Genomic DNA, 144,179 nt, shown 5'->3' on the forward strand with positions numbered 1-144,179 from the left:
CTTATCATAGTTAAAATTTTGCATTCCTGGCAGCATCCTCATAAATCTCCTCTGTACCCTCTCTAGTGCAATCCCAAGTTTCCTGTAATGTGGTGACCAGAATCTAGCTGTGGCCTAACTAGTATTTTATACAGTTCAAGCATACCCTCGCTAGTCTTATATTCTATCCCTTGGCTAATAAAGGAAAGTATCCCTTATTAGCCACTTAATCTATCTGTCCTGCTATCTACAAGGATCTGAGGACATGCACTCCAAGGTCCCTCTGTTCTTTTGCACTTCTCAGTTTCCTGCAATTTATTGTTAGTCCTCCCCAAAATGCATTACCTCATGTTTCACTGGATTGAATTCCACTTCCTACTTGTCTGCCTGTGATATATTATTTACGATATCACAAACAGACACTTACAAGATCGTTCCATTACACAGGAACTTGTCAGGTGACCTAGTGACATGATGCTTTTATTGTATTTATATGAGCAGTTGCATTACCACAGCAGTCCACGAGGTGTAGCTTTATTACATTTCTCCCTCCTTAATAAAGAAGTAATCATACATAACTTGCATGGTTATACATAACAAAAGATATGGGGCTAGATTTTACACTTTTTTTGCATGAAACCTGCTCAACCTTTCTTCATAAGTCAAACCCCTTCATCTCAGGAATCAACCGAGTGAACCTTCCCTGAACTGCCTCCAATGTAACGCAGTACTCTCGGTGTGGCCTCATCAATATCCTGTACTGTTGTAGCAGGAGTTCTCTGCTTTTATCCTCCATCTCCCTTGCAATAAAGGCCAAATTTCCATTTACCTTCCTGATTACTTGCTGTATCTGCATACTAACTTTTTGTGTTTCATGCACAAGGACCCCCAGGTTCCTCTGTACTGCAACATTTTGTAATTTTTCTCCATTTAAATAATAATTTGCTTTTTTATTTCTTCTGCCAAAGTGGATAACTTCACATTTTCCATTATATTCCATCTGCCTATTTTTTGCCCACTTACTGAGCCTGTCTATATCCCTTTGCAGATTTTTTGTGTCCTCCTCACAATTTGCTTTCCCACCCATCTTTGCATCATCAGCGAACTTGGCTCCATTACACTTGGTCCCTTTTATCCAAGTCATTAATATAAATTGTACATCATTGAGGCCCCAGCACCGATACCTGTGGCACCCCACTAGTTACTGTTTGCCAACCGGAAAATGACCCATTTATTCTGACTCTCTGTTTTCTGTTAGTTAGCCAATCCTCTATCCATGCTAGTATATTACCCCCAACCCTGTGAACTTTTATCTTGTGCAGTAACCTTTAATATGGCACCTCATTGAATGACATCTGGAAATCCAAGTACACTACATCTACTGGTTTCCCCCTTATCCACCCTGCTCATTACATCCTCAAAGAACTCCATCAAATTTGTCAAACATGATTTCCCTTTCATATAACCATGCTGACTCTGCATGATTGTATTATGCTTTTCCAAATTATGGACTCCAGCATTTTCCCAATGACAGATGTTAGGCTAACTGGTCTATAGTTTCCTGTTTTCTGTCTGCCTCCTTTTTAAAATAGGGGTGTTACATTTGCGGTTTTCCAATCCACTCAGACCTCCCCAGAATCCAGGGCGTTTTGGTAGATTACAACCAATGCATCCACTATCTCTGCAGCCACTTCTTTTAAGACCCTAGGATGCAAGCCAACAGGTCCAGGGGTCTTGTCCATCTTTAGTCCCATTATTTTACCGAGTACTACTTCATTAGTGATAGTGATTGTTTAAAATTCCTCCCTCCATATAGCCCCTTGCTTATCCATTATTGGGATGTTTTTCCATGAAGACCGATACAAAATATTTGTTCAATGTTTCTGCCATTTCCCTGTTCCTCATTATTAATTCTTCAGTCTCATCCTCTAAGGGACCAACATTTACTTGAGCCACTCTCTTCCTTTTTATATACCTGTAGAACTCTTGCTATCTATTTTTATATTTCTTGCTAGTTTACTTTCATAATCTATCTTCCCTCTCTATTATTGTTTTTAGTTGTTCTTTGCTGGTTTTTAAAAGTTTCCCAATCCTCTGGCCTCCCACAAGTCTTGGCCACTTTGTATGCCATTGTTTTCAACTTGATACCATCCTTTATTTCCTTAGTTAGCCACGGCTAGTTCTCTCTTCTCTTAAAGTCTTTCCTTCTCATCGGAATATATTTTTGTTAAGAGTTATGAAATATCTCCTTAAATGTCTGCCACTGCTCATCAACCATCTTACACTTTAATTTATTTTCCCAGTCCCACTTTAGCCAACTCTGCCTTCATACCTTTGTAGTCTCCTTTATTTATTTAAGCTTAGGACACTGGTTTGAGATCCAACTGTCTCACCCTCCAACTGAATTTGAAACCATGCTATGATCACTCTTTCTTAGGAGGTCATTTATTAATCCTGTCTCATTACACAGTACCACATCTAAGAAAGCCTGCCCCCTGGTTGGTTCAGCAATGTACTGTTCAAGGAAACTATCCTGGATACACTCTATGAACTCTTCCTCAAGGCATTCTTCTGTCCACTTGCAATGGACCTGTTTTTTCAATAGTTCATTCAGTGGATGTAATACTGTAGCCAATTTTGGTAGGAACATCCCATAATAGTTCAAAAGACCCATAAATGATCGAAGTTCGGTGACCTTTTTGGGAGTGGGTGCATTTCTAATTGCATCCAGCTTTCCCTTGGTTGAATGTAAACCATCTTTGTCTACCCTGTGCCTTAAGTACTCCACTGAATTTTGAAATAACTCACATTTGCGAGCAGTCACTCGTACTCTGTACTTCTCTAGCCGTTTGAGCACTTCACTCAATACGTTATTATGGATTTGCCTGTTTGGTGCTGAAATGAGTACGTCATCTAAATAACATGCTACCCATTCAAGGCCTTGCAAAATCTGGTTCATCACCCCTTGGAGTGTGTTGGGGACAGAAGACACTACAAATGGTAGCCTATTAAATTGATATAGGCCTAGATGCGTATTTATAGTCAAGCATGACTTGAACTCATCTAGTTCAGGTTGTAAGTAGGCATTTGTGAGATCTAACTTTGAGAAGATCTGACCACCTGTCAGCGTTGTGAACAAATCTTCTACATTTGGCAATGTATTGCGTAGATTACTCTCTCGAACCTGCTTTACGGTTACTTTATAATCACCACACAACCTTACCTTACCATCTGACTTCGGTACAACAACAATGGGTGTCACCCAATTACTTAGATCTATGTTAGAGATAGTGTTCTCAGTTTCTAGTCTTTTGAGTTCTTGGTCAACTTTCTCCTGAGTGCCTATAGTACGGGATGTGGCTTGCAGTAAACTGGTCTAGCGTCCTTCTGTACCCTGACACTCGCCTTGAAGCCTTGGATCGGACTGCCTGTTTTGCAGAACACCGTCGGATAATTCTTGATGACATCATCCTTCGATGCAAATCTCGTTTCAACCTGAAAAATCTCACTCCAATCCAGCTTCAGTGATCCCAACCAATTTCTTTTTTTCGTAAGGCAGGCTTGTCTCCTGCCACTACTAAGAGAGGCAAGCTCTGAAATTGATCCTTGTATTTCACCGATACGGTGATACGACCTACCACAGGAATTTGCTCTCCTGAGTAGCCTCGCAGCTCTACCTTGGATTTCTCCAATGGGAAATCATTTTATTTGTTGAGATATAGTGATTCTGGTACTACAGTCACGGATGCACCAGTGTTGATTTTCATGGGTATCCTGGTTCCTGCAACATCTACTTGGAGGATGATACTTTTTGAATCGCTATTAGATACCCTCGTGCTCCTGATGACGTGTATCTCTTCGTCCTGTTGCACTTCTTCCATGCTTTGTAGTCTCTGGGGATTTTTAACCTTGAAAGTTGGTTTACTCTTCAGTTGGCATGCCTTTGCAAGATGCCCAGCTTACCTGCAGAAGAAACACTTTGCCTTCACATATGGACAACTTTGAGCAATGTATTGGGTAGATTACTCTCTCGAACTTGGTTTAGGGTTACTTTATAATCACCACACAACCTTACCTTACCATTTGACTTAGGTACAACCACAATGGGTGTCGCCCAATTACTTAGATCTATCTTAGAGATAATGTCCCAGGCACCGATAGCATGACTTCAATGTATTGCCTTGGGACCCAAATGCCTTTTACTTTTAACCTGCAGGTAATGTCACCTCGGTTGTGTGATGACTGGGAATGGCATGGAATTCTCAGGAGTATTGGTCGGCCATATCCATTGACATAGCTGTCTGACAAGCTAAATCAAAAGTCAAGTTCGGGGTTGTCAACAACTTTCTTCTGATTGCTTCATTTTTCATCCCACAACAAAGCGGTCACGCAATGCACGGTCTTGAAAGTTTCTGAAATGAATGGTTAGCTTCTTTAATGCTACAATGTACTCACTGATACTTTTGTCAATGAATTGATCTCGTGTTCCAAAACGATAACTTTCAGCAACTTGCAGGGGCTCAGGACGATAGTGCTGCTCTATTAGAACCTCCTTTGGTTTGATGGGAACAAGCACATTTTTCAGGGTTTCATACACCTCGGGCCCTGCTTCAGTTAAGAAAATAGCCCTTTGTTGTTCCAACACCACCCGGTTACAGTTTGCATCATTGGGGACTTCGATGTTACTATTTGCGGTGAAAAACATTTCTTGCCCCTCCACATATGCTCCAAAAGTCTCTCAGTCGTGTTGAAACTCACCCAGGTGCCCTATTATTCCCATAGGTGCAGCCATCTGGACTCTTCAGTTGAGCCAAGTCTGCTTGCAATTTATCTTGTATTTTTAACTGTTCTGCAACACAAAGGACCTCTCTAGTCTCTCTGCTGTTTGGCTGGAATCATCCACCAACAAAAATTTCAGTTAGGGTATCCAGGAATCTGATCCTATGTTGCCAATGTGGTATATTCTCCATGACATCACAAGCACACAGACTCCAGTATGATTCTATTCCTTTTTATTATATACAGCATAAGTTGCATTACCACAGTACTCCACAAGGTGGAGCAGTAGTCTACTAGGTGGAACTGTATTACAATCATCCTTCGATGCAAATCTCATTTCAACACAAAAAAAATCTCATTCCAATCCAGCTTCAGTGATCCCAGCCAATTTCTACCTGTTAAGGCAGGCTTGTCTCCTGCCACTACTAAGAGACGCAAACTCTGAAACAGATCTTTGTATTTCACTAGTACGGTGATACGTCCTACCACAGGGATTTGCCTCCTGAGTAGCCTTGCAGCACTTTGACTTCTCCAGTGGAAAATCACTCAACTTGTCGAGATATAGCGATTCCAGTACTACGCTCAAGGATGCACCAGTGTCGATTTCCATGGATATCCTGGTTACTACAATGTCTACTTGGATGACGATACATTGCATATCATTGTTGGATACCCTCGTGCTCCTGATGACGTGTATCTCCAGAACCTCCTCGTCCTGTTGCTTCTCCTAAATACGATGTAGTCTCTGGCAATTTCTACTTCTAACCTTGAACATCGGTTTACTCTTCAGTCAGCATGCCTTCGCAAGATGCCCAGTTTTCTTGCAGAAGAAACATTCTGCCTTCACATATGGACAACTTTGAGCAATGTGTTGTCCCAGACACCGATAGCACGACTTCAATGGGCTGCTACCTTGGTCAGTTGCTGAGACTTTGGGGCCCAACTGTCTTTTGCTTTCAACCTGAAGGCAATTCACTTCAATTGTCTGACGACTGAAAATGGGATGAAATTCTCGAGAATATTGATCGGCCATATCGATCGACATAACTGTCTGACAAGCTAAATCAAAAGTCAAGTTAGGGGTTGCCAACAACTGATTGCTTCATTTTTCATCCCACAAACAAAGCAGTCACGCAATGCTCTGTCCTGAAAGTTTCCAAAATGACAGTGAATGGATAGCTTTTTTTAATGCTACAATGTACTCACTGATACTTTCGTCAATGAATTGATCTCACATATGCTCCGAAAGTCTCTCGGTCATGTTGGAACTCACCCAAGCGCCCTATTATTCCCATAGATGCGGCCATCTGGACTCTAGCAATGTCAGCAGTGTGCTTAAATTTACTGTGTACTTTTAGCTGTTCTACACAACCAAGAAGCTCCTAAACTATCTGTCAGTTGGCTGGATCATCCACCAACAAAAATTTCAGCTAGAGAATCTGATTATCCCAGCCTCGTCACCAATATTCTTTACGACATTACAAACAGACATTTACAAGATGGCTCCTACACAGGAACTTCTCAGGTGACCTAGTTACATGAGGCTTTTATTGTATTTACATGAGCAGTTGCATTAAAACAGTAGTCCATTAGGTGGAGCTATATTACACTGCCCACCTGAGAAGTCCATTGCTATCTTTCTGCAGTCTACAACTTTCTTCCTTGATATTAACCATGTGGCCAATTTTTGTATCATCTGCAAACGTCTTACTCATACGCGCTACATTAAAGTCTAAATCAGCCATAAAAAGCAAGGGACCTAGTACTGAGCCCTGGCAACCCCACTGGAAACAGCTTTCCAGTCACAAAAATACCCGTTGACTATTTACGCTTTGCTTCCTGCCACTCAGCCAATTTTGGATCCAACTTGCCACTTTCCCTTGGATCCCATGGGTTTTTACTTATCATAGTATCATAGAATGGTTACAGCACGGAAGAAGACAATTTGGCCCGTGCTGGCTCTCTGCAAGAGCACCTCAGCCAGTCCCACTTCCCCGCCTTTCCCTGTAGCCCTGCAAATTTTTTTCCTTCAGGTACTTATCCAACTCCCTTTTGAAAGCCATGATTGAGTCTGCCTCCACCACCCTTTCAGGCAGCGCATTCCAGATCCTAACCTCTCGCTGCATAAAAAAGTTTTTCCTCATGTCGCCTTTGGTTCTTCTGCCAATCATCTAAAATCTGCGTCCTCTGGTTCTTGATGCTTCTGCCAATGGGAACAGTTTCTCTCTATCTACTCTGTCCAGACCCCTCATGATTTTGAACACCTCTATCAAATCTCCACTCACTCTTCTCTTCTAAGGAGAACAACCCCAGCTTCTCCAGTCTGTCCACATAACTGAAGTCCCTCATCCCTGGAATCATTTTTGTAAATCTTTTCTGCACCCTCTCTAAGGCCTTCACATCCTTCCGAAAGTGCAGTGCCCAGAATTGGACACAATACTCCAGTTGAGGCCGAACCAGTGTTTTATACAGGTTCATCATAATTTCCACGCTTTTGCACTCGACACCTCTATTTATGAAGCCCAGGATCCTATAAGCTTTTATAACTGCTTTCTCAACCTGCCCTGCCACCTTCAATGATTAGTTAACATAAAACCCTAGGGGCCCGAAATTCATTGACGTACCACCCGCGTACCGCCCGCTTACCACCGAAAAATACAAGTTTCGTCAAAAAACTTGCCGCCATATCGCACGGCAGAAGATTCAGGATTGACATACCACCAAGCGGTATGCACACCGCCCGCCATGTAGAACCACCCACATACCGCCCAAAAAAGTGCAAGTTTGATGACATACCGCCGACATACTGCCGGAGCTGCATACCGTCCTGCAGAAGATGCTTTGAATGGGCGGCGGTGTTCAGTACCGGCATTTTGAAATCAGGAAACATCAGTAAAAGCAGCACATCAGTATTCAGAGGTGAACAGTTACTTTACAATGGGAAAGCTTTTTATATTGGTACTCAAATATATTTGGAGTACATTATAAGACAGAAAGCATTTGAGTTTATATTTTTTTTATTGAAAAATCATTTGAGTTTATCGCAGGATATTTGAGGAGATTCTGGAGATTTAAAAAGAATGGGGCCTATATTATTGCAGCCTGTATTGCTGGCTACTTTTCTAATGCAGGATCCAGATGGGAGAAGATTTATTGAGCAGAATTATCAGGGTAATGGAGGAGGTCGCAGACTGATGAGAAGGAGAGGCCTTACTGTAGTGTCCTTACACACTACTATAAATTCACACGAGGCACATTCTGCAGACAAGGTCACTCTGTGACCTGAACCTTTATTCACAGGACCAAGAAGTGATGACCCTGCGTGGGACCTCCCTTTATATACCTGGATGACCAGGTGAGGAGTGTCTCCCACAAGTTCACCCCCTGTGGTCAAGGTGTGCATTTCTTAGGTGTATACAGTATGCAGTGTTGTTATGAAGGTTACAGTTACATGAAGGTTACATACATGACATCATCTCCCCCCCCCCCCCCCCCAACGTCTTATGAGGTCAAAGATTAAGTCTTTCAGGCGGTCGACGCTCTCTCGTGGAGCGCTGCAGATGGGGCTCTGGTTGTTTAGCCTTGGCATGCGTCTCTGTCCTCTGTGGTGATTCCGGCCTGTCCGGGCTGGCCGCAGGGACTGTGCATGCTGCTGAAAGTTCTTGTTGCTCATTCACTGGCGGTGGTGTGGGCAGCATCTCATGATCTTCCTCAGGTTCCTCAATGTCCATGCTGAACCTTTTTTTTACTTGGTCCAGATGCTTGCGGCATATCTGTCCATTGTTAAGTCTGACCACTATGACCCTATTCCCCTCTTTGCCAATGATAGTACCCTCAAGCCACTTGGAACAAATACAGGGTCATCGATTTCTATCCATCTCCCCTTTGAGTTACGGTCTTGGCACTCATTTTGGGACTGGCGCTTGCCTTCAACAATGTCTGACAGGACAGGATGAATGAGGGACAGCCGAGTTTTAAGTGTACGTTTCATGAGTAGTTCCGCGGGTGGGACTCCCGTGAGCGAATGCGGTCGGGACCTATAGGCCAGCAGGAGGCGCGATAGGCGGCATTGAAGGGAGGGTCCTTGAATCCGGAGCATGCCCAGTTTTATGATTTGGACCGCACGTTCCGCCTGGCCATTGGAAGCCGGCTTGAACGGTGCCATCCTGACATGTTTGATGCCATTACCCGACATGACCTCCCGGAATTCATAACTAATGAAACACGGGCCGTTGTCACTAACCAGGATGTCCGGCAAGCCATGCGTCGCAAAGACCGCATGCAGACTCTCCACAGTGATGGATGTCGGTGCTCGAATTCAATATGATGCACTCGATCCATTTTGAGTACGCATCAACAACAATGAGGAACATTTTTCCCATGAACGGGCCTGCGTAGTCTACGTGAATACGTGACCATGGCCTGGTGGGCCAGGGCCACGGGCTGAGTGGGGCCTCCCTGGGGGCATTGCCCAGCTGGGCACACGTCGTGCACCTGCGAACACAGTGTTCCAGGTCTGAGTCAATTCCCGGCCACCATACATGTGACCAGGCAATGGCCTTCATTAGCACAATGCCTGGGTGCTCGCTGTGAAGTTCCCTGATGAATGCTTCCCTACCCTTCTGGGGCATGACTACCCGGCTGCCCCATAGCAGGCAGTCGGCTTGGATGGAGGGCTCATCCATCCGTCTGTGAAACGGTCTGACCTCCTCGGGGCATGCTCCATGTGCAGGTGCCCAATCACCAGTCAGAACACATTTCTTAATCAAAGATAGGAGGGGATCTCTGTTGGTCCAGATTTTGATCTGGCAGGCTGTGATGGGGGAGTCTGCACTGTCAAAGGCTTCAACGGCCATAACCATCTCAGCGCTTTGCTCCGCTGCCTCAGCTGAGTGCATCAGCGCAATATTCGGTGCCTGGCCAGTGCCGTATGGTGTAGTCATACGCAGCCAGCGTGAGAGCCCATCGCTGTATGCGAGCTGACGCATTGGCATTGACAGCTTTGCTGTCTGACAACAGGGATGTTAATGGCTTGTGGTCCGTTTCTAACTGGAACCTTCTGCCAAAAAGATACTGGTGCATCTTTTTCACCCCGTAGACACATGCGAGTGCTACCTTTTCAACCATCCCATATCCCCATTCTGCTTGGGAGAGCGACCTGGTGGCATAAGCCACAGGTTGGAGTTAGCCCTCATCATTACTCTGCTGCAACACGCACCCAACCCCATAGGATGATGCATCACATGTCAAAATCAATTTCTTACAGGGGTTGTACAGAGTCAACAGCTTATTAGAACAAAGCAGGTTCCGCGCCCGATTGAAAACCCATTCCTGACAGTCCCCCCAAAACCAATTGCAACCCTTACACAGGAGCACGTGTAGCGGCTCCAATAATGTGCTTAAGTTCGGCAGAAAGTTCCCGAAATAGTTCAAGAGTCCCAGAAATGAACGCAACTCCGATGTGTTGCCGGGCCTGGGCACACGACGAATCGCCTCCGTTTTGGATTCGGTAGGCCGGATCCCGTCTGCGACAACCCTCCTGCCCAAAAACTCGACCTCTGGGACCAAAAACACACACTTGGACTTCTTTCTGCGCAGGCCTACCTGGTCCAGTTGGCGCAGCACCTCCTCCAGGTTGTGGAGGTGTTCCTCGGTGTCTCGACCTGTGATAAGGATGTCGTCCTGAAATACGATTGTTCCAGGGACTTGAGCAGGCTTTCCATGTTCCTTTGAAAGATAGCGGCCGCTGATCGAATGCCAAATGGACACCTGCTGTAGAAAAACAGTCCCTTGTGCGTGGTGATGGTGGTCAGTAGCTTGGATTCTTCGGCCAGTTCCTGGGTCATGTAGGCTGAAGTGAGGTCCAACTTGGTGAACAGCTTGCTGCCTGCCAGCATGGGAAAAAGATCCTCCGCTCTCGGAAGCGGGTATTGGTCTTGTAGTGACACTCGGTTGATAGTGGCCTTGTAGTCGCCACAGATCCTGACTGAGCCATCCGTTTTTAGGACAGGGATGATGGGGCTTGCCCAGTCACTGAATTCAACGGGTGAAATTATGCCCTCTCTTAGCAACCTGTCCAACTCACTCTCAATTTTCTCCCGCATCACATATGGCACAGCTCTAGCTTTGTGGTGCTCTGGTCTGGCGTCCGGGGTGATACGCATCACCACTTTGGTACCTTTGAAAGTCCCGACACCAAGTTGAAATAGTGACTCAAATTTCTATAGGACCTGTGAGCATGAACTTCGCTCCACAGATGAAATGGCATGCACATCCCCCCATTTCCAGTTCATCTCGGCTAGCCAGCTCCTCCCCAAAAGCGCGGGACCATTTCCCGGGACAATCCAGAGTGGCAGTCGGTTCTCTGATCCATTATCTGTGACCACCAACATTGCACTGCCTTGCACTGGGATGATCTCTTTGGTGTACATCCGTAATTGCATGTCAATGCTTCTAGTTTGGGTCTGCTAGCTCTGAGTGGCCATAGTTTCTTGAATTGTTGGACACTCATAAGTGACTGATTGGCCCCTGTGTCCAGCCCCATGCATACAGGGATGCCGTTTTAATAGGACTTTCATCACCATGGGTGGCGTTTTGATATATGAGCTGTGAATGTTTGCCACATGAACCCGCTGAAGTTCAGCATCCATTGTTTTGTCCCAAGCATCAACCTGCCTTGCAGACCCCCTCTTCTGGTTCATCTGCCTCGTAAATTAGCCTCGCTGCAGGCTTCCTGCACATTCTGGCTAAATGTCCACTGAAGTTACAATTTCTACAGATGAATTGTTGAAACCTACAAGTTTTTGCAGCGTATCTGCCCCCGCACCTCCAGCATGAGCTGAGATCATTGTGAACAAAAGGGCTGTTATCAGGCATTCCTCTCTGATTGTCTCTTTGATTACTCTTGAGCACTCTGTTAGTGGGTGTCAATGGCTCCATCCCAGGATGCATTGTCCACTGTGATGGCGTAAATGTCCGTTCAACCTGCCATTGTCTCTGTTGAGGACCCACTCTAGAGTCTGTTGCTGCCTGGGTGGTGTCGAATTGCCCTTGCCTGCCTGCGGGGTTCTGAGTCGCGTTTACAATGTTAACTCCCTGATCCATCGCCACGTTGGAAGCAGAGTTGCGCGTGTATGTTATCTTGGTTTCCTCCTCCCCCGCCATGAAGGTCTGAGCCATCAACGCCACCACTTCCAAGGTCAAGTCCTTGGTCTCAATTAGCTTTCTGAAAATCCCGGCATGCCCAATGCCCTCAATAAAGAAATCCCTTAACGTCTCCCCGCTGTAGGCATCTGTGAACTTACAGAGGCTGGCCAAGCGCCGAAGGTTCGTAACAAAGTCCGGTATGCTCAGTCCTTCCCGACATCGGTGTGTATAGAATCGGTGTCGGGCCATGTGTATACTGCTCGCCGGTTTGAGGTGCTCACCGATCAGTTTGCTGAGCTCTTCAAAGGTTTTGTCCGCCGGCTTCTCGGGTGCGAGAAGTATACACATCGGCGCGTACGTCTTAGGTCCACAGCTGGTCAGTAGATGTGCCCTTCGCTTGTCAGCCGCTGCATCTCCCAGCCAGTCCTTTGTGACAATGCTCTGCTAGAGCTTCTCAACGAAATCGTCCCAGTCCTCACCAACACAGTACCGTTCCTCTGTGCTACCAGTGGCCATTCTCGTGAGTCATTGATTCCCGTTTCTCGTTGCCAAATGTAGTGTCCTTACACACTACTATAAATTCACACGAGGCACATTCTGCAGACAAGGTCACTCTGTGACCTGAACCTTTATTCACAGGACCAAGAAGTGATGACTCTGCATGGGACCTCCCTTTAAATACCTGGATGACCAGATGAGGAGTGTCTCCCACAAGTTCACCTCCTGTGGTCAAGGTTTGCATTTTTTAGGTGTATACAGTATGCAGTGTTGTTACATGAAGGTTACAGTTACATGAAGGTTACATACATGACACTTACCCCCAAAGGATTTTCAGGGAGAAGCGCTCATACTTGGACCTGACTGATCCACAGTGCGTTCGAAGGCTGCGCTTCCGAAAAGAGGTGATCACTGAGATTTACCAGCTCATTAAGGCAGACCTGCAGCCCAGTACCACCAACATTACTGCACTCTCTGTCGAGGTGAAGGTGACTGCAGCATTTACCTTTTATGCATTCGGCTCTTTTCAGGCATCAGCTGGGGACATTTCTCAGCACGCTACTCATCGCTGCATTCGACAGCTAACCGAAGCACTGTATGCACGCCGGATGGAAGTTATAAACTTCTCAATGACCAGTGAGGAACAGTGTGAGAGGGCTTTGGTTTTACACACATTGCCGGCTTCCCCAAGGTACCCATATTGCCCTGCGAGCACCAAAACAGGAAGCGAGGCGTACCGAAACTGTAAGGGATTTCACTCCCTCAACGTGCAGCTCGTCTGCGATCATACGCAGCGCATTATGGCAGTGAATACCTACTGTCCAGGGAGCATCCATGATGCACGCATCTTGCGTGAGAGCACTGTGTCCAACCCGTTGAAGTCTGAGCCACAAGATAAATGCCGGGTGCTGGGGGACAAAGGGTACGGCCTCGCCACCTGACTCTTGACCTCCCCCTGCGGAACCCTCAGACACAAGCCGAGCAACTATATAACAAGAGCCATATAGCCACACGTAATATTATTGAAAAGACAATTGGAGTGCTGAAGCAGCGCTTTCGATGTTTGGACCACTCGGGAGGCAGGCTGCAATACCACCCTGAGCAGGTTGCTCAGTTCACAGTGGTGCACTGCATGTTGCATAATTTAGCAATCATGCGGGGATAGGAATTGCCACAGGGGACTGCAGGACCACCTGAGGAGAGAGTGTAGGAGACAGAGGAGGAAGAAGAGGAAAATGAGGGGGGGGGAGGATGAGGAGGAGCTTTGTGACGAACCCATGGCACCACTCCCCACCCCCCCACCCAACACCACAGCAGAGGGCACGTGGAGCGTATGCTAAATTGTTACATCAGCAGTTCATAAATGAACGCTTTGCTTGAATGTAGAGAGCTGCGTTTCATCTTTTCCTGCACACAGTGTGTTGGACCCCGATGACTGTTACCCCAAAAGTTTGACACTGTACAAGAGTGCTTACATTCAATGTAAGTTTATGTAAAAATGTAAAAAATATAGAACAATTGTAAAACTTTGTAATACTTATAACTTTAAAAAACTGTAACAAATTTAACAACTTTAATAACTTGTAATAAACTTTAAAAAAATCAAACTTCAACTATTTACAATTAACAATGAATAATTGACCATACAACAAAGCACCCTTTACTGTCCTTGACTTCGACAGCGTATTCCCCCACCCTTCGGACTCACCCCCTCCTTTCTTACTCTCGCCCTTCCCTTTCCCACTGCCCCTGAGCCTGGACCTCCCTGTGGTACCAAGCCAGCATGCAGCAGTGCACTCCGAGTGCTGGTGCTGTCGTTGGGTGCTGAGATATTGCAGGCGCAATGAATGGGGCCTCAGGAGAAGCTCGTGATCCGGAAGGCACGGCTTCAGGGCTGGAAGCTGCTGGCAGCTCCCCACCCTCCGGTGCTGTCGACCTGACTACTATGGTACGGGGGGGTGGGGGTTGGTTTCATGCCATGCCCCAATCCCATCGATTGTCACACAGCATCGACGGAGTCGGCAGCTTGCTTCATCGCTGTGATCAGACACGACATATCCTCCGACTGTCGTTCTGATCGCGCCACAAAGTTTGCGGCTATCGTAGCCATGGCCTTGAGCAGCTCTCGACCTATATCGACGCTGGCTTGTGACAGACACACCATGTCCTGGTATGCGCCTATCTGTCTTGCAGCAATGGATCTTTGCTACTGCAATCTCCGTCGCTGCGGCAAAGGCGCTGCAACACTGGGGGTGCCTTGCTGCGCACCGCTTGGATCAGCAGAATCCGAGGAGGCATGGGGGAATCCCATGGATATAGAGTCGGTGGTGGAGGATGTTCCAGCTGTCCCAGATGTAATTGTTATCTCCTCCTCCGTCTCCACCCCCACCGGCTCCAGGATGAGCTGGTCTTCCTCTTCCTCCATCATCTCTGGCAGGGGTGAAGTCGGAAGAGGTGGAGGCAGTGGGTCTGTCATCGGGTCTCTCTGCAGCAGTCTGGTCTGAATCCTCCAAGTCTGGAAGTACAAAACAACATTTAAGTGCTTGGCACCAGGGGGGGGGTCAGGGTTACATGAATACATAGTATAGTGACGTAGCGCAGTCTTACTTAAATGTCCACCACTACTGCATTACTGCATTACATATCGCAGTCAGACAATACATATATCCATATACATTGCATTACATGCTCCCAACATTGCAGTACTTCACATGAGCCCAACATTACAGTGCAATAAACTTACATTACATGAGGCCAACGTTACAGTTACAGTTACATTACACGACATTACATGTCCGCAACACAGACTGAGGATTGTATTGAACTGACCATCCTGTGTGGGTGGGTCAGCTCCAACGCAGGTGGTGGCACGGTTGCTATCCCCGACATGTGACAGGGCACGGATCTCAATCTCCGTCAAGGGTTCTTGCATTGGGGGTCCTCCCCTCGTACGCCACTGATGAGTTGCTATTGCAGATATCTCCTTCTGCTGAAATGAAAGTAAAAATGTTCAATCACAGACACACAGATTCACACACACACACACATCAAAACACTAGTCCTTATTTTAATCTACCATTAATGTCCAAGCAATGAACAATGAAGCCTCATATTGTTTGTGAGGCAAAACTCCAACGTGCTGAAGCACAAATACATCACCGTAACCTTGGGATAAATAACATCATTTATGCGACACTGGACCTACATTTACGTGGCACATGGGGGGTTGCATAAATAAAATCATTACTTGCTCTTGCTACCTTCACCAGGTCATTCCATCTCTTATGACACCTTTCCCCGGTGCATACCATGGTACTTGTGGAGGACACAGCCTCCCTGATCTCGTCCCATATTTTGTTGTACAGCTTTGGGGGGGGGGGTTTCCACGACTACCCTTGGTTAAGTTGGAGTATCTCTCTGTGATGTTCTCCAGCAGGGCAGGTAACCCCGTGTCATCGAAGGTGGACGGCCTCGATCTCCCATCTTTCTCGATGTTCCTGCACTTAGACTTCTTTTTAAGCATTTCCATTGAGTATTTATTATATGATGTGTTACTTATTAAATATGTATTATTATTATTGATATTTTGTTATTAATATTATTTGACTATGGAATTTCTGATGAAAACAATTAAATCTTGAATACTTTTCTCTCCTCTCCCTCCCTCCATGCCAACTCTTTGCACATGCGCAGGTGACCCATGACCCCGAAATCGTGGGGAAAAAGGAGCTGTAAAAAAATGTCAAAAAAAAGAATTTGCACATGCGCAGTGCAGTGCTGTACTGTCCATCAAGAAGAAAGTCGATCTTGATCGACTATAATGCTGCACACCACCCGCTACACACCGCTCGCATACCGCCGACAAAAATATGATGAAACTAGCGGACTTTGGTCACGGCGGTATTTAGACGGTTCTAAACTACGCAACACCGGAATACCATCGAGAAGTGGGCGGACCTTAAATCACGATTAATTTCGAGCCCTATATCTTTCTGTTCATGCATTCCCTTTTGGATTGTACACTTTAACTTAGATTTCTTCTCCTCATTCTCTCTACCAAAATGTATCACTTCGCACTTTTCTGTGTTAAATTTCATCTGCCCCGTGTCCGCCCATTCCACCAGCCTGTCTATATCCTCTTGATGTCTATCACTATCCTCCTCACTGTTCACTATACTTCCAAGTTTTGTGTCATCTGCAAATTTTGAAATTGTGCTCTGTACACCCACATCCAAGTTAATAATATATATATCAAGAAAAGCAGTGGTCCTACAACCATCCCCTGGGGAACACCACTGTATACCTTCCCCCAGTCCGAGAAACAACCCTTCACCACTACTCTCTGTTTCCTGTCACTTCGCCAATTCCGTATCCACGCTGCCACTGTCCCTTTTTTTCCACGGGCTTGCTGTCAAACCTAATATGTGGCACTTTGTCGAATGCCTTTTGGAAATCCATGTAAACTACGCCAACCACGTTGCCTTCATCAACCTTCTCTGTTACCTCATCAAAAAACTCAATCAAATTGGTTCAACACGATTTGCCATTCAAAAGAATCTCTGCTAGCTTATCTTAATTAATCCACAGTTGTCCAAATGACTGTTAATTTTGTCCTGATTATTGTTCCTAAAAGCTTCCTCACTACCAAGGTTAAACTGACTGGCCTGCAGTTACCGGGTTTATCTTTACACCCTTTTTTGAACGCCTGTGTAACATTTGCAATTCTCCTGTCCTCTGGCACCACCCCTGTTTCTAAGGAGGATTGGAAGATTATAACCAAAACCTCTGGACTTTTTTGACCAGCCTGTCATGTGGGACCTTGTCAAAAGCCTCGCTATAATCCATGTAGAATACGTTGAATGCACTACCCTCATCGACCCTCCTTGTTACCTCCTCAAAAAATGTAATCGTTAGTCAGACACGACCTCCCCGTAACAAATCCATGCTGACTGTCCATGATTAATCTGTGACTTTCTAAATGTGAATTGTTTCCAATAATTTGCCCACCATCGAGGTTAGGCTGACTAGCCTCTAATGACTCGTTCTATCCCTTTCTCCCTTTATATACAATGTGGGATACATTTCATCTAGGCCTGGTGATTTATCAACTTTCAAAGATGCTAAACCCCTTAATATATCCTCTCTCACTATATTTATCTCACCTAATATTTCGCACTCCTCCGCAATTACAATGTTTGCATCGTTCTTCTATTTTGAGAAAACAGACGCAAAGTATTCATTAAGAACCATACCCATGTATTCTGCCTCCACACATGTTATCTTTTTGGTCTCTAATAGGCCCTACTCTTTCTTTAGTTATCCACTTGCTCTTTATGTATTTATAAAACATCTTTGGGGTTTCCTTGATTTTAATTGCCAATATTTTTTCATGCTCTCTCTTTCCTTTCTAATTTCCTGTCTAATTTCACCCCTGCACTTTCTATACCCCTCTAGGCTTTCTGCAGTACTTAGCTCTGCAGCTGACATAAGCTTCCTGTAATGTATGAATATAAGGTCTGCCCACCAACAGGAGGCACTACCGCTGGAGGGCCTAGGGTCATAGGTACGCTCGTGCTGGGCCCGAGATATAACCTGAACTTCTCCTTTGTGTCTTCACTTCTGGAAGCCATTAAAGACTGACCAGGTTACACCTAGTCACTGGCTCACAGTACAGGGTTCATTGTATCATTTCATACACAACAACTGGCGACGAGAATACAAACCCACGCAAAAGTATGGGGAGCACAGCACGATCGAGTACTGTTGGAATTCTCGAGAGATTCAATGAGGGAGAGGATTGGGGAGATTTCACGGATCATCTTGACCAGTACTTCGTGGCAAACGACCGAAACAAAGACGAGGATGCAGAGAAGTGCAGGGCAGTTCTTCTCACCGTCTGTGGCCCCATGACCTATGCACTCATCAAGAATCTGCTCTCACCCACTCTTCCTACAGAAAAGGATTACTAAGAACATAAGAATTGGAACAGGGGTAGGCCATCTAGCGCCTCGAGCCTGCTCCGCCATTCAACAAGATCATGGCTGATCTGGCCGTGGACTCGGCTCCACTTACCCGCCCGCTCCCCGTAACCCTTAATTCCCTTATTGGTTAAAAATCTATCTATCTGTGATTTGAATACATTCAATGAGCTAGCCTCAACTGCTTCCTTGGGCAGAGAATTCCACAGATTCACAACCCTCTGGGAGAAGAAATTCCTTCTCAACTCAGTTTTAAATTGGCTCCCCTGTATTTTGAGGCTGTGCCCCCTAGTTCTAGTTTCCCCGACCAGTGGAAACAACCTCTCTGCCTCTATCTTGTCTATCCCTTTCATTATTTTAAATGTTTCTATAAGATCACCCCTCATCCTTCTGAACTCCAATGAGTAAAGACCCAGTCTACTCAATCTATCATCATAAGGTAACCCCATCATCTCCGGAATCAGCCTAGTGAATCGTCTCTGTACCCCCTCCAAAGCTAGTATATCCTTCCTTAAGTAAGGTGACCAAAACTGCATGCAGTACTCCAGGTGCGGCCTCACCAATACCCTATACAGTTGCAGCAGGACCTCCCTACTTTTGTACTCCATCCCTCTCGCAATGAAGGCCAACATTCCATTCGCCTTCCTGATTACCTGCTGCACCTGCAAACTAACTTTTTGGGATTCATGCACAAGGACCCCCAGGTCCCTCTGCACCACAGCATGTTGTAATTTCTCCCCATTCAAATAATATTCCCTTTTACTGTTTTTTTTTCCAAGGTGGATGACCTCACATTTTCCGACATTGTATTCCATCTGCCAAACCTTAGCCCATTTGCTTAACCTATCTAAATCTCTTTGCAGCCTCTCTGTTTCCTCTACACAACCCGCTTTCCCACTAATCTTTGTGTCATCTGCAAATTTTGTTACACTACACTCTGTCCCCTCTTCCAGGTCATCTATGTATATTGTAAACAGTTGTGGTCCCAGCACCGATCCCTGTGGCACACCACTAACCACCGATTTCCAACCCGAAAAGGACCCATTTATCCCTACTCTCTGCTTTCTGTTAGCCAGCCAATTCTCGATCCATGCTAATACATTTCCTCTGACTCCGCGTACCTTTATCTTCTGCAGTAACCTTTTGTGTGGCACCTTATTGAATGCCTTTTGGAAATCTAAATACACCACATCCATCGATACACCTCTATCCACCATGCTCGTTATATCCTCAAAGAATTCCAGTAAATTAGTTAAACATGATTTTCCCTTCATGAATCCATGTTGCCTCTGCTTGATTGCACTATTCCTATCTAGATGTCCCGCTATTTCTTCCTTAATGATAGTTTCAAGCATTTTCCCCACTACAGATGTTAAACTAACCGGCCTATAGTTACCTGCCTTTTGTCTGCCCCCTTTTTTAAACAGAGGCATTATATTAGCTGCTTTCCAATCCACTGGTACCTCCCCAGAATCCAGAGAATTTTGGTCGATTATAACGAATGCATCTGCTATAACTTCCGCCATCTCTTTTGATACCCTGGGATGCATTTCATCAGGACCAGGGGACTTGTCTACCTTCAGTCCCATTAGCCTGTCCAGCACTACGGTGATTGTCTCAAGGTCCTCCCTTCCCACATTCCTGTGACCAGCAATTATTGGCATGGTTTTTGTGTCTTCCACTGTGAAGACCGAAGCAAAATAATTGTTTAAGGTCTCAGCCATTTCCACATTTCCCATTATTAAATCCCCCTTCTCATCTTCTAAGGGACCAACATTTACTTTAGTCACTCTTTTCCGTTTTATACATCGGTAAAAGCTTTTACTATCTGTTTTTATGTTTTGCGCAAGTTTACTTTCGTAATCTATCTTTCCTTTCTTTATTGCTTTCTTAGTCATTCTTTGCTGTCGTTTAAAATTTTCCCAATCTTCTAGTTTCCCACTAACTTTGGCCACCTTATACACATTGGTTTTTAATTTGATACTCTCCTTTATTTCCTTGGTTATCCACGGCTGGTTATCCCTTCTCTTACTGCCCTTCTTTTTCACTGGAATATATTTTTGTTGTGCACTCTGAAAGAGCTCGTTAAAAGTCCTCCACTGTTCCTCAATTGCGCCACCGTTTAGTCTGTGTTTCCAGTCTACTTTCGCCAACTCTGTCCTCATCCCACTGTAGTCCCCTTTGTTTAAGCATAGTACGCTCGTTTGAGACACTACTTCCTCACCCTCAATCTGTATTACAAATTCAACCATACTGTGATCACTCATTCTGAGAGGATCTTTTACCAGGAGATCATTTATTATTCCTGTCTCATTACACAGGACCAGATCTAAGATAGCTTGCTCCCTTGTAGGTTCTGTAACATACTGTTCTAAGAAACAATCCCGTATGCATTCTATGAATTCCTCCTCAAGGCTACCCTGTGCGATTTGATTTGACCAATCGAAATGTAGGTTAAAATCCCCCATGATTACTGCCACTCCTTTTTCACATGCCTCCATTATTCCCTTGATTATTGCCCGCCCCACCGTGAAGTTATTATTTGGGGGCCTATAAACTATGCCCTCCAGTGACTTTTTCCCCTTACTATCTCTAATCTCCACCCACAATGTTTCAACATTTTGTTCATTAGAGCCAATATCATCGCTCACAACTGCCCTGATATCATCCTTTATTAACAGAGCTACCCCACCTCCTTTCCCTTCTTGTCTATCTTTCCAAATTGTCAGATACCCCTGTATGTTTAATTCCCAGTCTTGGCCACCCTGCAACCAATTTTCTGTAATGGCCACCAAATCATACCCATTTGTAATGATTTGTGCCATCAACTCATTTACTTTATTTTAAATGCTGCGTGCGTTTAGGTAGAGTGTTTTAATACTAGTTTTTAAACCAAGAACTGTATGCTCTAGTTCAGGAACACCTTAAACCCACGGAAGGAATCCTCATATCCAGATATCACTTCTATACGCACGTTCGACAAGAAGGCCAGGACGTAGCAGACATCTTGCAGGGCCTTGCAAATTTGGGCCTGCATTGGAAGACATGCTGCATGACTTTTTCGTGATCGGAGTCAACCATGAGCCGATCTTAAGTAAGTGGCTGGCTGCGGAGATGCTGGACCTCAGCAAGGTCATCACCATCGCCCAGGCTTGCATGTCCACGCAGAAAATCACGAAGCAGATATCATGACAAAACAGGAACTCCACGGCAAGTACTGTGCACAAAATTGTATCGACAACCGGCAGAGCTGCACATGGCGGGACCTACTCGACTGTGTCTGCAAGACCGGGAGCTGCTGAAAGTTCGCCATCAAGGGCCTACTCGACTGCGTATGCGAGAACGGGAGCCGCTCAAAGTTCACCATCGAGGGCCTACTCGACTGCATATGCGAGAACGGGAGCCGCTCAAAGTTCGCCATCGTGGGCCTACTCAACTGCGTATGCGAGAACGGGAACCGTTCAAAGCCCGCCATCGAGGGCCTACTCGACTGCGTATGCGAGAACGGGAGCCGCTCAAAGTTCGCCATCAAGGGCCTACTCGACTGCGTATGCGAGAACAGGAGCCGCTCAAAGCCCGCCATCGGGCGCAAATCCAAGCTCAATGTGTTGGCGTTGCGGGGGCAATCACCGACCCTATCAGTGCCACTTCAGGCAGGATGTATGCAGAGGGTGTGCGAAGATGGGGCATCTTCAGCAGACCTGTCCACAGCAGAGCAAGCGAGCTGCGACACACCACGTGGATGATAATCAATCCAGCATGGATCTGGCGATGCAGCCCGAGGCATTTGAGAGCTCCGAGGAGGAAGTGTATAGCGTACGTGCGTTCCTAACAAAGAGCCAACCGATAATGATGGAGGTAAAATTAAACAGCATGCCGGTATCCATGGAATTAGACATGGGTTCGAGTCAATCGATAATGAGCCAGAGGACTTTCGAAAAGCTGTGGGAGACCAAGGCAGAGAGTTGAGTCCGATAAGTGCGAAATTGCGTACCTAAACCAAAGAGCTCATACCAGTGATCGGTAATGCAGCAGAAAGAGAGTCATACGAGGAAGCGGTTCCTGATCTACCATTATGGATTATCCCGGGCAACAGCCCATCGCTATTCGGCAGGAGTTGGCTTGAGAAAATAAAATGGAAATGGTACAATATCAAAGCTTTGTCATCAGCTCAAGTGCTGAGCAAATTTCCCTCACTGTTTGAACCGGGAATTGGCAGCTTCAAGGGAGCCAAGGTGCAGATTCACGTAGGCCCAGGCGCAAGGCCCATCCATCACAAAGCCATGGTGGTCCCGCACATGACGAGAGAAAGGCCAAGCTCGAATTGGACAGGCTACAACGCAAGGGGGTCATCTCACCAGTCGAATTTAATGAATGGGCCAGCCCCATTGTTCCGGTGTTAAAGAGCGATGACACGGTCAGGATTTGTGGAGACTACAAGGTCATGATCAACCGAGTTTCGAAACAAGATCAGTACCCGCTACCGAAAGCTGATGACCTGTTTGCAACGCTAGCCGGGGGAAAATCATTCAGCAAATCGGAACTAACGTCGGTTTACATGACACAGGAACTGGTTGAATCATCAAAGAAACTTACATGCATCAACACGCACAAAGGACTGTTTATTTACAACAGGTGCCCTTTTAGCATTCGTTCGGCGACAGCCATATTTCAGAGAAACATGGAGAGCCTATTGAAATCCATCCCCAGGACCATGGTATTCCAAGACGACATCCTAGTCACAGGTCGTGACACTGCCGAGCACCTGCACAATCTGGAAGAGGTTCTGTATCATCTGGACAAAGTGGGACTCAGGCTGAAACATTCGAAGTGCGTTTTCATGGCACCAGAGGTCGAATTCTTTGGACGAAAGATTGCTGCAGACAGAATCAGGCCATCAAAAATATGCCCAGGCCCCAGAATGTGACGGAGCTGCGTTCGTTCCTGTGTCTTCTCAACTACTTCAGTAACTTCTTACCCAAACTGAGCACAGTATTAGAGCCTTTGCACAAGCTGCTCAGGAAAGGAAACAACTGGGTGTGGGATGAACTTCAAGACAGAGCCTTTGAGAAGGCTAGAAATCTGTTGTATTCCCACAAGCTACTGGTACTGTATGACCCATGCAAGCATCTAGTTTTGACCTGTGATGCGTTGTCCTATGGGGTCGGCTGCGTACTCCAGCAAGCCAATGAGTCAGGCAAACTACAACCAGTTGCATACGCGGCTCGAAGCCTGTCCAAGGCAGAAAGAGCCTACGCATGGTAGAGAAAGAGGCTTTAGCATGTGTTTATGGGGTAAAAAAATGCACCAGTACCTGTTTGGGCTTCGCTTCGAGCTGGAAACCGATCACAAGCCGCTTATATCGTTGTTCTCGGAACATAAAGGTGTCAATACCAACACGTCGTCCCGCATCTAGAGGTGGGCGTTGACATTATTTGCCTATAATTATGTCATTCGCCATAGACCAGGCACCGACAACTGCGCTGATGCATTGAGCCGGTTACCGTTGACAACACCGGAGGTGGAAACGCCAATGCCCGCAGAGCTACTCATGGTCATGGATGCCTTTGAGGCTGAAGGGTCACCTGTCACTGCTCAACAAGTTAAGACCTGGACCAACCAGGATCCAACCCTATCGGTTGCAAAACATTCTGTTCTAATGGGGACTGGTCGACCAACCCCAAGGAAATGGGTGAGGAAACTAAATCATACAGCCATCGCAAAGATGAGCTTTCCATCCAGTCCGACTGTTTACTGTGGGGTAATCGTGTTGCAATGCCCAAAAAAGGCAGGGCGAGATTTGTACGGGAGTTATATAGTACGCATCCCGGTATTGTCATTATGAAGGCCATCGCCAGGTCCCATGTTTGGTGGCCTGGCATTGACTCGGACTTAGAGTCATGCGTGCATCAGTGCAGCACTTGCATGCAGTTAAGCAATGCCCCAAAGGAAGCTCCGCTCAGTCTGTGGTCATGGCCATCCAAACCGTGGTCTAGAATCCACATCGACTTTGCGGGCCCCTTCCTCGGTAAAAGGATTTTTGTGGTGGTGGATGCATACTCCAAATGGATAGAATGTGTGATCATGTCATCCAGCACTTCCACTGCTACCATTGAGAACCTGAGAGCCATGTTTGCCACACATGGTCTGCCAGACATTGTCAGCGACAACGGACCGTGTTTCACGAGCCTGGCGTTTCAAGAGTTCATGAAACACAATGGCATTAAACACGTGAGGTCAGCCCCATTCAAACCCGCATCCAATGGTCAAGCGGAGCGGGCAGTTCAAGCCATCAAGCAGAGCCTGAAACACGTAACTCACGGTTCCTTGCAGACACGCCTGTCACGCATATTGCTCAGTTACAGGACTAGGCCACACACGCTCACCGGGGTCCCGCCTGTGGAACTATTGATGAAGAGAGGCCTAAAAACCAGGATCTGTCTGGTCCATCCTGACCTTAACGATGATGTCGAAACCCGACGTCAACGCCAGCAGTGGTATCACGACCGTGCTGCAGTGTCATGCGCCATATCTGTAAATGACCCAGTGTATGTACTTAATCATGGTCAAGGGCCCAAGTGGCTCCCGGGCAATGTTACGGATAAGGAGGGTAACCGGGTGTATATGGTTAAGCTCAAGAATGGGCAGATATGCAGGAAACACATTGATCAAATCAAGCTAAGACACACTGACGAACCGGAACAGTTGGAAGAAGATACCGTGAGCTTAGATGACCAACCAACTCATGTCCAGCCATCAGAAGAACCCATTGTGGTCAACACCCAGCTCCAAGTCATGAAAGACTCAGAAAGCACTGGGATTGTACTGAGACGGTCAACCAGGGAGTGAAGGGCTCTAGACTGTCTGAACTTGTAATATGGACTTGTGCCAAGAACTGGGGGTGGGGGAATGATGTAATAAGATCTGCCCATCACCAGGGGGCACTACCGTCGGAGCTCCTAGGGTCATGGGTACGCTCATACTGGGCCCGGTATATAACCTGAACTTCACCTTTGTATCTTCACTTCTGGAAGCCATTAAAGATTGACCAGGTTACACCTAGTCACTGGCTCACAGTATGGAGTTCATTGTATCATTTTATGCACAACACTTCCCTTGTTATCTTATCCCACCCTGTAAGCCCCTTGACATCCAGGGTGCTCTAGGTTTTGGAGTCACACCCTTTTTCTTAATGAAAGGTTGATACATTTAGTGAGGTAGATACTGTCATGTATGTACTTTTGGGATCACTAGCCACTAGATGGCATCACTGTTGGAGGCCATTGGGCTGCACGCACGTGTATGCAGCCCAAGTATAAAAGGCCAGCCATTTTGTATATTTGGGCCTTAATAAACAAGCGCCAAGGTCATGCCTCTTGGAGTTAAACAGTACTCAGTCTAACAGTTATTGCATACACAACAGATACGTTTAGTGAAGTAGATACATTTACTTACAATATCACAGACAGTGGAGAAGTACAACTCAGCAATAGCTTCCCGACAGTCTCCAGACTCGACTATTCCAATGTTCTCCTAGCCAGTCTCCCATCTTCCACCCTCTGTAAGCCTCTGTATCCAAAGCTCTGATACCCTCAAAGCCTCCCTGATAAAATGCAACATCCCCACCGACACCTGGGAGTCCCTGGCCAAAGACCGCCCTAAGTAAAGGAAGTGCATCCGGGAGGGCGCTGAGCACCTTGAATCTCATCGCCGAGAGCTGCAGAAATCAAGCGTAGGTAGCTGAAGGAGCGTATGGCAAGCCAGACTCCCCACCCACCTTTCCTCCAACGTCCTACCTGTGACAAAGACTGTAATTCTAGTATTGGACTGTTCAGTCACCTAAGAACTCACTTTTAGAGTGTAAGCAAGTCTTCCTTGATTTCGAGGGACAGCCTTTGATGATGATGACCTCACACTAAGTCCCGTTCATCCATCACCCCCGTGCTCGCTGATCTACATCGGCTCCTGGTGTAGCAATGTCTCAAATTTAAAATTCTCATCTTTGTGTTCAGATCCCTATGTGGCCTTGACCCTCCCTATCACTGTTCCCTCTTTTTTTTTGGGGGGGGGGGGTTACGACTCCTTTAAGGGGCTGCCGCACATTCAAAATACTGCACATGGAAAAGCCAGCGAGCCAGCTGCACAGGAGATGCCGAGAACCTTGGGATATTGCACTGTGTTAAAGGTGCTATATAAATGCAAGCGGCTGTTGTTGTTACGTGGTGTTCCTCTCATGGCGGAATATTCAGAGCAGTTTACCACAATACCGAAATGGAAGTGGAGGCATGGAAGGTTTGGGGGAGTCTTCCCCCTAAGCTGTGTGGGTGCACGGCCATTCAGCTCAAAGGGAACATCGCTCCTCTATGTAACCTTCTCCAGCCCTACAACCCTCCAAGATCTCTACGCTCCTCCACTTCTAGTCTCTTCAGCATCCCCAGATTCCTTCGCCCCTCCATTGCTGATCGCGCCTTCAACGAGTAATCTCAGGAATTCCCTCCCTAAACCTCTCTGCCCCGCCACCTCGCCCTCTTCCTTAAAGACACTCCTTAGGACCTACCTCTTTCAACAAGCTTTTAGTCACCTGTCCTAATATCTCCCCTGTGGCTCTGTCAAATTTTGTCTGATATTGTTCCTGTGAAGAGCCTTGGCATGTCTCATTAAGTTAAAAGTGCTATCTAAATGCAGGTTGTTATGCGGAACGTTCAGAGCAGTTCACAACAATACCGAAATGGAAGCTTTGGGGGCCTAAGCTGCGCGGGTGTATGGCCATGCAGCGACCGGGAGGCTAGCTGTTCCGCTGGAAAAGATACCGTGCAGCTGCGCAGCAAGTTTAAAGGGACCGCGCACCTAAAATAAATATTAGAGGGAGGATTGGTTTCGGAATGATGAAGAAATAATCATTGTAATGTATGCACCTGTGAGCATGCTCACGGGTTCGTAGAGCTGTTGAGTTGTGAGTGGCTTAGCCAGTCATGTGATGTTCACAAGACTCAATAAAATCCCAGGCAGCGGGCGGTCGAGGGTGTTGTTCAGCCCGACTGCTTGCCTCTCTTCCGCACTTACATCCGAGCCAGGGTGTCCCTAGAGATGGAGCACGCGGTGTCCACCGGTACGCTCGCGGCCTTCCGTGAGAGATGGGCGCCGGAGGGACTGGAGTGCATCATTACCCCCGGCAACCAAATTTTAATTTGATTTTATATGTTTTAAAGTTTAATTTGTTTTATTGCCGGTTTTAGTGTCCCCCTCCCCTTTTATAGGAGGCACTTGTATATATTCATGTTTTAACTGCCCAAAAAACCCCACAAAAAACTCCCCCAAAAAAGACAAAAAAAAACACAAAAAAAGGGCATTGATAAGTGGTTGGAGTGTCCCCCAAATTAGGGGGCACTTGATTTAATGTTTAATTATGTTTTTCTACAAAATAGTTGTAGAGCTGTTGAGTTGGGAGTGGCTTAGCCAGTCATGTGATGTTCACAAGACTCAATAAAATCCCAGGCAGCGGGCGGTCGAGGGGGTTGTTCAGCCCGACTGCTTGCCTCTCTTCTGCGCTTACATCCGAGCCAGGGTGTCCCTGGAAATGGAGCACGCCGTGTCCACCGGTACGCTCGCGGCCTTCCGCGAGTGGTGGGCGCCGGAGGGACTCATCGCTCTCAGCAACCAAATTTTAATTTGATTTAAGGTTTTCGTTAAAGTTTAAATTATTAATTTGTGGGTTCTGTTGCCCTTGCCAAAAAGGGGCATGTGATTTACGTTTTTACTAAAATAGTTGTCAAGCTGTTGAGTTGGGAGTGGCTTAGCCAGTTACATGATGTTCACAAGACTCAATAAAACCCCAGCCAGTTGGGTTCGGGGGATCCACGATAAGGCTGGTGAATGAACTGGTAATGTGTAGTGTGATTGTTAAACCTTTTGCTAATAAACCAACTAGTTCTTAACTGCAATGTGTTGCTATGAATTCTTAAGCAAAGAACCCATGAAGCAAATACAGTACAGTTGTAGAGATGGATTCCTAACCAAAAGAACTCTCCCGAGATTTGCCTCCTCCTTTAACGCTCAGGATGTCGGAGGAGCGACACTGCCATTAGATTGTTCATCGAGCAACACAGTGCTTCAGAGGAGCTGACGGGGAGCTGAGTGATATGTGGTGTCACACCTTCCAACCCTTCCTGTAGAGGAGCATCATTGCGTCAGTGGCACCAATCATGTCATTGAGGTCTGGAGTTAAAAACTCTGGGCCTAACACTCCGGTGGAACGCAGCCCCCGACCTTCAACCTCCGAGAAAGGACTAATTAGCAATCTTGTGCGAGGCCCCTTGGGGAAAAGTGACCATAATATGGTAGAATTCTTCATTAAGATGGAGAGTGACACAGTTAATTCAGAGACTAGGGTCCTGAACTTAAGGAAAGGTAACTTCGATGGTATGAGACGTGAATTGGCTAGAATAGACTGGCGAACGATACTTAAAGGGTTGACGATGGATAGGCAATGGCAAACATTTAAAGATCACATGGATGAACTTCAACAATTGTACATCCCTGTCTGGAGTAAAAATAAAACAGGGAAGGTGGCTCAACCGTGGCAAACATTGAAAATAGAGATAGTGTTAAATCCAAGGAAAAGGCATATAAATTGGCCAGAAAAAGCACAAAGCTGAGGACTGGGAGAAATTTAGAATTCAGCAGAGGAGGACAAAGGGTCTAATTAGGAGGGGGAAAATAGAGTATGAGAGGAAGCTTGCTGGGAACATAAAAACTGACTGCAAAAGCTTATATAGATATGTGAAGAGAAAAAGATTAGTGAAGACAAATGTAGGTCCCTTGCAGTCAGAATCAGGTGAATTTATAATGGGGAACAAAGAAATGGCAGACCAACTGAACAAATACTTTGGTTCTGTCTTCATGAAGGAAGACATAAATAACCTTCTGGAAAAACTAGGGGACCCAGGGTCTATAGAAGGAGGAACTGAAGGAAATTCTTATTAGTCAGGAAATTGTGTTAGGGAAAGTGATGGGATTGAAGGCCGATAAATCCTCAGGGCCTGATAGTCTACATCCCAGAGTACTTAAGGAAGTGGCCCTAAAATAGTGGATGCATTGGTGATCATTTTCCAACAGTCTATCGACTCTGGATCAGTTCCTATGGACTGGAGAGTAGCTAATGTAACACCACTTTTTAAAAAAGGAGGGAGAGAGAAAATGGGTAATTATAGACCGGTTAGCCTGACATCAGTAGTGGGGAAAATGTTGGAATCAATTATTAAAGATGAAATAGCACATTTGGAAAGCAGTGACAGATTCAGTCCAAGTCAGCATGGATTTATGAAAGGGAAATCAAGCTTGACAAATCTTCTAGAATTTTTGGAGGATGTAACTAGTAGAGTGGACAAGGGAGAACCAGTGGATGTGGTGTATTTGGACTTTCAAAAGGCTTTCGACAAGGTCCCACACAAGAGGTTGGTGTGCAAAATTAAAGCACATGGTATTGGGGGTAATGTATTGACGTGGATAGAGAACTGGTTGGTAGACAGGAAGCAGAGAGTCCAGATAAACGGGTCCTTTTCAGAATGGCAGGCAGTGACTAGTGGGGTGCCGCAGGGCTCAATGCTGGGACCACAGCTATTTACAATATACATCAATGATTTAGATGAAGGAATTGAGAGTAATATCTCCAAGTTTGCAGATGACACTAAACTGGGTGGCGGTGTGAGCTGTGAGGAGGCTGCTAAGAGGCTGCAGGGTGACTTGGACAGGTTAGGTGAATGGGCAAATGCATGGCAGATGCAGTATAATGTGGATAAATTTGAGGTTATCCACTTTGCTGCCAAAAACACGAAGGCAGAATATTATCTGAATGGCGGCAGATTAGGAAAAGGGGAGGTGCAACGAGACCTGGGTGTCATGGTACATCAGTCATTGAAGGTTGGCATGCAGTTGCAGCAGGCGGTGAAGAAGGCAAATGGCATGTTGGCCTTCATAGCTAGGGTATTTGAGTATAGGAGCAGGGAGGTCTTACTGCAGTTGTACAGGGCCTTGGTGAGGCCTCACCTGGAATACTGTGTTCAGTTTTGGTCTCCTAATCTGAGGAAGGACGTTCTTGCTATTGATGGAGTGCAGCGAAGGTTCACCAGACTGATTCCCGGGATGGCAGGACTGACATGAGGAGAGAGTGGATCAACTGGGCCTGTATTCACTAGAGTTTAGAAAAATGAGAGGAGATCTCATAGAAACATATAAAATTCTGACATGACTTGACAGGTTAGATGCAGGAAGAATGTTCCCGATGTTGGGGAAGTCCAGAACCAGGGGTAAGCCATTTACGACTGAGATGAGGTGGAACTTCTTCACTTAGAGAGTTGTTAACCTGTAGAATTCTCTTCCGCAGAGAGTTGTTGATGCCAGTTCGTTAGATATATTTAAGAGGGAATTGGATATGACTCTTACGGCTAAAGGGATCAAGGGGTACGGAGAGAAAGCAGGAAAGGGGTACTGAGGTGAATGATCAGCCTTGATCTTATTGAATGGTGGTGCAGGCTCGAATGGCCGAATGGCCTACTACTCCACCTATTTTCTATGTTTCTATGTTTCAACCCCATGACCCCGGCCTACTGTCCTCCAACCCCTGGCCCCAGCACACCCGCCCCCTAGCTCCCACACCACCGCCCCCCCCCCCCCCACAGCCCACAATCTCCAACCCCTCACTGCCCCCAATCCCAGGCCCCCATTCTTTCTGGCCCCCTGGCTCCCAGTTCCCTCCATCCTATCCTGCCCGGCTCCCAGGCCCCCTTGCCCCCAGATTCCCTGTCCCCCCAACCTCCAGACCCCCATCCTCCCCGACTCACCGACTCCCCACCTTCCCTGGCCTCCTGGCTACACAGATCTCACCACTTCATTAAAACCACCCCCTGTGTTTCCAGAATTGCCTGTATTTGTGTCACGACATGTTAAAGCCCCAGACTATTGGCTGGTAATTTCTCTTATGTCCGGAGACAAATGTCCTCTGTCCATGTCCAGCTCTAAAGCTCCAGTCAAACCATCGCAAGATAATTAGGGATGAGGAAGGCCATTCGGCCCATCTGAATTCACCCACCCAGAGAGATCATTAAGTCTCTCCACTGCAGCAACCAATTGCTTCCCACATTGTTGCCTTCACTAATCTATCTGGAAGTTTATTCCACACGTTGATCCCTCTGTTGATCCGCCACTGTCAGCAGTGGCTCATTGGGCAGCTCTCTCGTCTGAGTCCGCAGGTTGTGGGTTCATGTCCCAGAGACTGTGTGCAGTTTTGGTTTCCATATTTACGAAAGGATATACTTGCATTGGAAGCAGTTCAGAGAAGCTTCACTAGGTTGATTCCGGAGATGAGGAGGCTGACTTATGAGGAAAGGTTGAGCAGGTTGGGCCTCTACTTATTGGAATTCAGAAGAATGAGAGGTGATCTTATCGAAACATATAAGATTATGAGGGGGCTTGGCAAGGTGGATGCAGAGAGGATGTTTCCACTGATAGGGGAGACTAGAACTAGAGGGCACGATCTTTAGAATAAGGGGCCGCCCATTTAAAACTGAGATGAGGAGGAATTTTTTGTCTCAGAGGGTTGTGAATCTGTGGAATTCGCTGCCTCAGAGAGCTGTGGAAGCTGGGACATTGAATAAATTTAAGACAGAACTAGACAGTTTCTTAAATGATAAGGGAATAAAGGATTATGGGGAGCGGATGGGGAAGTGACCTGAGTCCTTGATCGGATCAGCCATGATCGTATTAAATGGCGGAGCAGGCTCGAGGGGCTGTTTGAACTACTCCTGCTCCTATTTCTTATTTTCTTATGTTCTTATATTATGTAGACTTGAGCACATAATCCAGGCTCACGTTTTAGTGCACTGCTGCATTGTCGGAGGTGACGTCTTTTGGATGAGACGTTAAATTGAGGCCCGCCTGCTCTCTCGGGTGGATATAAAAGATCCCACGGCACTATTTCGAAGAAGAGCAGAGGAGTTATCTACCAGCGTCCTGGCCAATATTTATCCCTCAACGAACAGCAGTAAAAAACAGATGATTTGATCATTGTCACACTGCTGTTTGTAGGAGCTTGCTGTGCGCAAATTGGCTGCTGCGTTTCCTGCATTACAACAGTGACTATACTTTAAAAATACTCCATTGCCTGTAATGTGCTTTGGGACATCCTGAGATGGTGAAAGGTATTACAGAACTATAAGTTTTTTCTCTCTGGCGGTAATTTTGACTTTGGGCAGCCTGTTAAACAGGCGTTACCTGATCAGCTGCTCTCTCGATTTTCAGTTCCAGACTCGATGGGCTGAATGACCTCCTTCTGTGCAGTATGATTCTGCAATGAGTCCATGGAAATGAATGTCGGGAGAGGCATGGAACGGAGGCATTGGTCCGACATCGCCCAAAATCAAAAGTTACCCACTCTGTGCGCAGAAACTCATCCTGATATCTGTCCCAAAATGACCTTTCATCTGTCTGACCTTCAGTGCCTGAGAGTGGGTGCTTATTAAGGCGGGGATTTTGAAAAACCACGGAGTGTTGAAAGCCTTTGATGGACAGGGGCCTCTCCGCGCTGCTTTGCGTTGACTCGAAAACACAACATCGGCAGGACTCGAAGGGTTAAGACACGTCTGTGGGAAAGTTGGAGCAGTTTGGTGGCTCCGCCCCAGAGGTGTGACAACCCTGCCGTGTTCCACTGACTACATCAGCAGCCTCTGTCAGCGAGAAGGTGCAACTAGCTGCAGGCACACAGCTGAGGTCAGCGTTGGAAAAGATTCTATCTCTATGCCCACTGACGATCAGCAAAGAAAGATCTTTCTTTGCTAAACCTGAACGCCGTTTTATTTTGATAGATCAGTTGGAAGGCCATTGCTGTAAAAGCTCCCTCTCGCTTTGGTGCTGGAGAGAGTCTGTGTGTGGAGTCCGTGAGCAAAAATGGCAGCACTCCTGTGGGAAGGCTGGAGGCTGAGATTCCTCGACTGGGTACGGGGGCTGGTCGCGGATCCGCAGGCGGAGGAGGGGTCGGGACCACAGGTTTACGAGCTGCACGTGCGTCAGCGAAAGAGGTGAGCGCGGCGTGTGAGGGGTGGGGCGACGGGGATCACAAACCATGCGGGTGAGCGAGGCAGCCCCTCCGTGTTGGGCGAAACCACTTTCTGTACCCTGGGGCACGGCCGCTTGGCCAATCGCCGCGTGCCATGAGATGGAGCGCCATCGAGGCTGTCCCAAACGCATCGATGGATCAGAGCGAAATGGGGGGGAAAGAAACCAGGGGAAAAGGTTGAGGGGAAGAAAAAACAAGCGTGTACGGGTAAATCCTCCGAAGCGAGGTACAGGGGAAGCACCGACAGGATAATCAGGCGCAAAGAATTGCCGCTCTCCCGGTTTTCTGGTGATCCCAAGAGTGGAGCTTTGCAACGCTTGGAGCCTGGAAGTTAGGCTGCGTGATATTATCAGGTGGGGAATTAATGGGATGGTGGCACATTCTTCCGTCTGCTAACTTAACCGAGGCACTAGCCCATTTCTTTTAACAAAGCAAGAATGGTGTGCATCGGAATCCGTGCCATGGCCCCAACCTCTGGAATTCCATCCCTGACCCTCTCCGCCTCTCTACCTTTCTCCTTCAAGATCCACCTTAAAACCTACCCCTTTGGTCACCTGTCCTAATATCTCTTTATGCGGCTCGCAGTATTCCCGCTAAGCTGCACGACCGCGCATGCACGAAAATGTGAATGGGTCGCGTGCCCAGTTAAAGGGGCCGCGTGCCCAGTTAAAGGGACCGCGTGCCCAGTTAAAGGGACCGGACACCCAGTTAAAGGGACCGCGCACCCAGTTAAAGGGACCGGACACCCAGTTAAAGGGACCGCGCACCCAGTTAAAGGGACCGCGTACCCAGTTAAAGGGACCGGACACCCAGTTAAAGGGACCGCGCACCCAGTTAAAGGGACCGGACACCCAGTTAAAGGGACCGCGCACCCAGTTAAAGGGACCGCGCAGTAAAATAAATTAGGAGGAACAGTGGTGGCTTGGTATCCAATTTTTGTCCGATAACGCTCCCGTGAAGCCCCTTGGGAGGTTTTACTGTGTTAAAGGTGCCATATAAATGTAAGTTGTTATTGATACGAATGTTTTCGACCTTCGTACCATAATATCGCCCAGTTTAATGGGCGCCCTGACATTACTGTCATTTCTGTCGGCTTTGCGGTTAGCTCCTCGTTATTTCATGGCGGGCTCGGACACACATCAAGCAGCCGTCACCACAGACGCATCGGTGCCCCCTCTGTGCCCACCTACGCAGTGGCATCGGTTGATTGATGGAATCTGGGTACTCAATTTTCACTCAGTCTGCCGCCAGCCCCCCTCCCCTCCCCCTGCACCCTTAGAGTCTGGTGGATAACAACTGCCATGCAGAAAGAGCTGGAAGGTTCCATGCCGGTCGTATCTTCTGGACCTTTGGTCTGCGAGCAGTGAGCTTGGGGCGATGTGCTGAGTGTACGTCCAGTCCGCTGAAAGCTGGCAAACTATATTTTGTGTGAGTGTACTGAGTGTGTGTGAGTGTACTGAGTGTGTATGTTTGTGTACTGTGTGTGAGTGTACTGAGTGTGTATGTTTGTGTACTGTGTGTGTGTGTACTGTGTGTGTGTGTACTGAGACTGAGTGTGTATGTGTGTACTGTGTGTGTGTACTGCGACTGACTGTGTGTGTGCACTGTGTACTGAGACTGAATGTGCGTGTGTGTGTACTGAGTCTGAGTGTGTGTGTGGATATTCTGTGTGTGTGCATTGTGTGTGTGTTGTGTGTACGTGTACCCTACCCTTTCTCTTGCAGACCCTGATAGACCTACCGTGCATTTCCAGCCTTTGCTGTGGTTTTTTAGTCTATAGTTCATGGAAGATTGTAGAGTTATTTTCTCGTGTGCTTTTTCTCGGTCGCTATCATACCATCAAACTTATTAATCCCACGGCCCCTCCCCTAATCCTCGATGGTTATGTTTAGCACACCAGCTTTTGGTGCTGATCGAGCAGAGGGCTGTCAGTGCTGGGGATTGGCACTGTTCCATGGTTGTCACTAGGTGTCAGCACTGAGAACTCTGAGCTCAGGAGTAACAAAGGCTGCAATCGAAGCAGCACATCCTGGAAAGACAATCAGATTTCAATCAACATCCGATTTGAGGAATTAAACTCTTATTTCCCACTACAGAAGCAGCCTGGACTGCTGCATATGTCCAGTCTTTTCTATTTATTTTTACTTTTTATACAGGGTAAAGCTCCCTCTACATTGTCCCACCAAACACTCTCAGGGCAGGTACAGCACGGGTTAGATACAGAGTAAAGCTCCCTCTACACTGTCCCATCAAACACTCCTAGGGCAGGTACAGCACGGGTTAAATACAGTGTAAAGCTCCCTCTACACTGTCCCATCAAACACTCCTAGGGCAGGTACAGCACGGGTTAAATACAGTGTAAAGCTCCCTCTACACTGCCCCATCAAACACTCCCAGGGCAGGTACAGCACGGGTTAATTATGGGGCAAAGTTGCTCGACACTGTCTCAACCACCAACCTCATAGTAGCGCCCTCTACTGCACCAGTGTGGTATTTCCATCGCCCGCACCCTTTCACCTTGTGGCCCTTCTGACTGGTGACATACTTCAATTTCTCTGTTTTCCTATTGTGATGTCCCTCCAGGATGATTCTGCACTATGGCCCGGTTGGAATAAGGCCAGGTCGGAATAGCCACACTCCTATTCCTGGCCCCCTGTTCAGCACTGCTCCGTGGCAATGTTTGAGTGTGGCAGCTCGCTGTCTCGGACAAAGCCACTTCCTGTACTGCAGGGCACAGCCACTTGCCCAATTGCTGCACAGTTGCATGTGTGAGACTGCGCTCAGGAACTTGATTGAGACCATCCCAAACTCATTCCATGTGAGATCCTAACCTGCTCAGCCTGCAGAGAGGGGAGACCTTCACCCTGTCGATCTGGGCTGGATTGGAACTCTGCTCCGAAGAGGTGAAAGGGCAATATCTAGCGCAGTGTACCAATCACATCCGATGAGCATTCAATCTTACTGTGAGATGGAGCAGATGTTTGTCAGACATGAATTGATGTTATTTCCAGATCATTGGGGACTGCCCACATCCATCATTCCTGTTTGATCCCACAAGACTGATTGAGCTGAGTACGTGGCTGGTTTTAATTTAAGGCCAGAATTGAGCAGTTAAATTTTTTTTTTAATTAGGAACACAGAATAAGAGAACATAAGAATTAGGAGCAGCAGTAGGCCATACGGCCCCTCGAGCCTGGTCCCCGATTCAATGTCCATGGCTGATCTTTGACCTCAACTCCACTTTCCTGCCGTTGATTCCTCGAGTCCAAAAATCTATCTGTCTCAGCCTTGAATACACTTAATGACTGAGCATCTACAGCCCTCTGAGGCAGAGAATTCCAGAGATCCACCACCCTCTGAGTGAAGAAATTTCTCCTCATCTCAGTCCTAAATGGCCTATCCCTTATCCTGAGACTATGCCCACTAGTTCTAGACTCTCCAGCCAGGGGAAACAACCTCTCAGCATCTACCCTGTCAATCCCCCTCAGAATTTTACAATTTGCAGTGAGATCACCCCCTCATCCTTCCAAACTCAGACAGTATAAGCCCAATCTCTCCTCAAAGGAATCCAGAGAAGTCATGACAATCCTCATACTGGTTTTTGTCAGAATAAATTTATTTTGGGTAGAGTCAGTTTTTTGATGGGTATGGCAGTGTGGTGGTTGGGGCGAGGGAGTAGCGAGGTTGGGGCGAAGGAGAGGTGAGAGATCGTGGAGCGATGTGATCGGGGCCCAGGAGAGGCGCGAGTTCGGGGCCCAGAAGAGACGAGAGCCCAGGGGCAACACGGGCCAGCCCACACTGCGATATGTGTGCACATTAGGTCCGTGCAGCAGAGCTGGTCTCCAGTCATCTTGGACCAAGACCTAGCTCTGTCAAGCCCGTGTGGTGGCTGGTGTGCAATGGCCACCACACATTAAAAAAATCCACGCACAGGCATCTTCTACCCTTCAACATGTAGTTCGGGACCTGGAATATTAGGTCCTTCATTGAAATACCTGTGAACTTTTTAGCGTGGAAGCAAGTCATCCTCGATTCGAGGGACTGCCTATGAAGAAGATGATGGTTATGTTACTGGATTAGTAATCCAAAGCCCTGGACTAATGATCCAGAGAACTTAAGCTCATAATACTACCATGGAAGTTTGAGAATTTGAATTCGGTTTAAAATATCTGGAAATAAAAAGCTGGTATCAATAACAATAACCACAAAGCTGTTAGATTGTTTGGGTGACTGCATGTTTGAGTTTTGCTCAGCAAGCACCCAGCTCTGGGGTGATTTTGTTGGAGAGCTTCATGCTCATTGGTGCTGTCTGTCACCAGTTTGTCTCCTATAGGTTGGCTCAGTGGGTAGCACTCTCGTCGCTCAGTTAGTAGGCTGTGGGTTCACGTCCCACTCATCAGCTGGGCTGACACTCCAGTACAGTACTGAGGGAGCGCTGCATTGTCCGAGGTGCCATCTTTTGAATGAGATGTTGAACCAAATCCCTGTCTGCCCTCTCAGGTGGGCTAAAAGACCCCAAGGCAGTAAAGAAAGGAAGACTTGCAGTTATATAGCGTCTTCTGGAGTTCAGAAGAATGAGAGGTGATCTTATTAAAATAATGAGGCGGCTTGACAAGGTGGATGCAGAGAGGATATTTCCACTCATAGGGGAAACTAAAACTAGGGGACATAGACTCAGAATAAGGGGCCGCCCAATTTAAAACTCAGATGAGGAGGAATTTCTTCTCTTAGAGGGTTGTAAATCCATGGAATTCTCTGCCCCAGAGAGCTGTGGAGGTTGGGTCATTGAATATATGTAAGGTGGAGATAGACAGGTTTTTGAGTGATAAGGGAATAAAGGATTATGGGGAGCAGGCAGGGAAGTGGAGCTGAGTCCATGACCAGATCAGCCATGATCTTATTAAATGGTGGAGCAGGCTCGAGGGGCCAGGTGGCCGACTTCTGCTCCTTTTCTTATGTTCTTTCACGACCACCGGACATCTCAAAGCTCTTTACAGCCAATGAAGTACTTTTGGAGTGTAGTCACTGTTGTACTATTCAAAGAAGAGCATGTGAGTTCTCTAGTGTCCTGGCCAACATTCCTCTCTCAGGCACCACCACCAAAACAGATTATCTGTTCATTTATCTCATTGCTGTTTGTGGGACCTTGCTGTGCACAATTTGGCCATTACTTTTCCTACATTACAACAGTGACCACATTTCAAAAGTACTTCATTGGTTGTGTTTTTAAATTTATACTCAGGTTATGGCCATTGATGGCAAGGCCGGCATTTATTGCCAATCCCTAGTTGCCCTTGAGAAGGTGGTGGTGAGCCGCCTTCTTGAACCGCTGCAGTCCGTGTGGTGAAGGTGCTCCCACAGTGCTGTTAGGGAGGGAGTTCCAGGATTTTGACCCAGTGACGATGAAGGAGCAACGATATGTGTCCAAGTCAGGATGGTGTGTGATCTGATTGAGAAGCACTCGGGAATGTCATGACATCATAAAAGGCGTTATTTCACTACAAGTTTATTTATTCTTTCTTTCTTAACAGGATCAATGATTCACCTCTACTTTTTGCTGCCAAAGAAAATAAAGATCAGGATATTAATAAGCTCGCTCAGTGTCCATCAGTTGACCTTTTTGAAACAGGTGAGAAGGGTTTTTTTTAATCTAGTCTGCGCGCGCACCTCTTGTCGAAAATTTTATTGTCACGATTTTTGGTCACGTTTTTGTTTAACATTGGAACTGCCAATGTGACGATCCAGGGTGGAAACCCACTATGTAAACAGTTGCCTGTAACAATGTAGTTGCAGGCACTGTCCAACATATGGCGCTGTGGAGCATGTTTCTGAGATTTCTCTGCCAACTCTGTTCCCAGCTTGTGTACAGAGACATGTATGTTCATCAGCTACATCAGAGCCAAGTTACTAGACTGTCACAATCTTGCTTCATTTAAACTTTGTTTTCTGGGCTCTGTAATGGCACTGGGGCTAAAGTGGACGTGGTATTCAGCACACTGACCCAACAGGGCCGCAGGTATAATCCCTGCTCTGTGCTGCAATTACTCTCACAGCCCCCTGGGTTGGTGGTAAGGGGAGAAAATAATTTATGTGAAGCTATCTTCACAGTGCAATGTCTATGGCCTTGAAATTCATCCTTCTCCAATGCCTTTAGATCAGCCTGCCGCTTCCCTCTGTGCCTCTCTTGGCATTCTCCAAAGGACCCACCGTGGCACTTGTCGCTGTCTCCTCCCAAGCAACAACCCCAACTGTCCCATCCTACTCTCTCACCGACCTTGCCACCCAGGTGGTTAACCCTCCAACCAAGGAGGGCTAACCTTGCAAATTTCCTCCCCGTCCAACACATCCCTCCAAGCAATGACCATGTGTATTCTGGCAGTAAATCAGCCATCATGGATCCTCTCAAAATCTCCTTACAGAATGTCCGTTCACTTGCAAACAAGGCCCTTGCCATCATGACTTTATCGTGGATGACTGCATTGACATCATGACACTAATGGAAACTTACTGAGGGATAATAACACACTACCTTTAATGGAAGCCTCACCTCCCAGCTATACCTTCCACCACTTGCCCCGCCCAGACTGTCATGGTGACAGTATAGCTCTCATCACCAAATCACACCTTGGTCTGCCCCCACCCCCCACTCCTCCAGCACTTTCTCATCTTTTGAACTTCTCACCTTATTCCACCCCTCTCACCTCTCATTCAAAATTCTCGTTCTCTACCTTCCACCCAAATACGATAAAAACTTTATCACGGATATATCCTCACTACTTTCCTCTCTCAGCTTCTGCACTGAGCGACTTCTCATCCTCGGTGACTTCAACCTCCATCTCAATTCATCATGCTCTCTCTCCTCCGAGTTCACTACCCTCCTGTCCTCCCGTAATTTCTCCCCTCCATGTGAATTCCTCAAACAATATTCACAGCCACCCCCTTGGCCTTGCCATCTCTTGTGGCCTCGCTATTCCGACCGGGTCACTTACAGATAAGGCCATCTCTGACCATTTCTTTGTAATGCTCTCCACCCACACCCCCCTTCCCCCACCCAACCCTACTTCCTTTTGCATCCACCCCTGGAAATAACCATCTCCAAACTCTCTCATAACTGCACTTATCAACTCAAAACTGTTCAACCTCTTTTAACAATGACATTTCTGCAGCCACCGATCTACTCAACCACACCCTCACCACCACCTTTGATGCCCTAGTCCCTATTAAAAAGATTATTCTCTCCCACGCTGGCCATTCCCCCTGGTACAGCCCTCATCTTTGCTCCCTCAAGTCAAAAGGGCGCAGACTTGAACAGATGTGGCGGACAACTGGTTTAGCCATTCAACGTCAGATTTGGCTCGAATACAGAAAACATTATCGGTTCCTACTCTTGTCTACAAAAACTGCTCACTATTCCAGGATCATTCTGGATTGCAAAAATAACCCAAGGCTACTATTCTCTAATGCTAACCGTCTCCTTAAACCCCTGTCCCCTGTCTCCACCACAATCACCTCCAACAACAAGGGTGAGGAGCTCAGGGACTTCTTTGTCTCAAAGATTGAGACCATGCGATCAGCTGCCTCTGCGAGATCCCTTCCTTCCCACAGCGCCAAACTTCATCTGACACTCCCCCCTGCCCTAGCCTTAAATGCACATCTTTCTCTAGTTTCTCTATGATCTCCCCTCTTGATCTCTCCAAGCTCACCTTGTCCATGAGACTCACTTCCTGCTCCCTTGACCCTATTTTCACTAAACTGCTGACCACGCAACTTCCTTTTCTGGCTCCCATGTTAGCCGACATTGTTAACGGTTCTCTCCTCAGATACTGTTCCCCTCGCCTTCAAATCTGCGGTCATCACCCCTCTCCTCAAAAAAACAACCCTTGACCCCATTTTGCTTGCTAGTTATCGCCCAACTCCAACCTCCCTTTCCTGCCCAAAGTACTTGAACGTGTTGTTGCCTCCCAAATCCATGACCATCTTTCCATGAATTCAATGTTTGAATCCCTTCGATCTGGTTTCCGTCCCCGCCACAGTACCGAAACAGCTCTCATCAAAGTCACAAATGACATCCTTTGTGACTGCGACAAAGGTAAACTATCCTTCCTCGTCCTTCTGGACCTGTCTGCAGCCTTTGACACAGTTGACCACTCCATCCTCCTCCAACGCCTCGCCACCATTGTCCAGCTGGTTGGGACTGCACTCGCCTGGTTCCATTCTTATCTAATTATCTTATCTTATCTTATTCTAATCGGAGCCAGAAAATCTCCAGCAATAGCTTCTCTTCCCACTCCTGCATCGTTACCTCTGGTGTCCCCCAAGGATCTGTCCTTGGCTCCCTCTTATTTCTCATCTATATGATGCCCCTTGGCGATATCATCGGAAAACACGGAGTCAGTTTTCATATGTACACCCATGATACCCAGCTCTACCTCTCCACCAATTCTCTCGACCCCTGCTTGGTATCTAAATTGTCAGATTGCTTGTCTGACATCCAGTACTGGATGAGCAGAAATTTTTGCCAATTAAATATTGGGATGACCGAAGCCATTATCTTTGGTCCCCACCACAAACTGCGTTCCCTAACCACTGACTCCATCCTCTCCCTAGCATCAATCTGAGGGGAACAAGACTGCTCACAACCTAGATGTCATATTTGACCCTGAAATGAGTTTCCAGCCACATATCCGCGGCATAACTAAAACCGCCTTTTTCCACCTCCGTAACATTGCCCACCTCTGCCCCTGCCTCAGCTCTTCTGCTGCTGAAACCCTCTGTTACCTCTAGACTTGACTACTCCAACTCACTCCTGGCCGGCCTCCCACATTCTACACTACGTAAACTTGAAGTCATCCAAAACTCAGCAGCCCGTGTCCTAACTTGCACCAAGTCACGATTACCCATCATCCCTGTGCTTTCTGACCTGCATTGGCTCCCGGTTAAACAGCGCCTCGATTTCAAAATTCTCATCCTTGTTTACAAATCACTCCATGGCCTCGCCCCTCCCTATCTTTGTAATCTCCTTCAGTTTCACAACCTCACAAGATGTCTGCGCTCCTCTAATTCTGCCCTCTTGATCTCTGATTATAATCGCTCAACTATTGGTGGCTGTGCCTTCTGTTACCTGGGCCCAAGCTCTGGAACTCCCTCCTTAAACCTCTCCGCCTCTCTACCTCTCTTTCCTCGCTTATGACGCTCCTTAAAACCTACCTCTTTGACCAAACTTTTGGTCATCTGCGCTGATTTCTTCTTTTATGGCTCGGTGTCAAATGTATCTATTTTGTCTTGTAACACTGCTGTGAAGCGCCTTGGGATGTTTTACCATGTTAAAGGTGCTATATAAATTAAAATGATTATTAATAATGTTATCAACATCATTGAGGGGATAAGACAGGATTTGTGAGAACACAGTTGAAACCAATTCGGTCTGCATTACTGTTCTGCCTTTGTTAGTAATAAATGTAATGTAAAAACATGTATTTATTCTTATACTCTTGCCTAACACGAGATGTACCAAAAGAGTAGTCCTGCGAGAGAGTACCTTCTAAGTCAGGGCAAATTCCTCCAAGGACCATCTCCCTTCCTGGAGTAGCTGTCTGAACAGGTCACTCCCCCTCCCCGCTCCCCCCCCACCCCCTCCCCGCTACCCCTCACCCCATCCCCGCTCCCCCTCAGCCCCCCATGGCGGAAAGCTACAATTACCTGTCAGTGGAACCTCGGGAGCACTCTTTTGGAAGCAGCGTTATGTCGGTTGTACTGTAACTGTGCTCCGACCCTCCCTCCCCAAGATGGGCGCAATGAATCTCTGGATTTCTCCCCAAATTCCGTAATGCCTCTTCGATATCTTTCCCTTTGGGCTTTCACCGCCAGACAACTTTACTGAATCCTATCGCAGACCTTTCTCGCTCGCTCTCTCTGCAGGCACAATGGGGGAGACGGCACTGCACGTAGCCACCATGTACAACAACAACAGGGCGGCGATCGCACTCCTCGAGGTGGCGCCTGAACTCATGAGCATACCAATCACGGGCAAGCTGTACGCAGGTACCAGCTGCATTTGCACAGGCTTTTCTCCATCAATCTGAGGGAGGGTCAGCACAGGGGGAGCGGGGTGGGGTGGGGGGAGGGGACCCAAGTAAAGGCACTGCATGCCCCTACACAATGCACAGTACAGTGGATAGGTAGTGAATGGGGAATGGGGGAGGAGCAGTGGGGGATGGGAGTGGGCAGTGAGTGGGGGAGGGGCAGTGGGGGATGGGGGTAGGCAGTGAGTGGGGAATGGGGAGTGAGTGGGGGATGGGGTTAGGCAGTGAGTGGGGGAGGAGCAGTGGGGGATGGGGGAGGGGCAGTGAGTGGGGAATGGGGGGGGAGTGGGGGATGGGGGTGGGCAGTGAGTGGGGAATGGGGGATGGGGGTGGGCAGTGAGTGGGGGAGGAGCAGTGGGGGATGGGGCAGTGAGTGGGGGATGGGGGTGGCAGGGAATGGGGAGTGAGTGAGATTTTGGGAATAGTATAGCTATTGATGTTTCCATGAATGGATGCTGATCAATTCGGAAATGACTTGCGACCATTTTGCCAAATAGGGGAAACAGCCCTTCACATCGCTGTGGCAAATGAGAATGTGAGTCTGGTGAAAGAGCTGATCAGCCGGGGAGCTGATGTGGTATCTCTTCGAGCGACTGGGGCCTTCTTCAGGCAAAGCAGAAGTAGCATCATATATTATGGTGAGTGCACAATGTGTTCAGGCCTAGATTTGGTATTCAGTGTCAATGGGTCGAGCTTTACCCACTGCACTGCTTGGGAAATCACGACCCTTTGACGGGCGGTCCCAGCAGGCGGAGCTCAATGCTGGAACGCCCAAGAGAAAAATGTAAGCTTCCAATTCAACCACAACATCTTGCATTTATACAGCGCCTTAAAGCCGGCAAAATGTCCCAGGGCGCTTCACAGGAGCGTAATCAGACCGAGATTGACGCCGAGCCATATAAGGAGATATTGGACAGGAGATTCAGGCGAATATTAGGACAGCAACTTTTGGTCGCTTTGCCCTCTGCTGCAGGTGTAGGATGGGCACCCTGATGCCCATTGGGGGTACTGGTGCTCCTTCGCAGCTGTGTAGGTGACCCTGTCTCCTCAATTTGGGATGGGGAATCTATGATTTCAGGTGTAGGTGCACTTAAAACCTGCCCTGCTGCACTTTCACCAATGGGGTGGGCCGATGGGAATATCAACCCTGAAACCTTTCTGGAGCTTCTGAATTTTGACCCAAAACCTTAAGGGGTGCACAGCTCAGACCATTCCCATTAGGAGTTTCTCTCTCCATAAGCTTGAGCTCATCCAATAGTCTCCTGCCTGTGTCCTAATTGGCACCAAGTAATGTTCACCCATCTCTCCTGTGCTCGTTGATCTACATTGGCTCCCGGTTAAGCAAGGTCTCGAATTTTAAATTCTCATCCTTGTGTTCAATTCCCCCCCAATGGCCTTGCCCCTCCCTATCTCTGTAATCTCCTCCAGTCCTCCAACGCTCCGGGGTCCCTGCGTTCATCCAACTTTGGCCTCTTGCGCATCCCCAATTTCCTTCGCCCCACCATTGGCGGCTGTGCCTTCAGCTGCTTGTTCCTAAACTCTGGAATTCACTCCGTACACCTCTCAGCCCCACCACCTCCTTCTCAACCAGTGTCTGCTGTGGCTCAGTGAGTAGCACACTCGCCTTGTGTTTTTTAATGACTCAGCAGCTTTTTGCTGCTTTGCTAATTATAGCAATTCAACTATTCTCAGGGTTTATAGTTAATTCAAACTAGGAGATTCTTGTTCAGATTATAACAAATGCTTTTAATACAGGCATATTGAATTAAAACGACAGAGATTTATCAAGTAAATTACGTTCTGTTACAAAAACTATTACTTAACAAATTATAGTCACAGCCTGATTCCCAATAGCATCCTCTCGAGCGACCGTGGTTCTGACTCCTTATCCTCTTTTCCTGCTGAAGATTCTTTCTTCCTGTTTTGATTCGCACTGCCTTCCCAGTAGAAGAGTTGCTTTCTTTATACCCTTTTTGTGCCAATGTGACAAGTTAGCAAAATGAGTCCTGGTGTATCTCATGTTTTCAATGTCCGAGCTTTGAAACCTTGAAAAGGGTCTGCTCTATCTCCTAAGCAGTCCCGTTAATCTCTGTACCTCCCACCAGCCTAAACATTCTCAAGATATACTGCCTTTCTACTGATAAGGTATGTCACGCTAAGCAGAACCTGATGGTCTTGTTATTCTGTACTAAGTTCAACACATTGCTTTGGTTACTTAGGATGGTTCATTTACCATCAAGCTTTGCTTCTCAGCTTTCTCCAGTTTAAAACCCATTTTATGCTATACGGCCATTTTCTATAATTTGTATCATTTATAAGCGAGTTTTACATACAATCAATGCATATAAAGGAAGTTACATACATAAAGGTTATTCATTAATCAAAGATGTGTAAAATAAGCTTCTTAATTCTAATTTCTAATATCTGTCAATAGGCGATATCTTACAGCCTCTGGGTCAGAAGGTTGTGGTTTCAAGTCCCACTCCAGGGACTTGAGCACATTAATCTAGGCTGACACTCCAGTGCAGTGCGGAGGGAGTGCTGCACTGTCGGAGGTGCTGTCTTTTGGATTGGATGTTTAACCGAGACCCTGTCTGCCCTCTCAGGTGGACGTAAATGATCCCACAGCATTATTCGAAGAAGAGCAGGGGAGTTATCCCCAGTGTCCTGGCCAATATTTATCCCTCAATCTACATAACAAAAACAGATTATCTGGTCATTGTCACATTGCTGTTTGTGGGAGCTTGCTGTGCACAGATTGGCTGCCGTGTTTCCCACATTACAACAGTGACTACATTTCAAAACGTACTTTAATGGCTGTAAAGCGCTTTGAGATGTCCGGTGGTCGTGAAAGGCGCTATAGAAATGCAAGACTTTCTTTCTTTTTAAGAGCTATCTTGAAACCCACCTCTTTGACCAAGCTTTTAGTCACCCCTCCGAATATCTCCTTCTTTGGCTCAGTGTTTGTTTACGGATCTATGTTTTTCTGTGGTAAAGGTGCTATTTAAATGCAAGTTGTTGTTATTGACAACAAATATAACCAAACACTTCAACTCAAATTTACTGTCATATTTTACACTCCAAAAAACAAACACAAGAGGGTCAGAGAAAAGAGAAACAGATAAACATTCTGTTCTGTACTGTGAGTCAAATCAAATCACCTCAGGCTTATCCCAAGGAGGTTGAATTTCTCGAGCAGCGCATTGCTTAACATGTTCCTGGAAAAGTTCTGTCGCTGTCGTAACACAACCATGTAGTTATGTACATGGTTGTGTAGTAGCTATGATGACTTTTGTAGAACTTTTAACTGTGACATTAAAGTGGGACCTCATCAGTCTGTTCTCATGGCTCAAGTGGAAGTTAAAGCTCCCTTGGCACTGTTCCAAGAGCTGGGAGTTGCCCTGATGTCCTGACAAATATTCTTCCAGAAACCAACACCCTCAAAACCCACTAGTGAGTCATTCACCTCTTGCTCGCTGTGGGATCTTGCTATGCGCCAAGTGTCTGCCGGATTTGCCTGTAGAACAGCAGCAGCTGCACTTCAAAACGTAATGAATTGGCTGTGAAGGGTATTGGGACCTCCTGAGAATGCGATAAGATATATTATGAATGCAAGTTCTTCCTTCCTCTCTATGGAGCATTAGGAACAGGAGGAGGTCACAGCCTCCCCAGGCCTGCTCTGCCATTCAACTACAACAGGACTGATCTGTAACTCAGCTCCATTTACCCGCCTTAGCTCCATATCCCTCGATACACTTAACCAACAAAAATCTATCGATCTCAGCCTTGAAAGTTCCAATTGACCCCCATCATCTACTGCCTTTTGTGGGGAAGGGGGGGGGAGGGGGGGAGAGTTCCGGATTTCCGGCCATCTGTGTGAAGAAATGCTTCCTGATTTCATTCCCGAATGGTCTGGCTCTAAATTTTAAGATGATGCCACCTTGGTTTAACACATTCCTAGAAATTGCCTAGCCGGAGAAATTTCCAACTGAATTCATTTAATTTTCTTCGGTTTTCGTTTCTGGCTGTGTTTCTTTTCTCAGGTGAGCACGTGTTGTCTTTTGCTGCTTGTGTTGGGAACGAAGAGATCGTCCGGATTCTGATTGAAAATGGAGCAGACATTACAGCACAGGATTACCTGGGTAAGAGTCAGAAAAAGGCGCCCTCCAGTTTGATTTCATAGCTAAGCTGTTGGAATCATGAAAGGATATCATCATAGGTAGTCCCTCGAATTGAGGATAACTTGCTTCCACGTCAAAAAGTTCACCGGTGTTTCAATGAAGGATCTAAAATTCCAGATCCCAAACTAAATCTTGAAGGGTGGAAGATGCCTTTTTTAACGTGTGTTGGCCGTTGCACATCAGCCACCAGACGGGCTTTACAGAGCTAGGTCTTGGTCCAGTGGGAAGGGTTACCCAAGACAACTGGAGACCAGCTCTGCTGCATGGTCCTAGTGTGCACACATATCGCAGTGTGGGCTAGCCCGTGCTGCCCCTGGGCCCTCGCCTCTTCTGGGCCCTGAACTCACGACTCTCTTGAGCCCCGATCACATTCCTCTACAATCTCTCGCCGCTCCTTCGCCCCGACCTTGCCGCTCCTACTGTACCTGCCCACACTCCAATCACTGACCTGAATCTTGGTGAAAGGATAATACCCCACGTAATTGTACCTTGGAGTGAAGAGCCAGGACCTACAGGGATGTTGTACACCGTTCATTGAATTCGCTGGCAGGCAATTGTACTAGAAAGGCCTCTGTTATGCTCAAATATCGTTAGCCTAAGTTGCATTCTGATCTGGTCATAATAATTGTTTAACTGTGCATTGGAACACTGAAAGTGAACCTGGTCATCACCGGCAGCACAGAGTGGGCTTATAATGAATCATTAGGAATAGGAGCAGGAGTAGGCCATTTGGCCCCTCGAACCTGCTCCGCCATTCAATAAGTTCATGGCTGATCTGATCCTGGCCTCAACTCCACTTCCCTGCCTGCTCCCCATAACCCTTGACTCCCTTATCATTCAAAAATCGGTCTACCTCCACCTTAAATACATTCAGTGACCCAGCCCACACAGCTCTCTGGGGCAGGGAATTCCACAGGTTCACGACCCTCTGAGAGAAGAAATTCCTCCTCATTTCCATTTTAAATGGGTGACTCCTTATTCTAAAACTATGCCCTCTAGTTCTAGATTCCCCCACGAGGGGAAACATCTACCCTGTCAAGCCCCCTCAGAATCTTATATGTTTCAATAAGATCATCTCTGTCTTCTAAACTCCAATGAGTACAGGCCCAACCTGCTCAACCTTTCTTCATAAGTCAACCCCTTCATCTCAGGAATCAACCTCATGAACCTTCTTTAAACTGCCCCCAATGCAAATATATCCCTCCTTAAATAAGGAGACCAAAACTGTACGCAGTACTACAGGTGTGGTCTCACCAATACCCTGTACAGTTGGAGCAGGACTTCCCTACTTTTATACTCTATCCCCTTTGCAATAAAGGCCAACATTCCATTTGCCTTCCTGATTACTTGCTGTACCTGCAAGCTAACTTTTTGTGTTTCATGTATAAGGACCCCCAGGTCCCTCTGTAACGCAGCATTTAAATAGTAATTTGCTTTTTTATTTTTTCTACCAAAGTGGATAACTTCACATTATCCCACATTATATTCCATCTGCCAAATTTTTGCCCACTTACTTAGCCTATCTATATCCCTTTGCAGATTCTTTGCGTCCTCCTCACAACTTGCTTTCCCACCTATCTTTGTATCAGCAAATTCGGCAGTCCACATTACACCACGCCCAATTATCTTTTCCATTTACTTCAGCCCATTTCACCATTCTGTCGAAAACCAATTCACCCCCACTCTGTCTGTGGCCAATATCCTCAGCAGTGACTACAACTATTTTGAGTTGTAAACTTTAATCAAGTGCCCCCTGATTAAAGGGGGGTGGGGGGGCACACTCCAAAAAACTTTTCAAATGCCCTCTTGTTTTTTTTTTGAGGGCACTGAAACACAACTTATACAAGTGCCCCTAGCTAAAAGGGGGCGGGAGGGCACTAAAATCGACAACTTAAACAAATTAAGCTTTAGACATTAAAATCAAATTAAAATTTGGTTGCCGGGGGTCAGCAGTGACTACAGCCTTCCCAGGCCTGGAATACTTCGAAAATCTGACGCACCGACCAGCAATCTGTCCTCGATCTCACTCACCCAGTTCCTTACTTTCCTAGGTGCTGGACTTTAGATTTGGATTCAAGGGTTTCCCCCCACCTGCCTCCCCCGCCGCAATTCAAACTTTCCGAACCTCCAACCTCCCTCCTGTCCTGGCCCTCCACCCCCCCCCCCCCCACCCACGCCCCCACTCTTGCAACCCCACCCCATCCACACCCACACCATTACATGACTCCACTCACATACTCTTACCGAGTCGATAAAGTAGGTAACAATCACACTTCCATGATCAATACGGGGTGGGGACATATTTAAATTTGATGACCGCCATCTCACCTACTTTGGCCGCCACTTATGCCGGGATCGACAGCCTGGGGACTTTCGATTTCATCTGTGATCAGAACAAGCTCAGTAGGTTCCATCCGTGGCTCAGTGGGCAGCACTCTTACCTGTAAGTCAAAAGATTGTGGCTTCAAGTCCCACTCCAGAGATGTGAGGACATAATCTAGGGTGACACTCCATTGCAGAACTCCGCTGCACAGTAAGAGATGTCGTCTTTCAGGTGAGACATTGGATCGAAAATTGCGGCCTCTCCAGGTGCATACGATGTGCGCACACCCCCGAAGAGGCCTCACCAATGTCAGTTCTCGATGCATATGAGCTGAGAACCGGCTTTTGCGATCTATCAAAATCGCACGCATCCGCGTGAGAACGACAATCGAGGGCGGAGATTTGCCCAGCAAATATCCTTCAAACTCTTAAGCCTGGAAAAGCAGGTGTATAGCTTACTTTTACCAGCTTTAAAACATAGAAAAATTAAATGTTACTACTTAGTTTTATAGTAAAAACTCTGTCTATGAAGGTAAGTTTATTTCTAACACTATTAAAACATTTATTTTTAAATTTCAAAAAAGTACATTTTTCTCTAACACATTTAATTTAAAAGAAAAAGAAAGACTTGCATTTATATAGCACCTTTCACAACCACCGGACGTCTCAAAGCGCTTTACAGCCAATGACGTGCTTTTGGAGTGTAGTCACTATTGTAATGTGGGAAACACGGCAGCCAATATGCGCACAGCAAGCTCCCACAAACAGCAATGTGATAATGACCAGCTAATCTGTTTTTGTTATGTTGATTGAGGGATAAATATTGGCCAGGACATTGGGGATAACTCCCCTGCTCTTCTTCAAAATAGTGCCATAGGATTTCTATTAATTAAAAAGAAGTGGTGTTTTTTTAAATTTATGTGTGTGTTTTATTTGATTTTAGGGGTATTCTCATTGACAGTAATGGGAGTTCGGAGCTCGGGGCTCCCATTACTATGAATAAGAATACTACATTGTGATTGGTGATCCTGGCCCATGGGATCCCAGGATAGGCATACAATCCTGGAAGACATGTATCCGTACACTGGACTGCAAAACTAGGCCTCCGACCGCAATCCTACGTTCCTCCGGGACAACCAGGTATTTTCGTTAAAAAAATTTGGTTGGAGGTGTTCGCCCAACCGCAATTTTCCCTCCATTAAATGAAGGCTTCATCTGCCCTCTCAGCTGGAGGTAAAAAAATCCCATGCCACTATTTTGAAGAAGAGCAAGGGAGTTCTCCCCAGTATCCTGGCCATTATTTATCCCTCAACCAACATCACTAAAACTGATGATCTGGGCATTACCGTGTCGCTGGTTGTGGGAGCTTGCTGTGCACAAATTGGCTGCCCCGTTTCCCACATTACAACAGTGACTACACTCCAAAAATAATTTATTGGCTGTAAAATGCTTTGGGACATCCTGAGGTCGTGCAAGATGCGTCCTCTCTTGGGCAGTCCCTCGGAGTCGAGGATGACTTGCTTCCACACTAAAAATGATTTCCACGAATTTTGGAATCTTACAGTCCCCCATTTGACAGTCTTCACCTAAATAAACAAAATTCCTGATTCCCGAGAGCCAATCTTCCCGTGTAATTTACCTAGCTAAACCCAAACCTACATTCCCCTTTGAAATGTATTGCTGTTAACAGGTAAATTCAGTCACAAGTTACATTACAGCGTAGTGGGGGTCCAACGCCCCTCCATTACTCCAGTTTCACAAAAATACACAGTAAAACACACACAGTACAAACTTTTTAACACTTGACCTCTGCGTTTTTACAGCAGGTGGAATCTAAACCGGACCTCACCGGGTGACTGCGATATTTCTGCAGTGTTTTATCATATTTTGTGTTTCCCTCCCTGATACAATCCTTAAGTTCAGCTCGGGCTCGTTCAGCACCCTCTGGGACTGACAACCTCTGCCTCTCACCCTGCAGATAGTACACCATAGATGGCAGACAATTAAAACGTGGGAAGCTATTCTGATCCCGGCAGGGACTTCTATGTTTCCGAAAATGTCCCACCAGGATGGAACTATGATCTCCGAAATCTCGCCCCTTATCTCAATCGTTTTTTGTTCCAAAGTATAGAAATGTTTCTGTGATACTTCTGCAGCTTTCAGTCGGGCGGTAAGATGTTCGGGGAGAGGGGGGATTTCGTAACCAAAATGTGCAACATAACCTTGCAGGTTTGTGATGTTGTCACTTACAGTGAGGTGAACAGTGGAGGGTTCAGAAATGGGGACAATCTGTTCCGGGGCCACTTGAACTTCTGCCTCGGGTTGAAAACAGAAACTGCTGTCACTTACCAAACACCAGATGTGCTGTCCATGCTGGTAGTGGGGCGCACTTGTGGTACACAATATGTCCCAACCCCTATGTATGCTACCTGTGGAGGAACATGGACTTGTGCCATTACCTGCATGGTACAGTTGAGAGGCTGTACGCCAGCAGCTTTAAACTCGCACTGTGGTTTGGAATAGGCGTTCAAGTGTTGGGGGCAGAGTATTATGTGTGCACCTCGGCTCCGGCACCTGGAGAGGACAGTACCTGTCATAGCGTGCTCCCACTTTATGACATAAGGTGCGACCGCTGTGAAACGAACATGTGCACCCCCTTGAATGACCCCAATGTTCTCCATCCTGTATACCGGTGCGGGTCTGGCTGTCCCACCCATGACCGGCATCCTCACCACTATTCCCATGAGAGTGCGATTGGAACGCCCGCAATCCACTGGGACAGGGTAGGCTTCAGAAGCTAGAAGGAGCTGACATGGGCTTAGCGAATTACTAAACGGGTGGAGGGCTGCGAGGTGCTTGTTGCTGATCCAGGAGGGGACTAAACCTTGCTTTAAATGCTTCGGGTTGTTACAGCCTTCGCCCAACAACCATGCCCCGTACAGCACACACATCTCATTCCTCGCAGCCTGGTCCAAGACATTTCTTTTCAATGGACCGCCATAGCCTGGTCCTCGTGTAGCTCTGAGCCTACCACTGTGTTCTCTTCCCTTAGGATCTTCCGTAGTTGGTTATTTAGACCATTTATTTGCGTTTGCAGTTCTATATCGTCCATGCTATTTATCACAGAGGATCCTGTATTATATGCAGTAAAAATGTCATTCCAGGTTCCCCTCCCCGTGCCCATAGTGTTCCCAGCGTATAGGGTGTATAAATCTGCTTTGTCTACATTACCGAAATCTAACTCCTAAAATTTCTTGAACATTTCTCTGAGTAGGGCCTGGTATAGCTTCTCCGTCTCCTTCGGGCACCATGCAGGTAAGTGTACTTCTGTAAGGTTTAAGATGACTGAAGCTACTGCATTCCTCGATGTCACCTCTGTGCCCCGTACTCACCCCCATTAGGGCAAGCAGGAGCAAGGCCCCTCTCATCATTCGGTTCCTTCCCTGAAGGGACACAAAATAGATAGCCTTTCCCTCGAGAAAAACAGTTCTCTGGCTTGGCAAAGGTGATCCAGTTCTACAATCTTAAACTTACTTCTAAAATAATTAAATTCTAAAACTGAAACTACCAAAAATCTTAAAGCACACTTAAAGCATCAGAAATACTATGTACATCCGCCGCCCGTCTCTGGGTGGCCAGGCTAATTCCTGTTCGGCCTCTGCCTTGTGCGGCCTCTGGACAGCTTTTACGCCTGGGTGTAAGGTGGCCTGTACCACAGGACCCGGAGAGTTCTTCTTAATGAAACTGGGGGTTTCCCTGAGTCCCAGATGATCGGGGGAATGGCCCCTCCTGTACTACAGTTCACCACCCCTTGCTGTAGGGCCGGTGAGTCCGCTACTTCTTCTGTGGGTTCCGCACAGCCGGAAGCTGTGAGACCCTCATTTGATGGCTGGCCCACCACTACCTCCCCTTGCTGTATAGCTGCTGAGTCTATGTCCTGCCCTGTGGGTTCTGCACAACCTGAGGCCGCAGGCTGGGGACCTTTGTCGTTCTCTTGGCCGATCCCTACCTCTCCTGTGAGTCCCTCATCGTTGAAGGCTGCAGGCTGTGGACCCTTGTCCCTAGAATGATCCTTGACCCTGGGCATTCTTTTACGGGCTGCAACCCTCCCGGGGCTGAACCACTGAAACTGGGGTACTGGTGACCACGTCTTTGGCTGTGACGTACTGGGAGTCCTTCTTAGGGCTCCAGCTACTGTGGGTGCGTCTGAGTTCCAAACAATTAGTGGGATAGCCCCTCCAGTAAAACAATTCACCGCCCCGATCTGTATGGTTTGTAAGTCTGCAACGTCCCCTGTGGGCCTTCCACTGTCGGAGGCTGCTGGCTGAGGATACCTGTCCTGAGGACGGTTCACTGCCCCCAAAGGTAGTGGGATGGAGAACGACCCAGCCTGTTCGTTCCCTGTCAAACCCACTAGACTATACGGGACCCCGTTAGATAGAGGTGAGGTGGCTGGGTTATCTACGTATACAATGGTGCTTGAAGCTCCATTATCTAGCAGATAGGTCCCTGTCACCTTCTCCACCTCCATCTTAATGCACGGTCTCTTGTGTGCATCATATTCTAGGGGACACAGGTACACAGGTTGCGCCGGTTCTAGTCATGGGTCGGGATTTAGCGGGGCGGATGGGGTTTCCCTCCCGATGGCCGTAGCTACCTTCCTTGGGCCACCCAATATGGACCAGAGCACGGCCACGAACTCCTCGAAGGAAGAGGGAGAGTTCTGCGCTCCAGGTCCTGGTCCGGCCTTTTGGGGAGGTGCTGGTGGTTCCTTAGCCACGTTATCCTTCCAAGGGTTCCTACAATCCTTTCTCCACTGCCCACTTTTCCCGCACCCAAAGCAGTTATGCTTAGTGTCGGAAGTGATACCCCCGTCCTGGTGCCACTCCCTCTTTGCTTGGTGGGACCTTAACTCATGTACCTTCCCCTTGGGTGGGTTCTCCTCCGTCCCTCGGCTGTTCCTAAAAGCCAGGGTTATTTGCCTAATCACTGACTCTTCGGTGGCGTTGGGATCCCTAGGATCGAACCACAGCTCGGCTTTGGCCTTCACCCGTGGCAAACTGTTTGCCACCAGGCTCCGGAAGCAGTGGGCCCTCTCAAGTGATCCCGGTCAAGAGTCCCACTGCAGGAATTCTCGTAGACGGGTCACAGACTGTCTGCAAAAGCTTGTGGGGTTTCTCCTGCCTGTTGCATCGTCTTCTCCACTAGGGAGAAGGGACTTCCGTCATTTAGGCCCATAACTTCCAAGACTTCTTCCTTGACAGTAGCGTATGTACTCTGCCCCCTCTTGATTTCCGCAGAGAGAGACTGGTATACTCTACTGTCTCGGGATAATAGGAGCATTTTTCCCATTTCGGATTCGTCGCACCCATTGATGCCTGCCTCTTGGTCTACTTCCATAAAGTGAACTGAAGGGTCCCCCTTTATGGCTGAGTTTGTCCGGGTGGGCTACCATGGTTCTAAGCAGTTGGGTGCCGTGGGGAACCACAAAGCGAATTTTGAGGGGCCCCTGGCCCCCACCACTGTTGGGCGGGCCAAACTTTTGCTGCCGAGGCATCACCTGGAATATTGTGTTCAGTTTTGGTCTCCTAATCTGAGGAAGGACGTTCTTGCTATTGAGGGAGTGCAGCGAAGGTTCACCGGACTGATTCCCGGGATGGCAGGACTGACATATGAGGAGAGACTGGATCGACTGGGCCTTTATTCACTGGAGTTTAGAAGGATGAGAGGGGATCTCATAGAAACATATAAAATTCTGACGGGACTGGACAGGTTAGATGCAGGAAGAATGTTCCCGAAGTTTGGGAAGTCCAGAACCAGAGGACACAGTCTAAGGATAAGGAGTAAGCCATTTAGGACTAAGATGAGGAGAAACTTCTTCACTCAGAGAGTTGTTAACCTGTGGAATTCCCTACCGCAGAGAGTTGTTGATGCCAGTTCATTGGATATATTCAAGAGGGAGTTAGATATGGCCCTTATGGCTAAAGGGATCAAGGGGTATGGAGAGAAAGCAGGAAAGGGATAGTGAGGTGAATGTTCAGCCATGATCTTATTGAATGGTGGTGCAGGCTCGAAGGGCCGAATGGCCTACTCCTGCACCTATTTTCTATGTTTCTATGTTTCTATGTTTCTATGCCGGATCGGGCACATCGGCCCCAGTCCAGGCCCTTCTCGCATTGGCTCACCCACCTCCCCCTGCTGCCAAACCGAGCTAAAACCCGGTGCCACAGGTGGTGGTGGTCCGCAATCCCTGCCCGCCTCACAAATCGTTCGCCCCTCCCTGCTGCCGAACCGTCCAACCCCGGCACCACAGGTCGTGGTCGAAAGTCTCTCCCCGTTCGCCCCTCCCTGCTGCCGAACCGTCCAACCCCGGCACCACAGGTCGTGGTCGAAAGTCTCTCCCCGCTCGCCCCTCCTGCTGCCCAACCCGGTCGTTCCCCGGCGCCACCGGTGGCAACCGAACAGTTTCCCCCTGATCTTCCAGGTCCACCCGGGCCGCACCCGGGCTTATTAGGCATACCATGCCTTTAGCCTTGGACAGAGCAGGGTTCAGACTATTTATTTGTTGCTAGCAGGGGCCATGGTCAAACCCTCTGCTGCTTGCTACCTTATAAGCAGCCTGTACATCCCTTAACTTCTCCTCCTGCTCTTTAATTATCCTGGTGAGGTGGGCATTTTCTTCCCGCAACACCAGTTCTTGACCCTTTGCTTCAGTGATCTGGCACTGAAGGTAATCCTGGGAGGCCGGGGTTCCACGAATTTTAGAATCAAACACTACCAATGGATTTGCAGGATCTTGCGGAGGCAACGTTGGTAATACTTCTCCAGAGCTTTGAGGTGCCTGCTGTAGATGGTCCATGTCGCTGAGCCGTATAGGAGGTTTGGTATTGTTATGTCTGTAATGTACCTATGAATGACTCCACGAGGCAATAGAAACATAGAAACATCGAAAATAGGTGCAGGAGTAGGCCATTCGTCCCTTCGAGCCTGTACCACCATTTGCTAAGATCATAGCTGGTCATTCCCTCAGTACCCCTTTCCTGCTTTCTCTCTATACCCCTTGATCCCTTCAGCTGTAAGGACCATATCTAACTCCCTCTTGAATATATCCAATGAACTGGCATCAACAACTCTCTGCGGCAGGGAATTCCACAAGTTAACAACTCTCTGAGTGAAGAAGTTTCTCCTCATCTCAGTCCTAAATGGCTTACACCTTATCCTTAGACTATGTCCCCTGGTTCTGGACTTCCCCAACATCGGGAACATTCTTCCTGCATCTAACCTGTCTAGTCCCATCAGAATTTTATATGTTTCTATGAGATCCCCTCTCATCCTTCTAAACTCCAGTGAATACAGGCCCAGTCGATCCAGTCTCTCCTCATATGTCAGTCGTGCCATCCCGGGAATCAGTCTGGTGAACCTTCGCTGTACTCCCTCAATAACAAGAACGTCCTTCCTCAGATTAGGAGACCAAAACTGAACACAATATTCCAGGTGAGGCCTCACCAAGGCCCTGTACAACTGCAGTAAGACCTCCCTGCTCCTATACTCAAATCCCCTAGTTATGAAGGCCAACATACCATTTGCCTTCTTCACCGCCTGCTATACCTGTATGCCAACTTTCAATGACTGATGAACCATGACACCCAGGTCTCATTGCACCTTCCCTTTTCCTAATCTGCCGCCATTCAGATAATATTCTGTCTTCGCATTTTTGCCCCCAAAGTGGATAACCTCACATTTATCCACATTATACTGCATCTGCCATGCATTTGCCCATTCACCTAACCAGTCCAAGTCACTCTGCAGCCTCCTAGCGTCCCCCTCACAGCTCACACCGCCACCTAGTTTAGTGTCATCTGCAAACTTGGAGATATTACACTCAATTCCTTCATCCAGATCATTGATGTATATTGTAAAGAGCTGGGGTCCCAGCACTGAGCCCTGCGGCACTCCACTAGTCACTGCCTGCCATTTTGAAAAGGGGCCGTTTATCCCGACTCTCTGCTTCCTGTCTGCCAACCAGTTCTCTATCCACATCAGTATATTACCCCCAATCTCTTGTGTGGGACCTTGTCAAAAGCCTTTTAAAAGTCCAAATACACCAAATCCACTGGTTCTCCCTTGTCCACTCTACCAGTTACATCCTCAAAAAATTCCAGAAGATTTGTCAAGCATGATTTCCCCTTCATAAATCCATGCTGACTTGGACCGATCCTGTCACTGCTTTCCAAATGTGCTGCTATTTCATCCTTAATAATTGATTCCAACATTTTCACCACTACTGATGTCAGGCTAACCAGTCTACAATTACCCGCTTTCTCTCTCCCTCCTTTTTTAAAAAGTGGTGTTACATTAGCTACCCTCCAGTCCATAGGAACTGATCCAGATTCGATGGATTGTTGGAAAATGATCACCAATGCATCCACTATTTCTAGGGCCACTTCCTTAAGTACTCTGGGATGCAGACTATCAGGCCGATGGGATTTATCGGCCTTCAATCCCATCAATTTCCCTAACACAATTTCCTGCCTAATAAGGATATCCTTCAGTTCCTCCTTCTCACTAGACCCTCGGTCCCCTAGTACTTCCAGAAGGTTATTTGTGTCTTCCTTCGTGAAGACAGAACCAAAGTATTTGTTCAATTGGTCTGCCATTTCTTTGTTCGCCATTATAAGTTCACCTGAATCTGACTGCAAGGGACCTACATTTGTCTTCACTAATCTTTTTCTCTTCACATATCTATAGAAGCTTTTGCAGTCAGTTTTTATGTTCCCGGCAAGCTTCTTCTCGTACTCTATTTTCCCCCTCTTAATTAAACCCTTTGTCCTCCTCTGCTGAATTCTAAATTTCTCCCAGTGCTCAATTTTTCTGGCCAATTTATATGCCTCTTCCTTGGATTTAACACTATCCTTAATTTCTCTTGTTAGCCACGGTTGAGCCACCTTCCCCGTTTTATTTTTACTTCAGACAGGGAAGTACAATTGCTGAAGTTCATCCATGTGATCTTTAAATGTTTGCCATTGCCTATCCACCGTCAACGCTTTAAGTATCATTAGCCAGTCTATTCTCGCCAATTCACGCCTCAAACCATTGAAGTTACCTTTCCTTAAGTTCAGGACCCTAGTTTCTGAATTAACTGTGTCACTCTCCATCTTAATAAAGAATTCTACCATGTTATGGTCACTTTCCCCCAAGGGGCCTCGCACAACAAGATTGCTAATTAGTCCTTTCTCATTGCACATCACCCAGTCCAGGATGGCCAGCTTCCTAGTTGGTTCCTCGACATATTGGTCTAGAAAACCATCCCTAATACACTCCAGGAAATCCTCCTCCACCGCATTGCTACCAGTTTGGTTTGCCCAATCAATATGTAGATTAAAGTCACCCATGATAACTGCTGTACCTTTATTGCATGCATCCCTAATTTCTTGTTTGATTCTGTCCCCAACCTTACTACTACTGTTTGGTGGACTGTACACAACTCCCACTAGCGTTTTCTGCCCCTTGGTATTCCGTAGCTCCACCCATACCGATTCCACATCATCCAAGCTAATGTCCTTTCTTACTATTGCATTAATTTCCTCTTTAACCAGCAATGCCACCCCGCCTCTTGGCCTCTCTGCCTATCCTTCCTAAATGTTGAATACCCCTGGATGTTGAGTTCCCAGCCTTGGTCACCCTGAAGCCATGTCTCCGTGATGCCAGTTACATCATACCCGTTCACTGCTATCTGCGCAGTTAATTCGTCCACCTTATTCTGTATACTCCTCTCATTGAGGCACAGAGCCTTCAGGCTTGACTTTCTAACATACTTCGCCCTTTTAGAATTTTGGTGTAATGTGGCCCTTTTTGCTTTTTGTGTTGTACTCAAACTGTAATGACCTTGGTCCTTTATTCGTAACTCCAGAGTGAGGCAGCCATATATATGGTGGCTATCCTTTTATACAATCCCTGCCACCAGGGCAGGAAACCCCGGTCTCCACCAGTTGCACCCTCTAGTGGTGCCAGCATAGTATATACACAGTGTAAACCTTATTGATAGTACATCAGGTAAACAAGTCTGCATCTTATGCAACTATACAGTGACTACACAGAGAGTATTTCTATAGTCTGCATATATAACATCACTCTCCCCCAAGTCCTTTGTGCCAATGACCTTTGCACTATGTGTTCTGGCTTAACTCTCCCCAGACTTAATTGCCAATAGCCCTTGCACCTTGGCTGTGCTTTGGCTTAGCTCTCTCCCTGTTAACCCCCAAGTCCTTTTGCCATAACACTGGGTCGTGGTTACCAGTTTGGATGGTTCGATGATGCAGTGGAGATTCCAGTGGGTTCTAGGTGTGATCCATGTGTGTGCCCATGGCTACATACATCCATTCCTTCCCCCGCCCCCACGAGATCATGCAGCTGGCCCTTTACATTAACATACAGGATCAGACAACAGTGCAAGTACAAAGAAAGGAAGAAAAAATGTTTGTGTCGTGACACCTTGGTTCAGTGACTTACATTTGTTACGTTTTATGGTCGTGTGTCAGGATTGCTCAGATTGCATTAATGATTCAGTCATGGTCAGTACGGAGGTAGCAGTAAAGGTATGCGAGGACGCTGGTTCCAGAGCAACCAGAGCTAGTCGTCTGATGGCAGCGCCACGCCCCATGCTAGCGGGGTGGGCTTGGTTCACTCAACTTGCCAGGACTCAGGGCCTTTGCCGTTGCCTAGTGGTGGGCAGAGCCACAGATGTGTGTGGCCTCCCTGTCCTCCTTTGAGGGCTGCAGATTCTTCTGCCTGCTCTCTAGCGGTGTTGGGAACCTGGCTGTACCAGGTCCCGTTTGTGGAACTCGTTGGTTCTGACCTTTCGCTCCCGGACATGGCCAAGTTAGCAACTGGGTCTGGGGGCTGCGCCGTCTCCACCCGGGTGGTGCGCAGCATAGAAAAAACATAGAAACCTAGAAACATAGAAAATAGGTGCAGGAGTAGGCCATTCGGCCCTTCGAGCCTGCACCGCCATTCAACAAGATCATGGCTGATCACCCACCCCAGTACCTCCCCCCCCATGCCCCCTCCACGCACCCCGACCCCCCAGCCGCAAGGACCACATTCAACTCCCTCCCGAACACATCCAATGAACTGGCATCAACAACTCTCCGCGGCATGGAACCCCACATGCCAACAACTCCCCGAGTGAAGAAGTCTCTCCCCATCCCAGCCCCAAACAGCCCACCCACCATCCCAAGAGCATGCCCCCCTCCGGCTCCGGACCCACCCAACACCGGGAACACTCCCCCCGCATCCAACCCGCCCTGTCCCGTCAGAATCCTTCCCAAATGCCCAACACCCCCGAATGTTGAGCTCCCAGCCCCGGCCATCCCGGAGCCACGCCCCCGCGATGCCAACCACACCACATCCACCAACCGCCATCTGCGCAGTCAACCCGTCCACCCCACTCCGAACACTCCCCGCACCGAGGCACAGAGTCCCCAGGCCCGCCCCTCCAACACACTTCGCCCCCTCAGACCTCTGCTGCAATGGGGCCCCTCCTGTCCCCCACCCTGGGTTTCTCCACCCCCCACCTCCACCACTCTTCCCTCCATCCCCCGCCCCCGTCTCCCCTCAACTTCCCTCTGCCTCCCCGCACAGGCTCCCATCTTGGGGGCGGTAACCTTCTGGGGCAGGGAATTTTAGCCCCCAGCATGGAAGTCCTGCTCCCGCCGCAGAATTGGCCTTACCACCCCTCAATGGAAGCGGAGTGCAATTTCCCACACGCCACTTCCTTTGGGGGCAGTTCCCGGGGCACGACTGGATGCTCCTGTGACAGTTTGAACTGGTGCTCACCATTCTCCCGTCCTGTGACAATTTAAACTGGTGCTCTCCACTCTCTGTCCTGTGACAGTTGGAACTGGTGCTCTCCACTCTCTGTCCTGTGACAGTTGGAACTGGTGCTCTCCACTCTCTGAGCGGCAGCCGAATGCGCGTATTGGCGCCGTTTTTGTTTCCAGGCCCGTGACGAATAGTGCCATCGGATGCCTGCAGCGTGGGATAAACCTGGGGCAGGGTATTAGGATCAGCATCTTTACCCTCCAGAATTCGCTCACTTGCTACTCTTGGGGACACTCTATTCCCGACATCTCGCAACAACATTTTGTTCTTTACGTTAGGAATAGTACCGACATCTCACAACAACATTTTGTTCACAATCTTAATCGGTTCGTTACATTGATTGCCATGCATGCAATGTCTCTTTAAGTTCAGTAGGTTGCAGGTTTCCTTTAAGAGAACCCTGCTGGCTTTACCCCAATCAAATTCTTTGTTAGACACCACGTGTTGGTCCCTCAGCGTTGCACCTTGTGGCATGCCGCGGCCATCTTTTTTTTCATCCACGCTGCACCTCGCTGCAGAGGGATGCCATCTTGCCTCTGTCCTCGAGGTCGACTGCCTTGATCCTTCTCTCCCGTGATTCTGCCACAAAAGCTGGAAGAGTGCCTGTAAATTCGATCTTCCTCCCCAGGAGTCCTGCCACTTGAGCCGGGAAGGTGCTTTTAGGTCGTTCCAGTCGGATCATTGCCACGCAGTCGAGATAGACGGTCTGTGCCTCAGGTGCTGCGCTGGTCTGTTCTCTGGTGCCTGGCCCAAGTGAAGGTGAGGTTTTGCTCTGCCACTAAGCACGGGGACATCGATTGTTGGAGTGAAGATGTCTTCTCATTTCCACTGGATCTTCTCCATCCACCTTCTTCCGAGTAGCGTTGGACCATCACCTGCAACAATCCAGAGAGGTAACTTGTGCACCATGCCATTATGGATTACACTTACATCCGCCCTACCAAGGACTGGGATCAGCTCCTTGGTGTAGGTACGCAACGTTTCCTGTACTGAATCTAGCTCGGGTCGTTTATCATTCCATAGCCTCTCAAAGGCATCCTGGCTCATCACTGACTGACTCGCTCCTATGTCCACTTCCATGAAGACTGGAACGCCATTTATCTCGACTTCCATCTTCACTGGAGGACAATCGGTGGTGCAGGTATACACTCCATTTCATCTGCCAGTTCTTTTGCCACGAAATATTGCTCGAGCCTTTCCATGAAGGCATCCCAGTCAACACCCTCTGCGAAGTCTTTTAGTGTGCCAAAGCTAGCCATGATCACGTGAAAATCCGTATTTTCATCGCCAGTTGTTATGTCTGTAATGTACCTATGAATGACTCCACAAGGCAATGTGTTGTACTCAAACTGTAGTGATCTTGGTCCTTTATTCGTAACTCCAGAATGAGGCAGTCGCATGATGGTTACCCTTTTATACAGCCCCTGCCACCAGGGCAGGAAACCTCGGTCTCCACCAGTTGCATCCTCTAGTGGTGCCAGCATAGTATATACACAGTGTAAACCTGATTGATAGTACATCAGGTAAACAAGTCTGCATCTTATGCAACTATAGTGACTACACAGAGAGTGTATCTATAGCCTGCATATATAACAGGTATCACCACTGCTCTGTAGACCATGAGCTTGGTGCCAGATTTGAGGTCCTGCTCTTCAAACACTCTCTTCAGCAGGGCGAGCGAAGGCTGCACTGGCACACTGAAGGCAGTGTTGGACCTCGTCGTCGACTTCTGCCCTTGTTGACAATAGGCTCCCAAGGTATGAAAAATGGTCCATGTTGTCCAAGGCCTCGTCATGGATTTTGATAATGGGGGAGCAGTGCTGTGTGGCGGGGGTAGGTTGGTAGAGGAACTTTATCTTTCTGATGTTTAGTGTAAGGCCCATGCTCTTGAATGCTTCGGTGAAGGTGTTGACAATGGTTTGGAGTTCGGCCTCCGAGTGTACGCAGACGCGAGTGTCGTCTGCATACTATAATTCAATGATAGAGGATAGGTCGACTTTGGATCTGACCTGGAGCCGGCGGAGTTTGAACAGTTTCCCGTTTGCTCTGTAGATTACCTCCACTCCAGCGGGGAGTTTACTGAGGGTGAGATGGAGCATTGCAGCAAGGAAGATTGAGAAAAGCATTGGTGTGATGATACAGCCTTGCTTGACCCTGGTCCGAACGTGAATTGGGTCTGTGGTGGATCCGTTGGTCAGGATCGCGGCTTGCATGTCATCGTGAAGCAGACGAGGATGGTGACAAACTTTTGAGGGCAGCCGAATTTGAGGAGGACGCTCCATAGCCCCTCACTGTGTCGAAGGCCATGTACAGGGGTTGGTGCTGTTCCCTGCATTTCTCGATTTGATGCACGGTGAAGATCATGTCTATTGTGCCCCTTAGTGGGAGAAATCTGCAATGCGGCTCTGGGAGGAGCTCTTCAACAACAGGGAGAAGGCAATTGAGGAGGATTCTTGTGATGACTTTCCTTGTGGCAGACAGCAGGGAACCGCCTCTGTTATTACCGCAATCGGACTTATCGCCTTTCTTGAAGATGGTCACGATTATGGCATCTCTTGAGATCCCCTGGCATGCTCTCCTCCTTCCAAATAAGAGAAATGAGATCATGTATTCGCGCCAATAGTTCTTCTCCGCCATGTTTTAGTGCCTCGGTGGGGATTTCATCTGCTCCTGAGGCCTTGTTGTTCTTCAGTTGTCAGATGGCCTTTTCAACCTCGTGCCGGGCTGGGGTTGTGCTGAGATGGTGGCGGGTAGCATGCTGTGGGATGGAATTGAGGACAACCACGTTGAAGACAGAGACTTGGTTAAGGAGATCTTCAAAGTGCTCCTTCCATCAGGCACTGACTGCCTCCCTGTCCTTGATTAGTACCTCTCCATTCTTGGCCAGTAGTGGGGCAGGGCCTTGGGTGCTTGGACCATAGGTGGTCTTGATTGCGCTAAAGAATCCTCTCACGTCATGGTTGTCGAATAGTTGCTGGATCTCCTGCGCTTTCTCCACCCACCATCTGTTCTTTAGGTCGCGAGTTTTTTGTTGGACCTCGGCCTTCAGTTGTCTGTAGAGCTGCTTTCTCGAATTGTGTTGCTGTTTCCAGTTCAAGAATGCCTTGCGTTTGCGGTTTATTAGCTCTTGGATCTCCCGGTCGTTCTCGTCGAACCAGTCTTGGTGTTTCCTGGCCGAGTGACCGAGCGTCTCTTCACAGGTGCTAATTATGGAGGCCTTGAGGGCAGACCAGGCGCCGTGAACACCCTGCATCTCTGGGTCACTGGGTTGGTTGGCAGTGTGGCACTGGCTGAATATGGCTTTCTTAGAAGGATCTTTGCATGCTCCAGCGTTGATTTTCCTGCGGCATTGTTTCTGTTGCCGTCGCTGTTTTGGGGCTACGTTGTTGGTGATGTCGGAGCAGATTAGGCAGTGGTCCGTCCAGCAGTCATCAGCTCCTGTCATGGCGCGAGTGATGTGCACGTCCTTGCGGTCCCTCGCTCGGACGATGACGTAGTTGAGCAGATGCCAATGCTTGGAGCGAAGGTGTTGCTATGAAGCCTAACTTAAATGCAAGGTCTTTGTTTCTTTCTTTGCTGAGCATCCATGATTAGGTTAAAGGGAACCCGTCATTGTCTTGTTAGTTCTTTTGATGAGATGTTAAACTTATGTCTGATCTGCCATCTCCAGTAGTGCAGGCAGACATTAACGATCTATTGAACTATTTGGCAAAGAACAGGGGATTCTCCTCGCGTACTGGCTAGCATTCCTCCTCCACGTAAAACCGGTTAATTGATCATTAAGCTGTTTGCTGTTTATGAGTTATTACTGTGTACAAAATGGCTGCCATATTTTGTATCTAACAATAGTCACTGCACTCCACAAGGAATTCCTTGCATGCAATTCTGAGGGAGATGATAAATCCCTATACATATTAAAAAAAAGACTTATATTTATGTAGCACCTTCAATACGTCTAACTGCAATTATATCAGGCCCTGGTGAGGCCGCACCTGGAGTACTGTGTACAGTTTTGGTCTCCTTACCAAAAGGTGGATATATTTGCCATAGACTGGGTGCAATGAAGGTTCACCAGACTGACTAGGATGAGGGGATTGTCCTATGAGAAGAGGTTGAGTAGACTAGGCCTATATTCTCTAGAGTTTAGAGGAATGAGAGGTGATCTCATTGAAACATATAAAATTCTTACAGTGCTTGACAGGGTAGTTGCTGGGAGGATGTTTCCCCTGGCTGGGAAGTCTCGAACCAGGGGTCAGAGACTCAGAATACGGGGTCGGCCATTTAGGACTGAGATGAGGAGAAATTTCTTCATTCAGGGGATGGTGAATCTTTGGAATTCTCTACCCCAGAGGGCTGTGAATGCTCAGTCGTTGAATATATTCAAGACAGAGATAGATTTTTGGATATTAAGGGAATCAAGGGATATGGGGACAGTGCTGGAAAATGGAGTTGAGGTAAAAGATCAGCCATAATCTCATTGAATGGTGGAGTAGGCTCGAGGGGCCAAATGGCCGATTCTTATATTCCTAATTCTTATATTCTCCTGTTCTTATGACCTCCGAATCTCCCAAAGCACTTTACAGCCAAATGAGTGCTTTTGAAGTATAGTCACTGTTTTAATGTAGGAAACGCAACCGCCTATTTGCACACAGCAAGCTCCCACAAACAGCAATGTGACAACGACCGGATAATTCATTTTAGTGAAGTTGGCTGAGGGATAAATATTGACCAGGACACCAAGGAGAACTCCCTTGCTCTTTTTAAATAGTGCCGTGGGATCTTTTACATCTACCCGAGAGGGCTGACGAGGCCTCGGTTTAATGTCTTATCTGAAATACAGCCCCTATGACAGTGCAGCACTCCCTCAGCACTGAACTGAAGTGTCAGCTTAGATTTTGTGCTCCATGTTTTGGAGTGCGACTTAAACTCACAACTTCTGACTCAGAGGCGAGAGTGCTACACTGAGCCACAGCTGACACATAATATTGGGCTGGATTTTTGGCTTTGCTGATTTCGGGGCGGTAATGGCGGCGGGGCGGTAAAGTTTGTGCCCGGGAACAGTTTGCGCCTCAGTCAGCAAAGTTGAGCACCTAGGCCCTGAGTCAGGGGGCGCAGCGCTAAGCGCTCCCGGCCCGGCTCCTTAGCTCGGGAGTTTCCCATGGTAACGCCCCGAGGCGTTGTACACCTCCCTCGGGGCGTTACCATGGGAAACTCCCGAGCTAAAGAGCTGGGCCGGGAGCGCTCCGAGAGATGTTTGGGGAGGAAAAAAACAACCTAAGAAAACCCACAAAAACATTCCCAAAACATAGCCCACGCCACCACAACATAAATCGCAAAAATTATTAAAAGAGAAAACAGTCACACTTACCTTAGGACGGCATTACTTACCTTTTGCAGTCGGTAAAGGTTGGGCCACCCGTATTTACAGGTCAGGAGGGAGTCAAAACGCATGCCGTTGTCGTAACCAGCGATGCTGCTCCGCGCAGCCGCAAAACCAGCCCCGGCAAACCCCCCGCGGGGCACTGGTGGCTGCCGCCTGCCCAGAAGACCTCACCGCCGCCATTGCCACCGCTCCGGGTGAAAAACGGGGTGCAAAGCCACCCCCTAATCTTCTATTGGGAGGTGGAGGTGGTTGTGTAAACGACTGAGCAGCCAGTGCCTGGTGGGTGGTAATGATCGGAGGAGTGAGGGATGAGAGGGAGATCCGTTCCCATTCAGTTGAACGCGCTAAATCCTGATGTGTCCTTTTCTCAGGTAACACGGTTCTACATGTTCTGATGCTGCAACCAAAGAGCCCCCTCGCACCTCAGATGTACGATTTAATTCTGTCCTACGACAAGCCAGAGAATGAGATTGCAGCTGACATGATCGTCAACAGGGACGGACTGTCACCCATCAAACTTGCAGCGGTTGAAGGAAATGTTCAGGTAAGGAACTTTTGTTTTAAATTGCCTCCGTTCCCTTTTGTCTCCTATTCACAGAATCATAGAAATTTACAGCCCGGAAGGAGGCCATTCGACCCATCGTGTCTGTGCCGGCCGACAAAGAGCTATCCAGCCTAATTCTACTTTCCAGCTCTTGGACTGTAGCCCTGTAGGTTACGGTATTTCAAGTGCACATCCAGATACTTTTTAAATGTGGTGAGGGTTTCTGCCTCTATCACCCTTTCAGGCAGCAAGTTCCAGACCCCCACCACCCTCAGGGTGAAGAAATTTCCCCCCAAATCCCCTCTAATCCTCCTACCAATTACTTTAAATCTACGCCCTCTGATTGTTGACTCTGCTAAGGGTAATAGTTCTGTCCTATTCACTCTATCTAGGCCCCTCATAATTTTATACACCTTAATAAAGTCTCCCCTCAGCCTTCTCTGTTCCAAAGAAAACAAAACTCAGCCTATCCAATCTTTCCTCATAGCTAAAATTCTCCAGTCCAGGCAACATCCTCGTAAATCTGCTCTGTACCCTCTCTAGTGCAATCACATCTTTCCTGTAATGTGGTGACCAGAACTGCATGCAGTACTCTAGCTGTGGCCTAATTAGTGTTTTATACAGTTCAAGCATAACCTCTCCGCTCTTGTATTCTATGCCTCGGCTAATAAAGGCAAGTATTCCGTATGCCTTCTTAACCACCTTATCTACTAGTCCTGCTACCTTCAGGGATCTGTGGACCTGCACTCCAAGGTCCCTGTGTTCCTCTACACTTATCATTGTCCTACCATTTAATGTGTATTCCCTTGTTTTGTTAGCCCTCCCCAAATGCATTATCTCACACTTCTCCGGATTGAATTCTGTTTGTTACTGTTCTGCCCACCTGACCAGTTTCTCTCCTCTTCTTCCATCGCTTTGCCTTAAGTGACTGCTCTTCGTATTTGAACTGAAAGAGTGAGCGTTGAGAGGGTATTCAACTGTGCAGGCATCACTGCCAAGCTTGACCCTGTCCTCACCCGAAATCCACACCCAACCACATCCCAGGAGGGTGGAAATCCTAAGATAATGATCAGGACTGGGGACAGTGACAGTTTTTTTTTACCCTTTTCTAGAATAATAGAATTGAAAAACAGAGAAGTTATGATCAACTTGTATCGCACCTTGGTTAGACCACATTTGGAGTACTGTGCACAGTTCTGGCCCCCATATTATAAAAAAGATATAGAGGGACTGGAGACGGTGATTTACAAGGATGATACCGACCTTAGAGGTTATAACCAGCAGAAAAAACTGAACAGACTGGGACACTTTACTCTAGGAAAGAGAAATCTGAGGGGTGGCCTGATAGCAGTCTTTAAAATTATGAAAGGGTTTGACGGAATAAGCACAGAGAAAATGTTTCCACTTGTGGTGGAGTCCAAAACTAGGGGGCAGAAATAGAAGAGAATCACTAATAAATCCAATCGGGAACTAAGGAGAAAATCTTTACCCAGAGAGTAGTTAGAATGTGGAACTCGCCACCACAAGGAGTGGTTGAGGCGAATAGCATTGGTGCATTTAAGGGAAGGACATGAGGGAGAAAAGAATAGAAGGTTATGCTGATAGGGTGAGATGAAGAGGGGTGAGAGGAGGCTCGTGTGGAGCATCAACACCGGCATGGACAGTTGGGCTGAATGGCCTGTTTCTACAACAACAACAACTTGCATTTATATAGCGTCTTTAACAGAGAAAAACGTCCCAAAGTGCTTCACAGGAGCGTTTTAAGACAAAACAATGGCCCAGAAATCCCGATCGAGGTCTTCCCATGGGCAAACTACTGAAAAAAGAAAAAAAAATGCGCACTTACCTGAAGGTGCTGCGCCCGTTTGAACTTCCGATCCTGTGGCCTTCACTCCCTACGCATCGGAGCGCATGCACGTTGGAACGTCCGTATGCTGAAGCTGGAGTCACATGGCTCTGGGCAGCCAATCAAGGTACAGTATTTTCTCATTCATAATAATGGGAACTCCATAAGTTGGAGTTCCCATTATTATGATTGAGAAACCCCCCCAAACACACAAAACATTAATAAAAAATAGAAAAATACACTACATATTTAAGATTCATTTAAATTAAAGTTCTTATAAAAAAAATATTTTCTCAGCTTTTTTAAAAAGTTTTTTAAATTATGCCTTAAAATAAACTTACCGTAGTGGGGAGGATTTTTAAACAATAAAATATGTTTTTATATGTGTTTATTTCATTTAATTTTAATGTTTATGTGTGTTTTTAAACACTTACGCCTGTAAAAGTAAGCTATACGCCTGCTTTTTCAGGCGCAAGATTTTTGAGGACATTTGCTGGGCAAGATATGCGTAAATATCGGAAATCTTTTCCTGCAAGTGTCCTCGCTCCCGATATCCGTTGGATCTGTCAAGCCAGAAACCTGACAGATTGGAAATGCCGGTTTTCAGTGCATGCACATTGCGTGCTGAAAACCGGCTTTTCTGATGCCTTCCCGGGTCCGTAGAAACTTTGTACAGACCCGGGACATCGGAATTTCAGGCTCAATAAATTTGACACCGAGCCACATAAGAAGAAATTATGGCAGATGACCAAAAGCTTGGTCAAAGAGGTAGGTTTAAGGAGTGTCTTAAAGGAGGAAAGAGAGGCAGAGAGGTTTAGAGAGGGTGTTCCAGAGCTTGGGGCCCAGGCAGCTGAAGGCACGGCCACCGATGGTTGAGCAATTATAATCAGGGATGCTCATGAGGGCAGAATTTGAGGAGTGCAAACATCTCGCGGGGTTGTGAGGCTGGAGAAGATTACAGAGATAGGGAGGGGCGAGGCCATGGAGGGATTTGAAAATAAGGATGAGAATTTTGAAATCGAGGCGTTACTTAACCGGGAGCCAAGTAGGTCAGTGAGCACAGGGGTGATGGGTAAGTGGGACTTGGTGCGAGTTAGGACACGGGCTGCCGAGTTTTGGATGAACTCAAGTTTACGTAGGGTAGAATGTGGGAGGCCAGCCAGGAGTGCATTGGAGTAGTCAAGTCTAGAGGTAACAAAGGCATGGATGAGGGTTTTAGCAGTGGATGAGCTGAGGCGAGGGCAGAGACGGGTAAGGTTACAGAGGTGGAAATAGGCGGTTTTAGTTATACCGCGGATTTGTGGCCGCAAGCTCATTTCAGGGTCAAGTATGATGCCTAGGTTGCGAACAGTCTGGTTCAGCCTCAGACAGTTGCCAGGGAGGAGGATGGGGTCAGTGGCTGGGGAATGCAGTTTGTGGCTGGGAACGAAGGCAATAGCTTTGGCCTTCCTGATATTTAATTGGAGAAAATTTCTGCGGATCCAGAACTGGATGCTGTAAAATCTATGTAATTCTTCAACCAGAGCACTGATGCCAATCGCAACCCCGCCTCTGAAATTAACTACTTGGGCACAGACTGAGGATCAATGTTGGCACCTTCCTGGTTGGTTTGGTTCAGTCCACACCGAGCTGTGCTCTTGACCGCTGCGTCTGCTTCTGCTGGGCGTTTGTGTTCATCAAGGTGACGGGCAATAGTGAGGAAGGAATGACAATCTGTTCCACTTGGGGATCAGATTAAAGTCCGAGGAAGGAATTGGCATATATTTAGCACTTTATCGCATGCCAAAAGGGTTTCACAGCCAAACAATGAGGGAGAGAGGAAGTGTTCAGACCTGTTGCTACGGCCATCATGAGTATGAGGCAGACTTGATGGACCAGTTGGTCCTTTCCTGCCCGTCAATGTTGTAGGTTCGCCACTGTAATGTATTTGCTTCATGGGTTCTTTGCTTAAGAATTCATAGCAACACATTGCTTTTAAGAACTAGTCGGTTTATTAGCAAAAAGTTTAACAATCACATTACACATTACCAGTTCATCCACCAGGCTCACAGCCACCTGCCTCATCTTGGATTTCCCGAACCCAACTGGCTGGGGTCTTATTGAGTCTTGTGAACATCACATAAGTGGCTAAGCCACTCCCAACTCAACAGCTCGACAACTATTTTAGTAGAAACGTAAATCACGTGTCCCCTTTTGGCAAGGGCATTAGAACCCACAAATTAATAATTTAAACTTTAACGAAAACCTTAAATCAAATTAAAATTTGGTTGCCGAGGTAATGATGCACTTGAGTCTCTCAGGTGCCCATCTCTCGCAGAAGGCCGCGAGCGTACCGGTGGACACCGCGTGCTCCATCTCCAGGGACACCCTGGCTCGGATGTAAGCACGGAAGAGAGGCAGCTTCCTCACAGGTGCATATATTACAGCATGTTTGTGCGACAATGTGACAAGGACAATAGCGAGACGTTTTACATCTCCCCACCCCCCACCATTTCTATTTCCATCAAAGTCATCGTCTTTCGGTTGACCTTTGACCCTCTTGCTCCTCGGCAGATGTTTCAGCACCTGTTGCAACGGAAGGAACAGGTTGTTCAGCGGCCCTACGGTCCTGTCTCCAGCACCTACTACAACCTCTCCGAGATCGACTCGTGGGGGGACGACCACTCCGTTCTGCAGCTGGTGATCTCCAGCAAAGCAAAGGAGGTAAATGGCAGAGTCCCTGGGGAGTGGGGGCTATGGGAGAGGCAAAGCAAACAGCCGCTGACAGTGTCCACTCTCCTGTCTCCCTGCACAGGCCCTGAAGATCCTCCGCCTTTCCCCCGTGAGGGAGCTGGTCCACTTGAAGTGGAGCAACTATGGGATGTATTACTTCCGGGTCCTGGCTTTCCTCTACCTTGTCTACATCACCATCTTCACGTTCTGCTGTGCCTATCGCCCGATTAAACCCAGGCCCGACAATGCCACCAGTGAGAGAGACTCCATGTTATACGTTGAGAGAAAGCTGCAGGTTAGTACAGTCCACCGCGTCCCCACCCCACCCAACAACCCCACCCCGCCCAACACCCCCATCCCGCCCAACACCCCCGCCCTCCCCAACACCCCCACCCCGCCCAACACCCCCACCCCGCCCAACACCCCCACTCCGCCCAACAACCCCACGCCACCCAACACCCCCACCCCGCCCAACACCACCACCCCGCCCAACACACCCACTCCTCCCAACACACCCACTCCGCCCAACAACCCCACGCCACCCAACACCCCCACCCCGCCCAACAATCCCACCCCGCCCAACACCCCCACCCCGCCCAACACACCCACTCCGCCCAACACACCCACTCCGTCCAACACCCCCACCCCGCCCAACACTCCCACCCCGCCCAACACTCCCACCCTCCCCAACACCCCCACCCCGCCCAACACACCCACTCCGCCCAACAACCCCACCCCACACAACACCCCCACCCCGCCCAACAACCCCACGCCGCCCAACACCGCCACCCCGCCCGACAATCCCACCCCACCCAACACCTTCACGCCACCAACACCCCCACCTCCCCAACACCCCCACCCCGCCCAACACACCCACTCCGCCCAACAACTCCACCCCACACAACACCCCCACCCCGCCCAACAACCCCACGCCACCCAACACCGCCACCCCGCCCGACAATCCCACCCCACCCAACACCTTCACGCCACCAACACCCCCACCTCCCCAACACCCCCACCCCGCCCAACAACCCCACCCCACCCAACACCCCCAACCTGCCCAACACCCCAACCCCACCCAACACCCCCACCCTGCCCAACACCCCCACCCCACCTAACACCCCCACCCCGCCCAACACACCCACTCCGCCCAACAACGCCACCCCACCCAACACCCCCACCCCGCCCAACAACCCCACCCCACCCAACGCCCCCACCCCACCCAACACCTTCAGGCCACCAACATCCCCACCCTCCCCAACACCCCCACCCCGCCCAACACCCCCACCCCGCCCAACACCCCCACCCTCCCCAACACCCCCACCCTCCCCAACACCCCCACCCCGCCCATCACCCCCACCCCACCCAACACCTCACCCAACACCCTCACTCCACCCAACACCCCCACCCCACCCAACAACCCCACCCCACCCAGCACCCCCACCCCGCCCAACACCCCCACCCCGCCCAACAACCCCACCCAACACCCCCACCCCACCCAACACCCCCACCCCGACCAACACCTCACCCTCCCCAACACCCCCACCCTCCCCACCCTCCCCAACACCCCCACCCCGCCCAACACCTCACCCAACACCCTCACTCCACCCAACACCCCCACCCTCCCCAACACCCCATCCCGCCCAACACCCCCACCCCACCCAACAACCCCACCCCAACCAACACCCCCACCCTGCCCAACACCCCCACCCCACCCAACACCTCCAACCCACTCAACACCCCCACCCCACCCAACATTTCACCCAACACCCTCACTCCACCCAACACCCCCACCCCACCAAAAACCGCCACCCCACCAACACCTCACCCAACACCCCCACCCTCCCCAACACCCCCACCCCACCCAACACCCCACCCCACCCAACACCACCACCCTCTACAACACCCCCACTCCACCCAACACCCCCACCCTCCCCAACACCCCCACCCTCCCCAACACCCCCACCCTCCCCAACATCCCCACCCCGCCCAACACCCCACCCTCCCCAACACCCCCACCCCGTCCAACACCCCCACCCTCCCCAACTACCCACCCCACCTAACACTCCCACCCCACCTAACACCTCACCCCGCCCAACACCCCCACCCTCCCCAACACCCCCACCCTCCCCAACACCCCCACCCCGCCCAACACCCCCACCCTCCCCAACACCCCCACCCTCCCCAACACCCCCACCCCACCCAACACCCCCACCCTCCCCAACACCCCCACCCCACCCAACACCCCCACCCCACCCAACACCCCCACCCTCCCCAACACCCCCACCCCACCCAACACCCCCACTCCACTCAACCAGCTTTCCTGCAGCACTGCAATACTCTCTGATTAATTGTAATCTATCAATGGCCCCTTGCTCCAAGTGGCTCAAGTTTGTGATGGCATCGATTGATTAGAAGGACCATATAAAATCTGTGAACTTAGGGGATCATACAGGAAAGGGCATAAAGGGCAACACTCTGATAACAGAAGTGGCAGAACTCTGATAGAGGCTACATACTGGGGAACAGTGGAATAAATGGACAGTATACACTGTGGAACAGTGAGATATATAGAGGGTACACACTGGGGAACGGGGATATATACAGGGTACACACTGGGGAACGGGGATATATAGAGGGTACACACTGGGGAAAGGGGATATAAACAGGGTACACACTGGGAACAGGGATATATAGAGGGGACACACTGGGGAAAGGGGATATATAGAGGGGACACACTGGGGAAAGGGGATATATAGAGGGGACACACTGGGGAACGGGGATATATACAGGGTATACAAAGGCGAACATTTGAATTATAAAAGTAGATTGATGTTAATGGCTTTCTTGATACCAGAGGTCAATGAGATGTTGCTGGAGCAACAAAATCCAGAAAAGCTTTGTTGAATGGTTGAAGGTGCCTGTTAAACTGCTTGCTTTGAATCATGGTTGACTTGTCTTTAAGTTGAAAAGCCCTTTTGCCCAGATGTGTAACTGGGTCCCAGTGGAGGTTGATTCTGAAACAATTTTATAAAAGCACAACCTCCATACCAGACTGAGCCATACAGAGCAGGAAGATATTGGGTTCTAACAACCATCGCACACCAACCCCCACCCTCTGTGCCGAAATTGTTAGAGTCAACTGCAACAGCAATAATTACACAACCCATTGGCCTCACCCCCACTACCCTCCTGTCCAGACTTCGGAGGGGATTGATGACCAGGGTCTTCACTCATGATTGCTATCCAGTAACCGTGTCCACGTGAGTGGACATTAAATGAGAAAGGATTAGTTTGGTCATGATGGTCTAAATGGTAAAACAGCTGTCTAGGCTTCCACATGTACCATGACCAATTCACGAGATACTAGGTATGGTGTATGAAATGATACAATGAACTCCGTACTGTGAGCCAGTGACTAGGTGTAACCTGGTCAGTCTTTAATGGCTTCCACAAGTGAAAATACAAAGGTGAAGTTCAGCTTATATACCGGGCCCAGCACGAGTGTACCTATGACCCTAGGACCTCCGACCGTAGTGCCCTCTGGTGGTGGGCAGACCTTATGTACATACATTACACTAGGGACCCAAAATTCACTATCCCCGAAGGAATGACTACCGCGGGGTTTGGGCAGTCAATGGAATAAATCGATAGGCCGCCGTCGGGTACTTTTCCCTCCCCGAGCCATATTCAGCTCGGGGAGGATTTGAGCGGTGTTCACTTCTGCCAGAAATGGCGCAGTGAAGCCGCTGTAAAGGAAGGTTTCCAGTGGAGAGGGAAGCAGCGCGCAGGCGGTTGGAAAGGGACTACCACAGTGACATTCACCGAGGGAAAGATAGGACTTTTCCCGGCAGTTTCCCCGCGAGGTTTTCGATGTGGTGCTCGAACGCAACACCGCTGTGACCCTTTGGTAGATAAAAAGTTTTATTACTTATTATTGTTTTTATTTCATTTTCCATCCTGCACCACAGTATTTATCTTTTGTTATAGTTTTATTCATTATTAGCGTTTTTATATCATTTTCCAACATCGCCAGTATTTATCTTTTCATATAATTTTATTAATTGTTTTGGCTCCATTAAACCTGCTGAGTGCTGCTCAGAGGTTTGCACATACCCCTGTACCTTTGTACAACTTTCAGGTCTGACTCTTTAGTGGAGTCCTGTGGGCTGCAGTGACCTGCTGGGCAGGGTTCACCATGAGGATGGGAGGAGTGTTGTGAGGGTGACACCTGGTCAGGAGCAGGGTGGCACGCAGGAGAAGGTGTCGCCATCAGCACCGTGCAGACAGGCAGCGGGCAAGGGAGGCAGCAGCCATGATTCGTTCATTCTGCGCCAGACCACTGTGCCCGCCGTCTTCACCGGCCCGAATCAGGATTGCGATTGGCTGCTTGGGGACAAGGGCTATCCCCTGTCCACTTGGCTGCTCACTCCTCTGCGGAACCCCAGGACAGTGTCAGAGCATGCATACAATGATGCTCATTGTGCCCCCAGGTGCATCATCGAGCAGTGCACAGGCATCCTAAAACAGAGGTTCCAGTGCCTGGACCGCTCTGGTGGCACCTTGCAGTACTCTCCTCAATGGGTCTCCATAATCGTCGTGGTCTGCTGCATGCTGCACAACCTGGCCATCATGAGGGGACAGCCGCTGGAGGTCGAGCCAGCAGTACCACCTGAGGAGGAGGAGGAGGAGGATCCCCGTCGCCCCAGAGCTAGGAGGCGTCGACCCATCGCCACCCTGGAAGGGCCGGGTGCAGACTGGCCAGCACCCACCTAGGAGGGTACGTCCTCACATATATGGAGGTGCCTAACACCTCCCCTGCAATCTCCCTCCATGCATTATGTACTGGCGGTCTGCCAGGTCTCCCCACGTCAGGAAACAGTATTGTTCTTCTGTCCTCCACACTGTCCATCAGTGTCTCCAGCTCCATATCAGTGAACCTGTTGGCTCTCCTTGCACCTCTTACACCAGCCATCCTTCCAACCTCCTTCCCCGCTCAGGGCCTGGCTGAAAACGCTGCCCTTTAAACAGGGCCCGGGAGCAGCTGGCTCATTGGAAACCCTTACCTGCATGCTGAATTTCTCAGTGGTGATAACGCTCCAATTAAGACAACCACACTGCTGAAAAACCCACTTTGAATGGGCACTGGAACCCATTTGTTCACTTTTGGAGCTGAATATGGGGTGGCCCAGCCACGAAATGACGCTAATGATCCCAAAACGGTGGGGGGAGCACCAGCTTTCCAAACGGGACTGAATTTCGGGCCCTCGAGGTTTGCCACTGCCTGTGGAACCGTTCTCTATCAAGAGTCAGTCCCTTGAGCAGCAGGGGGTGGGGGGGGGGAGAATTGGAGGGAAACCCCACTCCCCCCCTCCCCCCCATATGGTGTGCCTGTACATGATTGGTGTACACGGTCATTTTCATTTCCCTGTGTAACTCTGACCCAGCTTGTGAATCTACAACTATTATCTCAATGAAAATAGCTTTGAGCAAAGAGAATCTTCGCTGGGTAAACAACCTTTACCACTTTTGATCATTTTGACAGGAAAGCTACGTAACCCGTGAAGACCATGTGCGATTGGTGGGTGAGATTATCAGCGTGTTTGGAGCAGTTGCCATCCTTCTGTTGGAGGTGAGGAGCAGTCACACCTTACCCTGACTCACTGACCCAATATAGGAGCTGAGGACTGAGTCACTTCTCTTGGTCATCTGATGGGCCAGATTTTCCTGTCAAAGTAATGGTGAGGCTAATGGCCTCCTCCATTATTTATGCGTAAATGTTACAACAACTTCAGGCAAGTGTACGATGCATGGTTAAACTCAAATATGCAGAAGTTGCTGGTCCGAGTTGCGCTGATCCGTCATTAGCTTCAGGAAATGGCATCTCCCTGTCTGGCTCACCATTGAAATGCAGCGAATGGTAAGAGGTTGCTGCATTGGCGCGATGTTGTCAGACTGCTTGTCCGACATCCATTGCTAGATGAGCAGAAATTTTCTCCAAATGAATATTGGGAAGACATTGTTTTCAGTTCCTTACCCACTGACTCCATCCCTCTCCCCAACTCCTCTCTGAGACTGAACCAGACTGTTCGCCACCTTGGTGTCATATTTGACCCTGAAATTAGCTTTTGACCACATATCTAAGCATAACTAAGACTGCCTAGTTCCACCTCTGTATTATCGCCCGTCTCCGCCCTTGGCTCAGCTTATTCGTTGCTGAAGCCCTCATCCATGCCTTTGTTACCTCTAGACTTGACTATTCCAACACACTCCTGGCTGGCCTCCCACATTCTACCCTACGTAACGTAGCAGCGATCCAAAACTCGGCTGCCCGTGTCCTAACTCGCACCCAGTCCGGTTCATCCATCACCCCTATGCTCGCTGACCTGCATTGGCTCCTGGTTAAGCAACGCCTCGATTTAAAATTGTCATCCTTATTTTCAAATCCTTTCATGGCTTCGCCCCTCCTACCTTTGTAATCTCCTCCAGCCCCACAACCCCCCGAGATGTCTTTGCTCCTCTAATTCTGCCCTCATGAGCATTCCTGATTGAATTCACTCAACCATTGGTGGCCGTGCCTTCTGTTGCTTAGGCCCCAAGCTCTGGAACTCCCTGCCTAAACCTCTCCGCCTCTCTATCTCTATTTCCTCCTTCAAGACGCTCCTTAAAACATACCTCTTTGACCATCATCAGAGGCAGTCCCTCGAAATCAAGGAAGACTTGCTTCCACTCTATAGGTGAGTTCTCAGGTGACTGTACAGTTCAATATGGGAATTACAGTCTCTGTCCCAGGTGGGGCAGACAGTCGTTGAAGGAAAGGGTGGGTGGGACAGGTTTGCCGCACGCTCCTTCCGCTGCCTGTGCTTGTTTTCTGCATTCTCTCAGCGACGAGACTCAAGATGCTCAGCGCCCTTCCAGATGCTCTTCCTCCACTTAGGGCGGTCTTTGGACAGGGACTCCCAGGTGTCGGTGGGGATGTTGCATTTTATCAAGGAGACTTTGAGGGTGTCCTTGAAACATTTCCTCTGCCCACCTGGGGATCGCCTGTCATGTAGGAGTTCCGAGTAGAGGGACTATGGAGCGTCTTTCACCAAGCTTTTGGTCACCTGCGCTAATTTCTACATGCGGCTCAGTGTCAAATTTTTATCACGTAATACTCCTGTGAAGCGCCTTGGGACGTTTCACTACGTTAGAGCCGCTATATAAATGCAAGTTGCTGTTATTGTTATTGTTAATAGATACCATCTAAACTCGCCACAGAAAGTTACGTTTTGCCCATTTCACTCTAAGTACCCTTTTAACAACATGATAAGTGTTAATTCCTTCCAGTCAACCACTCTGGGACTGAAAATTAACGATTACAAATGTGGCCTTTAAGCTGCGGCAGCGGTTCACGGGTTTTGTGCAGCCGGCTAGCCGGCTTTTCAATGGAAAAACCATGCATGCGCAGCCCGTTGAAGGGGCTGTGGGGGCTGCGTCATTGAATATGTTTAAGGTAGAGATCCCGGTAGTGTCTGATGCCGGATCCCGGGAAGTGGCCCAATCCCAGGGGGTGGGGCTTGTGTGTGGGGTCTAATGGCGGGGTAGCCTGGGGGGATGGGCAGAAGCACTCTTGCTCCTCCTGCCCCACAAGGAGTATTCCCCGAGGCTGTCCTTGTCTCACTGCAGCTTCCAGGATTCCTGAGGCCCAGGAACCTTGGGCGGCCAGAGTTAAATCCGAGGCTTGCAGCCTCATTATCATATTTAAAGAGCCATCCCACCTCCTAGTAGTGGGTTGGCTACAAGTCACTTGTCCCACCTCAGGGAAATTCACGAAGTTGGCGGGTTGGAGTCGGCTTTCTGACTCGCTTCCAATTTTTCCCCATTTAACCCCCCTCCCACCCCCACCAACACCCACTCCCACCTGCTCGCCTATATTAAACTTCCCCCTCCAAGGTGTTTGAATTTTACCCTATTAGTATTTGATTGGAGCTCTCTTATTGTTGAACTGGTTGTTCTTTCTTCATGGTAGATTCACGACATATTGAGACATGGACCCAAGAAATACTTTGGGAAAACAGCCTTGGGTGGGCCTTTTCATGTCATCAAGTGAGTTTGACGGGTGATTACCATTTGCAGCTTTGTTTTGTGTTGTTGAAACTCCCACTGAATGGGCAGAGAGTCAGTGAGCAGTCGTGAAGTGTGGACTGTGGTTGTGTGTCTGTATGTGGGGTGTGTGTATGGGGAGAGAGGAGGGGTGGATATCTTTGTGTGTGTGTGTGGGTGTGGGGATGTGTGGTGTGTGAGGATAGTCCGGTCGATATATGTAAACTTGCACGCATGGAGGGTGAGGCCAGATACATGGATGTGTGTGAGAAGGTACGGGCAGTCGTGGAAGTATTTCTGGGCATGTAAATCTTGTTAACGGTGTGAGGAATGCTCGTGTGTCACCCTGGCACCAGCTCAGTGTCCGATTATACTGGGTTATTCTCCAGAGGTGGTGTCAGAGCTGACATGGTCCCATATTGCCTCAGGACTCTCACTGCGGTGATACTAAGCTAGTCAGTATGTGTTAACTGTGACATTTTATCACACCGATGGCTCTATCACTGAGTGAATGACAACTTCTTTGTTGTGTAAATCATAGCTTTTAAATATCACATCGGTTTGGAATGTTTTGTTGAATTTATCCTGTTTGTGTGCTACCCTAAGTCTCTTTGCTCTCCCTCTGTCTTTGTGTCTATCTACCCTCTCTATTCTTGACTGCCTTTTCTCTCCATCTCTTCACATTCTTATTTTTCAATCATTCGCTTTACTTTGTATTTTCCGTCCTGCTCTCTGTTTATCACACATTCTGTTTGGTTTTCCTCTTTCACTTTCCCTTTCCCTCGCTTGTTCCTCACCCTCGGTCACCCCTTTAACTCTCGAACTATTTTTAATGTTCTTCCTCCTTTCTCCTCCTCTCACTATCTTTCAATTACTCACTCAACCGTATCATTCTGCCTGTTTTCAACGGGCCGTAAATTGCGGCCTCTCCGGGAGCGTACAATGTGCGCACACACCTGAAGAGGTCTCGCAAATGCAGGTTCTCGACACGCGATGTGCATGTGCCAAGAACCAGCTTTTGCATTCTGTCAAAATCGCAGGCATCCGTGGGAGAAGGACATCCGTGGGGCAAAGATTGGGCTATTTGCCCAACTCTTGCCCAGCGAATGTCCTTCAAACTCTTACGCCTGGTAAAAGCAGCCGTATAGCCTACTTTTACCAGCATAAGAGTTTTAAAACCTAGAAACATTCAATTTAATCACTACTTTTTATATTAAAAACCCTGTCCATTAAGGTAAACTTATTTTTAACCCTATTAAAACATATTAAAAAAAAGCCTAAAAATATTTTCTTTTCTAAAACATTTAATTACATTTAATTTCAATTAATTAAATATGTGAGGTGTTTTTTTTTTAATTTATTGTGTTGTGTTTCGCTGTTTTAGGTTTTTTTCTGATTGATAGTAATGAGAACCCATACAAACAGAGTTCCCATTTTAATCAATGAGAATACTAGATAGTGATTGATGGTCCAGGCCCACGTGATCTCAGGATACGGAAACGTACCTGGAAGACATGTTCTTGTACGCTGGACTGTGAAAATAGGCCTCCGACCGCAATCCTACGTTTCTCCGGGACCACCAGGTATTTTCGTAAAAAATTTTCAGGGTGGAGGCGTTCGCCTGAAGGAAGCCTCCGACCGCAATTCCCTCCCCCCCCCATTGTGTCTCTCATTCTCCTTTGGTGTGTCTTTTGCCTACTGTCACCCCCTCCTCTCTCTTCCATCCTCTCTATTCCGCCTTTGTTCTAAGTCTCTCTCTTGTTCCCTTGTCCTTTCCTTCCCTCCTGCAGCATCTGCTATGGAGTCCTGGTGTTGGCCGTGTTGGTGTTGCGACTGATGTCCATTCCTGGTGAGACAATCCCCATGTCCTTCGCCCTCATCCTTGCCTGGTGTAACCTCATGTACTTCGCTCGAGGCTTCCGCTTGCTCGGACCATTCACCATTATGATCCAGAAGGTAAATGTTTGATGGCCAGATTGATGGTTGTACAAATCAGATAAATGGTTTACACAGAAATAAATCCAAAAGCTGATTCTATCAAGAGAGCCACGTAGAATCAATATATAACTGGGCTGATCAATGATTTGAAACAAACCAAATAGAACATAAAATAAGAAATAGGAGCAGGAGTAGGCCATTTGGCCCCTCGAGCCTGTAAGATCATAACTGATCTGATCTTGGCCTCAACTCCACTTTCCTGCCCGCTCCCCATAACCCTTGACTCCCATATCGTTCAAAAATCTGTCTATCTCCACCTTAAATATATTCAATGACCCAGCCTCCACAGCTCTCTGGGGCAGAGAATTCCACAGATTCACGACCCTCTGAGAGAAGAAATTGCTCCTCACTCCCGTTTTAAATGGGTGGCCCCTTATTCTGAGACTATGCCCCCTAGGCCATTAGTTAATGAACAAGTCAATCAAAGCATTGTTTGGCATGGAGCTGTCGCAGGTTATTGCCCAGAAGGAGACCATTCATCCCATTGTGCGTGTGCTAACTCTTAGCTTGAGCAATCCAAAACAAATCCCACAGCATCACCCTCCCCGCATTATCCTGTATCTTCCTCAGCTTTCAATATTTGTACGCTCTTCCTTTAACAGACATGATGGTCTCTGCCTCAACCATTGCCGGTGGCAAATCTGTAGCAACCTTCTGAGTAAAGTTCTATCCCCTCGCTTCACTCCCTCTTCATTCCCTCAGTAACAATGTTAAATTGATGAGCTGGGAAAAAGATTCTGGGGCAACTTTGTTCTGGGATTTTTACCCCAGTCAGTGCTGGACTTGACTCATCCGCCTGAGAGAAAAGCATCAGAGAAACACACGCAAGGGCACAGTACATGCAGAAGACACAATATCCATGTCAGATCACAAAGGGATCATATATTTACATCCTGGGGTTACACCTTCGCGTAATTAGATATTGGGCAGTACATAAAAGAAAGAACATAAAATAAATACTTGGATTTATATAGCGCCTTTCACAACCACTGGATGTCACAAAGCACTTTACAGCCAATGAAGTACTTTTGCAGTGCAGTCACTGTTGTAATGTGAGAAACACAGTAGCCAACTTGCGCATGGCAAGCTCCCACAAACAGCAATGTGATAATGACCAGATAATCCATTTTTTTGTTATGTTGATTGAGGGATAAATATTGGCCCCAAGACACCAGGGAGAACTCCCCTGCTCTTCCTCAAAATAGTGCCATGGGATCTTTTATATCCACTTGATAGAGCAGGTAGAGCCTCAGTTTAACGTCTCATCCAAAAGACAGTGCAGCACTCCACTGGAGTGTCACCCTACATTTTTTGCATTCAAATCCCTGGAGTGGGACTTGAACCCCAAACTTTCTGACTTAGAGGCAAGTGCTTTATCCACTGAGCCACAGCTGACTTTGTGAAGCTCAGACCACTTATGGGAATGACTAACACCACTGTACTCGAGAGAATATCGAAGGCAAGTTCCAAAACTTGCAACACCATCTACCACTCTATCTATCTTTCTCTATAACTGTATATATGTATGTATCTATCTAGCAGTTTACCGACTTTACTGGCAGAGCAAATGATGGAAAATCTGGTGGGGAGGGTGGGACGCAGGTACTCGGACCCAACCGATATTGAATGGGCATTGAACAGTAATTGGGCATTAGACACAAAAAAACTTCCAGCATCTCAGTCTGAAGCTCAGTCCCACCTCCAACAATGATATGCTAAGCATTGGCCATCAGTGGCGGTCGGGGAGGAGAGAGACCAGCCTATATAAATTGTGAGCAATGCTGCAGGAATTCAATCAGTTTGAATTACATTTTTATCGACATGTTTCTCGTTTTTCCACAGATAATATTTGAAATAGTATTGCCGTACCTGGTGCTGATGCTCATTGTACTCCTGGCATTCACATGCAGTAAGCATCCAGTGATGATTCCTACATAACAACAGTCTGTTCCTCAGAGTATTCATTATAGCTCAAGCACTTCAAGATGTTTCTGAGAGCCATGATAAAGCTCTGCAATTCATTCATAGAAACATAGAAACATAGAAAATAGGTGCAGGAGTAGGCCATTCGGCCCTTCGAGCCTGCACCACCATTCAATATGATCATGACTGATCATGCAACTTCAGTACCACATTCCTGCTTTCTCTTCATACCCCTTGATCCCTTTAGCCGTAAGGGCCACATCTAACTCCCTTTTGAATATATCTAATAAACTGGCCTCAACAACTTTCTGTGGTAGAGAATTTCACAGGTTTACAATTCTCTGAGTGAAGAAGTTTCTCCTCATCTCGGTCCTATATGGCTTACCCCTTATCCTTAGACTGTGACCCCTGGTTCTGGACTCACCCAACATCGGGAACATTCTTCCTGCATCTAACCTGTCCAATCCCATCAGAATTTTATATGTTTCTATGAGATCCCCTATGATTCTTCTAAATTCCAGTGAATATAAGCCTAGTCGATCCAGTCTTTCTTCATATGTCAGTCCTGCCATCCCGGGAATCAGTCTGGTGAACCTTCGCTGCACTCCCTCAATAGCAAGAATGTCCTTCCTCAGATTAGGAGACCAAAACTGTACACAATATTCAAGGTGTGGCCTCACCAAGGCCCTGTACAACTGCAGTAAGACCTCCCTGCTCCTATACAGAAATCCTCTTGCTATGAAGGCCAACATGCCATTTGCTTTCTTTACCGCCTGCTGTACCTGCATGCCAACTTTCAATGACTGATGTACCATGACACCCAGGTCACGTTGCACCTCCCCTTTTCCTAATCTGTCACCATTCAGATAATATTCTGCCTTCCTGTTTTTGCCACCAAAGTGCATAACCTCACATTTATCCACTTTACACTGCTTCTGCCATGCATTTGCCCACTCACCTAACCTGTCCAAAGTCACCCTGCAGCCTCTTAGTATCCTCCTAACAGCTCACATTGGCACCCAGCTTAGTACCATCTGCAAACTTGGAGATATTACATTCAATTCCTTCATCCAAATCATTAATGTATATTGTAAATAGCTGGGGTCCCAGCACTAAACCTTGCGGTACCCCACTAGTCACTGCCTGCTATTCTGAAAAGAAACTGTTTATTCCTACTCTTTGCTTCCTGTCTGCCAACCAGTTCTCTATCAACGTCAGTACATTACTCCCAATACCATGTGCTTTAATTTTGCACACCAATCTCTTGTGTGGGACCTTGTCAAAAGCCTTTTGAAAGTCCAAATACACCACATCCACTGGCTCTCCCTTGTCCACTTTACTAGTTACATCCTCAAAAAATTCTAGAAGATTTGTCAAGCATGATTTCCCTTTCATAAATCCACGCTGACTTGGACCGATCCTGTCACTGCTTTCCAAATGCACTGCTATTTCATCTTTAATAATTGATTCCAATATTTTCCCACTACTGGTGTCAGGCTAACCGGGCTATAATTCCCTGTTTTCTCTCTCCCTCCTTTTTTAAAAAGTGGGGTTACATTAGCTAACCTCCAATCCATAGGAATTGATCAAAATTCTATAGAATGTTGGAAAATGACCACCAATGCATCCACTATTTCTAGGGCCATTTCCTTAAGTACTCTGGGATGCAGACTGTCAGGCCCTGGGGATTTATCAGCCTTCAATCCCATCAATTTCCTGAACACAATTTCCTGACTAATAAGGATTTCCTTCAGTTCCTCCTTTTCGCTAGACCCTCGGTCCCCGACTATTTCCAGAAGGTTATTTGTGTCTTCCTTAGTGAAGATAGAACCAAAGTATTTGTTCAATTGGTCTGCCATTTCTTTGTTCCCCATTATAAATTCACCTGATTCTGACTGCAAGGGACCTACATTTGTCTTCACTAATCTTTTTCTCTTCACATATCTATAGAAGCTTTTGCAGTCAGTTTTTATGTTCCCTGCAAGCTTACTCTCATACTCTATTTTCACCCTCCTAATTAAACCCTTTGTTCTCCTCTGTTGAATTCTAAATTTCTCCCAGTCCTCAGGTTTGTTGCTTTTTCTGGCCAATTTATATGCCTCTTCCTTGGATTTAACACTATCCCTAATTTCCCTTGTTAGCCACGGTTGAGCCACCTTCCCCGTTTTATTTTTACGGCATACAAGGATGTACAATTGTTGAAGTTCATCCATGTGATCTTTAAATGTCTGCCATTGCCTATCCACCGCAACCCTTTAAGTATCATTCGCCAGTCTATCCTAGCCAATTCATGTCTCATATCATCAAAGTTACCTTTCTTTAAGTTCAGGACCCTAGTCTCTGAATTAACTGTGTCACTCTCCATCTTAATGAAAAATTCTACCATATTACGGTCATTCTTTCCCAAGGGGCCTTGCACAACAAGATTGCTAATTAATCCTCTCTCATTGCACAACACCCAGTCTGGGAGGGCCAACCCTCTAGTTGGTTCCTCGACATATTGATCTAGAAAACCATCCCTTATACACTCCAAGAAATCCTCCTCCACCGTATTGCTACCAGTTTGGTTAGCCCAATCTATATGTAGATTAAAGTCACCTATGATAACTGCTGTACAGTTATTGCACGCATCCCTAATTTCCTGTTTGATGCCATCCCCAACCTCACTACTACTGTTTGATGGTCTGTACACAATTCCCACTAGCGTTTTCTGCCCTTTGGTGTTCCGCAGCTCTACCCATACAGATTCCACATCATCAAGTCCTTCCTTACTATTGCGTTAATTTCCTCTTTAACCAGCAATGCTACCCCACCTCCTTTTCCTTTCTGTCTATCCTTTCTGAATATTGAATACCCCTGGATGTTGAGTTCCCAGCCTTGGTCACCCTGGAGCCATGTCTCTATAATCCCAATTACATCATATCCGTTAACAGCTATCTGCACAGTTAATTCATCCACCTTATTACGAATGTTCCTCTCATTGAGACACAGAGCCTTCAGGCTTGTTTTTTTAACACTCTTTGTCCTTTCAGAATTATGTTGTAATGTGGCCCGTTTTGATTTTTGTTTTTGATTTCTCTGCCCTCCACTTTTCCTTATCTCCTTTCTACCTTTTGCTCTGCCCCCATTTTACTTCCCTCTGTCTCCCTGCATAGGTTCCCATCCTCCTGCCCTATTAGTTTAAACCCTTCCCAACAACTCCTTTCTTCTTTGTTTCTTTTTTCCAAATCCTCCCTTTCTTTCTCTCTCTATTTCTCTTTATCTTTCTCTTTTTCTTTCTCTCCCTATCTCTCCAGTTCACATTGAGGTAGAAGTTCTGCACGGGTTCCCAGATCTCCCACTGTCACTTCGGCACAAATCCCAGACAAACGGTGGGAATGGATGTTTCTCCAAGATGTGCACTGATCTCCCATCAAAGTTAAAGCAGGAGATTGGGAAACCTCTGTGAACATTATTGCCGTCAATCACTTTCTCTTCATATTTATTTCCCCTCTCTTTTTTTAAATTTCCCTTCCTTCTTCCTCTACTTATGCCTCTCCCCTTGTCTCTCATTCTCTATCTCTTTCCTTCCATCACCTTCTATCGCTCTCACTTTCTTTATCTATCCACTTTACTTTCTATCTTTCTTTCTCCTGGGGTTTCTGAATTTGTCAGTTTGGTTGAGGAGGCCCATTGACTGGAGATCTTTGCATCTGTCCATCTTTATTGCATTCTCTTTGCATCTATTTCTCTTACCTCTCCTTCTCTCTCTTTGGGGGTAATTTTAACATTTATTTTCAGCTGAAAATCAGGGCCAGGTGTAAATCAGGGCCAGGTGTATATCGGGGCCAGGGGGTATATATCAGGGCCAGGTATATATCGGGGCCAGGTATATATCGGGGCCAGGTGTAAATCGGGCCAGGTGTAAATCAGGTCAGGTGTAAATCGGGCCAGGTTTAAATTGGGCCAGGTGTAAGTGGGGGCCAGGTGTGTAAATCGGGAACAGGTGTAAATAAGGCCAGGTGTAAATCAGACCAGGTGTAAATCGGGCCAGGTGTAAATCGGGAACAGGTGTAAATAAGGCCAGGTATAAATTGGGTCAGGTGTAAATTGGGCCAGGTGTAAATCAGGCCAGGTGTAAGTTGAGGCCAGGTGTAAATCGGGAACAGGTATAAATAAGGCCAGGTGTAAATCGGGAACAGGTGTAAATCAGGGCCAGGTGTAAATCAGGGCCAGGTGTATATCGGAGCCAGATATAAATCGGACCAGGTGTAAATCGGACCAGGTGTAAATCGGGCCAGGTGTAAATTGGACCAGGTGTAAATGGGGGCCAGATGTAAGTGGGGGCCAGGTGTAAGTGGGGACCAGCTGTAAATCGGGAACAGGTGTAAATAAGGCCAGGTGTAAGTCGGGCCAGAGGGGCCAGGTGTAAGTGGGGGCCAGGTGTAAGTGGGGGCCAGGTGTAAATCTGGACCAGGTGTAAATAAGACCAGGTGTAAATAAGGCCAGGTGTAAATCAGGCCAGGTGTAAATCGGGCCAGGTGTAAGTTGGGGCTAGGTGTAAATCTGGAACAGGTGTAAATAAGGCCAGGTGTAAATAAGGTCAGATGTAAATCGGGAACGGATGCAAATAAGACCAGGTGTAAATCAGGGCCAGGTGTATATCGGGGCCAGATGTAAATTGGCACCAGGTGTAAATCGGGTACAGGTGTAAATTGGGCCAGGTGTAAATTGGGGCCAGGTGTAAATTGGATACAGGTGTAAATTGGGGCCAGGTGTTAATCGGGCCAGGTGTAAATCGGGGCCAGGTGTAAATTGGGGCCAGGTGTTAATCGGGCCAGGTGTAAATCGGGCCAGGTGTAAATCGGGGTTGCCGATTCACTATCATTTATTTTTCACTCTTGAAACCTCTCTACTCTTCTCTTTCCCTGTCTCTGTCCATCTGTCGACATTGCACCCCTCCTTTCCAATTCGCTTTTGTGCTCTGTCCTCCCCGCTTCTCTTGTCCTGTGCAGGTAATGTGCAATGTTTGACCATTCCCTTTGCCTTCTCCAGGTACCCATCTGTCGTTCCAAGTCTTGGACCCTGCAAAGTGGGAGCGTTTTGTGGATTTCAGCACCGTTCTCTTCACCATGTACCTCCTCTTCTATGGGCTGGTCAACATGCCGCTCAATTGGGAGGTGATCCAGCCTGACATGGCACGGTTCCTGTATGCCATGTACACCTTGCTTGCTTTTGCCATCATGGTTTTCCTCGTAATCCACATGATGAGTGAATTGATGCGGCGGGTGGCAAAGGAACGAGATGACATCTGGAGAGCACAGGTGCATATTTATAATGTTTCCTTCGTTGGTTAAGTAAAGGAGGGATATACTTGCATTGGAGGCAGTTCAGAAAAGGTTCACCAGATTGATTCCTGAGATGAAGGGGTTGTCTTATGAGGAAAGGTTGAGCAGGTTGGGCCTATACTCATTGGAGTTTAGAAGAATGAGAGGTGATCTTATTGAAATGTATAAGATGCTGAGGGGGCTTGACAGGGTAGATGCAGAAAGAATGTTTCCCCTCGTGGGGGAATCTAGAACTAGGGGGCATAGTTTCAGAATAAGGGCCGTCCATTTAAAATGGAAATGAGGAGGAACAATTTCTCTCAGAGGGTCGTGAATCTTTAAAATTCTCTACCCTAGAGAGCTGTGGAGGCTGGGTCATTGAATATATTTAAGATGGCGATAGACAGAGTTTTAAAAGATGAGGGAGTCAAGGTTATGGGGATCGGGAAGGAAAGTTCAGTTGAAGCCAAGATCAGATCAGCCATGATCTTATTGAATGGTGGATCAGGCTCGAGAGGTCAAATGGCCAACTCCTGCTCCTATTTCTTATGTTCTTATGACACCTGAGATCAGTGATGGTCTAGCAACTTGGTTTCTGCAGCCAGTATTAGCAAGATGTAGGGGAGGGGAGAAACAGCCAGGGTTCCTATGCCTCATTGCTATCCAGTGACCCTTGCTGCTTATGTGCATGGACATTGGGTAGGAACAGGTTGACGGTCAACTGTGATGTCCCTCAAATTTGAATCACTTACCAACATTCACTGAAGAATGGCCAGTGAGCGAGGTACCAGTAGGCCATTGGTAGTCAAGGGTCCAATTCACATCAAGGAATCAATACCATCAGGAGAGGAGGAGAAGAGAATATTAGTAGTAAAAAGGAGTGCAAAATGTACATCATTCCTTGTGGTTGAGAGTCAATCTGATTGTTTTATCTGGGGTACTGATCCAAATAGTCATTGGACTACAGCCAGGAGATCACAAGGCTCCGGTTGGAATGGTGTGTAGAATGTTTCAGTGTAAGGGGTGTCACAGTTGTGTGGGGCGGACTGGTTGGGCTGGATGCTCTTTACCTTTCCACCATTGTTCATAGGTTTATATGTAACCTTCAGGGCTGCTGACTGAGGGCCGTGCGGCTCTTTGTCATCCGGCACGGACACGATGGACCGAAATGGCCTCCTTCTGCGCTGTAAACTTCTATGTTTCTATATGGCTCTTTCATATTTTTAGTCTGGTGTAGTGGTTATGGTCCGGGATTAGTAAGTCAGAGAGCGTGAATTCAAAACCCACCATGACCTGGTTATGAAAATTAATTTAATAAGTTTGATGCAATTACAATAAGTGAATTGAATTCCTTTTTGTTCCTACGGACATTGGGACATATTGGGTGGGAGGGGGGAAATTAGCTCAGTATGTCTATGGATCCAGCATGGGCAGCTGTGGTCTTCTGGAGGTGGCTGCATTTCCGCTGGTTGGTGAGTCATTCACTAGTGTCTATAAATTTATGATGAAAATCAAAAGAACATTGGGAATGATTAGGAGAATTTTGTTTACATAGAATTTTTTTAGGACTTGGAATGCTCCACCAGAAACAGCGGAGGAAACAGAATTCGGAAAAACTTTTAAAGGGGAAATAAGAACATAAGAACATAAGAAATTAAGATCTAGGAGCAGGAGTAGGCCATACGACCCCTCGAGCCTGCTCCGCCATTTAATAAGATCATGGCTGATCCGATCATGGACTCAGGTCCACTTCCCTGCCTGCTCCCCATAACACCTTAATCCCTTATTGGTTAAGAAACTGTCTATCTCTGCCTTTAATTTCCACAGCTCTCTGAGGCAGCGAATTCAACAGATTTACAACCCTCTGAGAGAAGAAATTCCTCCTCATCTCAGTTTTAAATGGGCGGCCCCTTATTCTAAGATCATGCCTTCTAGTTTTAGTCTCCCCCATCAGTGAAAACGTCCTCTCTGCATCCACCTTGTCAAGCCCCCTCATAATCTTATATGTTTCGGTAAGATCACATTCTTCTGAATTCCAATGAGTAGAGGCCCAACCTACTCAACCTTTCCTCGTAAGTCAACCCCCTCATCCCCGGAATCAACCTAGTGAACCTTCTCTGAACTGCCTTCAAAACAAGTATATCCTTTCGTAAATATGGAAACCAAAACGGCACGCAGTATTCCAAGTGTGGCCTCACCAATACCCTGTATAACTGTAGCAAGACTTCTGTGCTTTTATACTCCATCCCCTTTGCAATATTTCAAAACAAACATTTTTAAAGGGTCTGGAGAAATGACAGGGGAATGGGACTAAGTGGACAGCTCTTTCAGAGCCGGCATAGGCACAATGGACCAAATGAGGAAAGACCAAGGGATTGGGACTAAATGGTGAAAAGCTAGAAACTGTGGAAGTCCCAAGAGACTTGAAGGTCCATGTCCATAGATCATTAAAATGTCATGGACAGGTCCAGAAAATAATCATAAAGGCTAATGGGATGCTGGCTTTTGTATCTAGAGGACTAGAACACAAGGGGGTATAAGTTATGCTGCAGCTGTACAAAGCCCGGGTTAGACCACACCTGGAGCACTGTGAGCAGTTCTGGGTACCACACCTTAGGAAGGATATATTGGCCCTGGAGGGAATGCAGCGTAGATTTAGCAGAATGATACCCGGACTCCAAAGGTTACATTATGAGATTACACAAACTATGGTTATAGTCCCTGGAATTTAGAAGGTTAAGGGGTGATTTAATCAAAGTTTTCAGGATATTATAGGGAACTGATAAGTTAGATAGAGAGAAACTATTTCCGCTGGTTGGGGAGTCTAGGACTCGGGGGCATAGTCTAACAATTAGAGCCAGACCTTTCAGTTAAGTTAAGAAACACTTGTTCACACAAAGGGTAGTAGAAGTTTGGAACTCTCTTCCGCAAACGGCAATTGATGCAAGGTCATTTTTTAATTTTAACTCTGAATTTAATAGGTTTTTGTCAACCAAAGTTATTAAGAGATATGGGGCAAAGGCGGGTGTATGGTCAGAAATCAGCCATGATCTCATTGAATGGCAGAATAGGCTTGAGGGGCTAAGTGGCCTACTCCTGTTCCTATGATAGCTTTTTCAAATTGTCAGTACAGATTCAGTGAGTGAAATGGGGGAATGGCAGGGAAATGAACCTAAGTGGATAGTCCTAACAGGGCCAGCTGAAACACGGTGAGCAGGGGAATGGGACTAAGGAGAAAGCTCTTTCCAGAGAGAAATGTGTCAAAAGATCTTCTTCTGTGCTGTAACAATCTATCATTATATGGAAGGGGATTCCCAGATCCTTTCTGAAACTGGCCAGTTTTTACTCTGTATTTTTGCCTCCCTCGGATGTCAGCATTACCCGAGGTTGGGGAGGGTGGGGAATGAGGCTGCTCTGATACTGGAAGGGGTGAGAACTGAGGGCCTGGGTAGTCTTTAACCACTTATTTTGTTTGTTCATATGAATTAAAGTCTTTCGAACGAAAAAACTAAAATTGTGCAATGTTACTTCTTACCACGTTCTCTGTGTGCTATTTTAATGGTGGTGTTAACCCATTTATTTGACATGAGTTACCACCTCTGTTAAAATAGTCTTCAAGGATAGTTGATGTGAACATATTAAGGGGTTTGTGCAATAATATGTCACAAAGTAATTTCAGGCTTCAGTCAATACCTCACAGGGCATCAGTGACCTTATTATTCCAGCTCTGTGCACTGCATTGATGGACATAATTCCCCAGGATGTGGTCGCAGTGGTTATGCAGGATCATACCTACTGATGCTCTCCAACACTGACCCCAGTGGAATAGGAGGGCATCCAATTTACATGGGTCAGGCGGATGCAAACACAACTATGGGTGCGTCTCTGGTGCTCGCCTGCCCCATGTGGCTAGAAATTCTGGGGCCCACTCAGCATTGGGTGATGGGAGTTGGCCGGGCGTCCGCCCCCTAGCCCCCTCATCCCCCAACCCTGGCCATGACCCCTCGACCCACTACACAAAGAGCTGATCAACAAAAACATTTTTTATTATGGTCCCTCTCTTCAGGTGGTCAGACTACTTCCCTGACCTGGTCTCCACAGGTGGGGCCCACTTTCACCCATCTGAAGACCATCAGGGTCCACCAGGCTAATGGGAACTTCCAGAGCAGAGAGTCCCTACTCCAGGCTCTACCCCAATGATATTTGCCTAATAGGTACTAGAAGGGTTGAAGATCCCCTCTGTCTGCTGGGTGCTAGAGGTGATGATGTGGCATCACCTCTGATGGGGCAGGGAAGTGGACCTGAGTCCACGATCGGATCAGCCATGATCGTATTAAATCCGTATGGCCTTCTGCTTCTATTTCTTATGTTCTTATGTTATTCTCTGTTTGAAAGAAAAGACCTTCAGTCATGTATCTGGACTGAGTTGAAACCCAGGTACCAAAAGTTGCAGTAGTAGCCGTATTTTAATGATACTTTGACCTTCACTGTAAAACTATTTGCTGAAATCAAAGGTTGTCGCAACAACTCTCCTGCTCGAGCGTCGACTCCCTAGATGTCTGTTTCCTCGTTTGGGAATCTGTGGAAAGAAATACGGACTTGGAGACAACTGGTATATCCGGTGAGTTCAAAGGAAAATATTCATCTTGAAGAACATTTACAGGGAGATTGTCCCAAAATTCAACACATTAAGGATTAAGTGGTTAACCACTCGGCTAATCCCTTCCATTTAAAGTCATCCATTGACCTGAAGAGGAGATTTAACTCGTCACCCAACTCTCCCCCCAGCCAAACTAAGAATTCTAAGGCCCCTGAATAGCAAGAACATTCAGACCCCTCTGCACAACCCCAACCCCCCCACCCATCTCCCCAACCCCCCCCACCATCTCCCCAACCCCCCCCACCCATCTCCCCAACCCCCCACCCATCTCCCCAACCCCCCCACACCCATCTCCCCAGCCCCCCCACCCATCTCCCCAGCCCCCCCACCCATCTCCCCAGCCCCCCCACCCATCTCCCCAACCCCGCCACCCATCTCCCCAACCCCCCCCCACGCATCTCCCCAACCCCCCCCACCCATCTCCCCAACCCCCCCACCTATCTCCCCAACCCCCCCACCTATCTCCCCAAACCCCCACCCATCTCCCCAAACCCCCACCCATCTCCCCAACCCCCCCACCCATTGCCCCAACCCCCCCCCCCACCCATCTCCACAACCCCCCACCCATCTCCCTAACCTACCACAATGGAAAAGGTTAGGTTGCTCCTCTCTGACACTGGGACATGCAGACAATGATGGGCAGCTTCTTGTTCCAAAGGGATCAGGGACTGGGAGGCTGACCTCCTCAGGTTGTAACAGGCGGACTGCCTATTGGACACAGCTCCCCCTCCGCCCCCCTGGCAGGGGGCCCCATATTTTACTCGGGCCCCACAGGCCCGTGTGTTCTCAAGTCTCCAAGTCTCCCCATTTACCCACTGGCCCTCATGTACACAGCGGACAATATTGGTCTCTTCACTCACTTCCTTTCAATAAGCATTCGTCCACAGCACAGAAGATTAATTGCCCCCTCATCAACAACACTGAGATAAAGAAAAGACTTGCATTTATATAGCGCCTTTCACGACCACCGGATGTCTCAAAGCACTTTACAGCCAATGAAGTACTTTTGGAACGTAGTCACTGTTGTAATGTGGGCAACGCGACAGCCAACTTGTGCACACCAAGCTCCCACAAACAGCAATGCGATAATCACCAGATAATCTGTTTTGGTTATGTTGATTGAGGGATAAATATTGGCCAGGACACCGGGGATAACTCTCCTGCTCTTCTTTGAAATAGTGTCATGGGATGTTTTACGTCCACCTGAGAGAGCAGACAGGGCCTGCGGTTTAATGTCTCATCCAAAAGACGGCATCTCCGACAGTGCAGCGCTCCCTCGGTACTGCACTGGAGTGTCAACCTAGATTAATGTGCTCAAATTGCCTGGAGTGGGACTTGAACCCACAACCTACTGACTCAGAGGCAAGTGTGCTCCCCACTGAGCCACAGCTGATGCCAAATGCTCTTCCCAGAGCTGTCAGAAAGTTAACCCCTGCATTTTCACTTCCTGGAGTCAGCCAAAAACACAACTTCAAACTTTTGCCCTGTCATTCAGATGAGGTCAAACTTTACTAACCTATCTTCTGATTGGCTGAAAAATAGACTTTGAACCCTATTTTTAATCAATCAGGTATGGATGTTAACAGGTCTCCAGAGACAAGCAGATAAATTTAATAGATAGGTACCCCAAAAAAACATAAAAAATAAAATAACAAAATCATACATTTTTATAGAAACGGCTTACTCTTCATTTCCTGCTCCCTTCGCATTGAAGCAAAGAGGGGCGATGCTGAGATGGAGGTCTTCAGGGAGGAAGTTCCAGAGGACAGGAATAGAGGAGCAAGTAACGAGGAGTAAATCAGTGTCCAAGGAGCAGCGGGTGCTGGGAGTTAGGGGGATAGGCCAGTGGTGCCACCCACGTATCATGGACATCTTCCAGCTGTTGCCAACTCTAGCATTCCGACAACCACAGTGACCAAACCATGCGCCATCAACAGGCTGAATAAACCACCTTCTGGAGCGATCTGACTGTTTTGCTGCACTATATGAAGACTGGTGTACTATCTATCGCCAATTTCGGACAGTGGGTGAAGCAACACGTCAACAAGAGTGAAAGATCAGCATTATTGAACATCACTGGTGCTCAACAATGTGGCTGAGATCCTTCATTTCAACCCACAATAGCTACTGCGCTCAGGCATAGGCTGCGCCCTTGACCTGGAGCAAAACAAACGCCACACGTCAGTGCTATTCCCCAAAACAGTGAGGAAAATGCAACCAGCATCAACCAGTGTTGACTCTCTACAATGCGTCAGCATTTTATTTGAGGATATCTAGCGTCTTACCCCCTCTGCCACACACCACGACCCATTCAAGAAAGCAGGTCCCCCTTGCTGAACATTACTCACCTAGTTGCCTAAGAGTAATGTGCAAGACCGGACTGACACTCTGACTTCTACTCAGACCTCCAGGTGCCCCAGATGTGATCAGGAGCTCAGGAGGCCACATACTGCGAGGCGACTCCTAATTCTACCTCTCTGCAGTGTAGCCATGTCAGCCAATGCTTATACTGTACATTTTAGACTACGTTTAGTATTTTAGAACATAAGTAGAAGCAGGAATAGGCCATGCAGTACCTCGATCCTGCTCCGCCATTCAATACGATCATGGCTGCACTGTCGGAGGGGCGGCACTGAGGAAGCGCTGCATCTGTATGAAGTCTAAAAATACTTTAAGAGTCTTTACCAATATTGCCGGATTTTCAGTAAGGGGCACAATCATTGAATCCAGTAAACCCATATATGAGACCGAACAGAGCTAAAACTCAATGAAAAGAACTGGTATCTCAGTTTTGCAGGTTCATGTCCGGTTTAAAAGGCCAAGCTAACTTTGCTGCTGTCTGTGCTTGTTTCAGGGTGGATAACAGGAATGATAATGCTGTCTTGAAGATGCTTTCCCTTGACAAAACTATGGAGACCAAAGGACACGAGGAAAGGAGAGAGAAAGGGGAGGCATCAGTCAAGAACGAAAGCCAGCAGAAGCCGTGCCAGGGGTGGCAGATGGTGAGACAGAGAAGGACGGGTCAGAACTACAGCGACTTTTACAATCAGGACAATGACGAGGCCTGTCTGATTTAAAGTCCCAAAGGCACTGTTCGCAGCGCATCCTTCACATTCTTCCCTTCCAGTTCTACATCAGCCCAATCTCCAATTAACTGCTGGAGGGTCAGCAGATCGCAGACCAGCAAATAGTTAAAGGTCTTAGGTTTCCTTGTAGATTATTCAGCTCAAGTTTACTACTGGCCGCAGTTCCTTCTCATTTGTTGTAGTCTGTGGGATCCTAAATATCCCCAATTTTTCTCTACAGCTCTGCACCCCTTGACTGCCACCCAAGCGAATATATTTTCGACCACATATCCGCAGCATAACTAACTCCGACTATTTACTCCTCCATAACACCGCCCATCTCTGCCCTTGCTTCAGCTCAATTGCTGCTGAAGCCCTCATCCATGCCTTTGTTACCTGTAGACTTGACTATTCCAACGCACTCCTGGCTGGCCTCCCACATTCTATCCTGCTTAAACTAGAGTTGATCCAAAACTCGCACCAAGTCCCGCTCACCCATCAGCCCTGTGCTCGCTGACCTACATTGGCTCCCGGTTAAGCAACACCTCGATTTCAAAATCCTCATCCTTGTTTTCAAGTCCCTCCATGGCTTCGCCCCTCCTACCTCTGTAATCTCCTCCAGCCCCACAACCCCCCGAGATGTCTTTGCTCCTCTAATTCTGCCCTCTTGAGCATCCCTGATTATAATCACTCAACCATTGGTGGCTGTGCCTTCTGTTGCCTGGGCCCCAAGCTCTAGAACTCGCTGCCTAAACTTCTCCGCCTCTCTACCTCTCTTTCCTCCTTCAAGACGCTCCATAAAACATACCTCTTCGACCAAGCTTTTGGTCATCTGCGCTAATTTCTACTTGTGCGGCTAAGTATTAATTTTTCAAATCTCATAACACTCCTGTGAAGCGCTTTGGGACATTGCACTACGTTCAAGGCACTATATAAACACAAGTTGTTGTTGTTATTACCATTGCCAACTGAATCGGGTTAAATACCCATCTGTATGGAGTCTGAAATATTCCATGGACCCGCATATCCATTTACGCCCAGAGCACAAGTACCCTTGCTCGCTCTCTATTGGTCAATAAAGGCCACTGAAGTTGGAATGTTAAACGGCAGGAACAAATGTCACTTGTGCTGCTGGATGAGACCCAGCACTGTGTCCAATCATTGAATTCTCACAGTAAAGACTTCGACTTAGCTCATGCCACTATAAAAACTGACTGAGTCTCTTCGCGTTTCTTTTCAGACTTGCCGCCATGTCTATTCAATGTGTCAAGGAGACTATGGCTTTGACCGGAGAGTGCAGAGCACAGAGGAGCACAAGACAAAATTGGGAGCTTCACTGTTTTGGCCCTCCCCTGAGCCTCCACTCAACCACCATGGCACCATTCGGATTTTCCGGTGTGCTTTCACATCAGCCGTGAGCATTTAAATCGAACCATCCCCATAGTCTGGGACAAGGTCAACATCAAGATCATAGGAGCAGGAGGAGGCCATTCAGCCCCTTGGGCCTGCTTCACCATTCAATTAGATTATGGCTGATCTGAACCACTGCTCCATTTACCAGCATTGGTTCCATACCCCTTAACACCCTCACCCAATAAAAATCTATCCATCGCAATCTTGAAAGTTTCTATTAACCTTTTGGGATGCGAGTTCCAAATTTGTACTACCCTTTGTGTGACCCATGGGCTTGTGCCAGTGGAGCAGGACTTATGCAATTTTAGGGGCTTTATCCTTGGCTTCCAGGGAGTTGCTATTTTGGTTGATAGCATGTGAACATTCCCCGGGGACAAGGTGCTGAGGCTCACAGCACAAAACTGCCCAGAACTAAATCACAGAGATTGACAATCACAGAAATGCCGCAAGGGTGATTGTTGTGGGAAGTAGAGATGTTGTGCTGGGGTGGTCTGCCGATCTGGGGTGGGAGATTACCGGAGCTTTACTCTGTATCTAACCCGTGCTGTACCTGCCTTGGGAGTGTTTGATGGGACAGTGTAGAGGGTGCTTTACTCTGTATCTAACCCGTGCTGTACCTGCCCTGGGAGTTTTTGATCGGACAGTGTAGAGGGAGCTTTACTCTGTACTAACCCCGTGCTGTACCTGCTCTGGGAGTATTTGATGGGACAGTGTAGAGGGAGCTTTACTCTGTATCTAACCCCGAGCTGTACCTGCCCTGGGAGTGTTTGATGGGACAGTGTAGAGGGAGCTTTACTCTGTATCTAACCCCGTGCTGTACCTGCCCTGGGAGTGTTTGATGGGACAGTGTAGAGGGAGCTTTACTCTGTATCTAACCCCGTGTTGTACCTGCCCTGGGAGTATTTGATGGGACAGTGTAGAGGGAGCTTTACTCTATAAAAAAACCTGTGCTGTGCATAAAACAACATAAAATCTATGCACAGAAACAGACCATTCGGCTCAACTGAGATATGCCTGTGTTTATGATCTACACGAGTCTCCTCCCACTCTAATTACCTCTTCCCACCCTGCCCCCAATAACCTCTGTTCCCTTCTCCCTTATGTATGCATCAAGCCTCCCCTTAAATGTATCAATGCTCGCTGCTCAAACCATTCCATGTGGCAACAAGCTCCCCATTCTCACCACTCTCTGGCCTCGATTTTAACCCCCCTGTCACCCAGCGTGAATACTACGTGGCTTAGGAGGGGTTTAATATCAGGCCAAGTCCACTTACTGACCTGACGTTCAAGTCGGCCAAGGCTCCCGTTACCGACAGACGGGATCTTACATTAACATTCAATTTTAACCTCGTGTCAGGGGGTGTCTCGCACGGTGTGAAACTCATCAGCCAAACCACGGCGGGAGGTACCAACTGGCCAGAAGAGGCCAAGGTCTGAGAATTCCTTGTTGGGCAGGAGGAGCAGCAGTGCCTTGGGCCTCCCCAGCCTGGCCTCCTCCCCGATCAAGGTGGAACTTCCCCCCCCATCTCCAAAAGCATCCACAAGACCCCCTCCCCGATCCACGATTGTGTCTGAGACACAATCCCTGCAGATTACTGATTGTATCTACAAGGTCCCCCTCCGATCCACGATTGTGTCTGAGACACAATCCCTGCAGATTACTGATTGTATCTACAAGGTCCCCTCCCGATCCACGATTGTGTCTGAGACACACTCCCTGCAGATTACTGATTGTATCTACAAGGTCCCCTCTCGATCCACGATTGTGTATGAGACACACTCCCTGCAGATTACTGATTGCGTCTGCAAGGCTCCCTCCCCAAGCATATCTGACATAGAACCAACCATTCCCCGATCGTGGTGACATCCCTTCCGATCGCCTCCAGACCCCTTCCCCCACTAACTGCCGGGGACATTCGCTGCCAAGCCACTCTCTTTGCCTGGTCTACAAGACTGTGCCGAGCTTCTACGTTTGGTCTACAGGCTGTTGGCAATTGTATAAGAACGTAAGGACATAAGAAGAAATAGAAGCAGGAGTAGGCACCACAGCCCCTCGAGCCTGCTCCACCATTCAATAAGATCATGGCTGATCATCGACCTCAACTCCACTTTCCCGCCTGATCTCCATATCCCTTGATTCTCCTAGATTCCAAAAAGTATAGTCAGTAGGGGCTTGAGAAATAGCAAGAATTGGACATGATTTCCCGTTCGCAGGTTGCTCAGGCAGTGAGACATCAGTTCTGCCTGTGTCTGTGAGGCATGGTACAAGGTGGAGGACGGCACCTCCCCACAGATGGACTACCTGTCGTTACCAGTGCACCAGGGCTGGGAAAGGCCGACTCGCGGCACCTGTGTCGGTGCATCGAGGTATCGTGCCCCCAGCTGCCACGGACTGCATGCCAAACTTAAACCCACTCGCCTTCCGGATCATTCTGGGTTTTTTTTAATATTAAATTGTTGTGCATTGAAGTGAGACGTGGTGAATTGGTTGCAATCTCCTTCGTAATGAGGCAGCACAGACTGTACCTGCCGGACTGAGATCTTATCAAACTATAAATGAAAGGTCCTTGTCAGTGTTGAAAAGCTCTTAGGTAAACATGTCACTGGCTTTTTTTTAATACACGCTGCGAATGATGTCACCCATGTAACAGAAGGTGTCAATGTTAACAGAAAACAGCAGAAGTACAATTTTTTAAAACGGGTCCCTATTAAAACATACGCACCACGTTACAGATTATCATCATCATCATAGGCAGTCACTCGGAGTCGAGGAAGACTTGCTTCCACTCTAAAAGTGAGTTCTCAGGTGACTGAGGAGTCCAATGCGAGACATACAGTCTCTGTCACAGGTGGGGCAGACAGTGGTTGAAGGAAAGGGTGGTCAGGGAGCTTGGGTTGACGCGCGCTCCTTCTACTGTCTACGCTTGGTTTCTGCTTGTTCTCAGCGATGGGACTCGAGGTGCTCCGCGCCCTCCCAGTTGCTCTTCCTCCACTTTGGGAGGTCGTGGGCCAGGGTTTCCCAGGTGTCAGTGGTGATGTTGAATTTTATGAATTTAGGGTCCTGGTCTTCAAACATTCTCTTCCTCAGGCGACCGAAGGCTGCACTGTAACACTGAAGGTGGTGTTGGACCTCGTCGTCAATGTCTGCCCTTATTGACAGTAGGCTCCCGAGGTATGGAAAGTGGTCCACGTTGTCCAAGGCCTCGTCGTGGATTTTGATAACTGGGGGGGCAGTGCTATGTGGCGGGGTCAGGTTGGTAGAGGACCTTTGTCTTACGGATGTCTCGCATAAGGCCCATGCTCTCGTACGCCTCGGTGAAGGTGTTGACGATGGCTGGGAGTTCGGCCTCCAAGTGTGCGCAGACGCAAGCGCCGTCTGCACACTGTAGTTCAATGATGGAGGATGGGACGACCTTAGATCTGGTCTGGAGGCAGCGGAGGTTGAACAGATTCCCATTTGTTCTATAATTTAGCTCCACTCCAGCGGGGGGCTTGCTAAGAGTAAAATCAGACTGATGGCTGTGGAGCACAATTTTCAGTGCAGGTTTCTGCAATATGTACCATCTTCAAGATGTACTGCAGAAACTTGCCAAGGCTTCTTCGACAGCACCTCCCAAATCCATAACCTCTACCACCTGGAAGGACAAGGCGTATGGGAACACCATCACCTCCAAGTTCCCGCCAAGTCACACACCATTCAGACTTCAAAATATATCAGCATTCCTTCATCGTCGCTGGGTCAAAATCCTGGAACTCCCTCCCTAACAGCACTGTGGGAGCACCTTCACCACACAGACTGCAGCGGTTCAAGAAGGAGGCTCACCACCACCTTCTCAAGGGCAATTAGGGACGGGCAATAAATGCTGGCTTTGCCAGTGATGCCCACGTCCCGTGAATGAATAAAAAAAGGTTGTGCCTGGAAGCTAAGCTGATCCAAACCACCAACCACTCCCCCACCCCACAAATAAAAGCAGGGTTAGTGAGGGAATTCTTTTCATCCACAATTTTTTTCTTCCTCTTTTCTCCCCTCCTCTCTGGGAGGCACTAATTCATGCTGGTTACTAGGATGCTAGGCCAGTCGATACCCTCTGTTTACCCTCACCCAATTGGCATGTGAGGATAGACAGAGGCTATAGATTGGCTAGTTAACAATGGGAAGCATCACAGCCAAGCTTGATACACCCCTCACTTTTTGTACATATACACACACACACGTGCATAGGGGCACACACACATTCTCCAGTAGGAACTGTTGGATATGGATCAGGAGTGGGAACCCAGGCTGGTTTCTCCCCTCCCTAACCCAGCAATGCAGAGGTCCAATTGTAAAGCTCTTTCTACCACCCTGCTGAGATCAGTGAGTTCAGCACAGATCAGTGATCCAGCCTGGCACCTTGCAGTACTGGGTAGTGTCTTTAGCAGTGGGGACATTGGGGGAGCTGTGGAGAAGAAGACAAAGAGGCACCACATAAAAACTCCCCGCTGCTCTTCAACCCCATCAGTGCCTCTTCAATACAATCCAACTGAAAGAGATTTATCCCAGATGATTTTGGGCTTCACTTACGTTGGGTTCTGACAGTCTGATCACACATCCCTGATCCATGTACTCCGTTTCAGACTCATGGTACGATGTGTATGTAAAGTGCAGGCCTAGCCTTGGTGCCAATTTTATGCGACAATGGCCTGAAGGTTGATTGTAATTCACAACAGGTATAATGGACCAGTATGATTTCTGGCACCTAGGATCTTTATTCAAATAACATACTACTGGTGTACAGTGACTTCCATCTGCGATTCAGAAAGATAACAGCTGTTTCCTTGGTCAGTACATAAACTTGCAATTATATGGTACCTCAAACTTTTGCAAAACGTCCCAGGGCATTTCACAGGAGCGTTATCAACCAAAATTTGACACCGAGCCACATAAGGAGATATTAGGACAAGTGACCAAAAGTTTGGTCAAAGAGGTAGGTTTTAAGGAACATCTTAAACGAGGAGAGAGAGGTAGAGAGGCAAAGAGATTTAAGAAGGGCCTTGACAGTTGAAGACACGGCCACCAATGGTGTGGTGATGAAAATCGGTAATGTGCAGGAGGAGCGCAGAGATCTTAGAGGGTTGTAAGGCTGGAGGGGATTACAAAGATAGGGAGGCGTGAGGCCATGGAGGGATTTGAAAACCAGAAGGAGAATTTTTTAATCTAGGCATTGCTGTAACGAAAGTCATTGTACATCAGTGAGTACAGGGGTGATGGATGAATGGGACTTCGTACAAGTTAGGATACAGGCAGCAGAGTTTTGAATGAGCTCAAGTTTACAGAGGATGCAAGGTAGGAGGTCAGCCAGGAGGGGATAGTTGAGTCTAGAGGTAACAAAGGCATGGATGAGGATTTCAGCAGCAGATGAGCTGAGACAGGCGATGTTAAGGAGGTGGAAATAGACAGTCTTGGTGATGGAGAGGATATAAGGTCGGAAGCTCAGCTCAGGTCTGTAAATTTACAACATCCTATATCTTTTATTCTGGAGGAGACAAAGGCAAGGCTGAAGGTTTCAATGGCAGATGGGCTCGGGTAGGGAGGCAGGCAATGTTACAGAGATGGAAGTAGGCAGTCTTGGTTGCGAAGTAATGGAGAAGCTTGATGGGGGTGGTGCAGTTGATGTTCTGTATATGGATTTTCAAAGGTGTTTGATAAAGTGCCACATAATAGACATGTTAGCAAAATTAAAGGACAGAAAGCAGAGAACGACTGTTTATCAGACCGGAGGGAGGTATACAGTGATGTTCCCCAGAGGTCGGTATTAAGGTCATTGATATAGACTTGGATATACAGGGCATAATTTCAAAGGTGGCAGGTAACAGAAAACTCAGAAATGTCATAAACCATGAGGAGGAGAGTAACAAACTTCAGGAGAACATAGACAGACTGGTGGAATAGGCAGATACATGGCAGATGACATTTATCACCGAGAAGTGTAAAGTGATACACTTTGGTAGGCAGAATAAGGAGAGGCAATATAAACAAAATGGTACCATTTTAAAAGGGACAGAGACCTGGTGGTGTGTGTACACACATTTTTGATGGTGGCATGACACGTTGAGAAGGCTATGGGACCCTTGGCTTCATTAATAGAGGCATAGAATACAAAACCAAGAAAGTTATACTAAACATTTATAAAACACTGGTTCAGCCTAAGCTGGAGTATTGTATTCAATTCTGGGCACCACACTTTAGGAAGGATGTCAAGGCCTTGGAGAGGGTGCAGGGGAGATTTACTGGAATGGTACCCAGGATGAGGGACTTCAGTTATGTGGGACTGTTCTCCTTCCAACAGATTTGATAGAGGTGTTCAAAATCATGAAGGGTTTTGATACAATAAGTAAAGAGAAACTATTTCCAGTGGCAGGGGGTCAGTAACCAGAGGACATAGATTTAGGTGATTGTCAAAAGAACCAAAGGCAACACAAGGACACATTTCTTTACCCAGTGAATTGTTGCAATCTGGAATGCACTTCCTTAAAAGGTAGTGGAAGCAGATTCAGTAGTAACATTCAAAAGATAATTGGATAAATACTTGATGAGAGAAAAAAATTGCAGGGCTGTGGGATAGAGCAGTGGGGTGTGGGACTAATTGAATCGCTCTTTCAAAGAGTCAACACAGGCATGATGGGTCGAATGGCCTCCTTCTGTGCTGTATGATGCTATGATTCTAAGACACAAGATCAGAAGCTCAGTTCTAGGACTGCGAAGGTGCAATCAGTCCAGCTCAATCTGAGACAATGGCCAAGGAGGTGGATGGAGTTGCCGATAAGGGTCCAGAGTTTGTGAGGGCGGGGAGGTGGGCATTGAAGATAATGACTGGAACCTTCTCAATGTTTGGCTGTAAAATATGGAATGAATCGTTGCAGTCTCACCATACCTGTTCCTGCCATGTGTCGTTTCCGCAGAACTGGAAAATTCACACTTACATATTGGAATAAACATCAACGGTAACTCAAAATATTTAGATGAAAGGTTCAACAGTCCAATTAGGGAATAACTGTCACAGTGATGCTTACTTACTTTTGTAATGAGACTTGTCTAAGTATAGGCTCCATAAGCATTCAACCAACAGGAGTTTTTTTATTTAATTCGTTCACAGGATGTGGACATCACTGACAAGACCAGCATTTATTGCCCATCCCTACTTGCCCTTGAGATGGTGCAGTACTTCTTTGCAGCAGTTTGGTAAAATTGGGTGGCTCGCTAGGCCATTTCAGAAGGCAGTTAAGAGTCAACCACATTGCTGTGGGTCCAAAGTCACATATAGGGCAGACCGGGGTAAGGACAGCAACTTTCCTTCCCTAAAGGACATTAGTCAATCAGATGGGTTTTTATGACAATTCGGTAATTCCATGGTCACCATTAAGGACACTAGCTTTTTATTTGTGTAGAGGTTACGTTACTGGACTACAAAGAAAACAGATTATCTAGTCATTATCACATTGCTGTTTGTGGGAGCTTGCTGTGTGCAAATTAGCTGCCCCGTTTCCCACATTACAACAGTGACTATACTCCAAAAATTACTTCATTGGCTGTAAAGCGCCTTGAGACGTACGGTGGTCGAGAAAGGCACTATATAAATCAAAGTCTTTCTTTTACGAACAGATGGGAAGGAAAGGACCAATTGGTCCATCAAGCCTACCCCACACCATGATGGCCGGAGCATGATAACTAGGCACCTCTTCCCTCTCCCCCTCCCACCCACTCCCACACCATTAATCTCCTCGGCAAACAAACAGAGAAAAAGCTCAAGGCCAATAAGGGAAAAAAAATTACTCTGGAAAATTCTTCTCCGACTCCCCAACTATTAATCCAAAGAACTTGAGTTCAAATCCCACCGGGCAGTTTGGGAATTTGAATTACGTTAAAAAAATATCAGGACATAAAAAGATGGTGTCAGTAAATGTGACCACGGAACTGTCGGATTGTCATAATAAACCTAATGTCACTTAGGGAAGGGAACCTGCCGCACTTACCCAGTCTGGCCTACATGTGACTCCAGTCCCACGTCAATGTGGTTAACTCTGCCCTCCGAAGTGGCCTGGCGAGCCACTCAGTTGTATCAAACAGATGAAGGCACCAACTTCTCAGGGCTCCAAGGAATGGGAAATAAATGCTGCCATTGCCAGCAACACCAACATCCTAATAATGAATGTTTTTTTAATTGATTGACCTTTCCAAAGAATTAGGTAACAACATAGCAAATCTTCATATCTAAAAGAAGTATTTTCCTAAAGCACGTTGTCTGCATGTTCAAGCCATGTTTTATATGTGTTAAATGTAATAAACGTCTTCCCGCACATGGGCTTTTTGCGTGTTCTTCTTTTGCACTTCAGAATGTACAAAATTGAACGGAACTTCATCGACCATGTGAAGGTCCAGTCTGGTTTTGCCTTTTCCTCGATCGACAGAGAAGCAAACGCAGCCACTTAGCACTGTCCACATTGAGTAAAGAATTCAGTTTGGATCATAGGAACATCCATCGTGACAACCTGCGCTGCTTCAGAGTGACACTGGTTGTAGAACCTGGAAGCAGGAATTTGACTGTATTGGCTGGTACCACCAGTAACATGTCTCTGCATGCAAAATTAAAATTCAGGGGCAGCATAGTGATGTTATATCCCTTGGATCTCAGCAAATCTTAGTATCACTATCAAGATATTGGAATAAGTGTTGATATAACTATCCTAGTACAAGTCTATGATGCTGACACCACTTTCACCAATCACAGTGGGGAGCTGGGAATGCAATAGCACATTGAGAGAACCACACACGGTGCAATACATTGGGGAACCACACACGGTGCGGTATATTGGGGAACTACACACAGTGCGGTACATTGGGGAACTACACACGGTGCGGTACATTGGGGAACTACACACAGTGCGGTACATTGGGGAACCACACACAGTGCGGTACATTGGGGAACAACACACAGTGCTATACATTGGGGAATTACACACAGTGAGGTACATTGGGGAACCATGCACAGTGCGGTACATTGGGGAACAACACACAGTGTGATACATTGGGGAACCACACACAGTGCGGTACATTGGGGAACCACACACAGTGTGATACATTGGGGAACCACACACAGTGTGATACATTGGGGAACCACACACAGTGCGGTACATTGGGGAACCACACACAGTGCGGTACATTGGCGAACCACACACAGTGCGGTACATTGGCAAACCATACACAGTGCGATACATTGGGGAACCACGCACAGTGTGATACATTGGGGAACCACGCCCAGTGCGGTATATTGGGAAACCACACACAGTGTGATACATTGGGGAACCACACATAGAGCGGTATATTGGGGAACCACACACAGTGCGGTACATTGGGGAACCACGCACAGTGCGATACATTGGGGAACCACGCACAGTGAGGTACATTGGGGAACCACGCACAGTGAGGTACATTGGGGAACCATACACAGTGCGGTACATTGGGGAACCACACACAGTGCGATACATTGGGGAACCACGCACAGTGTGGTACATTGGGGAACCACACACAGTGCGGTACATTGCGGAACCACACACACTGCGGTACATTGGGGAACCACACACAGTGCATCACATTGAGGAACCACGCACAGTGCGATACATTGGGGAACCACACACAGTGTGATACATTGGGGAACCACACACAGTGTGATACATTGGGGAACCACACACAGTGCGGTACATTGGGGAACCACACACAGTGCGGTACATTGGCGAACCACACACAGTGCGGTACATTGGCGAACCATACACAGTGCGACACATTGGGGAACCACGCACAGTGTGATACATTGGGGAACCACGCCCAGTGCGGTATATTGGGAAACCACACACAGTGTGATACATTGGGGAACCACACACAGTGCGGTACATTGGGGAACCACACACAGTGTGATACATTGGGGAACCACACACAGTGCAGTACATTGAGAGAATCACACACAGTGCGATACATTGAGAGAACCACACACGGTGCGGTACATTGGGGAACAACACACAGTGCGGTAAATTGCGGAACCACACACAGTGTGATACATTGGAGAACCACACATAGTGCGGTACATTGGGGAACCACGCACAGTGCGATACATTGGGGAACCACACACAGTGTGATACATTGGGGAACCACACACAGTGCGGTATCTTGGGGAACCACACACAGTGCGGTACATTGGTGAACCGCACACAGTGTGATACATTGGGGAACCATGCACAGTGTGATACATTGGGGAACCACTCACAGTGCGGTACATTGGCGAACCACACACAGTGCGGTACATTGGCGAACCATACACAGTGCTATACATTGGGGAACCACGCACAGTGTGATACATTGGGGAACCATGCCCAGTGCGGTATATTGGGAAACCACACACAGTGTGATACATTGGGGAACCACACACAGTGTGATACACTGGGGAACCACACACAGTGCGATACATTGGGAACCACGCACAGTGCGGTTCATTGGGGAACCACACACGGTGCGGTACATTGGGGAACCACGCACAGTGCGGTATATTGGGGAACCACACACAGTGCGATACATTGGGGAACCACGCACTGTGCGGTACATTGGGGAACCACACACAGTGCGGTACATTGGGGAACACGCACAGTGCGGTATATTGGGGAACCACACACAGTGCGATACATTGGGAACCACGCACAGTGTGATACATTGGGGAACCACACACAGTGCGGTACATTGAGAGAACCACACACGGTGTGATACATTGAGAGAACCACACACGGTATGATACATTGGGGAACCATGCACAGTGCGATACATTGAGAGAATCACACACAGTGCGATACATTGAGAGAACCGCACACGGTGCGGTACATTGGGGAACCACACACACTGCGGTACATTGGGGAACAACACACAGTGCGGTAAATTGGGGAACCACACACAGTGTGATACATTGGAGAACCACACATAGTGCGGTACATTGGGGAACCACGCACTGTGCGATACATTGAGAGAATCACACACGGTGCGGTACATTGGGGAGACACACACAGTGCGATACATTGAGAGAATCACACACATGTCGATACATTGAGAGAACCACACACGGTGCGGTATATTGGGGAACCACGCACAGTGCGGTACATTGGGGAACCACGCACAGTGCGGTATATTGGGGAACCACACACAGTATAATACATTGGGGAACCACGCACAGTGTGGTATATTGGGGAACACCACACAGTGCGATACATTGGGGAACCACACACAGTGTGATACATTGGGGAACCACACACAGTGCGGTATCTTGGGGAACCACACACAGTGCGGTACATTGGGGAACCACACACAGTGTGATACATTGGGGAACCACGCACAGTGCGATACATTGGGGAACCACACACAGTGCGGTACATTGGGGAACCACGCACAGTGCGGTATATTGGGGATCCACACACAGTGAGATACGTTGCGGAACCACGCACAGTGTGATACATTGGGGAACCACACACAGTGCGGTACATTGGGGAACCACACACAGTGCGGTACATTGGGGAACTACACACAGTGCGATACATTGGGGAAGCACACACAGTGTGATACATTGGGAAACCACACACAGTGCGGTACATTGGGGAACCACACACAGTGTGATACATTGGAGAACCACACATAGTGCGGTACATTGGAGAACCACGCACAGTGCGATACATTGGGGAACCACACACAGTGTGATACATTGGGGAACCACACACAGTGCGGTATCTTGGGGAACCACACACAGTGCGGTATCTTGGGGAACCACACACAGTGCGGTACATTGGTGAACCACACACAGTGTGATACATTGGGGAACCAAGCACAGTGTGTTACATTGGGGAACCATTCACAGTGCGGTACATTGGGGAACCACGCACAGTGCGGTATATTGGGGATCCACACACAGTGAGATACATTGCGGAACCACGCACAGTGTGATACATTGGGGAACCACACACAGTGCGGTACATTGGGGAACCACACAAAGTGTGATACATTGGGGAACCACACACAGTGCGGTACATTGGGGAACCACACACAGTGCGGTACATTGGCGAACCACACACAGTGCGGTACATTGGCGAACCACGCACAGTGCGGTTCATTGGGGAACCACACACGGTGCGGTACATTGGGGAACCACGCACAGTGCGGTATATTGGGGAACCACGCACAGTGTGATACATTGGGGAACCACACACAATGCGGTACATTGAGAGAACCACACACGGTGTGATACATTGAGAGAACCACACACGGTATGATACATTGGGGAACCACGCACAGTGCGATACATTGAGAGAATCACACACAGTGCGATACATTGAGAGAACCACACACTGTGCGGTTCATTGGGGAACCACACACAGTGCGGTATATTGGGGAACCACACACAGTGCGATACATTGAAGAACCACGCACTGTGCAGTACATTGGGGAACCACACACAGTGCGGTACATTGGGGAACACGCACAGTGCGGTATATTGGAGAACCACACACAGTGCGATACATTGGGGAACCACGCACAGTGCGGTACATTGAGAGAACCACACACGGTGTGATACATTGAGAGAACCACACACGGTATGATACATTGGGGAACCACGCACAGTGCGATACATTGAGAGAATCACACACAGTGCGATACATTGAGAGAACCACACACTGTGCGATACATTGAGAGAACCACACACGGTGCGGTACATTGGGTACCACACACGGTGCGGTACATTGGGGAACAACACACAGTGCGGTATATTGGGGAACCACACACAGTGTGATACATTGGGGAACCACACACAGTGCGATACATTGGGGAACCACACACAGTGCGATACATTGGGAACCACGCACAGTGCGGTTCATTGGGGAACCACACACGGTGCGGTACATTGGGGAACCACGCACAGTGCGGTATATCGGGGAACCACGCACAGTGTGATACATTGGGGAACCACACACAGTGCGGTACATTGAGAGAACCACACACGGTGTGATACATTGAGAGAACCACACACGGTATGATACATTGGGGAACCACGCACAGTGCAATACATTGAGAGAATCACACACAGTGCGATACATTGAGAGAACCACACACTGTGCGGTTCATTGGGGAACCACACACAGTGCGGTATATTGGGGAACCACACACAGTGCGATACATTGAAGAACCACGCACTGTGCAGTACATTGGGGAACCCCACACAGTGCGGTACATTGGGGAACACGCACAGTGCGGTATATTGGAGAACCACACACAGTGCGATACATTGGGGAACCACGCACAGTGTGGTACATTGAGAGAACCACACACGGTGTGATACATTGAGAGAACCACACACGGTATGATACATTGGGGAACCACGCACAGTGCGATACATTGAGAGAATCACACACAGTGCGATACATTGAGAGAACCACACACTGTGCGATACATTGAGAGAACCACACACGGTGCGGTACATTGGGTACCACACACACTGCGGTACATTGGGGAACAACACACAGTGCGGTAAATTGGGGAACCACACACAGTGTGATACATTGGAGAACCACACACAGTGTGATACACTGGGGAACCACACACAGTGCGATACATTGGGAACCACGCACAGTGCGGTTCATTGGGGAACCACACACGGTGCGGTACATTGGGGAACCACGCACAGTGCGGTATATTGGGGAACCACACACAGTGCGATACATTGGGGAACCACGCACTGTGCGGTACATTGGGGAACCACACACAGTGCGGTACATTGAGAGAACACGCACAGTGCGGTATATTGGGGAACCACACACAGTGCGATACATTGGGGAACCACGCACAGTGTGATACATTGGGGAACCACACACAGTGCGGTACATTGAGAGAACCACACACGGTGTGATACATTGAGAGAACCACACACGGTATGATACATTGGGGAACCATGCACAGCGCGATACATTGAGAGAATCACACACAGTGCGATACATTGAGAGAACCACACACGGTGCGGTACATTGGGGAACCACACACACTGCGGTACATTGGGGAACAACACACAGTGCGGTAAATTGGGGAACCACACACAGTGTGATACATTGGAGAACCACACATAGTGCGGTACATTGGGGAACCACACACAATGCGGTACATTGGGGAACACGCACAGTGCGGTATATTGGGGAACCACACACAGTGCGATACATTGGGGAACCACACACAGTGTGATACATTGGGGAACCACACACAGTGCGGTACATTGAGAGAACCACACACGGTGTGATACATTGAGAGAACCACACACGGTATGATACATTGGGGAACCATGCACAGCGCGATACATTGAGAGAATCACACACAGTGCGATACATTGAGAGAACCACACACGGTGCGGTACATTGGGGAACCACACACACTGCGGTACATTGGGCAACCATGCACAGTGCGGTATATTGGGGAACCACACAGTGTGATATGTTGGGGAACCACGCACAGTGCGATACATTGGGGAACCATGCACAGTGCGGTACATTGGGGAACCACGCACAGTGCGGTATATTGGGGAACCACACACAGTGCGATACATTGGGGAACCACGCACAGTGTGATACATTGGGGAACCACACACAGTGCGGTACATTGGGGAACCACACACAGTGCGGTACATTGGCGAACCACACACAGTGCGGTACATTGGCGAACTATACACAGTGCGACACATTGGGGAACCACGCACAGTGTGATACATTGGGGAACCACGCCCAGTGCGGTATATTGGGAAACCACACACAGTGTGATACATTGGGGAACCACACACAGTGCGGTACATTGGGGAACCACACACAGTGTGATACATTGGGGAACCACACACAGTGCAGTACATTGAGAGAATCACACACAGTGCGATACATTGAGAGAACCACACACGGTGCGGTACATTGGGGAACAACACACAGTGCGGTAAATTGCGGAACCACACACAGTGTGATACATTGGAGAACCACACATAGTGCGGTACATTGGGGAACCACGCACAGTGCGATACATTGGGGAACCACACACAGTGTGATACATTGGGGAACCACACACAGTGCGGTATCTTGGGGAACCACACACAGTGCGGTACATTGGTGAACCGCACACAGTGTGATACACTGGGGAACCATGCACAGTGTGATACATTGGGGAACCACTCACAGTGCGGTACATTGGCGAACCACACACAGTGCGGTACATTGGCGAACCATACACAGTGCTATACATTGGGGAACCACGCACAGTGTGATACATTGGGGAACCATGCCCAGTGCGGTATATTGGGAAACCACACACAGTGTGATACATTGGGGAACCACACACAGTGTGATACACTGGGGAACCACACACAGTGCGATTCATTGGGAACCACGCACAGTGCGGTTCATTGGGGAACCACACACGGTGCGGTACATTGGGGAACCACGCACAGTGCGGTATATTGGGGAACCACACACAGTGCGATACATTGGGGAACCACGCACTGTGCGGTACATTGGGGAACCACACACAGTGCGGTACATTGGGGAACACGCACAGTGCGGTATATTGGGGAACCACACACAGTGCGATACATTGGGAACCACGCACAGTGTGATACATTGGGGAACCACACACAGTGCGGTACATTGAGAGAACCACACACGGTGTGATACATTGAGAGAACCACACACGGTATGATACATTGGGGAACCATGCACAGTGCGATACATTGAGAGAATCACACACAGTGCGATACATTGAGAGAACCGCACACGGTGCGGTACATTGGGGAACCACACACACTGCGGTACATTGGGGAACAACACACAGTGCGGTAAATTGGGGAACCACACACAGTGTGATACATTGGAGAACCACACATAGTGCGGTACATTGGGGAACCACGCACTGTGCGATACATTGAGAGAATCACACACGGTGCGGTACATTGGGGAGACACACACAGTGCGATACATTGAGAGAATCACACACATGTCGATACATTGAGAGAACCACACACGGTGCGGTATATTGGGGAACCACGCACAGTGCGGTACATTGGGGAACCACGCACAGTGCGGTATATTGGGGAACCACACACAGTATAATACATTGGGGAACCACGCACAGTGTGGTATATTGGGGAACACCACACAGTGCGATACATTGGGGAACCACACACAGTGTGATACATTGGGGAACCACACACAGTGCGGTATCTTGGGGAACCACACACAGTGCGGTACATTGGGGAACCACACACAGTGTGATACATTGGGGAACCACGCACAGTGCGATACATTGGGGAACCACACACAGTGCGGTACATTGGGGAACCACGCACAGTGCGGTATATTGGGGATCCACACACAGTGAGATACGTTGCGGAACCACGCACAGTGTGATACATTGGGGAACCACACACAGTGCGGTACATTGGGGAACCACACACAGTGCGGTACATTGGGGAACTACACACAGTGCGATACATTGGGGAAGCACACACAGTGTGATACATTGGGAAACCACACACAGTGCGGTACATTGGGGAACCACACACAGTGTGATACATTGGAGAACCACACATAGTGCGGTACATTGGGGAACCACGCACAGTGCGATACATTGGGGAACCACACACAGTGTGATACATTGGGGAACCACACACAGTGCGGTATCTTGGGGAACCACACACAGTGCGGTATCTTGGGGAACCACACACAGTGCGGTACATTGGTGAACCACACACAGTGTGATACATTGGGGAACCAAGCACAGTGTGTTACATTGGGGAACCATTCACAGTGCGGTACATTGGGGAACCACGCACAGTGCGGTATATTGGGGATCCACACACAGTGAGATACATTGCGGAACCACGCACAGTGTGATACATTGGGGAACCACACACAGTGCGGTACATTGGGGAACCACACAAAGTGTGATACATTGGGGAACCACACACAGTGCGGTACATTGGGGAACCACACACAGTGCTGTACATTGGCGAACCACACACAGTGCGGTACATTGGCGAACCACGCACAGTGCGGTTCATTGGGGAACCACACACGGTGTGATACATTGAGAGAACCACACACGGTATGATACATTGGGGAACCACGCACAGTGCGATACATTGAGAGAATCACACACAGTGCGATACATTGAGAGAACCACACACTGTGCGATACATTGAGAGAACCACACACGGTGCGGTACATTGGGTACCACACACACTGCGGTACATTGGGGAACAACACACAGTGCGGTAAATTGGGGAACCACACACAGTGTGATACATTGGGGAACCACACACAGTGCGATACATTGGGGAACCACACACAGTGCGATACATTGGGAACCACGCACAGTGCGGTTCATTGGGGAACCACACACGGTGCGGTACATTGGGGAACCACGCACAGTGCGGTATATCGGGGAACCACGCACAGTGTGATACATTGGGGAACCACACACAGTGCGGTACATTGAGAGAACCACACACGGTGTGATACATTGAGAGAACCACACACGGTATGATACATTGGGGAACCACACACAGTGCGATACATTGAGAGAATCACACACAGTGCGATACATTGAGAGAACCACACACTGTGCGGTTCATTGGGGAACCACACACAGTGCGGTATATTGGGGAACCACACACAGTGCGATACATTGAAGAACCACGCACTGTGCAGTACATTGGGGAACCACACACAGTGCGGTACATTGGGGAACACGCACAGTGCGGTATATTGGAGAACCACACACAGTGCGATACATTGGGGAACCACGCACAGTGCGGTACATTGAGAGAACCACACACGGTGTGATACATTGAGAGAACCACACACGGTATGATACATTGGGGAACCACGCACAGTGCGATACATTGAGAGAATCACACACAGTGCGATACATTGAGAGAACCACACACTGTGCGATACATTGAGAGAACCACACACGGTGCGGTACATTGGGTACCACACACACTGCGGTACATTGGGGAACAACACACAGTGCGGTAAATTGGGGAACCACACACAGTGTGATACATTGGAGAACCACACACAGTGTGATACACTGGGGAACCACACACAGTGCGATACATTGGGAACCACGCACAGTGCGGTTCATTGGGGAACCACACACGGTGCGGTACATTGGGGAACCACGCACAGTGCGGTATATTGGGGAACCACACACAGTGCGATACATTGGGGAACCACGCACTGTGCGGTACATTGGGGAACCACACACAGTGCGGTACATTGAGAGAACACGCACAGTGCGGTATATTGGGGAACCACACACAGTGCGATACATTGGGGAACCACGCACAGTGTGATACATTGGGGAACCACACACAGTGCGGTACATTGAGAGAACCACACACGGTGTGATACATTGAGAGAACCACACACGGTATGATACATTGGGGAACCATGCACAGCGCGATACATTGAGAGAATCACACACAGTGCGATACATTGAGAGAACCACACACGGTGCGGTACATTGGGGAACCACACACACTGCGGTACATTGGGGAACAACACACAGTGTGGTAAATTGGGGAACCACACACAGTGTGATACATTGGAGAACCACACATAGTGCGGTACATTGGGGAACCACACACAGTGCGGTACATTGGGGAACACGCACAGTGCGGTATATTGGGGAACCACACACAGTGCGATACATTGGGGAACCACGCACAGTGTGATACATTGGGGAACCACACACAGTGCGGTACATTGAGAGAACCACACACGGTGTGATACATTGAGAGAACCACACACGGTATGATACATTGGGGAACCATGCACAGCGCGATACATTGAGAGAATCACACACAGTGCGATACATTGAGAGAACCACACACGGTGCGGTACATTGGGGAACCACACACACTGCGGTACATTGGGGAACAACACACAGTGCGGTAAATTGGGGAACCACACACAGTGTGATACATTGGAGAACCACACATAGTGCGGTACATTGGGGAACCACGCACTGTGCGATACATTGAGAGAATCACACACGGTGCGGTACATTGGGGAGACACACAGTGCGATACATTGAGAGAATCACACACATGTCGATACATTGAGAGAACCACACACGGTGCGGTATATTGGGGAACCACGCACAGTGCGGTACATTGGGGAACCACGCACAGTGCGGTATATTGGGGAACCACACACAGTATAATACATTGGGGAACCACGCACAGTGTGGTATATTGGGGAACACCACACAGTGTGATACATTGGGGAACCACACACAGTGTGATACATTGGGGAACCACACACAGTGCGGTATCTTGGGGAACCACACACAGTGCGGTACATTGGGGAACCACACACAGTGTGATACATTGGGGAACCACGCACAGTGCGATACATTGGGGAACCACACACAGTGCGGTACATTGGGGAACCACGCACAGTGCGGTATATTGGGGATCCACACACAGTGAGATACGTTGCGGAACCACGCACAGTGTGATACATTGGGGAACCACACACAGTGCGGTACATTGGGGAACCACACACAGTGCGGTACATTGGGGAACTACACACAGTGCGATACATTGGGGAAGCACACACAGTGTGATACATTGGGAAACCACACACAGTGCGGTACATTGGGGAACCACACACAGTGTGATACATTGGAGAACCACACATAGTGCGGTACATTGGGGAACCACGCACAGTGCGATACATTGGGGAACCACACACAGTGTGAAACATTGGGGAACCACACACAGTGCGGTATCTTGGGGAACCACACACAGTGCGGTATCTTGGGGAACCACACACAGTGCGGTACATTGGTGAACCACACACAGTGTGATACATTGGGGAACCAAGCACAGTGTGATACATTGGGGAACCATTCACAGTGCGGTACATTGGGGAACCACGCACAGTGCGGTATATTGGGGATCCACACACAGTGAGATACATTGCGGAACCACGCACAGTGTGATACATTGGGGAACCACACACAGTGTGGTACATTGGGGAACCACACAAAGTGTGATACATTGGGGAACCACACACAATGCGGTACATTGGGGAACCACACACAGTGCGGTACATTGGCGAACCACACACAGTGCGGTACGTTGGCGAACCATACACAGTGCGATACATTGGGGAACCACGCACAGTGTGATACATTGGGGAACCATGCCCAGTGCGGTACATTGGGGAACCACACACAGTGCGATACATTGGGGAACCACACACAGTGCGATACATTGGGAACCACGCACAGTGCGGTTCATTGGGGAACCACACACGGTGCGGTACATTGGGGAACCACGCACAGTGCGGTATATTGGGGAACCACGCACAGTGTGATACATTGGGGAACCACAAACAGTGCGGTACATTGAGAGAACCACACACGGTGTGATACATTGAGAGAACCACACACGGTATGATACATTGGGGAACCACGCACAGTGCGATACATTGAGAGAATCACACACAGTGCGATACATTGAGTGAACCACACACTGTGCGGTTCATTGGGGAACCACACACAGTGCGGTATATTGGGGAACCACACACAGTGTGATACATTGGGGAACCACGCATTGTGCAGTACATTGGGGAACCACACACAGTGCGGTACATTGGGGAACACGCACAGTGCGGTATATTGGAGAACCACACACAGTGCGATACATTGGGGAACCACGCACAGTGCGGTACATTGAGAGAACCACACACGGTGTGATACATTGAGAGAACCACACACGGTATGATACATTGGGGAACCACGCACAGTGCGATACATTGAGAGAATCACACACAGTGCGATACATTGAGAGAACCACACACTGTGCGATACATTGAGAGAACCACACACGGTGCGGTACATTGGGTACCACACACACTGCGGTACATTGGGGAACAACACACAGTGCGGTAAATTGGGGAACCACACACAGTGTGATACATTGGAGAACCACACATAGTGCGGTGCATTGGGGAATCATGCACTGTGCGATACATTGAGAGAATCACACACGGTGCGGTACATTGGGGAAACACACACAGTGCGATACATTGAGAGAATCACACACATGTCGATACATTGAGAGAACCACACACGGTGCGGTATATTGGGGAACCACGCACAGGGCGGTACATTGGTGAACCACGCACAGTGCGGTATATTGGGGAACCACACACAGTATAATAAATTGGGGAACCACGCACAGTGTGGTATATTGGGGAACACCACACAGTGCGATACATTGGGGAACCACACACAGTGCGATACATTGGGGAACCACACACAGTGCGGTATCTTGGGGAACCACACACAGTGCGGTAAATTGGGGAACCACACACAGTGTGATACATTGGGGAACCACGCACAGTGTGATACATTGGGGAACCACACACAGTGTGATACATTAAGGAACCACGCACAGTGCGGTATATTGGGGATCCACGCACAGTGCGGTATATTGGGGATCCACACACAGTGAGATACATTGCGGAACCACGCACAGTGTGATACATTGGGGAACCACACACAGTGCGGTACATTGGGGAGCCACACACAGTGCGGTACATTGGGGAACTACACACAGTGCGATACATTGGGGAAGCACACACAGTGTGATACATTGGGAAACCACACACAGTGCGGTACATTGGGGAACCACGCACAGTGCGATACATTGGGGAACCACACACACTGCGGTACATTGGGGAACCACAAACAGTGCAGTACATTGGGGAACCATGCACAGTGCGGTATATTGGGGAACCACGCACCATGCGGTACATTGGGGAACCACACACAGTGCATCACACTGAGGAACCACGCATAGTGCGATACATTGGGGAACCACACACAGTGTGATACATTGGGGAACCACACAGAGTGCGGTACATTGGGGAACCATACACAGTGCGATACATTGGGGAACCACGCACAGTGTGATACATTGGGGAACCACGCCCAGTGCGGTATATTGGGGAACCACACACAGTGTGATACATTGGGGAACCACACACAGTGCGGTACATTGGGGAACCACACACAGTGCGGTGTATTGGGGAACCACTCACAGTGCGATACATTGGGGAACCATGCACTGCGCGGTATATTAGGGAACCACACACAGTGCGGTACATTGGAGAATATGCACAGTGCGGTATATTGGGGAACCACACACAGTGCGATACATTGGTGAACCACGCACAGTATGCTACATTGGGGAACCACACACAGTGCGGTACATTGAGAGAACCACACACGATGTGATACATTGAGAGAACCACACACGGTGTGATACATTGGGGAGCCACGCACAGTGCGATACATTGAGAGAATCACACACAGTGCGATACATTGAGAGAACCACACAAAGTGCGATACACTGAGAGAACCACACATGGTGCGGTACATTGGGGAACAACACACACTGCGGTACATTGGGGAACCAAACACAGTGCGGTACATTGGGGAACAACACACAGTGTTATACATTGGAGAACCACACACAGTGCATCACACTGAGGAACCACGCATAGTGTGATACATTGGGGAACCACACACAGTGTGATACATTGGGGATCCACACAGAGTGCGGTACATTGGGGAACCATACACAGTGCGATACATTGGCGAACCATACACAGTGCGATACATTGGGGAACCACGCACAGTGTGATACATTGGGGAACCATGCCCAGTGCGGTATATTGGGAAACCACACACAGTGTGATACATTCGGGAACCACACACAGTGCGGTACATTGGGGAACCACACACAGTGTGATGCACTGGGGAACCACACACAGTGCGATACATTGGGAACCACGCACAGTGCGGTATATTGGGGAACCACACACAGTGCGGTACATTGGGGAACCACACACAGTGCGGTACATTGGGGAACACGCACAGTGCGGTATATTGGGTAACCACACACAGTGCGATACATTGGGGAACCACGCACAGTGTGATACATTGGGGAACACACACAGTGCGGTACATTGAGAGAACCACACACGGTGTGATACATTGAGAGAACCACACACAGTGCGGTACATTGGGGAACCACACACACTGCGGTACATTGGGGAACAACACACAGTGCGGTAAATTGGGGAACCACACACAGTGTGATACATTGGAGAACCACACATAGTGCGGTACATTGGGGAACCACGCACAGTGCGGTATCTTGGGGAACCACACACAGTGCGGTACATTGGTGAACCGCACACAGTGTGATACATTGGGGAACCATGCACAGTGTGATACATTGGGGAACCACACACAGTGCGATACATTGGCGAACCACACACAGTGCGGTACATTGGCGAACCATACACAGTGCTATACATTGGGGAACCACGCACAGTGTGATACATTGTGGAACCATGCCCAGTGCGGTATATTGGGAAACCACACACAGTGTGATACATTGGGTCACCACACACAGTGTGATACACTGGGGAACCACACACAGTGCGATACATTGGGAACCACGCACAGTGCGGTTCATTGGGGAACCACACACGGTGCGGTACATTGGGGAACCATGCACTGTGCGGTATATTGGGGAACCACACACAGTGCGATACATTGGGGAACCATGCACTGTGCGGTAAATTGGGGAACCACACACAGTGCGGTACATTGGGGAACACGCACAGTGCGGTATATTGGGGAACCACACACAGTGCGATACATTGGGGAACCACGCACAGTGTGCTACATTGGGGAACCACACACAGTGCGGTACATTGAGAGAACCACACACGGTGTGATACATTGAGAGAACCACACACGGTATGATACATTGGGGAACCATACACAGTGCGATACATTGAGAGAATCACACACAGTGCGATACATTGAGAGAACCACACACGGTGCGATACATTGAGAGAACCACACACGGTGCGGTACATTGGGGAACCACACACACTGCGGTACATTGGGGAACAACACACAGTGCGGTAAATTGGGGAACGACACACAGTGCGGTACATTGGGGAACCACGCACAGTGCGGTATATTGGGGAACCACACACAGTATAATACATTGGGGAACCATGCACAGTGTGGTATATTGGGGAACACCACACAGTGCGATACATTGGGGAACCACACACAGTGTGATACATTGGGGAACCACACACAGTGCGGTATCTTGGGGAACCACACACAGTGCGGTACATTGGGGAACCACACACAGTGTGATACATTGGGGAACCACGCACAGTGTGATACATTGGGGAACCACACACAGTGCGGTACATTTGGGAATCACACACAGTGCGGTATATTGGGGATCCACACACAGTGAGATACATTGCGGAACCACGCACAGTGTGATACATTGGGGAACCACACACAGTGCGGTACATTGGGGAACCACACACAGTGTGATACATTGGGGAACCATTCACAGTGCGGTACATTGGGGATCCACACACAGTGAGATACATTGCGGAACCACGCACAGTGTGATACATTGGGGAACCACACACAGTGTGATACATTGGGGAACCACACACAGTGCGGTATCTTGGGGAATCACACACAGTGCGATACATTGAGAGAACCACACACGGTGCGATACATTGAGAGAACCACACACGGTGCGGTACATTGGGGAACCACACACACTGCGGTACATTGGGGAACAACACACATTGCGGTAAATTGGGGAACCACACACAGTGTGATACATTGGGGAACCACGCACAGTGTGATACATTGGGGAACCACACACAGTGTGATACATTAAGGAACCACGCACAGTGCGGTATATTGGGGATCCACGCACAGTGCGGTATATTGGGGATCCACACACAGTGAGATACATTGCGGAACCACGCACAGTGTGATACATTGGGGAACCACACACAGTGCGGTACATTGGGGAACCACACACAGTGCGGTACATTGGGGAACTACACACAGTGCGATACATTGGGGAAGCACACACAGTGTGATACATTGGGAAACCACACACAGTGCGGTACATTGGGGAACCACACACAGTGTGATACATTGGAGAACCACACATAGTGCGGTACATTGGGGAACCACGCACAGTGCGATACATTGGGGAACCACACACAGTGTGAAACATTGGGGAACCACACACAGTGCGGTATCTTGGGGAACCACACACAGTGCGGTATCTTGGGGAACCACACACAGTGCGGTACATTGGTGAACCACACACAGTGTGATACATTGGGGAACCAAGCACAGTGTGATACATTGGGGAACCATTCACAGTGCGGTACATTGGGGAACCACGCACAGTGCGGTATATTGGGGATCCACACACAGTGAGATACATTGCGGAACCACGCACAGTGTGATACATTGGGGAACCACACACAGTGTGGTACATTGGGGAACCACACAAAGTGTGATACATTGGGGAACCACACACAGTGCGGTACATTGGGGAATCACACACAGTGCGGTACATTGGCGAACCACACACAGTGCGGTACGTTGGCGAACCATACACAGTGCGATACATTGGGGAACCACGCACAGTGTGATACATTGGGGAACCATGCCCAGTGCGGTACATTGGGGAACCACACACAGTGCGATACATTGGGGAACCACACACAGTGCGATACATTGGGAACCACGCACAGTGCGGTTCATTGGGGAACCACACACGGTGCGGTACATTGGGGAACCACGCACAGTGCGGTATATTGGGGAACCACGCACAGTGTGATACATTGGGGAACCACAAACAGTGCGGTACATTGAGAGAACCACACACGGTGTGATACATTGAGAGAACCACACACGGTATGATACATTGGGGAACCACGCACAGTGCGATACATTGAGAGAATCACACACAGTGCGATACATTGAGTGAACCACACACTGTGCGGTTCATTGGGGAACCACACACAGTGCGGTATATTGGGGAACCACACACAGTGTGATACATTGGGGAACCACGCACTGTGCAGTACATTGGGGAACCACACACAGTGCGGTACATTGGGGAACACGCACAGTGCGGTATATTGGAGAACCACACACAGTGCGATACATTGGGGAACCACGCACAGTGCGGTACATTGAGAGAACCACACACGGTGTGATACATTGAGAGAACCACACACGGTATGATACATTGGGGAACCACGCACAGTGCGATACATTGAGAGAATCACACACAGTGCGATACATTGAGAGAACCACACACTGTGCGATACATTGAGAGAACCACACACGGTGCGGTACATTGGGTACCACACACACTGCGGTACATTGGGGAACAACACACAGTGCGGTAAATTGGGGAACCACACACAGTGTGATACATTGGAGAACCACACATAGTGCGGTGCATTGGGGAATCATGCACTGTGCGATACATTGAGAGAATCACACACGGTGCGGTACATTGGGGAAACACACAGAGTGCGATACATTGAGAGAATCACACACATGTCGATACATTGAGAGAACCACACACGGTGCGGTATATTGGGGAACCACGCACAGGGCGGTACATTGGTGAACCACGCACAGTGCGGTATATTGGGGAACCACACACAGTATAATAAATTGGGGAACCACGCACAGTGTGGTATATTGGGGAACACCACACAGTGCGATACATTGGGGAACCACACACAGTGCGATACATTGGGGAACCACACACAGTGCGGTATCTTGGGGAACCACACACAGTGCGGTAAATTGGGGAACCACACACAGTGTGATACATTGGGGAACCATGCACAGTGTGATACATTGGGGAACCACACACAGTGTGATACATTAAGGAACCACGCACAGTGCGGTACATTGGGGATCCACGCACAGTGCGGTATATTGGGGATCCACACACAGTGAGATACATTGCGGAACCACGCACAGTGTGATACATTGGGGAACCACACACAGTGCGGTACATTGGGGAGCCACACACAGTGCGGTACATTGGGGAACTACACACAGTGCGATACATTGGGGAAGCACACACAGTGTGATACATTGGGAAACCACACACAGTGCGGTACATTGGGGAACCACGCACAGTGCGATACATTGGGGAACCACACACACTGCGGTACATTGGGGAACCACAAACAGTGCAGTACATTGGGGAACCATGCACAGTGCGGTATATTGGGGAACCACGCACCATGCGGTACATTGGGGAACCACACACAGTGCATCACACTGAGGAACCACGCATAGTGCGATACATTGGGGAACCACACACAGTGTGATACATTGGGGAACCACACAGAGTGCGGTACATTGGGGAACCATACACAGTGCGATACATTGGGGAACCACGCACAGTGTGATACATTGGGGAACCATGCACTGCGCGGTATATTGGGGAACCACACACAGTGCGGTACATTGGAGAATATGCACAGTGCGGTATATTGGGGAACCACACACAGTGCGATACATTGGTGAACCACGCACAGTATGCTACATTGGGGAACCACACACAGTGCGGTACATTGAGAGAACCACACACGATGTGATACATTGAGAGAACCACACACGGTGTGATACATTGGGGAGCCACGCACAGTGCGATACATTGAGAGAATCACACACAGTGCGATACATTGAGAGAACCACACAAAGTGCGATACACTGAGAGAACCACACATGGTGCGGTACATTGGGGAACAACACACACTGCGGTACATTGGGGAACCAAACACAGTGCGGTACATTGGGGAACAACACACAGTGTTATACATTGGGGAACCATGCCCAGTGCGGTATATTGGGAAACCACACACAGTGTGATACATTCGGGAACCACACACAGTGCGGTACATTGGGGAACCACACACAGTGTGATGCACTGGGGAACCACACACAGTGCGATACATTGGGAACCACGCACAGTGCGGTATATTGGGGAACCACACACAGTGCGGTACATTGGGGAACCACACACAGTGCGGTACATTGGGGAACACGCACAGTGCGGTATATTGGGTAACCACACACAGTGCGATACATTGGGGAACCACGCACAGTGTGATACATTGGGGAACCACACACAGTGCGGTACATTGAGAGAACCACACACGGTGTGATACATTGAGAGAACCACACACAGTGCGGTACATTGGGGAACCACACACACTGCGGTACATTGGGGAACAACACACAGTGCGGTAAATTGGGGAACCACACACAGTGTGATACATTGGAGAACCACACATAGTGCGGTACATTGGGGAACCACGCACAGTGCGGTATCTTGGGGAACCACACACAGTGCGGTACATTGGTGAACCGCACACAGTGTGATACATTGGGGAACCATGCACAGTGTGATACATTGGGGAACCACACACAGTGCGATACATTGGCGAACCACACACAGTGCGGTACATTGGCGAACCATACACAGTGCTATACATTGGGGAACCACGCACAGTGTGATACATTGTGGAACCATGCCCAGTGCGGTATATTGGGAAACCACACACAGTGTGATACATTGGGTCACCACACACAGTGTGATACACTGGGGAACCACACACGGTGCGGTACATTGGGGAACCACGCACAGTGCGGTATATTGGGGAACCACGCACAGTGTGATACATTGGGGAACCACAAACAGTGCGGTACATTGAGAGAACCACACACGGTGTGATACATTGAGAGAACCACACACGGTATGATACATTGGGGAACCACGCACAGTGCGATACATTGAGAGAATCACACACAGTGCGATACATTGAGTGAACCACACACTGTGCGGTTCATTGGGGAACCACACACAGTGCGGTATATTGGGGAACCACACACAGTGTGATACATTGGGGAACCACGCACTGTGCAGTACATTGGGGAACCACACACAGTGCGGTACATTGGGGAACACGCACAGTGCGGTATATTGGAGAACCACACACAGTGCGATACATTGGGGAACCACGCACAGTGCGGTACATTGAGAGAACCACACACGGTGTGATACATTGAGAGAACCACACACGGTATGATACATTGGGGAACCACGCACAGTGCGATACATTGAGAGAATCACACACAGTGCGATACATTGAGAGAACCACACACTGTGCGATACATTGAGAGAACCACACACGGTGCGGTACATTGGGTACCACACACACTGCGGTACATTGGGGAACAACACACAGTGCGGTAAATTGGGGAACCACACACAGTGTGATACATTGGAGAACCACACATAGTGCGGTGCATTGGGGAATCATGCACTGTGCGATACATTGAGAGAATCACACACGGTGCGGTACATTGGGGAAACACACAGAGTGCGATACATTGAGAGAATCACACACATGTCGATACATTGAGAGAACCACACACGGTGCGGTATATTGGGGAACCACGCACAGGGCGGTACATTGGTGAACCACGCACAGTGCGGTATATTGGGGAACCACACACAGTATAATAAATTGGGGAACCACGCACAGTGTGGTATATTGGGGAACACCACACAGTGCGATACATTGGGGAACCACACACAGTGCGATACATTGGGGAACCACACACAGTGCGGTATCTTGGGGAACCACACACAGTGCGGTAAATTGGGGAACCACACACAGTGTGATACATTGGGGAACCATGCACAGTGTGATACATTGGGGAACCACACACAGTGTGATACATTAAGGAACCACGCACAGTGCGGTACATTGGGGATCCACGCACAGTGCGGTATATTGGGGATCCACACACAGTGAGATACATTGCGGAACCACGCACAGTGTGATACATTGGGGAACCACACACAGTGCGGTACATTGGGGAGCCACACACAGTGCGGTACATTGGGGAACTACACACAGTGCGATACATTGGGGAAGCACACACAGTGTGATACATTGGGAAACCACACACAGTGCGGTACATTGGGGAACCACGCACAGTGCGATACATTGGGGAACCACACACACTGCGGTACATTGGGGAACCACAAACAGTGCAGTACATTGGGGAACCATGCACAGTGCGGTATATTGGGGAACCACGCACCATGCGGTACATTGGGGAACCACACACAGTGCATCACACTGAGGAACCACGCATAGTGCGATACATTGGGGAACCACACACAGTGTGATACATTGGGGAACCACACAGAGTGCGGTACATTGGGGAACCATACACAGTGCGATACATTGGGGAACCACGCACAGTGTGATACATTGGGGAACCATGCACTGCGCGGTATATTGGGGAACCACACACAGTGCGGTACATTGGAGAATATGCACAGTGCGGTATATTGGGGAACCACACACAGTGCGATACATTGGTGAACCACGCACAGTATGCTACATTGGGGAACCACACACAGTGCGGTACATTGAGAGAACCACACACGATGTGATACATTGAGAGAACCACACACGGTGTGATACATTGGGGAGCCACGCACAGTGCGATACATTGAGAGAATCACACACAGTGCGATACATTGAGAGAACCACACAAAGTGCGATACACTGAGAGAACCACACATGGTGCGGTACATTGGGGAACAACACACACTGCGGTACATTGGGGAACCAAACACAGTGCGGTACATTGGGGAACAACACACAGTGTTATACATTGGGGAACCATGCCCAGTGCGGTATATTGGGAAACCACACACAGTGTGATACATTCGGGAACCACACACAGTGCGGTACATTGGGGAACCACACACAGTGTGATGCACTGGGGAACCACACACAGTGCGATACATTGGGAACCACGCACAGTGCGGTATATTGGGGAACCACACACAGTGCGGTACATTGGGGAACCACACACAGTGCGGTACATTGGGGAACACGCACAGTGCGGTATATTGGGTAACCACACACAGTGCGATACATTGGGGAACCACGCACAGTGTGATACATTGGGGAACCACACACAGTGCGGTACATTGAGAGAACCACACACGGTGTGATACATTGAGAGAACCACACACAGTGCGGTACATTGGGGAACCACACACACTGCGGTACATTGGGGAACAACACACAGTGCGGTAAATTGGGGAACCACACACAGTGTGATACATTGGAGAACCACACATAGTGCGGTACATTGGGGAACCACGCACAGTGCGGTATCTTGGGGAACCACACACAGTGCGGTACATTGGTGAACCGCACACAGTGTGATACATTGGGGAACCATGCACAGTGTGATACATTGGGGAACCACACACAGTGCGATACATTGGCGAACCACACACAGTGCGGTACATTGGCGAACCATACACAGTGCTATACATTGGGGAACCACGCACAGTGTGATACATTGTGGAACCATGCCCAGTGCGGTATATTGGGAAACCACACACAGTGTGATACATTGGGTCACCACACACAGTGTGATACACTGGGGAACCACACACAGTGCGATACATTGGGAACCACGCACAGTGCGGTTCATTGGGGAACCACACACGGTGCGGTACATTGGGGAACCATGCACTGTGCGGTATATTGGGGAACCACACACAGTGCGATACATTGGGGAACCATGCACTGTGCGGTAAATTGGGGAACCACACACAGTGCGGTACATTGGGGAACACGCACAGTGCGGTATATTGGGGAACCACACACAGTGCGATACATTGGGGAACCACGCACAGTGTGCTACATTGGGGAACCACACACAGTGCGGTACATTGAGAGAACCACACACGGTGTGATACATTGAGAGAACCACACACGGTATGATACATTGGGGAACCATACACAGTGCGATACATTGAGAGAATCACACACAGTGCGATACATTGAGAGAACCACACACGGTGCGATACATTGAGAGAACCACACACGGTGCGGTACATTGGGGAACCACACACACTGCGGTACATTGGGGAACAACACACAGTGCGGTAAATTGGGGAACGACACACAGTGCGGTACATTGGGGAACCACGCACAGTGCGGTATATTGGGGAACCACACACAGTATAATACATTGGGGAACCACGCACAGTGTGGTATATTGGGGAACACCACACAGTGCGATACATTGGGGAACCACACACAGTGTGATACATTGGGGAACCACACACAGTGCGGTATCTTGGGGAACCACACACAGTGCGGTACATTGGGGAACCACACACAGTGTGATACATTGGGGAACCACGCACAGTGTGATACATTGGGGAACCACACACAGTGCGGTACATTTGGGAATCACACACAGTGCGGTATATTGGGGATCCACACACAGTGAGATACATTGCGGAACCACGCACAGTGTGATACATTGGGGAACCACACACAGTGCGGTACATTGGGGAACCACACACAGTGCAGTACATTGGGGAACTACACACAGTGCGATACATTGGGGAAGCACACACAGTGTGATACATTGGGAAACCACACACAGTGCGGTACATTGGGGAACCACACACAGTGTGATACATTGGAGAACCACACATAGTGCGGTACATTGGGGAACCACGCACAGTGCGATACATTGGGGAACCACGCACAGTGTGATACATTGGGGAACCACACACAGTGCGGTACATTGGGGAACCACACACAGTGTCATACATTGGGGAACCACACACAGTGCGGTACATTGGGGAACCACACACAGTGCGGTACATTGGCGAACCACGCACAGTGTGATACATTGGGGAACCATGCCCAGTGCGGTATATTGGGAAACCACACACAGTCTAATACATTGGGGAACCACACACAGTGCGATACATTGGGGAACCACACAGAGTGCGATACATTGGGAACCACGCACAGTGCGGTTCATTGGGGAACCACACACGGTGCGGTACATTGGGGAACCACGCACAGTGCGGTATATTGGGGAACCACGCACAGTGTGATACAGTGCGGTACATTGAGAGAACCACACACGGTGTGATACATTGAGAGAACCACACACGGTATGATACATTGGGGAACCACGCACAGTGCGATACATTGAGAGAACCACACACTGTGCGGTTCATTGGGGAACCACACACGGTGCGGTACATTGAGGAACCACGCACAGTGCGGTATATTGGGGAACCACACACAGTGCGATACATTGGGGAACCACGCACAGTGCGGTACATTGAGAGAACCACACACGGTGTGATACATTGAGAGAACCACACACGGTATGATACATTGGGGAACCACGCACAGTGCGATACATTGAGAGAATCACACACAGTGCGATACATTGAGAGAACCACACACTGTGCGGTACATTGGGGAACCACACACACTGCGGTACATTGGGGAACAACACACAGTGCGGTAAATTGGGGAACCACACACAGTGTGATACATTGGAGAACCACACATAGTGCGGTACATTGGGGAACCACGCACTGTGCGATACATTGAGAGAATCACACACGGTGCGGTACATTGGGGAAACACACACAGTGCGATACATTGAGAGAATCACACATATGTCGATACATTGAGAGAACCACACACGGTGCGGTATATTGGGGAACCACGCACAGTGCAGTACATTGGGGAACCACGCACAGTGCGGTATATTGGGGAACCACACACAGTATAATACATTGGGGAACCACGCACAGTGCGGTATATTGGGGAACACCACACAGTGCGATACATTGGGAAACCACACACAGTGTGATACATTGGGGAACCACACACAGTGCGGTATCTTGGGGAACCACACACAGTGCGGTACATTGGGGAACCACACACAGTGTGATACATTGGGGAAACACGCACAGTGCGATACATTGGGGAACCACACACAGTGCGGTACATTGGGGAACCACGCACAGTGCGGTATATTGGGGATCCACACACAGTGAGATACATTACGGAACCACGCACAGTGTGATACATTGGGGAACCACACACAGTGCGGTACATTGGGGAACCACACACAGTGCGGTACGTTGGGGAACTACACACAGTGCGATACATTGGGGAAGCACACACAGTGTGATACATTGGGAAACCACACACAGTGCGGTACATTGGGGAACCACACACAGTGTGATACATTGGGGAACCACGCACAGTGCGATGCATTGGGGAACCACGCACAGTGTGGTATATTGGGGAACCACACACAGTGTGATACATTGGGGAACCACGCACAGTGCAGAATATTGGGGATCAACACACAGTGCGATACATTGGGGAACCACACACAGTGCATCACATTGAGGAACCACGCACAGTGCGATATATTGGGGAACGACACACAGTGTGATACAATGGGGAACCACACACAGTGCGATACATTGGGGAACCATGCACAGTGTGATACATTGGGGAACCACGCACAGTGCGGTATATTGGGGAACCACACACAGTGCGATACATTGGGGAACCACGCACAGTGCGGTATATTGGGGAACCACGCACAGTGCGGTATATTGGGGAACCACACACAGTGTGATACATTGGGGAACCACGCACAGTGCAGTATATTGGGGAACCACATACAGTGCGATACATTGGGGAACCACACACAGTGCATCACATTGAGGAACGACGCACAGTGCGATATATTGGGGTACCACACACAGTGTGATACAATGGGGAACCACACACAGTGCGATACATTGGGGAACCACGCACAGTGTGATACATTGGGGAACCACACACAGTGCGGTACATTGGGGAACCACGCACAGTGCGGTATATTGGGGAACCACACACAGTGTGATACATTGGCGAACCACGCACAGTGCAGTATATTGGGGAACCACACACAGTGCGATACATTGGGGAACCACACACAGTGCATCACATTGAGGAACCACGCACAGTGCGATACATTGGGGAACCACACACAGTGTGGTATATTGGGGAACCACACACAGTGCGGTACATTGGGGAACAGCACACAGTGTGATACATCGGGGAACCACACACAGTGCGATACATTGGGCAACCACACACACTGCGGTACATTGGGGAACCACACACAGTGCGGTACATTGGGGAACCATGCACAGTGCGGTATATTGGGGAACCACGCACGGTGCGGTACATTGGGGAACCACACACAGTGCGGTGTATTGGGGAACCACGCCCAGTGCGGTATATTGGGGAACCACACACAGTGTGATACATTGGGGAACCACACTCAGTGCGGTACATTGGGGAACCACACACAGTGCGGTGTATTGGGGAACCACTCACAGTGCGATACATTGGGGAACCATGCACTGCGCGGTATATTGGGGAACCACACACAGTGCGGTACATTGGAGAACATGCACAGTGCGGTATATTGGGGAACCACACAGAGTGCGATACATTGGTGAACCACGCACAGTATGCTACATTGGGGAACCACACACAGTGCGGTACATTGAGAGAACCACACACGATGTGATACATTGAGAGAACCACACACGGTGTGATACATTGGGGAGCCACACAAAGTGCGATACATTGAGAGAACCACACATTGTGCGGTACATTGGGGAACCACACACAGTGCGGTACATTGGGGAACCACACACAGTGCGGTACATTGGGGAACCACACACAGTGCGATACATTGGGGAACCACGCACAGTGTGATACATTGGGGAACCACACACAGTGCGGTACATTGAGAGAACCACACACGGTGTGATACATTGGAGAACCACACACGGTATGATACATTGGGGAACCACGCACTGTGCGATACATTGAGAGAATCACACACGGTGCGGTACATTGGGGAAACACAGTGCGATACATTGAGAGAATCACACACATGTCGATACATTGAGAGAACCACACACGGTGCGGTATATTGGGGAACCACGCACAGTGCGGTACATTGGGGAACCACGCACAGTGCGGTATATTGGGGGACCACACACAGTATAATACATTGGGGAACCACGCACAGTGTGGTATATTGGGGAACACCACACAGTGCGATACATTGGGGAACCACACACAGTGCGATACATTGGGGAACCACACACAGTGCGGTATCTTGGGGAACCACACACAGTGCGGTACATTGGGGAACCACACACAGTGTGATACATTGGGGAACCACGCACAGTGTGATACATTGGGGAACCAAACACAGTGCGGTACATTGGGGAACCACGCACAGTGCGGTATATTGGGGATCCACACACAGTGAGATACATTGCAGAACCACGCACAGTGTGATACATTGGGGAACCACACACAGTGCGGTACATTGGGGAACCACACACAGTGCGGTACATTGGGGAACCACGCACAGTGCGGTATATTGGGGATCCACACACAGTGAGATACATTGCAGAACCACGCACAGTGTGATACATTGGGGAACCACACACAGTGCGGTACATTGGGGAACCACACACAGTGCGGTACATTGGGGAACTACACACAGTGCGATACATTGGGGAAGCACACACAGTGTGATACATTGGGAAACCACACACAGTGCGGTACATTGGGGAACCACACACAGTGTGATACATTGGGGAACCACGCACAGTGCGGTGCATTGGGGAACCACACACAGTGCGGTATATTGGGGAACCACACACAGTGTGATACATTGGGGAACCACGCACAGTGCAGAATATTGGGGATCAACACACAGTGCGATACATTGGGGAACCACACACAGTGCATCAAATTGAGGAACCACGCACAGTGCGAAATATTGGGGAACCACACACAGTGTGATACAATGGGGAACCACACACAGTGCGATACATTGGGGAACCACGCACAGTGTGATACATTGGGGAACCACGCACAGTGCGGTATATTGGGGAACCACACACAGTGCGATACATTGGGGAACCACGCACAGTGCGGTATATTGGGGAACCACGCACAGTGCGGTATATTGGGGAACCACACACAGTGCGATACATTGGGGAACCACACACAGTGCATCACATTGAGGAACCACGCACAGTGCGATACATTGGGGAACCACACACAGTGTGGTATATTGGGGAACCACACACAGTGCGGTACATTGGGGAACAGCACACAGTGTGATACATCGGGGAACCACACACAGTGCGATACATTGGGGAACCACACACACTGCGGTACATTGGGGAACCACACACAGTGCAGTACATTGGGGAACCATGCACAGTGCGGTATATTGGGGAACCACGCACGGTGCGGTACATTGGGGAACCACACACAGTGCATCACACTGAGGAACCACGCATAGTGCGAAACATTGGGGAACCACACACAGTGTGATACATTGGGGAACCACACAGAGTGCGGTACATTGGGGAACCAAACACAGTGCGATACATTGGGGAACCACGCACAGTGTGATACATTTGGGAACCACGCCCAGTGCGGTATATTGGGGAACCACACACAGTGTGATACATTGGGGAACCACACACAGTGCGGTACATTGGGGAAACACACACAGTGCGGTGTATTGGGGAACCACTCACAGTGCGATATATTGGGGAACCATGCACTGCGCGGTATATTGGGGAACCACACACAGTGCAGTACATTGGAGAACAGGCACAGTGCGGTATATTGGGGAACCACACACAGTGCGATACATTGGTGAACCACGCACAGTATGCTACATTGGGGAACCACACACAGTGCGGTACATTGAGAGAACCACACACAATGTGATACATTGAGAGAACCACACACGGTGTGATACATTGGGGAGCCACGCACAGTGCGATACATTGAGAGAATCACACACAGTGCGATACATTGTGAGAACCACACAAAGTGCGATACATTGAGAGAACCACACATGGTGCGGTACATTGGGGAATCACACACACTGTGGTACATTGGGGAACCACACACAGTGCGGTACATTGGGGAACAACACACAGTGTTATACATTGGAGAACCACACATAGTGCGGTACATTGGGGAACCACACACAGTGTGGTACATTTGGGAACAGCACACAGTATGATACAGCGGGGAACCACGCACAGTGTGATACATTGGGGAACCACACACAGTGCGATACATATGGGAACCACACACACTGCGGTACATTGGGGAACCACACACAGTGCAGTACATTGGGGAACCACGCACAGTGCGGTATATTGGGGAACCACGCACAGTGCGGTACATTGAGGAACCACGCACAGTGCGATACATTGGGGAACCACACACAGTGCATCACACTGAGGAACCACGCATAGTGCGATACATTGGGGAACCACACACAGTGTGATACATTGGGGAACCACACACAGTGCGATACATTGGGGAACCACACACATTGCGGTAAATTGGGAGACCACACACAGTGCGGTACATTGGCGAACCACACACAGTGCGGTACATTGGCGAACCATACACAGTGCGATACATTGGGGAACCACGCACAGTGTGATACATTGGGGAAGCACGCCCAGTGCGGTATATTGGGAAACCACACACAGTGTGATACATTGGGGAACCACACAGAGTGCGGTACATTGGGGAACCATACACAGTGCGATACATTGGGGAACCACGCACAGTGTGATACATTGGGGAACCACGCCCAGTGCGGTATATTGGGGAACCACACACAGTGTGATACATTGGGGAACCACACACAGTGCGGTACATTGGGGAAACACACACAGTGCGGTGTATTGGGGAACCACTCACAGTGCGATATATTGGGGAACCATGCACTGCGCGGTATTTTGGGGAACCACACACAGTGCGGTACATTGGAGAACAGGCACAGTGCGGTATATTGGGGAACCACACACAGTGCGATACATTGGTGAACCACGCACAGTATGCTACATTGGGGAACCACACACAGTGCGGTACATTGAGAGAACCACACACAATGTGATACATTGAGAGAACCACACACGGTGTGATACATTGGGGAGCCACGCACAGTGCGATACATTGAGAGAATCACACACAGTGCGATACATTGAGAGAACCACACAAAGTGCGATACATTGAGAGAACCACACATGGTGCGGTACATTGGGGAACCACACACACTGTGGTACATTGGGGAACCAAACACAGTGCGGTACATTGGGGAACCACGCACAGTGCGGTATATTGGGGATCCACACACAGTGAGATACATTGCAGAACCACGCACAGTGTGATACATTGGGGAACCACACACAGTGCGGTACATTGGGGAACCACACACAGTGCGGTACATTGGGGAACCACGCACAGTGCGGTATATTGGGGATCCACACACAGTGAGATACATTGCAGAACCACGCACAGTGTGATACATTGGGGAACCACACACAGTGCGGTACATTGGGGAACCACACACAGTGCGGTACATTGGGGAACTACACACAGTGCGATACATTGGGGAAGCACACACAGTGTGATACATTGGGAAACCACACACAGTGCGGTACATTGGGGAACCACACACAGTGTGATACATTGGGGAACCACGCACAGTGCGGTGCATTGGGGAACCACACACAGTGCGGTATATTGGGGAACCACACACAGTGTGATACATTGGGGAACCACGCACAGTGCAGAATATTGGGGATCAACACACAGTGCGATACATTGGGGAACCACACACAGTGCATCAAATTGAGGAACCACGCACAGTGCGAAATATTGGGGAACCACACACAGTGTGATACAATGGGGAACCACACACAGTGCGATACATTGGGGAACCACGCACAGTGTGATACATTGGGGAACCACGCACAGTGCGGTATATTGGGGAACCACACACAGTGCGATACATTGGGGAACCACGCACAGTGCGGTATATTGGGGAACCACGCACAGTGCGGTATATTGGGGAACCACACACAGTGCGATACATTGGGGAACCACACACAGTGCATCACATTGAGGAACCACGCACAGTGCGATACATTGGGGAACCACACACAGTGTGGTATATTGGGGAACCACACACAGTGCGGTACATTGGGGAACAGCACACAGTGTGATACATCGGGGAACCACACACAGTGCGATACATTGGGGAACCACACACACTGCGGTACATTGGGGAACCACACACAGTGCAGTACATTGGGGAACCATGCACAGTGCGGTATATTGGGGAACCACGCACGGTGCGGTACATTGGGGAACCACACACAGTGCATCACACTGAGGAACCACGCATAGTGCGAAACATTGGGGAACCACACACAGTGTGATACATTGGGGAACCACACAGAGTGCGGTACATTGGGGAACCAAACACAGTGCGATACATTGGGGAACCACGCACAGTGTGATACATTGGGGAACCACGCCCAGTGCGGTATATTGGGGAACCACACACAGTGTGATACATTGGGGAACCACACACAGTGCGGTACATTGGGGAAACACACACAGTGCGGTGTATTGGGGAACCACTCACAGTGCGATATATTGGGGAACCATGCACTGCGCGGTATATTGGGGAACCACACACAGTGCAGTACATTGGAGAACAGGCACAGTGCGGTATATTGGGGAACCACACACAGTGCGATACATTGGTGAACCACGCACAGTATGCTACATTGGGGAACCACACACAGTGCGGTACATTGAGAGAACCACACACAATGTGATACATTGAGAGAACCACACACGGTGTGATACATTGGGGAGCCACGCACAGTGCGATACATTGAGAGAATCACACACAGTGCGATACATTGTGAGAACCACACAAAGTGCGATACATTGAGAGAACCACACATGGTGCGGTACATTGGGGAATCACACACACTGTGGTACATTGGGGAACCACACACAGTGCGGTACATTGGGGAACAACACACAGTGTTATACATTGGAGAACCACACATAGTGCGGTACATTGGGGAACCACACACAGTGTGGTACATTTGGGAACAGCACACAGTATGATACAGCGGGGAACCACGCACAGTGTGATACATTGGGGAACCACACACAGTGCGATACATATGGGAACCACACACACTGCGGTACATTGGGGAACCACACACAGTGCAGTACATTGGGGAACCACGCACAGTGCGGTATATTGGGGAACCACGCACAGTGCGGTACATTGAGGAACCACGCACAGTGCGATACATTGGGGAACCACACACAGTGCATCACACTGAGGAACCACGCATAGTGCGATACATTGGGGAACCACACACAGTGTGATACATTGGGGAACCACACACAGTGCGATACATTGGGGAACCACACACATTGCGGTAAATTGGGAGACCACACACAGTGCGGTACATTGGCGAACCACACACAGTGCGGTACATTGGCGAACCATACACAGTGCGATACATTGGGGAACCACGCACAGTGTGATACATTGGGGAAGCACGCCCAGTGCGGTATATTGGGAAACCACACACAGTGTGATACATTGGGGAACCACACAGAGTGCGGTACATTGGGGAACCATACACAGTGCGATACATTGGGGAACCACGCACAGTGTGATACATTGGGGAACCACGCCCAGTGCGGTATATTGGGGAACCACACACAGTGTGATACATTGGGGAACCACACACAGTGCGGTACATTGGGGAAACACACACAGTGCGGTGTATTGGGGAACCACTCACAGTGCGATATATTGGGGAACCATGCACTGCGCGGTATTTTGGGGAACCACACACAGTGCGGTACATTGGAGAACAGGCACAGTGCGGTATATTGGGGAACCACACACAGTGCGATACATTGGTGAACCACGCACAGTATGCTACATTGGGGAACCACACACAGTGCGGTACATTGAGAGAACCACACACAATGTGATACATTGAGAGAACCACACACGGTGTGATACATTGGGGAGCCACGCACAGTGCGATACATTGAGAGAATCACACACAGTGCGATACATTGAGAGAACCACACAAAGTGCGATACATTGAGAGAACCACACATGGTGCGGTACATTGGGGAACCACACACACTGTGGTACATTGGGGAACCACACACAGTACGGTACATTGGGGAACAACACACAGTGTTATACATTGGAGAACCACACATAGTGCGGTACATTGGGGAACCACACACTGTGCGATACATTGAGAGAACCACACACGGTGCGGTACATTGGGGAACCACACACAGTGTGGTACATTTGGGAACAGCACACATTATGATACAGCTGGGAACCACGCACAGTGTGATACATTGGGGAACCACACACAGTGCGATACATATGGGAACCACACACACTGCGGTACATTGGGGAACCACACACAGTGCAGTACATTGGGGAACCACGCACAGTGCGGTATATTGGGGAACCACGCACAGTGCGGTACATTGGGGAACCACACACAGTGCATCACATTGAGGAACCACGCACAGTGCGATACATTGGGGAACCACACACAGTGCATCACACTGAGGAACCACGCATAGTGCGATACATTGGGGAACCACACACAGTGTGATACATTGGGGAACCACACACAGTGCGATACATTGGGGAACCACACACATTGCGGTACATTGGGAGACCACACACAGTGCGGTACATTGGCGAACCACACACAGTGCGGTACATTGGCGAACCATACACAGTGCGATACATTGGGGAACCACGCACAGTGTGATACATTGGGGAAGCACGCCCAGTGCGGTATATTGGGAAACCACACACAGTGTGATACATTGGGGAACCACACACAGTGCGGTACATTGGGGAACCACACACAGTGTGATACACTGGGGAACCAGACAATGTGCGATACATTGGGAACCACGCACAGTGCGGTTCATTGGGGAACCACACACAATGCGGTGCATTGGGGAACCATGCACAGTGCGGTATATTGTGGAACAACACAGTGCGATACATTGGGGAACCACGCACTGGGCGGTACATTGGGGAACCACACATAGTGCGGTATATTGGGGAACACGCACAGTGCGGTATGTTGGGGAAACCACACACGGTGTGATACATTGAGAGAACCACACACGGTATGATACATTGGGGAACCACACACAGTGCGATACATTGGGGAACCACACACAGTGCGGTATATTGGGGAACCACACACAGTGGGATACATTGAGGAACCACACACAGTGCGGTACATTGGGGAACCACACACAGTGCGATACATTGGGAACCACGCACAGTGTGCTACATTGGGGAACCACACACAGTGCGGTACATTGAGAGAACCACACACGATGTGATACATTGAGAGAACCACACACGGTGTGATACATTGGAGAACCACGCACAGTGCGATACATTGAGAGAATCACACACAGTGCGATACATTGAGAGAACCACACAAAGTGCGATACATTGAGAGAACCACACATGGTGCGGTACATTGGGGAACCACACACACTGCGGTACATTGGGGAACCACACACAGTGCGGTACATTGGGGAACCACACACAGTGTGATACATTGGGGAACCACACACAGTGCGGTACATTGGGGAACCGCACACAGTGCGGTACATTGGGGAACAGCACACAGTGCGGTACATTGGCGAACCACACACAGTGCAATACATTGGGAACCATGCACAGTGCAATACATTGGGGAACCACTCACAGTGCGGTATATTGGGGAACCACACACAGTGCGATACATTGGGGAACCACGCACAGTGCGATACATTGCAGAACCACGCACAGTGGGATACATTGGGGAACCACACACAGTGTGATACATTGGGGAACCACGCACTGTGCGATACATTGAGAGAATCACACACGGTGCGCTACATTGGGGAAACACACACAGTGCGATACATTGAAAGAATCACACACAGTGCGGTACATTGGGGAACCATACACAGTGCGATACATTGGGGAACCACGCACAGTGCGGTACATTGGGGAACCACGCACAGTGCGGTATATTGGGGAACCACACACGGTATAATACATTGGGGAACCACGCACAGTGTGGTATATTGGGGAACACCACACAGTGCGATACATTGGGGAACCACGCACAGTGTGGTATATTGGGGAATCACACACAGTGTAATACATTGGGGAACCACGCACAGTGTGATACATTGGGGAACCACACACAGTGTGATACATTGGGGAACCACACATAGTGCGATACATTGGGGAACCACACACAGTGCGGTACATTGGGGAACCACACACAGTGCGGTACATTGGGGAACTACACACAGTGCGATACATTGGGGAAGCACACACAGTGTGATACATTGGGGAACCACACACAGTGCGGTACATTGGGGAACCACACACAGTGCGGTACATTGGGGAACCACGCACAGTGTGATACATTGGGGAACCACACACAGTGTGATACATTGGGGAACCACGCACAGTGTGATACATTGGGGAACCACACACAGTGTGATACATTGGGGAACCACACACAGTGCGGTACATTGGGGAACCACGCACAGTGTGGTATATTGGGGAATCACACACAGTGTAATACACTGGGGAACCACGCACAGTGTGATACATTGGGGAACCATACACAGTGTGATACATTGGGGAACCACACACAGTGCGATACATTGGGGAACCACACACAGTGCGATACATTGGGGAACCACACACAGTGCGGTACTTTGGGGAACCACACACAGTGTGATGCATTGGGGAACAACACACAGTGTGATACTTTGGGAACCACGCACAGTGCGGTACATTGGGGAACCAAGCACAGTGTGTTGTATTGGGGAACCACACACAGTGCGATACATTGGGGAGCCAATCACTGTTCAGTACATTGGGCAACCACACACAGTGCGATACATTGGGGAACCACACACAGTGTGATACATTGGGGAACCACACACAGTGCGGTACATTGGGGAACCACACACAATGTGATACATTGGGGAACCACACACAGTGCGGTACATTGGGGAACCACACACAATGTGATACATTGGGGAACCACACACAGTGCGATGCATTGGGGAACCACGCACAGTGTGATACATTGGGGAACCACACACAGTGCGGTACATTATGGAACCACGCACAGTGCGATACATTGAGAGAACCACACACGGTGTGATACACTGTGGAACCACACACTGTGCGGTATATTGGGGAACCACGCACAGTGCGGCACATTGAGAGAACCACACACACTGCGATACATTGAGAGAACCACACACAGTGCGGTACATTGGGGAACCATACACAGTGCGATACATTGGGGAACCACGCACAG

The 144,179-nt window shown here is 48.5% G+C and overlaps 1 protein-coding gene across 1 annotated transcript; it reads left to right on the forward strand.

The window, feature by feature from the left end:
• Positions 1–33,320: 33,320 nt before the first annotated feature.
• Positions 33,321–97,488, forward strand: trpv6 (transient receptor potential cation channel, subfamily V, member 6). Its single transcript, XM_070858163.1, has 15 exons — positions 33,321–33,451; positions 39,021–39,118; positions 43,408–43,530; positions 44,069–44,209; positions 47,615–47,713; positions 67,709–67,881; positions 72,281–72,430; positions 72,522–72,734; positions 77,985–78,071; positions 80,451–80,527; positions 82,315–82,480; positions 84,365–84,431; positions 89,480–89,748; positions 94,266–94,372; positions 97,266–97,488. The coding sequence occupies exons 1-15, from the start codon at positions 33,321–33,323 to the stop codon at positions 97,486–97,488; spliced, it is 2,124 nt and encodes a 707-aa protein (XP_070714264.1).
• The last annotated feature ends 46,691 nt before the right edge of the window (positions 97,489–144,179 follow it).

This window comes from Pristiophorus japonicus, chromosome 16 (assembly GCF_044704955.1).
Source record: "Pristiophorus japonicus isolate sPriJap1 chromosome 16, sPriJap1.hap1, whole genome shotgun sequence".
NCBI lineage: Eukaryota > Metazoa > Chordata > Chondrichthyes > Pristiophoridae > Pristiophorus > Pristiophorus japonicus.

Bases quoted from the DNA above. Each gene is read 5' to 3' on its own strand.
- trpv6 (XM_070858163.1), top strand. From the start codon at position 33,321: ATGGCAGCACTCCTGTGGGAAGGCTGGAGGCTGAGATTCCTCGACTGG. The intron at 43,531-44,068 runs GTACCAGCTGCA...TTTGCCAAATAG, and splicing joins CACGGGCAAGCTGTACGCAG to GGGAAACAGCCCTTCACATC. The intron at 80,528-82,314 runs GTGAGTTTGACG...TCCCTCCTGCAG, and splicing joins GGGCCTTTTCATGTCATCAA to CATCTGCTATGGAGTCCTGG.